The 144,179-nt window shown below is 33.2% G+C and overlaps 4 protein-coding genes across 8 annotated transcripts in view; 2 read left to right on the forward strand and 2 right to left on the reverse strand.

The window, feature by feature from the left end:
• Positions 1-10,123: 10,123 nt before the first annotated feature.
• Positions 10,124-12,205, reverse strand: LOC143054606 (AAC-rich mRNA clone AAC4 protein-like). The gene is made up of 3 exons (XM_076227616.1): positions 11,674-12,205; positions 11,099-11,261; positions 10,124-10,709 (listed from the first exon to the last, which is right to left on the reverse strand). The coding sequence occupies exons 1-3, from the start codon at positions 11,920-11,922 to the stop codon at positions 10,519-10,521; spliced, it is 603 nt and encodes a 200-aa protein (XP_076083731.1). The 5' UTR covers positions 11,923-12,205; the 3' UTR covers positions 10,124-10,518.
• A 2,393-nt stretch (positions 12,206-14,598) lies between these two features.
• LOC143053474 (prolyl 4-hydroxylase subunit alpha-1-like) lies at positions 14,599-53,038 on the reverse strand. 2 transcript variants are annotated; one of them, XM_076226270.1, is made up of 13 exons: positions 52,830-53,033; positions 51,720-51,880; positions 50,872-51,024; positions 50,067-50,239; positions 48,392-48,449; positions 47,949-48,088; positions 46,953-47,117; positions 45,830-45,912; positions 43,965-44,073; positions 18,480-18,542; positions 17,165-17,218; positions 15,550-15,618; positions 14,599-14,801 (listed from the first exon to the last, which is right to left on the reverse strand). In XM_076226270.1, exons 1-13 carry the CDS (start codon positions 52,994-52,996, stop codon positions 14,631-14,633), a joined length of 1,566 nt encoding a protein of 521 aa, XP_076082385.1. In that variant the 5' UTR covers positions 52,997-53,033; the 3' UTR covers positions 14,599-14,630. The 2 variants fall into 2 exon arrangements, with proteins under 2 accessions (XP_076082385.1, XP_076082386.1); XM_076226271.1 differs by lacking the exon at positions 17,165-17,218 and having other exon boundaries at positions 52,830-53,038.
• Positions 53,039-57,305: 4,267 nt separating this feature from the next.
• Positions 57,306-85,268, forward strand: LOC143053475 (prolyl 4-hydroxylase subunit alpha-2-like). Its single transcript, XM_076226272.1, has 13 exons — positions 57,306-57,557; positions 61,016-61,179; positions 70,486-70,638; positions 71,900-72,066; positions 73,817-73,862; positions 74,748-74,869; positions 75,941-76,105; positions 77,041-77,114; positions 77,615-77,723; positions 80,975-81,037; positions 82,178-82,231; positions 82,912-82,980; positions 85,007-85,268. Exons 1-13 carry the CDS (start codon positions 57,379-57,381, stop codon positions 85,181-85,183), a joined length of 1,542 nt encoding a protein of 513 aa, XP_076082387.1. The 5' UTR covers positions 57,306-57,378; the 3' UTR covers positions 85,184-85,268.
• A 7,295-nt stretch (positions 85,269-92,563) lies between these two features.
• Positions 92,564-144,179, forward strand: part of LOC143054607 (uncharacterized) — a 51,805-nt gene continuing 189 nt past the window's right edge. The window contains exons 1-16 of one of the 4 annotated variants that reach the window (XM_076227618.1): positions 92,564-92,651; positions 93,874-93,955; positions 100,129-101,263; positions 115,863-115,952; positions 116,920-117,024; positions 117,816-117,914; positions 118,984-119,082; positions 119,589-119,687; positions 121,717-121,815; positions 133,454-133,561; positions 135,216-135,287; positions 138,237-138,297; positions 138,624-138,893; positions 141,061-141,630; positions 142,408-142,556; positions 143,028-144,179. The exon at positions 143,028-144,179 is cut by the window's right edge and continues 189 nt beyond it. In XM_076227618.1, the coding sequence (XP_076083733.1) occupies positions 101,255-101,263; positions 115,863-115,952; positions 116,920-117,024; positions 117,816-117,914; positions 118,984-119,082; positions 119,589-119,687; positions 121,717-121,815; positions 133,454-133,561; positions 135,216-135,287; positions 138,237-138,297; positions 138,624-138,893; positions 141,061-141,630; positions 142,408-142,556; positions 143,028-144,179 (2,982 nt within the window). In that variant the 5' untranslated portion in view covers positions 92,564-92,651; positions 93,874-93,955; positions 100,129-101,254. Of the gene's footprint in view, positions 92,652-93,873; positions 93,956-98,686; positions 99,009-100,128; positions 101,264-115,862; positions 115,953-116,919; positions 117,025-117,815; positions 117,915-118,983; positions 119,083-119,588; positions 119,688-121,716; positions 121,816-133,453; positions 133,562-135,215; positions 135,288-138,236; positions 138,298-138,623; positions 138,894-141,060; positions 141,724-142,407; positions 142,557-143,027 lie in introns of those variants that run through there. The other 3 variants (XM_076227619.1, XM_076227621.1, XM_076227620.1) reach the window with 3 other exon arrangements.

Below are 144,179 nucleotides of genomic sequence, written 5' to 3' on the forward strand. Positions count from 1 at the left end.
GCTTCATAGAGATCCATGTACTTTTTCTCAAGTATTTATCTGGAAACCAAACGTCTTCAGACGACAACGACGACGACGCTAACAACGTGATAACATTATACGATCACAGTTTTTGTTCGGTCTTATTAAAGCAGATATTATTTTCAATTTTTCAAACTCCCTTCTGAGACATTCAACAAACAGTTCTCCTTTTTCACCTTCAAACGTCATATCTATCACTATTATCTCCTTATTGATTAGTTTTAAGATAACAAAGTATGGATTCTGTTATGATATGTATAATTCGAACGATAAGGTATGTTAAAGTCAGCATATCAATTTCATCAGATAACTGTTTGAAATCTTATATTACAATGTTTAATTTGAATTAATTTTGGAACTGAAGGTTTATGATGAAGGACATACTTTGACATTTACATGATTTAATTATCTACTTTTACAAAGTGTGCATTTAATGGAGAGTTGTCTTATTGGCACTCATACCACACCTTCTTATGTTTATTGATTATAATAGTAATTTTGGCATCCTAGATAGATACCTTGAAAGAAACTTCATACGATTTTGTGATTATGAACATCATCAATTACAGCATTCATCAGATTTTCACCAGAAACAATATGAATCCCCAAAGTTCCCGAAACAACTACGATATTTTCTACTTAATATGACACATCCAAAGATAAAGCTTTACACAAGCCATACTTCAAAACAGATATTGACAATTGAGTTATGATGTGTCTGATTTGGTTGCTATATATTCTCCCTCCCCCTTTACCTCTAGCCAAGTAGAAATAAAAACACAACAAAACTCAGAGTAAAGCTCAGTTTAAAAGAAGTCCGAGTAACTAAAGAAAGTAAACAAAAGAACAATGATACATAAATTAACAAAGGACTACTAGCAGTTACTGACATGCCAGTTCAAGGCCCCAATTAAACTGATTAAAAAATATGTCTTCACCATATGAATAACAAGCACAATTCCTCCCGTTAGGGGTACCATCATAAAATATATGAGAAGAACATAACCCGTATCATTCCAACAACTGGTTTAAGAATAAATGTGTTTATTTCTGATCCAAAAACCCTATAAGTGAACCAATATGAGAGCCAAAAAAATGAAATTATTGATGACCTGACAACCGTATCGTAATAATATCCCTGCTTTATAAGTATGTTTAAAGGTTTTATAAGCTTTTGAGGTGAATGCCGACATTTTTGTGCTTTGTGAAGAATTGGACGTGAAATACCTGAACATGAAAGATGCCTGCATGTTGAATTATATTTACGAATGATGTCCTTGTACGGATGATGATAAAATTTAGTTAATGTTTTGAATGCTTTGTGATATCGAAAACTCGGATGTAATAATTTTTCAGTAATACATTAACTGTTTACAAAAACTTCGAATTTTTGAAATACTAAGGTCCTTGATGGTCATCAACTTCGGACTTTATTTTGATATATATATTTTTAAAACTTTTTTTGAAATCATTTTTTGATTCGATCGCCACTGGTGAGTCTTTTGTAGACGAAATGCGCGTCCGGCGCAAAAAAAAATCAATCCAGGTATCTACGATGAGTTTATTTTCAAAAATTGTTATTTTCCATTTTTATCTGCTAGTGTATTTATCTTAAAAACGTCTACCCCTGTATAATATTCAAAATATCTTTCCCACTTTAAAATAAGCTTCTTTTTCTCAATATTGCCTGCTCTCGATAACTAGGCTTCGTTTATTTTTTTGCAAACATTGCACATATATTTTCTAAAATTCTTATGATAAGTCACAGATCGTGTGACTTTGGTATCGATTGTGACATTTTTCTTTAACATTTCGGTTATTCAGATATTTAAAAAAAAATCAATCGTCTTGTCCGTTTTCAATTCTTTTCGTATATGCTTATATTGTTTATTATATTTCACGTTAAAATGCCCGAATCTGATTGACTTATATGAGGGAGAGGACAAAATAGTGACAAACGCAAAGGGGCTAATCAACGAAATAAAAGATATTAAAAGAATGACGACAGACGAAAAGGACAAGTTAGATATAGTGGAGAAACATGGATCTAAAAAACAAGCTTTTCTTGCTGTTCATGCTAACAAACGTGTTCTTACCGATTTCGAAAACAGAGTAAGTGCTATCACAGAGACCACAAGTAAATGTACAATCAAATTGAATACAAAGTCAGTAAAGAAAGACACCGTGTCGATTGGAATAATTGAAACAATTGAAGTACCATCTGCAATTGAATTTGTGCAAAAGAAAAAGCATCAACCCCAATTTCCAGTTAAACAAACACATGGTTTATCATCATTCGGTAAGATGCAATCTATATTGAATACCGGTTTGTATGAATCTATTTTCGGAGTGACATTAAATGGATGGAACGTTCAGCGACTTAGTGGTAAATGAAGATTTTGATGAACCCCTTAAGAATATTTGTTTTAACAAAGACTGTACAAAATTGTACATTTCGAACAAAGAATGTGTTCTGGTTTATACTCGACAATAGGACAAAACTGCAAACATATCTATAAATCATTCTGGGGTTATGAGTCAGATTGTTTGTTGCTTATATCGCGAACATTTTTATTTAGTTTTTAAACGCTATCAATCAAATTATAATTTTTTCAAAGTTTAGCACTATAAGGAATGGGAAAAACCTGGAAACAGAATTATTTTGTCAATTGCTTGACCAGATTATTTTTTTTCATCAAATTGGGGATAGCATATATTTTTTTTAGGAAAAAAAAAACATCCCCCGATTGAAGTTAAATTTAAATTCATAAGTTCAAATATGACCAAATCGTAAAGCAATACTAGTTTGTATTTTATGAAGGAATGCAGATCTAAATTCCTTACAACGAAGGGGGAGGACGAAGGTTCTTCCCGAATAAAAAAAAAATATATAGTATAGGACTCCCAGGATCCCGAAAAACTAATCATTAATTCCTGAGTAAATCTTAAATTACAACAAAAATAAAGGTCCAGTCCCGACGTCCAGAAAAAGGGACTTCCGTCGATCTAATCACATTCTTGATCTGCTTTGAAATGCATCTCGTTAATAACAAATGTTTAAACAACTGAGAATATTCGGAAAAGAAATAATGTCTTATTTTATTTTAAAAAATCGTAAGGGTTCCGCGGAACCCAGTGTCTCGCCTACTTTTGCTGTCAATCGAAGGCTCAACAAAATGAGAAAAAAAAATCAATAAAAATATTCCTCTTAATACTTTCTTTTTATTGTAAGAAGCTTCTGTCCAAATTTGGTAAAAATCCAGGATAAATTATGAATCTAATAAATGGTTTAAAAACATTAACTGCAGACTGTATGTTTTTTTAACTGGAAGAAAAACTAAGTCCATTTATAAGTAAAATACAGATACACAGGTACAACATATTAACAAATTTCCTTCTAGATACTAACTTTTGATCATAAACAAGCTTCTGTCCAAGTTTGGTACAAATTAAAAATAACCAGAGTGAATGTGTTGTTTCCTGGCAGAAAATCTAAGTCCATCTAAAAGTAAAATACGGAAAAAATGGAATTTCATTTTTACAAAATTTACTTCTGGATACTATCTTATGATCATAAACTAGCTTCTGTCCAAGTTTGGTACAAACCAACTGGCCAGGATAGTTTAAGAAAGTTATTTAAATTTTTAAAACTTTAACCACAGAGTGAATGTAATGTTTTCCCACAGAAAAACTAAGTCCATTTATAAGTACAATACAGAAAATGGAATTTTATTTTTACAAAATTTACTTCTGGATACTATTTTATGATCGTAAACAAGCTTCTGTCCAAGCTTGGTAAAAATCCAGTATAGTTTAAGAAAGTTATTTAGATTTCAAAAACTTTAACCACAGAGTGTTATATATTTAGATATATATATGTAAAGAAACGTCGCACGCTACTGGTGTTACTTTGGTATAATCACGGACAAGACGCATTCATCTTATTAATTTTTAAACATAAAAATTGATATTATAAAGTGTTGTATATCATTTTAAAGCTTTTAAACTCTTCTTTCATATTATTGCAATTTTGTATACGTAACAGACCATTTTCATAAATTAAAACTCAATAAAACCTTTATTTTGCAATATGATTTCCTTGTCCCGCGTTACACTTTTAGTTTTGTAATTTTTTTTATACCGTAAAAAACATATAAATTTTATTACCAAACGATATAAAAGTTTGTCTAGAACAAGCAATTCATAATTGGGCGATGACGTAATGTCGATTTTTTCTCTCGAAAAGACGGAAATATAAAAAAAGGGAGTCTAGATGATACAAATTATGTGTCTCATGCACGAAAGGTTGCCGTAATTTTTTTTAAATTGTCCCCAAAAAGGGAATTCCAGAGCAATCCCCATGTCGAAAGTAAATAATTCTTATACTAGTATTTTGTACAAAGATCACACTTTCGCCTCATGCAATAATCAGGAATTTTTAAAATAAATTCTTATTATTCGAGTTGAATAGCAATGTCCGACATTTTGTCCCCTTCAAACCAAATTAAACGTAGGGTTACGTTTTCTGTTTTTTTCATGATGTTTATTTAATACAGTGCCATTCGCTACATAATAAAAATTAATAATGGATAAAAGTACAAAAAATTATCTCTATTTTGATATTTAATTCCCATCAATTAAATCTAATATACGAGGTATCAGATAAAACTAAAATGTCCGATACAATGTCCCCACATACGATTTTGACGTTATTTAATAAAATATACTTCTAACGTTCCGTCTAATTGTCATTATTGCGGTTTTCACAGACGATTTGGAATACGGCTATTTTATTTTGTTGCTTAATAAGAAAACTTTAAAATAATATAAATTAATAGAAAAAAAACCCAGCAATAATAATTGTTCCCACTAATTCCCTTGCATATATTTGTGCAGAATTGACATGCTAGATATGCCGTAGTCCTTTCGCCTTGACATTCTGGAGTGCAAAGATGAGTCCATTTGCAGTGCATAGTTTATCCATAAAAAAAGTAATCGATTGCCTTTATAATTAAAATGTATATAAAACAAATGGTTTCAGTTCAAGTTACTTTTTTATTTTTAATTTGTTAATAAAACTAAAGCTTAACATCTTTTATCTAAGAAAAAACAATTAATCCTTTCTTAGGAAAAAAAATCAATCCTTTAAAATTTATTGTAAAAAGCCATCTGAACAACATGCATTCCAACGTTTTTATTTTGGCTTACGTCTTTGAGTGTGTAACGTTAGGTGACACCAGTATCGTGCATAGTTTGATATGTATTATATATGTGTAATGCAGTTTGATATGTTTTATGGAATTGTACAAGTGATGTCTGGAAATGCCCTTTTGTTTTACTCTCTTTCTTATTAAATGTCGTTAACGTAAGATATGTTTTTGTTCATGAGTTAGTCGCAACCCCAACACTAATATTATTAAGACGAGGCGATATCGTTACATGAATATTTGTGGACGCCGCCGCCGACGACGACACCGACGGCGACGGAATGCAGGATCGCTTAGTATCGCTTTTTCGACTACAGTCGAAGGCTCAACAAAAACATAACAAATTAACTCAAGGTATTTTTTTATAGTATATTAATAGACGCAGTTTAGATATACATGTACTAGTACATGTATATATATATATATATATATATATCCGTTCATGAATGTATGATGAAACAACATGCATTAATATACCTGGAGGTCCGGGTAGGGTTTACATGATAGATAAAATGGTCAAATAGTTCAGAATAAAGGCACTCAAAAATAAAGAATGGAGCAATGGAAAAAATGGCATTTATACATAACCAATGGGACTGTGTATGGAAAACAATAAAACAAACGAACAATTGACACTGACAAATCTTGAAATTATACTGAACAAAATAAACGTAAAAAAAAATAATAATAAAAAAAAAAAAAAGGAAAATTAAAAAAAATAATAAAATGAAGGTTCTTTTAAGTAAATAACTTACTGTAACATTTTAAATTAGGTTCCTCCTCTGAAATCATACTTTTCTTACATTCATGAATTCAAACATCGTATTGACGACACTATTTCAATTCTTAGAAGTTAACAAGAATGTGTCCTCAGTACACGAATGCCCCACTCGCACTATCATTTTCCATGTTCAGTGGACCGTGAAATTGGAGTTAAAACTCTAATTTGGCATGAAAATTAGAAAGATCTTATCATAGGGAACATGTGTACTAAGTTTGAAGTCGATTGGACTTCAACTTCATCAAAAACTACCTTGACCAAAAACTTTAACCTGGAGCGGGACAGACGGACGAACTCAGTGGACCGTGAAATTGGAGTTAAAACTCTAATTTGGCATTAAAATTAGAAAGATCATATCATAGGGAACATGTGTACTAAGTTTGAAGTCGATTGGACTTCAACTTCATCAAAAACTACCTTGACTAAAAACTTTAACCTGGAGCGGGACAGACGGACGAACGGACAGACAGACAGACGGACGGACGGACGGACGAACGGACGGACGGACAGACGGACGGACGAACGAACGGACGGACGGACGAACGGACGCACAGACCAGAAAACATAATGCCCCTCTACTATCGTAGGTGGGGCATAAAAAGAAACAAATGACGATTCACATTGATTGAACCATGGAAGAATCAATTTTCATGTTTACATCCATGATTGGACTGATATACACATAAATGCATTGTTTTCATTCGATAAAGCTCCAATTGACAAAAAGCTGGACTGTGTCAACGGAAACAATCAAAATCGCATGCCCTGAGTGGGGCTCGAACCCACGACCTGAGATGTGAAAAGTCTCATGCTCTGCCGACTGAGCTAATCGGGTGACGAAGTATCCACTTGACTACGCCAGCTGAATAAATATTTGGTATAAATTTGCAAATCATTAATAACTTTTTAGGTAATCAGTAATCAGGCGAATTATATGATGCAGAATATCTATGATGAGCAAGGTTGCAGGTAAATAAATTAAAAATAGATCAGTAATCACAGTAGCATATTATGATGATCGGTAAAATGATTAGTGGCGAGATCTTACACAATTCAAGGGAAAACGGGGATCATACTTAGTTTTTGCTATAATGATCACTGATTGCGCATGTCAATAAAACTTTTGAGTTATAATTCGTATAATAATATGCCTTATTGTATGGTAGGGGTGTTATATTGGATTTTCAATCTCTTGTCATCCCCTACAGTAACAATGCAGATGAATACAGCTTTCTGTAAAAAAAGGTTAATTTGTTATATTTGCCACTGAACGTTAAGCAAACACCAGTCATTGAATTGTCAAAATGATCACCAAATATAATTCCCGTACGATGTAAGTAAATGTTTAATATGGACACGTTTTTATATAAATTAGACCGTTGGATTTCCCGTTTGAATGGTTTTACACTAGTAATTTCGTGGCCCTTTATAGCTTGCTGTTCGGTGTAAGCCATGGCTACGTCTTGAAGGCCGTACCTTACCCTATAATATGGTTTACTTTTATAAATTGTTACTTGGATGGAGAGTTGTCTCATTGGCACACATACTACATCTTCCTATATCTACGTATATCTAGAATACAAATCTTTTTCATAAAATGTGAAATGGATACAGTTAGCCCTTAATTAATGATCATTTAATTTTTCAAGCAACTTTTCGCTGAGTATTAAACATGCTTTCTCTCACCCGTGTTCAATGCGTGTTGTATTCTTTGATCATCCTTGTATTTACGATTAAGCTAAAATGTGGAAATGAAAGAATCTTTGTTTTGTTTATTAAGGTCTTTCCTCTCCGCGAGGAAAGACCTTATTGTTTTTCTAATGTTTTTTTTTTCTTTTTTTTTCCTTCCAGCATTTGTTTGGCACGCCCTTCTACCGCTTCTATTGGAATTATCAATACCAAATTTGAACCATCGATAGACCTCATCATGAACTTTTACCAGATGAACTTTTGTAGGATTTCATCATCCCCTTTAGAAGTTATCTCCCTTTTATTGATTTTTTTCAACATGCCCCCCCCCTAAATGTTTTAAAAGATATCATGACCTTATTTGGACAATAGTTAGATCTCATCATGATGTATTACCATATGAGGCTGCTAAGGATTTCATCATTCCCTATGAGAGTTATGTCCCCTTGAAGCAATTTCTTTCTTTGCCATTTTTCTTCAAAATCATTCCAGATAGAATCGATTTGAAAATGGCAGCATGTACAAATACAGAAGGGAATGTTTATCAACATAAACAATTAATTTGTTACTAAGCCTTATAAGGAGTTATTCCCCTTGAAAAATTGTGTTCAATTTAAAAACGTTGTATTGCAAGAACCGGAAGTCATAGAGACTTGGGACCTTCACCAATAATCTTTATTTCATGTGACCTTTAATATGCAGTCAAGGTCAAAGGTCACAGAGTGCAAAATAAAATTACGCCGCAATTTCAAGCTTACATATTAGGAAAACGATAAGACTTTGCTGCATACATACAGCGTATAAAATGTTCCTCTCTACGAGCTCTATATTTTATATATTAAGCCCAAACATGTCCGACTGTCTGTTCAAAAGTTACAACGGGATGATTCTTTAAAGTATATCATTTTGTGTATATCTTTTTAAAGGTAACATATATCAACCTACTATAAACTGCAAAGATGATCAGTAGTTCAAGACCTTCAATTTGAGGTCAATGTCAGGTCATGATGAAATTTCACCTTGACCTTCACATTATACTATGACCTTGACCTTGTGATATTTGAAAGGTCAAGTGGTCCTGAGTTGAATGGTGATAGTCCCATGTCTCTACGACTTCCGGTTCTTAAGTTTGGTATTACATCATATATTTGATGATGAATTATGACCTTGGTGAACATTAAAATTGTCCCAATTCTTTTTCTATAATGTTGTCCTTCAACTGTAGATCATTTATCATTTAACAGATTTGAGATATCTATCGTCGTTTTAGAGATAATGCAGTTTGAAATTTTGCGAGCGGGGGCATGTATTTCTGAATCAAGAAGAGCTTACCACTTAAAATGTTTTAGAAATTGAAGAGGTTAACATAGTTATATGTTTGCCCAAATACCAAAAACATTCCATGAAAAAAAACCACCAAAAAATCAATTTGAAATTTTCAAGTTTTGCATTGACTTTTTAAGTTTCATAAATTCTATTTATATAGTTGATATTGCATCATTATTTGCACTTTATCAAATGGGGTCATCTGATATATCAAATTGAAGGACTTAATAAACTCTACTTACAAATGAAAATTTTAAACCCCCTTTTCATCCAAGGGGGACGGGTTGGGTGATTTAGTGCAAACATTTTAATTTCTCAGATGGTAAGGTTGTCGCATATCAAATGAAAGAACATACAGCGTACATTTCAAATTTCAAATTGACGTCTCCCAAAAATGGGCTCGATGGGGTCATTTAGTGCAAAAAATAAATTTTCTTTTCAGATAGGGTTGTTGTATATCAAATGAAAGGTCATGATGTGTACATTTGAAATATCAAATTCCCGACCTCCAAAAATTAATTGGATAGGGTTATTAAGTGCAAAAATCAAACTTTCTAGAACATGGCGTTGTTCCATATCAAATGAAAGCTCATCTACTCTATGTTACATATATCATTATTCCAATCTCAAAAATGTAGGCGGATGAGGTCATTAAGTGTTAAAAGCGAAAAGTTTCAGAAGGTATGCTTGTCGTATATCAAACGAAATGTCGTACAAAGTACATTACGAAAACATCACTTTTACAAGAAAGACCTTTCAATTGTTTTACAAACAATTGAGATACTAGTTTGTTTGTTTGTTTGTTCTTATTGTTTTACTGTGTAAAGTCTCTTTCAGATTGAGTCTAGTGTATTATATTCCCAAAATGATCTTTTATTATCAATAATTAACTTTTACAATGATACACATCAAGTAGTCTATTTCAGACAATGTTATGACTTGGAATTCGTTTAAGTCACCAAGATATATTTCTTGATGATGACATTTTTCTTTCAAATCCAACATCTTTTCGGTGATCGAATTACTCGGTGGTTGAATGACTCGATGGTCGAATGGCTTGATGGTTGAAGACTCGGTTTCTTAATGTCTCGGTGATTGGATTACTCGGTGATCAAACGACTCGGTGGTTAAATTGATCGGTGATCAAATGACTTGGCGGTTGGATTGCTCGGCGATCGAATGGCTCAGTGGTAAGATTGCTCGGTGATCGAATGACTCATTGGCTGGATTGCTCGTTAATGGAACGACTCGAATTTCCCGATGGTTGGATTGCTCGTTAATGGAACGACTCGAATGTCCCGGTGGTTGGATTGCTCGGCGAATGACTCAGTGGTTGGAATGACTCGGTTCTTGAATGTAACATCCAAGCTTTGCTCTTCTTTGCTTCTGAGATTCAGTGACTTACTCAATTTAAACAGGGCAAAGAGAGCTATCTTGTGATAAATGCAATTTGTTTTGCTTGCGTAAACTCTTTTTTGTAGCTTGTTCTGATGTTCATCCATTCGTATAAATGTATGAAGAGCAAGATGATCTTGTCACCATGACGATAGTGTTAGAGCGGATATTAGCAGACAGTTGGTTGTATACCTTGGTAATAGTGTTAGCGGTGTGCTTGTTTGGTACCCAGACGTGCAGAATCTGTTTGCTCCATTTCTCCATAGAGTTTTTACTTGACTGAATTACTCCTGAAATAAAATGATAAAAAAATGAAAAGACCGTAAAACATTTGCTAAAGGCGGTTATTTGTTAGAAGTACAGTTAAAGAATGAATGACATGTAGATATCAGTTAAACCATTTTACGTTTGATGCAATCCATAACGGTATTACCATAATTCAGTTGTGAAACGGATTATTTAATATTTTTTTTTAAATGCTATAATTTACAATATATTATCTTTTACTATCTTTTTCATTCAAGATATTTCTTAATGTCAGTACCGTGCTAGTATTGTATCGATATCCTGAAACCGGCACTAACCGTAAGGAAGTAATGGAAATCTTAAGGTTGCGGCAAAATTCAAGTAAGTCAATTGAAAGTTTTTATATTTCGACAAACTTTCTAGTCTTACTTACCTTTTAGTTTTTTAGTCAATAAATGGTGGGCGTCTTCTTCTGTGTATTGCCCTCTGTACTTCATTGCCCTGGTTACGGACACGCCCACTTTCCTGTCGAAAATTTTACATACGTAGTCAGTTATTGAACCTCCTTCTGGAAAATAACTAACTTCCATCTCGGTCTGTAAAAAGTACAAAAAGTCTTATTATCTTAAAATGTCAAGGGTACTGGGATTTTTTCTATTCTTTATTTATTTATGTCAGTTTCGATTGAGTCATTATATATTTTTGTAGCTGCGTGTGAACTTGTTGGATTTTTATTTGGTCATAATTTAATGAATCATGACAACACATGAAAAACACAAGTATTAAACTACATTAATTATACTTATTTTTAAGTCATACAGAATATAATTATGACTGTGAACATTGGGAAAAGGTTTCAGTATATTTTTGGAAATTAAAATAGGGGGATGTTATTTATGCAACTAGAAACATTTTTTTATGGAGTAAATTAATTAATGTGAGTATATATCATGAAGTTATATGTTTTGGTAGAATAATTTTTCTAAACTTCAAGGAGTAGTAATTTACCTTCAGTAATTCAGCCTGGCATGCCTTGTTGAGGAACTCGAAAGATAACACTTCTGATATAACAGAACTCCCTCCTGCATTTGGCACGTCTCGGATCCGCTTGGCAGAATTTGAAATCATCATTTCTGTGAATTTCTTATTTGGAATGAAATCTGAATGTATCAGTCCGCCTGATGAATTATCTTCTAAGAATTTCCAAAAATTGAAATTTTCATGAAAATGAACATTGAAATTTTCTCCTATATACATATTAAATGGTTCAAACTGAAACTTTAATGTATCTTGTTTTCTTCCTGCCGTGAAGCTCACTTCCCCATGCACAGATGTGGATCGGTAAAATGTCCCACTCTTCTTGTTGAGGCCGGCATTTAGTGGAGACCCGATGGTGAGGCGAGGTGGCGAAAAAACGATGGCGCGAGGAATTCCACATCACTTTGGACGACCCTCGACGGTGCTTACGGTGGCGTGGTGGGTTGTTGATCATTTTGGGTTTGGCTCACTCAGTGGTCTAGCGGTATGGTCCTTCGTCTTTTTACATGAATTTCAGTTGGGTGATGAAATATCTTCTACCAGCATTTGTTTATATACAAACTACTGGGAATCACCATGACGCATATTGATATTTTTACAGTAGTTATTTTTATCTGACCAATCAGAATAGGACTTTAAAATCGTCATTCGCTATTTTAAGATGATATTTATATCTCGTATTAACATTGTTAAATATAGAAATAACGTATGTGTTCGTTTATTAAAACTTTCAGCTATATTGATAATATAATTGAAATGTTTTCATAATATATGGTTTAAAAGAAAAATATTCTCAAGAAATATCTATATCAAAAAGGAAAATAACGTGTTTACAATCGATAATGATATATATCGTATTTCCGGTGAATCACAAGGGAAAACGTGCTAGTCGAAACATGGAAGTATTCATTGATATCAGTTAGGATACTTCCGCGGTGGAAACCAGTCTTTCTTTATTGACTTTTTTATATTTTTTTGTGTCTGAGGAAACCGATGAAAATAAATACTTCCACACTAAAACAATTTTATTAGTTTGTCATTTAATAATGTTAATGTATTGCGTCATAATTATTCATTACCAAAAATATTTTTAAATATTTTTAACTAAAGGTTTTTTTATCATTACAAATCTGTTGTTAAATCATAACTACCTGGAATTCCAAGTCTGTTTTACGATTTTTTTCTATACTAAATTTAAAAGGGGGAAAAAGGGGGGGGGGGTGTCATTAAAAAAACCTCAAATGTTAACTCCTGCTTGACTGAATGGCATCTGCTAAAGACAGGAAGTACTGCGACACGAAACATTGTACTTCATGCCATGAAAATGTCAGTTATACTTTCAAAAAAAATGTTAATACACCCGACTCATTAGGTCTAAAGGTCACTTCCAGAATAAAAAAAAATGTTATTTCGAAAAAATGTGAAAGTTTGAATTAAAATAAAATGTATGAATGGTAAATAATAATGAAACATGAATAGCCATAGATTTGAGGATAAAATTAACTGAATGGCAAGCCTGACTCAGAATATGTATGGGTCTACCTTTTTCAATATAAAGGATAAGATCATTATTATAAGTTTAGTAATATAAGTAAACGTTTATTTTCAAAGATGTTTGAATAAAAGTAGTTGCATAACTATAAGAACCGTTTCTATTCCAAAAATTGCCATCAGTTTCACAGCAATTCTTAACTTTGAAAATTTCAAAATGTTTTTTTTTCATATAGAATTGTAAGCCTGACTCATAATTTGTGCATATCGAATTACCCGGTATGATGTCGTAAACTTTAGTCGACTAAATAAATAAAATCAGTGCCTCTGATCAAGTAACACTGAAAATTTTCTGTCGTTTACAATGTCAATACCTGATTCATTCAGTTATTACTTATGAAATCATTTTATGAAAATAAGAACAATACATGTAGGTCTCCATACCTGGTTTCAGACTTGTTCTTCATAAGACCCAGTCAGTTAACTTTTGATTCAGGTTATACAAGAGGGGCGAAAGATACCAGAGGAACAGTCAAACTCATAAATCGAAAATAAACTGACAACGCCATGACTCAAAATGAAAAAGACATAAACAATAGTACACGATTCGAACCCCGCCAAAATATGGGGATGATCTCAGGTGCTTCCGATGCGTAAGCAAGTCCTGCGCCACATGTGGCTTCCGTCGATTATAAACTGTTGTGAGTGTCCTTTATAATATTTATTATGGTTAATTATATTAACATCCATTTTATTAATGAGAACTTGCACCTTCGGTGACCAATATTTGCTAATATCCCCGTCATTTGGTCTCTGGTGAACAGTTGTCTCATTGGCAATACTACCACATCATTTTACTTTCGTATAGATCGGAACTAGTGAACTAGGGATATTTGGGATGTGGAAATAGCATGACTGTTTCTAGTATAATTCAGGTTGTTGAAAGTAAGACGCATAACTTTAGAATGGATAATGAGAGGGCGACACGCTTTTCGCCATGTAGGATACATGGTGGAAAGGGGGAATGTGGGATACAGGGGGTAAGAAAGTGGGGATGTGGAATATATTGAGTATAAAAGTGTGGATTTGGTATAAAGGGTGTAGAAAAGGGGAAGTGTTGAATATAAGGAGTGAAAAGTAGGGATGTGGCAAATAGGGTGTAAAAAAGTGTGGATTTCAACAATGAGCTCCCCGTGTCACCCTCTTTGGCACGCTCTCTTCCAGTTGCTCTTTATATGTTGGGTCTCATCTATTTTGATGCTCTCCTATATTGATTGTTTATGGTACCTGATAAAGGGAAATTCCAGGAGCATGTGCATTTGTTCAGCAATCAATAAACTCGCATTCATATACATAAACTATGCAAATAATTGATGAAAATTATTAATAACTTTTATTACTAAATAAATTAACATCTAAACAGATAGTGAGACTCGTTACATCCACACTGATGGAACGGTCTGAAGGAAGTTCATATCCTGATCCTTTGTGTGTACCCATTTATTAGCAATCCACTTCGAACCAAAGAAAACTGGACATCCAGCATGTAATGTAAATGAGTCACCATTTCCTTTCTCATCTAGGTTCGTGAAAAAAAGAGCAGAACCCTAAAACAAATAATTTAAAGATAAATGATATTTGCACGGATGATATAACATTTTATTTCTTTATGGGTTTATTTGGAGTGTGTCAGACGGGATATTGCACAGATTATTTGTTTCATTAGGGAGATGAAAAATATAAATTATTTTCCATTACAAATTAGAAGAAAATCAGAGGAGTACGACATTGAGTTTAACAAAAATGAAACTTTTTCTTTAATATCTTCGAAAATAATTGCTTGTTCATATGAAGGAACAAAAATATTCACACCAGACACAATTAATGGTAGCAACTTTGGCTGACATGGTGGAAAAATACTTCTGACATCTTAGTAATCTATTAAAGCTTCAAGTTCCTATATATTATGCAAAAACTGTAAACAAATTGAAGATGAAATTCATTTCTTTTTATATTGTAATAGAAACCATAATACTAGTAATAGATTAGATTATTTTGATTTTTTGATAAATGTGAATATCCACTTTATAAATTTAAATGACATAGTAGATGAAATAACATATATACTCAACCCAATTTCACACATTCAGGTAAATAAGCTAGAATCCTTTTTAAAACAGTCTATTGAACTGAAGACAGGGGACTCTTAAAATATGTACTATTATTGTGTATATTAATGATCTTGTTGTTATTTTTTATTTTCATTTTGTTATGTTGTGTCACACACTATAAATATGTAGTTTTATGACAATAAAGTTTTGATTTGAATTGAATTGAATTGAATTGTATAATTACCTTTTTAGGAGGCACCGCGATATTCAGATGTGGAAAAACTGTTGATCCACCAATATCCACATCACTTAACTGAAAGAAAACAAGATGTACAATTACTTCATAGATATAGGAAGATGTGGTACGAGTGCCAATGAGACAACTCTCCATTCAATTCTACAAAGAGTTTATAATATTAAATCAATTTTGAGTAAAATAGATAAATAAGACAAGATATATTTTTAATATCTAATTATGGTCTCACAAGGGACATATATAGAATACAAGTATAAAGGCAAAAGAACCAATCAATCGAGGAGGAAAGGACGACAACTCTGTCTGTATGGGAGATTGCAAAAGAACATTGATTAGCCAAAAAGTATAGATATACAGTGAAACCTGACTAAACCGAATCCTTTATAAACTTAAAACCTGTATGAACTAAACATGTTTGTAACTAAGCACCGTCATATCAAACTATGTGCCTTGTGCACCTGATACATGTAAAACCGAACATCGGACAAAATCGAACAAAATCTAAGTCCCGAAGAGGTTCGGTTTAAAGAGTTTTACCTGTACATAGAATTTACATACACAATTACGATACAGTTAGACTGTAAAAATATTTAAATAAAAAAACTTTGGTTCATATATATAGTATATGATATTATATATGAGAAATAAATACATTGTGTACATCTAAGTCATATTGACTTAGATAAATATTCCAACAGCATTTCTGATTATCTTCATCTTCATCAATATATGAAATTTCGCTGATTGTTTAGTAAAGTAAAATATTATATTTTATGCCAACAAAGTCAAAGAGAGGATCTCTATCAGGGTTAAATTTTTCACATAACGTTAAAAATGTTATCATCTTCAACACAGCCAGAGAAGAGAGAAACATTTTTTTCATTTTGTGGAATATTTGATTTTTTTAATATTTTTAATATTAAATATACTGTTGGTCAGATTTCGTCATACAAAAAGGTCTGCATGTGTTTTACAGAGTGATACGTGAATAATTGACAAAACAAAGAAGAAAAAATTTAGAAAATTTATATGGGATGACAAAAACAAATTAAAAAGAAGAATACTGAAAATGATATTTTTTCAGATGTTTCAAATCTTTAACTACAATTGTAAAATCAAGATAAAAATATGAAAGAAACGGTACACTTATTTGATTGTAAAATGAGTATTGAAACTAATCAATGTTAAATTTGATATCATACCTAATTTTACTGTGCGTATTGTTAAGCGTTTACTTTTCTACATTGGCTAGAGGTATAGGGGTAGGGTTGAGATATAAAAAAAAAATGTTTAACCCCGCCGCATTTTTTCGCCTGTCCCAAGTCAGGAGCCTCTGGCCTTTGTTAGTCTTGTTTGATTTTCAATGTTAGTTTCTTGTGTATTATAATTTGTAGTTAAGTATGACGTCTATTATCAATGAACTATATATATGTTAAGGGGCCAACTGAAGGACACCTCCGAGTACGGGAGTTTATCGCTGCATTGAAGACCTATTGGTGACCTTCTGCTGTTTTCTGTTCTGTGGTCGGGTTGTTGTCTCTATTACACATTCGCCATTTCCATTCTCAATTTTAAATATACATGTGTTTCTACTGATACGTACATACAACAATATTGTTAATATTCTGTTTGTTCCTGTATACATTCGTGAACTCACCTAAAATATAGAGTTTGAAACATAAAACTGTTGAAGTGGTATTATATCAATAATAAAACAAGAATGGGCCCATAGTACACGGATGCCCCAATCGCACTATCATTTTCTTTGTTCGGTGGACCGTGAAATTGGGGTAAGAACTCTAACTTGGCATTAAAATTAGGAAGAGCATATCATAGTGAACATGTATACTAACTTTCAAATTGATTGGACTTCAACTTCATCAAAATGTAATGTACCTCAACCAAAAACTTTAACATGAAGCGGGACAGACGGACGGACGCACAGACCAGAAAATATAATGCCTGTAAATGGGGCATAAAAATGGCACCTAAAGTACGTTATAGCTGTATTTGCAAAAGTTTTAGTATTTTTTGGTCCTCAATGTTCTTCAACTTCGTAACTTATTTGGCCTTTTAAACCTTTTTTATTCGAGCGTCACTGATGAGTCAATTGTTGATAAAACGCGCAGATACAAAGTTTCAATCCTGGTATTTATGATGAGTTTATTTAGTCAATAAAGCAAGATGAATGCTATGATGGAAAAAATGCCAAGAGTACCCATGGTTGAAAAAAAAATTGTATTAGGGGAACGCTCGTTTAGCAGTGAAGTTAGGCAGCAACCATTTGATTTTCTGGGGGGCTATGGGTTTTTTTTCTGGACAAATTTTTTTTTTCGACACAGGCGAAAAACAATCTATTTTTTTCGCGGCAATTCGAAAACAATTTTTTTCTTTCAATTTTAGCATTACATATAGTGGCAGCTGAGGGTGAAACAAACAATTTTTTTTTCTCAGAATCAAAAACAAATTATTTTTTTCTCCAAAAACTGAAAACAAACTTTTTTTTCCAAAAAAAAACCATAGCCCCCCCCCCCGCCCCCGAAAATCAAATGGTTGCCGCCTTACGGTATTTAAAAATTCGCAGTAAAATCTTGTCGAAACAGGGACACTTAATTAAGTGTCATTGAGAACCGTAAGGGGACGATCATTTAATTTTCTTGAGGGGAGGTGGGATGTTGGTGAGGCAAATCTTGGAAAAAGATACCCTGGTCTAAACTGTAGAAAACAAATGCACTAAACAGCATTACAATGCATATTCTACCAAAATCTGAGGATGAAATAAATGTGTACAAAATAAATTTTCAACTTAAAATAAATAAGCCAGTTTAGCAACAGGTCAAAATGAATTTCATCCGAAAGAAATCCTCCGACCAGACAGTGCTATCCTCTTACAGTTGTCCAAGTTAAATTTGACTTACATATTTCTCTTCAACCCAATCATGGTGTGGTTTATATTCTCCTCCGATTCCGTAGTTTACTATCTAAAGAAAAAAACGAAAAAAAAAACACAATATAAAACTGTTTATTACAGGGCAACTTACAGCGGTTCCCTATTTTCTGGTGTAATACCACCATTGATTTTCGGCCCCTATTAGTCTACGCTAAATTTGCATTTTCAAAAAAATGTGTATAATTTATCTTTGTTTCAAATAAAGAAATACTTGACATGAGTAAAGTTTTATCCTGTCCAGTACTAACTCGAATAATTCAATCCCTCTCAGTGTCCGATTTCCTTCAATACGAGGTTAATATAGCCGTCGTAGATCAACGGAATATAACGACTGAATTATTCGGGGTAGTCCAGTACTATAGAACAAAAATCACATAACATTTCATTGCATATTAGAAAATAACCATCTCTTGAAGTTAACCAATAAAATTTCTTCCCTTATTTAACCTGTGTACAAGATTTAGTAACCATGTACAGAGCTCCAGATAAGAATTCACAAATTGGGGTTTTTACCCACCATTTTCTTATGTAATTGGGTGATAAAGTTTTTTAATTGCATTATCAATTCCAATTCACCCCTCAAGTTGAACCAGGCAGAAGCTAGCGAACAATAGCTAGCGAACAATAAGCCAGCGAACAATAAGGCGATATATCGAGAAACCAAAAAACAGAATAAGACAACAACGGCCGTTAAATAAAAAAATATTTAAAAAGGCAGAAAATCAGTTAAAATATAGCAATTTAAACTCAATTTTGAAATGGTTTTTATCCAATCCATTGATTTAACAAGTCGCATAACTTTTTAGGCTAATATTCAGTACCACAATAACTATGCATCTATCAACGGATTATTTGTAGGTGTAGGGCCACCTATGCACCCTCTTCAATTTAGAACGTATGTAAAAGTAGTCCTACCCTGTAAAATATAGCACCTTTTATGTCATTGTTTAATCTAGAGCTCAAAATTTCAAAAAAATGTCAAAAAATTAGGGGGGTCGGCCTATTCCAGGGCTTCTAGAGAGAAATAATGAGGGGTGTCACGGGGAATGACTATATAGGTCTTGTAGAGGAGAAACAGGCGCTTCTTTTGCGCTAGGTATCGAAGGGCGCTATGTTCAAAAATCTGAAACTAGAGCTCAAAATTTGAAAAAAATGTCAAAAAATAGGGGGGTCGGCCTATTCTAGGATTTCTAGAGAAAAATAATGAGGGGTGTCACGGGGAATGACTATATAGGTCTTGTAGAGGAGAAACAGGCGCTTCTTTTGCGCTAGGTATCGAAGGGCGCTATGTTCAAAAATCCGAAACTAGAGCTCAAAATTTGAAAAAAATGTCAAAAATAAGGGGGGGTCGGCCTATTCTAGGACTTCTAGAGAAAAATAATGAGGGGTGTCACGGGGTATGACTATATAGGTCTTGTAAAGGAGAAACCGGCGCTTCTTTTGCACTAGGTATCGAAGGGCGCTATGTTCAAAAATCTGAAACTAGAGCTCAAAATTCGAAAAAAATATCAAAAAAATGGGGGTAGGGTCGGCCTATTCCAGGAGTTCTAGAGAAAAATAATGAGGGGTGTCACGGGGTATGACTATATAGGTCTTGTAGAAGAGAAACGGGCGCTTCTTTTGCGCTAGGTATCCAAGGGCGCTATGTTCAAAAATCTGAAACTAGAGCTCAAAATTCGAAAAAAATGTCAAAAAATTAGGGGGGTCGGCCTATTCCAGGGCTTCTAGAGAAAAATAATGAGGGGTGTCACGGAGAATGACTATATAGGTCTTGTAGAAGAGAAACAGGCGCTTCTTTTGCGCTAGGTATCGAAGGGCGCTATGTTCAAAAATCTGAAACTAGAGCTCAAAATTTGAAAAAAATGTCAAAAAATTAGGGGGGTCGGCCTATTCTAGGATTTCTAGAGAAAAATAATGAGGGGTGTCACGGGGAATGACTATATAGGTCTTGTAGAGGAGAAACAGGCGCTTCTTTTGCGCTAGGTATCGAAGGGCGCTATGTTCAAAAATCCGAAACTAGAGCTCAAAATTTGAAAAAAATGTCAAAAATAAGGGGGGGTCGGCCTATTCTAGGACTTCTAGAGAAAAATAATGAGGGGTGTCACGGGGTATGACTATATAGGTCTTGTAAAGGAGAAACCGGCGCTTCTTTTGCACTAGGTATCGAAGGGCGCTATGTTCAAAAATCTGAAACTAGAGCTCAAAATTTGAAAAAAATGTCAAAAAATTAGGGGGGTCGGCCTAATCTAGGACTTCTAGAGAAAAATAATGAGGGGTGTCACGGGGTATGACTATATAGGTCTTGTAGAAGAGAAACAGGCGCTTCTTTTGCACTAGGTATCGAAGGGCGCTATGTTCGAAAATCTGAAACTAGAGCTCAAAATTCGAAAAAAATGTCAAAAAATTAGGGGGGTCGGCCTATTCCAGGGCTTCTAGAGAAAAATAATGAGGGGTGTCACGGAGAATGACTATATAGGTCTTGTAGAAGAGAAACAGGCGCTTCTTTTGCGCTAGGTATCGAAGGGCGCTATGTTCAAAAATCTGAAACTAGAGCTCAAAATTTGAAAAAAATGTCAAAAAATTAGGGGGGTCGGCCTATTCTAGGATTTCTAGAGAAAAATAATGAGGGGTGTCACGGGGAATGACTATATAGGTCTTGTAGAGGAGAAACAGGCGCTTCTTTTGCGCTAGGTATCGAAGGGCGCTATGTTCAAAAATCCGAAACTAGAGCTCAAAATTTGAAAAAAATGTCAAAAATAAGGGGGGGTCGGCCTATTCTAGGACTTCTAGAGAAAAATAATGAGGGGTGTCACGGGGTATGACTATATAGGTCTTGTAAAGGAGAAACCGGCGCTTCTTTTGCACTAGGTATCGAAGGGCGCTATGTTCAAAAATCTGAAACTAGAGCTCAAAATTTGAAAAAAATGTCAAAAAATTAGGGGGGTCGGCCTAATCTAGGACTTCTAGAGAAAAATAATGAGGGGTGTCACGGGGTATGACTATATAGGTCTTGTAGAAGAGAAACAGGCGCTTCTTTTGCACTAGGTATCGAAGGGCGCTATGTTCGAAAATCTGAAACTAGAGCTCAAAATTTGAAAAAGATGTCAAAAAATAGGGGGGTCGGCCTATTCTAGGACTTCTAGAGAAAAATAATGAGGGGTGTCACGGGGAATGACTATATAGGTCTTGTAGAGGAGAAACAGGCGCTTCTTTTGCGCTAGGTATCGAAGGGCGCTATGTTCAAAAATCTGAAACTAGAGCTCAAAATTTGAAAAAAATGTCAAAAATTAGGGGGGTCGGCCTATTCTAGGACTTCTAGAGAAAAATAATGATGGGTGTCACGGGGTATGACTATATAGGTCTTGTAAAGGAGAAACCGGCGCTTCTTTTGCACTAGGTATCGAAGGGCGCTATGTTCAAAAATCTGAAACTAGAGCTCAAAATTCGAAAAAAATATCAAAAAAATGGGGGTAGGGTCGGCCTATTCCAGGAGTTCTAGAGAAAAATAATGAGGGGTGTCACGGGGTATGACTATATAGGTCTTGTAGAAGAGAAACGGGCGCTTCTTTTGCGCTAGGTATCCAAGGGCGCTATGTTCAAAAATCTGAAACTAGAGCTCAAAATTCGAAAAAAATGTCAAAAAATTAGGGGGGTCGGCCTATTCCAGGGCTTCTAGAGAAAAATAATGAGGGGTGTCACGGAGAATGACTATATAGGTCTTGTAGAAGAGAAACAGGCGCTTCTTTTGCGCTAGGTATCGAAGGGCGCTATGTTCAAAAATCTGAAACTAGAGCTCAAAATTCGAAATAAATGTCCAAAAAATGGAATAGGGTCGGCCTATTCAAGGAGTTCTAGAGAAAAATAATGAGGGGTGTCACGGGGTATGACTATATAGGTCTTGTAGAGGAGAAACAGGCGCTTCTTTTGCGTTAGGTATCGAAGGGCGCTATGTTCAAAAATCTGAAACTAGAGCTCAAAATTTGAAAAAAATGTCCAAAAATTAGAGGGGTCGGCCTATTCTAGGACTTCTAGAGAAAAATAATGAGGGGTGTCACGGGGAATGACTATATAGGTCTTGTAGAAGAGAAACAGGCGCTTCTTTTGCACTAGGTATCGAAGGGCGCTATGTTCAAAAATCTGAAACTAGAGCTCAAAATTCGAAAAAAATATCAAAAAAATGGGGGTAGGGTCGGCCTATTCCAGGAGTTCTAGAGAACAATAATGAGTGGTGTCACGGGGTATGACTATATAGGTCTTGTAGAAGAGAAACAGGCGCTTCTTTTGCGCTAGGTATCCAAGGGCGCTATGTTCAAAAATCTGAAACTAGAGCTCAAAATTCGAAAAAATATCAAAAAATTAGGGGGGTCGGCCTTTTCCAGGGCTTCTAGAGAAAAATAATGAGGGGTGTCACGGGGTATGACTATATAGGTCTTGTAAAGGAGAAACCGGCGCTTCTTTTGCACTAGGTATCGAAGGGCGCTATGTTCAAAAATCTGAAACTAGAGCTCAAAATTCGAAAAAAATATCAAAAAAATGGGGGTAGGGTCGGCCTATTCCAGGAGTTCTAGAGAAAAATAATGAGGGGTGTCACGGGGTATGACTATATAGGTCTTGTAGAAGAGAAACAGGCGCTTCTTTTGCGCTAGGTATCCAAGGGCGCTATGTTCAAAAATCTGAAACTAGAGCTCAAAATTCGAAAAAAATGTCAAAAAATTAGGGGGGTCGGCCTTTTCCAGGGCTTCTAGAGAAAAATAATGAGGGGTGTCACGGAGAATGACTATATAGGTCTTGTAGAAGAGAAACAGGCGCTTCTTTTGCGCTAGGTATCGAAGGGCGCTATGTTCAAAAATCTGAAACTAGAGCTCAAAATTCGAAATAAATGTCCAAAAAATGGAATAGGGTCGGCCTATTCAAGGAGTTCTAGAGAAAAATAATGAGGGGTGTCACGGGGTATGACTATATAGGTCTTGTAGAGGAGAAACAGGCGCTTCTTTTGCGCTAGGTATCGAAGGGCGCTATGTTCAAAAATCTGAAACTAGAGCTCAAAATTTGAAAAAAATGTCCAAAAATTAGGGGGGTCGGCCTATTCTAGGACTTCTAGAGAAAAATAATGAGGGGTGTCACGGGGAATGACTATATAGGTCTTGTAGAAGAGAAACAGGCGCTTCTTTTGCACTAGGTATCGAAGGGCGCTATGTTCAAAAATCTGAAACTAGAGCTCAAAATTCGAAATAAATGTCCAAAAAATGGATTAGGGTCGGCCTATTCAAGGAGTTCTAGAGAAAAATAATGAGGGGTGTCACGGGGTATGACTATATAGGTCTTGAAGAAGAGAAACAGGCGCTTCTTTTGCGCTAGGTATCGAAGGGCGCTATGTTCAAAAATCTAAAACTAGAGCTCAAAATTCGAAAAAAATGTCAAAAAAATGGGGGTAGGGTCGGCCTATTCCAGGGCTTCTAGAGAGAAATAATGAGGGATGTCACGGGGTATGACTATATATGTCTTGTAGAGGAGAAACAGGCGCTACCTTTGCGCTAGGTATCGAAGGGCGCTATGTTCAAAAATCTGAAACTAGAGCTCAAAATTTGAAAAAAATGTCAAAAAATTAGGGGGGTCGGGGTGTCACGGAGAATGACTATATAGGGCTTGTAGAAGAGAAACAGGCGCTTCTTTTGCGCTAGGTATCGAAGGGCGCTATGTTCAAAAATCTGAAACTAGAGCTCAAAATTTGAAAAAAATGTCAAAAAATTAGGGGGGTCGGCCTATTCTAGGACTTCTAGAGAAAAATAATGAGGGGTGTCACGGGGTATGACTATATAGGTCTTGTAGAAGAGAAACAGGCGCTTCTTTTGCACTAGGTATCGAAGGGCGCTATGTTCAAAAATCTGAAACTAGAGCTCAAAATTCGAAATAAATGTCCAAAAAATGGATTAGGGTCGGCCTATTCAAGGAGTTCTAGAGAAAAATAATGAGGGGTGTCACGGGGTATGACTATAAAGGTCTTGTAGAAGAGAAACAGGCGCTTCTTTTGCGCTAGGTATCGAAGGGCGCTATGTTCAAAAATCTGAAACTAGAGCTCAAAATTTGAAACAAATGTCAAAAAAGTAGGGGGGTCGGCCTATTCTAGGACTTCTAGAGAAAAATAATGAGGGGTGTCACGGGGAATGACTATATAGGTCTTGTAGAGGAGAAACAGGCGCTTCTTTTGCGCTAGGTATCGAAGGGCGCTATGTTCAAAAATCTGAAAGTAGAGCTCAAAATTTGAAAAAAATGTCAAAAAAATAGGGGGTCGGCCTATTCTAGTACTTCTAGAGAAAAATAATGAGGGGTGTCACGGGGTATGACTATATAGGTCTTGTACAAGAGAAACAGGCGCTTCTTTTGCACTAGGTATCGAAGGGCGCTATGTTCAAAAATCTGAAAGTAGAGCTCAAAATTTGAAAAAAATGTCAAAAAAATAGGGGGTCGGCCTATTCTAGGACTTCTAGAGAAAAATAATGAGGGGTGTCACGGGGTATGACTATATAGGTCTTGTACAAGAGAAACAGGCGCTTCTTTTGCACTAGGTATCGAAGGGCGCTATGTTCAAAAATCTGAAACTAGAGCTCAAAATTTGAAAAAAATGTCAAAAAAATAGGGGGGTCGGCCTATTCTAGGACTTCTAGAGAAAAATAATGAGGGGTGTCACGGAAAATGACTATATAGGTCTTGTAGAGGAGAAACAGGCGCTTCTTTTGCGCTAGGTATCGAAGGGCGCTATGTTCAAAAATCTGAAACTAGAGGTCAAAATTTGAAAAAAATGTCAAAAAAATAGGGGGGTCGGCCTATTCTAGGACTTCTAGAGAAAAATAATGAGGGGTGTCACGGGGTATGACTATATAGGTCTTGTAGAAGAGAAACAGGCGCTACTTTTGCACTAGGTATCGAAGGGTGCTATGTTCAAAAATCTGAAACTAGAGCTCAAAATTCGAAAAAAATGTCAAAAAATTAGGGGGGTCGGCCTATTCAAGGAGTTCTAGAGAAAAATAATGAGAGGTGTCACGGGGTATGACTATATAGGTCTTGTAGAAGAGAAACAGGCGCTTCTTTTGCGCTAGGTATCGAAGGGCGCTATGTTCAAAAATCTGAAACTAGAGCTCAAAATTTGAAACAAATGTCAAAAAATTAGGGGGGTCGGCCTATTCTAGGACTTCTAGAGAAAAATAATGAGGGGTGTCACGGGGAATGACTATATAGGTCTGAGGAGAAACATGCGCTTCTTTTGCACTAGGTATCGAAGGGCGCTATGTTCAAAAATCTGAAACTAGAGCTCAAAATTTGAAAAAAATGTCAAAAAAATAGGGGGTCGGCCTATTCTAGGACTTCTAGAGAAAAATAATGAGGGGTGTCACGGGGTATGACTATATAGGTCTTGTATAGGAGAAACAGGCGCTTCTTTTGCACTAGGTATCGAAGGGCGCTATGTTAAAAAATCTGAAACTAGAGCTCAAAATTTGAAAAAAATGTCAAAAAAATAGGGGGGTCGGCCTATTCTAGGACTTGTAGAGAAAAATAATGAGGGGTGTCACGGAGAATGACTATATAGGTCTTGTAGAAGAGAAACAGGCGCTACTTTTGCATTAGGTATCGAAGGGCGCTATGTTCAAAAATCTGAAACTAGAGCTCAAAATTCGAAAAAAATGTCAAAAGATTAGGGGGGTCGGCCTATTCTAGGACTTCTAGAGAAAAATAATGAGGGGTGTCACGGGAAATGACTATATAGGTCTTGTAGAGGAGAAACAGGCGCTTCTTTTGCGCTAGGTATCGAAGGGCGCTATGTTCAAAAATCTGAAACTAGAGCTCAAAATTTGAAAAAAATGTCAAAAAATTAGGGGGTCGGCCTATTCTAGGACTTTTAGAGAAAAATAATGAGGGGTGTCACGGGGTATGACTATATAGGTCTTGTAGAAAAGAAACAGGCGCTTCTTTTGCACTAGGTATCGAAGGGCGCTATGTTCAAAAATCTGAAACTAGAGCTCAAAATTTGAAAAAAATGTCAAAAAAATAGGGGGGTCGGCCTATTCTAGGACTTCTAGAGAAAAATAATGAGGGGTGTCACGGGGTATGACTATATAGGTCTTGTAGAAGAGAAACAGGCGCTTCTTTTGCGCTAGGTATCGAAGGGCGCTATGTTCAAAAATCTGAAACTAGAGCTTAAAATTTGAAAAAAATGTCAAAAAATTAGGGGGGTCGGCCTATTCCAGGGCTTCTAGAGAAAAATAATGAGGAGTGCCACGGGGTATGACTATAAAGGTCTTGTAGAGGAGAAACATGCGCTTCTTTTTCGCTAGGTATCGAAGGGCACTATGTTCATAAATCTGAAACTAGACCTCAAAATTTGAACAAAATGTCAAAAAATTAGGGGGGTCACCCAGCAGCGGCATAACAAAAAAAAACTCATCATCAATACCAGACGCGCGTTTCGTCTACAAAAGACTCATTAGTGACGCTCGAATCAAAATAATGGTTGAAAGGCCAAACATTCCTAGCAGTTTTGCCAAATACAGGTAATACAGTTTATTCCTGGTGTAGAAAAACCTTAGTTTTTTTCAAAAATTCAAAGCGGTGTTAATTTATAAGATTATATTAATGATAAGCCAAGTCAACACACAAGTGCCAACTACTGGGATGGTGATACCCTCGGGGAAATAAATCTTTACCAGCAGTGGCATCGACTCAGAGGTTGCATTTTAAGTTTTAACTCATCAAAGATACCAGTATTTTAATTTTATATTTACGCCAGACGCGCGTTTCGTCTACAATATATCAATGAATGTCCTGTGAAGGGAAAACAGGCGTATCGTTTGCGTAAGACTTCAAAAGGTGCTATGTTCAATTTTGTCGAAAGGAACTAAAAAAAAATAAAAACTCAACTGTCAAACAAGAACGCGAAAACCAAAAAAAAAAAAACCAACATATCAGAGTCAGTAAAAACTAATTTTCAAAATCTTGTTATATATAAAGTCATAGTTTCCACATCCGAATAACATGATAAAAGAGTTTGTAAAATGTGTTATGTAAATACTGATAAAAAGAATGCTGATTACTGGCTGATTTTCTTTTTCAAGGGTATTTCGAAAAGAAAACGACGAAGATGAAAGAACTTTAGTGCGAATACCAGCTGGTATATAACCTAAAGTTCTATATACACTTTTATACTTAATAGACAGTCTACTTTTTATTCTTTCAAAAGTTTTTTTCATATCGGAGGTTTTGTACCAGATAACCAAAATCAGCAAAGAATACTGCATTGTTAAAAAAGTATGATAGTAAAACTACATACAGACCAGTTAACTTTATCAATGACAATACAAGCGCCACAACCTTAAAGACGGTATAAGTACCCTCGTCCACGTGCGGGTGTTGTCTGATAAAAATAGATGTACATGTATACACATGGAAAAAAGTATTTTGTAAAATGTGTTATGTAAATACTGATAAAAAAATGCTGATTACTGGCTGATTTTCTTTTTCAAGGGTATGTCGAAAAGAAAACGACGAAGATAAAAAAAACTTTAGTGCGATTGCCAACTGGTATATAACCAAATTGGAATTGAAATTAAAAAAACACTCTTTATTTTTTTATGATATAATTTGTTAAAATAGAACTAGTTAAACACTATTTAAATATCACCTGAGTTTGATCAATAATTATCGACTCAATAAGTTCTTATCTGCACATGCAGCAACTGTACCCGTACACAGCAAAACATGTGTTTCATCCTCATTGTTTTCAACACTTTAAATAACTAAGTTTATAAAGTTATGTGATTGACACCTTAAAATAGGTCCTCCACAACTCTTAACCGCAGCAAGATGGTAGATTATCAGCATGAGAGAGGCAGGAATGTCGCTGTAACAACTGTACGTATTGTCGGTCATCACTTTTCCACTATTAGTCGTTTAGAGAATAAAAATCAGGCAATACACGATATAAAAGACTATCCGAGACCAAAAAGACCCCCTATGCCACCTGCTAGGGAAAATCAAGCATGATGAAGCTTAGTCAGAAAGAAACCCATTGCATACAATACAATCCTGAAAAGAGAGGGGTGGGCATACAGGAGCCTTTTAACAATAATTGTTCGAGATTGAATCATTCCTTCTGGTTATTGTGCGATAAGACCATTTCAGGGACGTTTGCTTACGAACAGTCACACAGTTATCCGTATCCAATGTAGTGCAGAGCTCGCCAAAATTGGAAATAAGCATCGTGGAGGAAGATCCATTGTTCAAATGGAATTCTGTTTATTTTCCTTGGTCCAATCATAGCCCGGATTTGAACCATATCAAGGATTATGGGACACTATAATTTGCACAAAAGGACACCCCAGTCCAAACACGTGATGAAATAAACAATGCCCTTCATCAGAAATGGTTGCTGCTACCTAAGCAACAAATTAGTCGATTTATGGCAGAAATCATAAGACGTTAAGTGGCGGTTGACCGTTTAAATGGAGACTGCGCACAAAGTGCTATTTCTTTGGCGTATAACGATTAACCATGATGTGAACAATCATCTTAAGATTAATTTTGAAATGTCTGACATTGTAAAGTTCGACTACAGTAAAAGTTGTAAAATGCAGTTTTTTGTACAAAAAAACACCTCATTTTGTTTTTAGAATTGTGGTTAGATAAATATTTTTTTTTTCAAACATTTTTTGTTCGTTAAAATGCCAATGTTTTCATAAACTATGTTTCAATATTATTTTACAAATATTTTATCATATTCCATCCAAAATAAAGGCTGATTATTCAAGTTTTAAAAAATCAATATTTTGCAATACTTTTTTCCATGTGTATATATAAAAAAAGAAACATTACTTTGCTTTTTAAGTAAAATATATTTCATATATTAGTTTGTAATATTTTCACGATTAAAACTAATGACCTGAATAATCTATTCATGATCATTTAGTATTTTCTTTTAAATTCGAAGATAACTTTACGTAATTTTCCGATTTCAAACAAATACGCATTTTTTCAACCATTTACCTTTATAGAGATGGAACTGAGTTGTCCTTTTGATCATTAAATGTATCGAGCACTATTTAATGTCTCTAGAATGACTTTGAAAGGCGCTAAAGACTCGTCTTAGAGATACTGGTGCAACATTTTAACGTCCCCGAGGTTTCAACTCACATGAAACGAAGTTATGTGAAGATTGGCAAATCCGCATTATTTATCTCCGTAATCGATTTGGAGAAACTCATGGAAGAAACAAAAATAGGCTATATGCGCAAACAGTTTGTAACCGACTTCATCTGGGCAGCCTAAGAGCTCGTCGTTCGTTGAAGTGATCTATCCTTACGCAGAATCGAAGGATGTCGCGAGTTGAATGGAGAGGGTACGGATTCGATGACATAGACTAACATGGAGACTAATCCTTTTTACCGCTGAATCGGAATTCAACTTGACATTTATCGATGGCAGAGACATGGTCTGCCGCAGGTACAAGGCATGCTTTTTGATGCGTGCGTACAGGAAACAAATTGGCTTTAGGGTGGCGAATTAATGGTATGGAATGGATAACCTACCAGGAACGCCCCGATCTGACAATTAGTGAAGGAAACCTAAATGCAAAAGGGTATAGGAACGAAATTCTGGCTCCACTAGTTCTCCCGTTTCTCCGAAGGCATCGTTAAACTACATTTTAAACAGAAAACGCCCGTTGTAAACACATTTTACTGAATTTTGGAGAATAATCGCATTCGAGTGTTGCCGTGGCCAGTATTGTCTTCAGATTATCGCCAATGGGACATCTTTGGGACGAACTTGGACGACTCACCAAAAAGAGCCCAAATCCATCGGAAACGGTCATTCCAACTTGAATAATACTTTTCAGGGAAAGTAACAACAGAAAGGGTCATTGATAAAAAGGACGATCAAGAATAGTTTCTTCAGATACTGGAACATGAATTACCACAATATCACCATCCTGAAACCTCTGAGGGCCATTTCGGATTCTGTAATGAAATGTTGGTTCATTCAAAAGCACGTATGAAACGGATATAAAATGGATGCAAATAAAATATGATGCAGCAATAAAAGAACGTGAAAATAAAATAATGAACAAGCTGGACAAGTATGACCACATGCAGAACCATTGATTTGTTAACTTCACGAAAATAAAACGGCAGCTGAGATCCAGGTGATGAATGTTTGGTAAGCAAAACAAGAAGAACAAGAAAGAGAAATTGAATAGATTCACGGAGTGAGATGTGTTGAGACAAACTAGAGTAGATATTGAAACCTTAAAAATTGAGGGTAATACGTTGCATCATACTCATACCTCTGGTAAATACCACACACATGGCGTTTACTATGTGCCACACTCAATGTAATGTCACGTCACATTGACATCTTTCTATGATTAATACATCTCTCACATAGTTAAGAAGTCCTTTATTTCTATTTTAAGAAAGGAAAAGTAATACAAAGCTAAAAGCCATTTGTTCCGGAAATGAACGAGCACTTACAAGACTTTAGAAGAATTTTGGATACATAACTGGATAGTTTCGATATAAGAATTGAGAAATTTTAGATTCATACTCACAAAAAATGACATTTATATAGGTCATCATGATAAAATTGCAGAAGATTCCTCTTATAAAAAGGTGGTGGAAGAGATTTAGCAAACAAATCCGTAAATGTTCGTTAAGATTAAGAAATCCGTCAAATTTTATTTTTTTTATTCAATCCTCACAATCATCTAGTTATAACTTACCCGTCAATACTATCGTTTTTTTAAGAATACATATCATAATTTCACCTACAGACAATGTGTACCCGCAAGTCACTCCTCTCAATAGCACCGGCATGCACGCAAATTAAATTGATGCACGTCGACATCTCTTGTTTAATAGAATGCAGCATATATTCATAGTAGTTACTCTGATTTATCAGAGAAAACCGCTGAATCATTGGTTACAAGTAGTAACCTTTACATTCTCATAACCTTTACAGTCTTGGAGAATCATCAAGAATATAGACCTTCTAGAGATGTTAGTTTAATCATAGTTATTTCGGAAACAAGTTATTATGAGTTAAATTACTAGTAATCATACCCCTTTCTACTTTTATTGTGCGAGTGCTGCCTTGTAGCGCCATTAGCCTGCTCTTTTTTTTAAGCTAACAAGTTGTCTTTTACGTGCAAGTGGTATGGCTCTCTTTTAACACGTGATCAGTCGCGTATCCTTCCGACAGACTATCGTTGTTCCTGAAGATAATACTCGCAAATGGTGTGAATGAAGAGCCGAAAATTTGGTCCCTGAAATTGTCTCCCAGAAACGGAGACCAGAAACCACGAACCTTTGTGTTTGAAAATAGAGGTTGTGACTCCATGTCCATGAAATAAATGACTGAGAATACCTTTCCATTCCTCCAAGAGATCATTTACATCACCCCCATTATACGATTATAGATGCGATACGCGGTATTCAGAAGTTCGGGAACCCTGTTTCTCCTCATTGTTAAAATTCTGGAATTGGTAATCACGCGGAACTGACCCTGCTGTATAATTAGTATGTCTGCATACAAGTTACACTTCACCTTATTATCTTTCATATTTCTTATAAGTTGCGGCCACATGTCCTAAGTCGGTCTCTGTTTGGTGGTGTTTTTGTTGGTTAAGAGATCATCTAAAGTACCAATCACGCAAGTTCGAATATATTTGGCTTTAAAGTATTAGTTTATCTTCCCCATCATGGTATGATCTCAGTGATCGAGAAAAACTCGAGTTTCCTCAAATCTTACGGGATCGATAGAGTAGACATCAACGCAGTGTATTATACATAGTACTTTGATCTCTTTGTTGTTGAATTCGGTAATCTTTTCCGTCCATAGTTTTATGAAAATGCTTGACTTGAATATGGAATGAAAAGCAACCTGGATCATCACAACTTCTTGGTCTTGGGCGGCACTTAGTCATATTGGCAAGTAAAACATAAATGATGCGAAGAATAAACGTGAATTCTTTATTTTGTTGAAACAGAACTGTCCAAGTTTCACTCAAACGAACAACGATCAAGCATCGTTTCTCGAATTTACGTCGAAATATTTTATCCGTTTAACAAACTTTTCTATAGAGACACCTAGACCGATTTGTACTTTTGTGAAGATGAGGTTTGTTAAACGGCTGACTAGATGAAGTCGGTTATATAGTGCATAGTTAACAACCTATGTTCTTTAACTCACATAGTTGCGAGTCGTTGTATTCTTATGTTGAGCATCGACTGCTTATTTGCAATAGGCGAGTGACTTATTTCAAAAAGACGCTTAGTTAACAACCCTAATGGACCCATCTTACGCACGGCTGTATTATATATACACATGGAAAAAAGTATTGCAGCACCTTGATTTTTTAAAACTTGAAAAATCAGCCTCTTTTTTTGGATGAAATATAATAAAATATGTGTAGGATATTATTGAAACATAGTTTATGATAACATTGGCAACCACAATTTTAATAACAAAATGTAGTGTTTTTTGTACAAAAAATGCATTTTTCAACTTTTACTGTAGTCGAACTTTACAATGTCAGGTATTTCAAAATTAATCTTCAGATGACTGTTCGCATCATGGTTGGTCGTTATACGCCAAAGAATTAGTACTTTGTGCGCAGCCTCCAATCAAACGAATTACCGCATCTCAACGTCTTTTGATTCCTGCCATGAATCGGCTAATAAAGTAATGTAAAGGTAGCAGCAACCATTTCTGGTGAAGGGCATTGTTTATTTCATGATGTGTTTGAACTGGTGTGTCCTTTTGTGCACTTTCCGCCCAATAGTGTCCCAAATATACTCGATATGGTTCAAATCCGGGCTACGATCTGGCCAAGGAAGATGAACCGAATTCCATTTGAACAATGGATCTTCCTCCAAGATGCTAATTTCCAATTTTGGCGAGCTCTGCACTACATTTGATACGGATAACTGTGTGTCTGTTCGTAATCAAACGTCCCGGAAATGGTCTTATCGCACAATAACCAGTAGAGATGATTCAATCTCGAACAATTATTGTTAAAACGCTCCTGTATGCCCACCTCTCTCTTTTCAGGATTGTATTGTATGCAATGGGTTTCTTTCTGACTAAGCTTCATCATGCTTGATTTTCCCTAGCAGGTGGCATAGGGGGTCTTTTTGGTCTCGGATAGTCTTTTATATCGTGTATTGCCTAATTTTTATTCTCTAAACGACTTATAGTGGAAAAGTGATGAACGACAATACGTGCAATTGTCACAGCGACATTCCTGCCTCTCTCATGCTGATAATCTGCCATCTTGCTGCTGTTATGAGTTGTGGAGGACCTATTTCAAGGTGTCAATCACATAACTTTATAAACTTGGTTATTTAAAGTGTTGAAAACAATGAGGATGAAACACATGTTTTGCTGTGTACGGGTACAGTAGCTGCATGTGCAGATAAGAACTTATCGAGTCGATAATTATTGATCAAACTCAGGTGATATTTAAATAGTGTTTAACTAGTTCTATTTTAACAAATTATATCATAAAAAAATAAAGAGTGTTTTTTAATTTCAATTCCAATTTGGTTATATACCAGCTGCCATTCGCACTAAAGTTCTTTTTATCTTCGTCGTTTTCTTTTCGACATACCCTTGAAAAAGAAAATCAGCCAGTAATCAGCATTTTTTTTTATCAGTATTTACATAACACATTTTACAAACTCTTTTATCATGTTATTCGGATGGGGAAATTATGACTTTATATGACAAGAAATTGCAAATTAGTCTTTGCTGACTATGATATGTTTTTTTTTTGGTTTTCTCGTTCTTGTCTGACAGTTGAGTTTTTCATTAAAAGTTTTTAGTTCCTTTCGACAAAATTGAACATAGCATTATTCTTACCACATTTGTATAAACTTCAAGATTATAATTATTTTTTTTAAAACCGGTTTTTTTCTAAAGTGAATATTGATCAATATTTTCGAAGGGTTAAATATTTCTCAGTGATGTCCTGGCATGGCTTTGTTTAAATTTGTTTGTTAGCTTTTTGTTCATGAATTTTTGTCTCTAATATTTAATTAACTATGCATTTGTATTCAGATGTTGCAGATCAAATATATTCGTTCATTGTGTAATCATACGTTTTTTGATTGAGTTAAGTCTACCAATTGATATTTTATCGTGTGTTTTTCTATGTTGTGATGTTATGCTATTGTTTCAGAAAAAGGGAGAAGGTTTGGATCCATTAAAACGTTTAATCCCGCTGCAAATGTTTGCACCTGTCCTAAGTCAGGAATCTGATGTACAGTAGTTGTCGTTTGTTTATGTAATATATACGTGTTTCTCGTTTCTCGTTTTGCTTATATAGATTAGACCGTTGGTTTTCCCGTTTGAATGGTTTTACACTAGTAATGTTGGGGCTCTTTAGGTAGCACTCCACAGTTAGAAAATAAAATTAAAAATGAGCCTCAAAATGTTTTATCATCTCCTATTCCGGGATTTCTAATACATTAACCTAACTGTTTGTGTTGTACATGTGCATATGTATGTAATCAGTATCTTCCATAGATTTGATTTTCAAAAGTTAAAAGGGTGAAAATTAATTCCTTTTATGTGTATCCATGGCAACATTCTGCATTTATTTACCATAAAATATTGCAAAAAGGGGGGTGAACATGTCACATATCCCCCCAAAATTTGGATCAAACTAGAATTTCAATGCCTTTGAGTGATACCTTTTTAGAAACTCTTTTCATAAATCTTTCTAATAGTCAAATAAAAAATGGGTGTCTTTCGCCTCATTTTTTCGTAAAATCCAATCACAAAGTTCGTGCGATAAAAAGTTGGAAAATAACATTACAATAATTGCCGGACCAATGTATGGTATAAACATGCAAATACGGACTGTCATACAGAAAACAGCCTATATTACATACATTACATAACCTTGTTGTTCATATAAACCCAATACAAAGGCTATTTTAATACTCAGCTATCTAAAAATGAATTTTATTGCACACTAGCTCTCATATTTTAAAAATCCACAGGGGCCAAAATGCGAAACTACACATCTAACTGTGGAGTGCTACCTTATAGCTTGTTGTTCGGTGTGAGCCAAGGCTCCGTGTTGAAGGCCGTATACTTTAACCTATAATGGTTTACTTTTTAAATTGTTATTTGGATGGAGAGTTGTCTCATTGGCACTCACACCACATCTTCCTTTTTCTATAGCACCTTTTGAAGTCTTACGCAAACGATATGCCTGTTTTCCCTTCACAGGACATTCACTGATATATTGTAGACGAAATGCGCGTCTGGCGTAAATATAAAATTTAAATACTGGTATCTATGATGAGTTAAAACTTAAAATGCAACCACTGAGTCGACGCCATTGCTGGTAGAGATTTATTTCCCCGAGGGTATCACCAGCCCAGTAGTCAGCACTTGTGTTGACTTGGCTTATCATTGATATAATCTTATAAATTAACACCGTTTTGAATTTTTGAAAAAACTAAGGTTTTTCTACACCAGGAATAGACTGCCTTACCTGTATTTTACAAAACTACTAGGAATGTTATGTTCTCAATGTTCTTCAACTTCGTCCTTTATTTTGGCCTTTCAATCATTATTTTGATTCGAGCGTCACTAATGAGTCTTTGTAGATGAAACGCGCGTCTGGTATTTATGATGAGTTTTTTTGTGTTATGCCGCTACTGGATGACCCCCCTAATTGGTTGAATTTTTTTTAAATTTTGAGCTCTAGTTTCAGATTTTTGAACAAAGTGCCCTTCGATACCTAGCGCAAAAGAAGAGCCTGTTTCTCTTCTACAAGACCTATATAGTCATACCCCGTGACACCCCTCATTATCTTTCTCTAGAACTCCTGGAATAGGCCGACCTTACCCCCATTTTTTGGACATTTTTTTCGAATTTTGAGCTCTAGTTTCAGATTTTTGAACATAGCGCCCTTTGATACCTAGTGCAAAAGAAGCGCCTGTTTCTCCTCTACAAGACCTATATAGTCATACCCCGTGACACCCCTCATTATTATTCTCTAGAAGTCTTAGAATAGGCCGACATCCCAAATTTTTTGACATTTTTTTTCAAATTTTGAGCTGTAGTTTCAGATTTTTAAACATAGCGCCCTTCGATACCTAGCGCAAAAGAAGCGCCTGTTTCTCTTGTACAAGACCTATATAGTCATACCCCGTGACACCCCTCATTATTTTTCTCTAGAACTCCTGGAATAGGCCGACCCTACCCCCATTTTTTGGACATTTTTTTCGAACTTTGAGCTCTAGTTTCAGATTTTTGAACATAGCGCCCTTCGATACTTAGTGCAAAAGAAGCGCCTGTTTCTCCTCTACAAGACATATATAGTCATACCCCGTGACACCCCTCATTATTTTTCTCTAGAAGTCCTAGAATAGGCCGACCACCCTAATTTTTTGACATTTTTTTCAAATTTTGAGCTCTAGTTTCAGATTTTTGAACATAGCGCTCTTCGATACCTAGCGCAAAAGAAGTGCCTGTTTCTCCTCGTCAAGACCTATATAGTCATTCCCCGTGACACCCCTCATTATTTTTCTCTAGAAGTCCTAGAATAGGCCGACCCCCCTATTTTTTTGACATTTTTTTCAAATTTTGAGCTATAGTTTCAGATTGTTGAACATAGCGCCCTTCTATACGTAGCGCAAAAGAAGCGTCTGTTTCTCCTCTACAAGACCTATATAGTCATTCCCCGTGACACCCCTCATTATTTTTCTCTAGAAGTCCTAGAATAGGCCGACCCCCCTAATTTTTTGACATTTTTTTCAAATTTTGAGCTCTAGTTTCAGATTTTTGAACATAGCGCCCTTCGATACCTAGCGCAAAAGAAGCGCCTGTGTCTCTTCTACAAGACCTATATAGTCATACTCCGTGACACCCCTCATTATTTTTCTCTAGAACTCCTGGAATAGGCCGACCCCCCTAATTTTTTGACATTTTTTCGAATTTTGAGCTCTAGTTTCAGATTTTTGAACATAGCGCCCTTCGATACCTAGCGCAAAAGAAGCGCCTGTTTCTCCTCTACAAGACCTATATAGTCATACCCCGTGACACCCCTCATTATTTTTCTCTAGAACTCCTGGAATAGGCCAACCCTACCCCCATTTTTTGGATATTTTTTTCAAATTTTGAGCTCTAGTTTCAGATTTTTGAACATAGCGCCCTTCAATACCTAGCGCAAAAGAAGCGCCTGTGTCTCTTCTACAAGACCTATATAGTCATTCTCCGTGACACCCCTCATTATTTTTCTCTAGAACTCCTGAAATAGGCCGACCCTACCCCCATTTTTTGGACATTTGTTTTCGAATTTTGAGCTCTAGTTTCAGATTTTTGAACATAGCGCCCTTCGATACATAGTGCAAAAGAAGCGCCTGTTTCTCTTCTACAAGACCTATATAGTCATTCTCCGTGACACCCCTCATTATTTTTCTCTAGAAGCCCTGGAATAGGCCGACCCCCCTAATTTTTTGACATTTTTTTCAAATTTTGAGCTCTAGTTTCAGATTTTTGAACAAAGTGCCCTTCGATACCTAGCGCAAAAGAAGAGCCTGTTTCTCTTCTACAAGACCTATATAGTCATACCCCGTGACACCCCTCATTATCTTTCTCTAGAACTCCTGGAATAGGCCGACCTTACCCCCATTTTTTGGACATTTTTTTCGAATTTTGAGCTCTAGTTTCAGATTTTTGAACATAGCGCCCTTTGATACCTAGTGCAAAAGAAGCGCCTGTTTCTCCTCTACAAGACCTATATAGTCATACCCCGTGACACCCCTCATTATTTTTCTCTAGAAGTCTTAGAATAGGCCGACACCCCAAATTTTTTGACATTTTTTTTCAAATTTTGAGCTGTAGTTTCAGATTTTTGAACATAGCGCCCTTCGATACCTAGCGCAAAAGAAGCGCCTGTTTCTCTTGTACAAGACCTATATAGTCATACCCCGTGACACCCCTCATTATTTTTCTCTAGAACTCCTGGAATAGGCCGACCCTACCCCCATTTTTTGGACATTTTTTTCGAACTTTGAGCTCTAGTTTCAGATTTTTGAACATAGCGCCCTTCGATACTTAGTGCAAAAGAAGCGCCTTTTTCTCCTCTACAAGACATATATAGTCATACCCCGTGACACCCCTCATTATTTTTCTCTAGAAGTCCTAGAATAAGCCGACCCCCCTAATTTTTTGACATTTTTTTCAAATTTTGAGCTCTAGTTTTAGATTTTTGAACATAGCGCTCTTCGATACCTAGCGCAAAAGAAGCGCCTGTTTCTCCTCTTCAAGACCTAATAGTCATTCCCCGTGACACCCCTCATTATTTTTCTCTAGAAGTCCTAGAATAGGCCGACCCCCCTATTTTTTTGACATTTTTTTCAAATTTTGAGCTATAGTTTCAGATTATTGAACATAGCGCCCTTCTATACGTAGCGCAAAAGAAGCGTCTGTTTCTCCTCTACAAGACCTATATAGTCATTCCCCGTGACACCCCTCATTATTTTTCTCTAGAAGTCCTAGAATAGGCCGACCCCCCTAATTTTTTGACATTTTTTTCAAATTTTGAGCTCTAGTTTCAGATTTTTGAACATAGCGCCCTTCGATACCTAGCGCAAAAGAAGCGCCTGTGTCTCTTCTACAAGACCTATATAGTCATACTCCGTGACACCCCTCATTATTTTTCTCTAGAACTCCTGGAATAGGCCAACCCTACCCCCATTTTTTGGATATTTTTTTCGAATTTTGAGCTCTAGTTTCAAATTTTTGAACATAGCGCCCTTCGATACCTAGCGCAAAAGAAGCGCCTGTTTCTCTTCTACAAGACCTATATAGTCATACCCCGTGACACCCCTCATTTTTTTTCTCTAGAACTCCTGGAATAGGCCGACCCTACCCGCATTTTTTGGACATTTTTTTTCGAATTTTGAGCTCTAGTTTCAGATTTTTGAACATAGCGCCCTTCGATACATAGTGCAAAAGAAGCGCCTGTTTCTCTTCTACAAGACCTATATAGTCATTCTCCGTGACACCCCTCATTATTTTTCTCTAGAAGCCCTGGAATAGGCCGACCCCCCTAATTTTTTGACATTTTTTTCAAATTTTGAGCTCTAGTTTCAGATTTTTGAACAAAGTGCCCTTCGATACCTAGCGCAAAAGAAGAGCCTGTTTCTCTTCTACAAGACCTATATAGTCATACCCCGTGACACCCCTCATTATCTTTCTCTAGAACTCCTGGAATAGGCCGACCTTACCCCCATTTTTTGGACATTTTTTTCGAACTTTGAGCTCTAGTTTCAGATTTTTGAACATAGCGCCCTTTGATACCTAGTGCAAAAGAAGCGCCTGTTTCTCCTCTACAAGACCTATATAGTCATACCCCGTGACACCCCTCATTATTTTTCTCTAGAAGTCTTAGAATAGGCCGACACCCCAAATTTTTTGACATTTTTTTTCAAATTTTGAGCTGTAGTTTCAGATTTTTGAACATAGCGCCCTTCGATACCTAGCGCAAAAGAAGCGCCTGTTTCTCTTGTACAAGACCTATATAGTCATACCCCGTGACACCCCTCATTATTTTTCTCTAGAACTCCTGGAATAGGCCGACCCTACCCCCATTTTTTGGACATTTTTTTCGAACTTTGAGCTCTAGTTTCAGATTTTTGAACATAGCGCCCTTCGATACTTAGTGCAAAAGAAGCGCCTGTTTCTCCTCTACAAGACATATATAGTCATACCCCGTGACACCCCTCATTATTTTTCTCTAGAAGTCCTAGAATAGGCCGACCCCCCTAATTTTTTGACATTTTTTTCAAATTTTGAGCTCTAGTTTCAGATTTTTGAACATAGCGCTCTTCGATACCTAGCGCAAAAGAAGCGCCTGTTTCTCCTCTTCAAGACCTATATAGTCATTCCCCGTGACACCCCTCATTATTTTTCTCTAGAAGTCCTAGAATAGGCCGACCCCCCTATTTTTTTGACATTTTTTTCAAATTTTGAGCTATAGTTTCAGATTGTTGAACATAGCGCCCTTCTATACGTAGCGCAAAAGAAGCGCCTGTTTCTCCTCTACAAGACCTATATAGTCATTCCCCGTGACACCCCTCATTATTTTTCTCTAGAAGTCCTAGAATAGGCCGACCCCCTAATTTTTTGACATTTTTTTCAAATTTTGAGCTATAGTTTCAGATTTTTGAACATAGCGCCCTTCGATACCTAGCGCAAAAGAAGCGCATGTGTCTCTTCTACAAGACCTATATAGTCATACTCCGTGACACCCCTCATTATTTTTCTCTAGAACTCCTGGAATAGGCCGACCCCCCTAATTTTTTGACATTTTTTCGAATTTTGAGCTCTAGTTTCAGATTTTTGAACATAGCGCCCTTCGATACCTAGCGCAAAAGAAGCGCATGTTTCTCCTCTACAAGACCTATATAGTCATACCCCGTGACACCCCTCATTATTTTTCTCTAGAACTCCTGGAATAGGCCAACCCTACCCCCATTTTTTGGATATTTTTTTCGAATTTTGAGCTCTAGTTTCAGATTTTTGAACATAGCGCCCTTCGATACCTAGCGCAAAAGAAGCGCCTGTTTCTCTTCTACAAGACCTATACAGTCATTCCCCGTGACACCCCTCATTATTTTTCTCTAGAACTCCTGGAATAGGCCGACCCTACCCCCATTTTTTGGACATTTTTTTTCGAATTTTGAGCTCTAGTTTCAGATTTTTGAACATAGCGCCCTTCGATACATAGTGCAAAAGAAGCGCCTGTTTCTCTTCTACAAGACCTATATAGTCATTCTCCGTGACACCCCTCATTATTTTTCTCTAGAAGCCCTGGAATAGGCCGACCCCCCTAATTTTTTGATATTTTTTTCAAATTTTGAGCTCTAGTTTCAGATTTTTGAACATAGCGCCCTTCGATACCTAGCGCAAAAGAAACGCCTGTTTCTCTTCTACAAGACCTATATAGTCATACCCCGTGACACCCCTCATTATTTTTCTCTAGAACTCCTGGAATAGGCCGACCCTACCCCCATTTTTTGGACATTTTTATCGAACTTTGAGCTCTAGTTTCAGATTTTTGAACATAGGGCCCTTCGATACTTAGTGCAAAAGAAGCGCCTGTTTCTCCTCTACAAGACATATATAGTCATACCCCGTGACACCCCTCATTATTTTTCTCTAGAAGTCCTAGAATAGGCCGACCCCCCTAATTTTTTGACATTTTTTTCAAATTTTGAGCTCTAGTTTCAGATTTTTGAACATAGCGCCCTTCGATACCTAGCGCAAAAGAAGCGCCTGTTTCTTCTCTACAAGACCTATATAGTCATTCCCCGTGACACCCCTCATTATTTTTCTCTAGAAGCCCTGGAATAGGCCGACACTCCTAATATTTTGACATTTTTTTCAAACTTTGAGCTCTAGATTAAACAATGACATAAAAGGTGCTATATTTTACAGGGTAGGACTACTTTTACATACGTTCTAAATTGAAGAGGGTGCATAGGTGGCCCTACACCTACAAATAATCCGTTGATAGATGCATAGTTATTGTGGTACTGAATATTAGCCTAAAAAGTTATGCGACTTGTTAAATCAATAGATTGGATAAAAACCATTTCAAAATTGAGTTTAAATTGCTATATTTTAACTGATTTTCTGCCTTTTTAAATATTTTTTTATTTAACGGCCGTTGTTGTCTTATTCTGTTTTTTGGTTTCTCGATATATCGCCTTATTGTTCGCTGGCTTATTGTTCGCTAGCTATTGTTCGCTAGCTTCTGCCTGGTTCAAGTTGATATCAAATTGGGTTTTTCACCACCAAACTCCTTAATGTATTGGGTTTTTTCATCAACACAATATTGAATATTTAGGCAATATCAACCTCAGATTTGTTTCCATCTTAAATATGTTTCTTTCTTTGTTTAACTATTTTATTTGGTTTAGGGTTAGGGTTATTTGCTAGCTGTTTTATTTGGTTTATTCACTGAGGGGCAATTGTAGGTTTAATTTGTGTCCCGTTTCAAACCTTCTGCCAGTTTTGTATTTTCTCATATAAACTGTAAAAAAACGGATATATGTGTATTCACAGGCACTCGTCTTTTACCTTTGTATAAAAAATTCTGAGACCAGTGCCTGTGTGTGTATTCACTAATTAACCGTAAAATGAAAAAAAAAAATAGTTTATGAACTCTAATTATACTTGAATGTTTTTGTTTTATTCAATTTACATAAATCTGGGTTAAGTTGTCCCTTCTTAGAACTTTTGGTTTCTGATGCTTTATCATGTCATAATTGATTTGGCCTTTCACTTTTTCCAACTGATTTCGAAAACCCCGTGTTTATTAGCAATGTTCTCGTTAAGGTAAGCACACACGCCCGTGCGTTCGATGAACGCTTCCTAAAAACACTGGCTGAGTCTTGTTATCATCATAACTTTCCCTCATCTCTTCAAAAGAAGCAGAAAACATGCTTCTTTTCAATATTTTTACCGGACATTCACTTTCGTTTTAATTCAATGTATGTTATGATAAATCCCGAGCAATTCGAAAATAAATATGACTACATGACCATGATGACACACGCTTATTGGATAAACGCCGAGAAGATCGAAATGTTTAAAAAAAATACGTGTACCCTTTGAGCAACGGAAAACTCCAACAGGGACCCATTTCAGCTACTTGATGCAGGGATCTATTTTTAGAACGCAAGGAAATTTCCAATTATAAATATTATAAAAATAGATTTACGCGACGACTGTAATTAGATAAGGGTAAATAACGCAAACGGTAGCCAATAAAAGGGTTGAGAACTCATGGTTTTGGCATATAATTGGGTTTTCCTTTGAATTAATTGGGTAATTGAACCCTGCAATGGGCAATTGCATTGGGTTTTTTATTATTTGTATTGCGTGATCACGCTAATACGCAGCTTATCTGGAGCTCTGCGATGTAAAAAGTTCAAGTTTCCAAAATATTCTAAAGCCGGAACCCCCCAAAAAACCAATGGTGCTTTGAAATACCCAAGACATATGTTTATGAGACAGAAAAGTTTTTCTGCAATAAAATGTAGAATTAATTACCTACAACTGTCAAATTCAAGGGATTTTTTTCGACCTATTTTTTTCGAATAAAACCGGATGTGACGTACCATGATTTGGTGGTACTACACCTAAATTAGCTTGCAACAAAATAATAGAAAATAGAAACAAAAGCACAAATAGTTAAACAATTTTGTTAAATTCCTAATAAAGTCAACATGGGTGATTATCTGAACAATGCCCCTCGTTATTATTTTACAAAGTGGTCAACATTGAAAGATGAGTCTGACTGAAACCTAGTCTAGTCGTAAAGGTGGATACCCAATCAGGCGAATTACATTAAATAATCTACTTTTATTATATGTACCTGAAAGTGGTCAGCTTGTTTGTTGTTCATTCTCAATCCAGTTAATCTTTCAAGGAAGTTATTAAGTCTACCAACTGCTGGATAATCTGTGTCATCTAAATACTTAAACCTGATACAAAGATAAAATTAATAAGAAACTTAGCCATAACAAAAAAAAACACTCTGTTTTTGTATAAGAATTATAGTAAAGAGAGAGGCGAAGAATACCAGAGGGACACCCAAACTCATAAGTCGAAAATAAAATGACAACGCCGTTTAAAAAAAAAAAAAAAAAAAAAAAAAAACAATACCCGGTAGTACACAAAACACACACATAGAACACAAAAAATGATTAACAAGAATCCGACCAAAAACTAGGGTGATCTCAGGGCTCCGGAAGGGTAAGCAGATCCTGCTCCATATGTGGCAGGATCCTGTTATTTACTTCAGTTGTTTATTATACAATATAAAAATGGAGATGTGGTATGATTGCCAATGAGACAACTCTTAACAAGAGACCAATATGACACAGAAATTGACAACTATAGGTCACCGTACGGCCTTCAACAATGAGCACTGCCCATACCGTATAGTCAACTATAAAAGGCCCCGAAATAACAATGTAAAACAATTCAAACGAGAAAACTAACGGCCTTATTTATGTAGTAAGTATCGTAGAATTCTGTTTCTTTCGAGATAATTGTTATGAAAAAATTCAGTTTACATCGTTTTAGGCCCACTCCTCGATTCGCGTTTTAATAATTCAAAATTTGGTGACTATTTTAACTGAAAGAATCAACGAACTTGAGAAATAGGATACAACAGATACAATTAAGTCTGCCTCATATCTTGATTTAGAATGAAATTCAAAACAGTGTGGCTGTGGCCATTGATTGACACATTAAATTCATCCATTGACTGGGACAATTTACGTGAACGTGTGTCTGTAACGACCACTGTTCACGACGTACCTACGATAGACATTTAAACTGTGGGGTCACCAAAGGTTTCTTAACGCCTTTAATTATAAAATAATTCGAAAAATTAATCAGGAATAAAATTAATGTTTTGATTTATACAATTGATATAAATCAAAAGATCGTGTTATTCCTGATTACTTTTTCGAATTACTTTATTAAGGTGTTGAGGACCTTTGGTGACCCCATAGTTTAAGTGTCTATAAAAAGTACATTATGAGCAGTGATCGTTACATACAAACGTATACCTAAATTGTCCCAGTCAATGGATGAATTTAATGTGTCAATCAATGGCCACAGCCACACTGTTTTCAATTTCATTCTACATGTAGATATTAACAATGAGAATCGGTTGAAAACAAAATTTTACGACAACAGATGATTTCAGCTTCCCAATTGTGATCTTTTTTTTCTCTGTGTAGCAACATTCCAGCAGCGCTTGAATTTGAATACGGAGTATATATCTCCCAGTTGATACGGTATTTCAGGGCTTGTATTATCTACCATGCTTTCTTTGATAGAGGGTTGCTGCTCACAAGACAGCTATCAAACCAAGAGTTCCAAGTGGTGAAGCTGTGGTCATCCCTTCCTAAATTTTACGGACTTTATCTAGAGTTGGTCGACCGTTATGGAATATCCGTTTCACAGGTGATCATATGTTACGAAAATCACAACTACAGTCCCGTATCCTTTCCCGGATGTGACCTATCGAATTAGACTTATTACCGGGTATGAAATAACATGAGCAACATGACGGGTGCCAGGTGAGGAGCAGGATCTGCTTTTTCCGTAACCTTGACCTACATGTATAATGGTTACTTTTATAAATTGTGACTTGGATGGAGAGTTGTCTCATTGGCACTCATAACACAACTTATTCTTCCTAAATCTAATACATGATGAACTTACGTTGAACTTGTTCTGTGGTCAGACTGGACATTGCTATCATTGATGGTCCTACCTTTTAAATTCACTACTTCAGATCTTGAAAGCTATAAAAAAATCAGATTTGTATACTATATTTCTATATATATATGCCTTTAATTATACTTAATCCACTCCTTTTTAGCTCTGTCAACTGTCGAATCATACCACCTCATTTGTTTTATATACTAGTGTATCGCCTAATGAGAAAAAACTCACTTCAATAGTTTCATGCAGATTATCGTTTTTGAGCAATTACATATTTTTCTTTCTAATTCTTTAAGTTCGATTGTTTATCTCCGACTTGTCGTCAATATAATATAGAATTTTATGCGACTGTTATTCAAGTAAGGGGTTAAATTAGCTGTAAAACCAGGTTCAATCCACCATTTTCTACATAAGGAAATACCTGTACCAAATCAGGAATATGACAGTTGTTATCTATTTGTTTGATGTGTTTGAGCTTTTGATTTTGCCATTTTCTCCGGAGTTAAGTATTTTTGGTGATTTTACTTTAAGCATATTTTTTTATAATCATTACGTGGTTTGTTAGCTATTGATATTTTATTTTTACAGCTTAGATAATTGAACTTTATCAGAGAGACAGACTCGACTACCGAATCTCGTTCAATGCGATGTTTTTTTTCGTCTCGAAAAGAGAAATATCGTATATATTGTGTATTTAATTTAAGAAAGACAATTGTTTAATTCATTTTTTATAATCATTATTGAAAATCGACCCCGACACATGATTACATGTAGCACCGCTACATTTTTGTAAGTGCTTCTCCCAAGGCAGGAACCTGTAATTCAGTACATGGTTGTCGTTTGTTGCAATGTAAGACATATTTGTTTTTCGTTTATTATTTTAAAATTAGAACATAAATTAGGTCGTTAGTTTTCTTGTTTTACATTTGTCATTTCGGGCCCGGTTTTAAAGCTGACCATGCGGTATGCTCTTGATCATGGTTGACGTCGGTGCGGTTAATTATACTATAGTTGTTAATTTCAGTGTCAGTTGGTCTCTTGTGTAAAGTGTCAGTTGGTCTCTTGAGTAAAGTTGTCTTATTGGCAATCATGCCACATCTTCTTTTTTATATTAACTTACTTGAAAAGATTTTGCAGTAAAGTGACTTATAACATCTACATTGATTATGTCATGAACAACTATTATTGTTGGTGATTTGTTGATGATCTCGATTTTGATTGGTCGGTAGTAAAATCCGATGAAGGGATATCCTAAATATTTACAGTATCCTTCTGAATATAGGATCTGAAATGTATAAATAACATGATTGATGTTTTTCCAATAAATGCAAAAGAAACGAGGTTGAGTCGTCCCACGCATCGTTGTATGCAACAGTTTGAAGAAGTCGTATGAATAATTAAATATTATTTCGACAACTTCTATTTAAATATTCATGAGGAAAAGTGATGTCGGGTCAGTGACTGTATATGACATAGAAATATACAGTCAACGCATTTTGACTACTCAAATAGAACGAGTGCAGTATAAATATACATATAAGATAAACTAGACGATATCTCTATAGATTTTGATATATACCACGTAACTGTTTATTAATATAGACATAAGAAGATATGGTATGCGTATGAATCGTTATGTGTAATGCTTCAAAATACAAAAAAAAAGCTACCAAAACAAAATAGTTTAAGATATTTATACCACTCTTAGTAGAGACAAAGTTGAATATGAAATCCAACAAAAAAATGAATTGGCACTAATATTATTAAAAAGACATATACGTAAATAAATGAAATTTGAATTCGTGTTTTTCTCACTGATTGTTTATTTAGATATAGGAAGATGTGGTGTGAGTGCCAATGAGACAACTCTCCATCCAATTAACAATTTAAAAAAAAGTAAACCATTATAGGTCAATGTACGGCCTTCAACACGGAGCATTGGCTCACACCGAACAACAAGCTATAAAGGGCTCCAAAATTACTAGTGTAAAACCATTCAAACGGGAAAACCAACGGTCTTATCTATATAAAAAAAAACGAGAAACGAGAAACAAACAAACGACAACTACTGAACATCAGATTCCTGACTTAGGACAGGTGCAAACATTTAATTTACCTGTTTCCTGCATAAGAACTCATAATTCTTGTTTACTTTTAAGTTTCTGTCCAGTTCTGGTCCATAGAATTGGATTGTTTTGTTTTTTACCATTACGTGTAATTCTGCAGTCAAATTCTGTTTAAATTTTGAGTCATCATCTATACATAAAACAAATGAGGATTATAATTATGTTTTAAGTTACGATTAACATTTACAGTAACGAAACATTTAAATTTCATTGAACACCATTAAAAAGAAAAGACTTGTTTATTTGTTTAATAACAGTTGTTTTATTTGACACAATCAGATAATTTTAAGTCCAGTTCTAGATCTGTACACGATCAAAAGAGGCGTGCATAACAGTCGTGCGTATTTTCTCTCCTCTTTTATTGAAATGATTTATCATTCATTTAACTAGTTTAAATAAAACATTCCAGGACCGAAGTGTCTTTTGATATTACCTTTCTGAAGTGTAGTAAATGCAATTCTCATTCTTGTTACCTTTTCTGCTTTAATTTCCTGTAATCGAACGAACTGTTAATGAAACAGAAAAACAGCAAAAAACAAAAAAACAAAAACAAAAAAAGACAGATGATCATGTGGGTTGTCCACCCATGGGAAATGTCAACTATTCATTCGTAATTGAAGATTCTGTAACATATAGATAGTCATTCAGTCATTCAAACATTGTGCCAATCCACGTATCTATTTAAAATTAACTAAAAAGCATCATTTTTATAGATATCTTTTAAAATTCTCTAGTCATAATTATTATCTTTAAAAAAAATTCATCCTACAACAGTTTACAGGCTGTATATGCCCGCGATTTCGCGGGTGTGTTCTAGTATACATAAAGAGAACGCTATGTTGGAGTTTCTTGTGGATGAACAAATGTTTACTAAAGAATAAAAAGAGTATAATATCTAGATAACTTTTCAGAAATGTTGTCTGTTTTTTTTTTTTATAGAAAATCGCAACACAAAGATCAAATTTATGGTGATAAAGCAAATACTATAATCTTTTCATTCATAAAAAATATAATTTATGCTGACAAGATATACTTTCTAAGAACAAAGGTCCATGCTTTTAATTAGATCTATAATATCGGGTGTAAAAAAAAACCAGAAAATTGATCTTGCTATTGTGGACTTTAACTGTGTTTTCTTGTGGACTTTAGCGGAGTTCAATTTGTGGACTTTAGCGGAGGTCAATTTGTGGACTTTTAATTTAGCGGAAATTTTGTGGACTTTAACGGCGTTGTGGACTTTAGCGGTGTTGTGGACTTTAGAGGAATTGTGGATTTTAACGGTGCCACAAACGTGTATATTTCAATACATTCACATTTTTTTTTATACCAAATTAACCAATTTTACTCATTCAAAGAAATTTTAAAGAACCTAATTTAGTTGTTTATGAGAGTATGAAACGACGGATAATTTAACGGATGATAGAAACCTTTTGAAATATAAGGATGCCCACGTGAAATGCATGAACAATCTATAGACAATAAAGTCCCATCAAATTGTCAATGGCTTTTAAGGCAATGTTGACTGCTGTACCCCTATTTTTGACACTTTCACCTATCATGTCTGTTTGTTTTGTTCACACATCGTTGTCAATACAATGGAATTTGATACGACTGTCATAAAATTGAGAGGTTTAGATAGCTATAAAACCAGGTGTATTCCACCATTTTCTACATAAGAAATGCATGAACCCAGTCAGGAATGTGACAGTTGTTATGTATTAACTTGATGTGTTTGAGTATTTCATTTTGCCATTAAATTTTGATTATGGACTTTTCGACTTTTCTTCGGTGTGAGCCCAGGCTCCGTGTTGAATTCGAAGGCCGTACATTGACATATAATGGTTTACTTTTTAAAAATTGCTATTTGGATGGAGAGTTTTCTCATTGGCACTCACACAACATCTTCCTGTATCTATTTTTAGTTTTGATTTTTCCTCGGAGTTCATTTGTTTGTGATTCTACTTTTTATCTATCTCAAAAACAAGCAGACATACCCTTCATTTCCCATACTTTTTTTAGTTCCTTCATTTATATACTATCAATTTATACAAGCTTTTTTAAAAGCATTTTTTTTTTATAAACAGAAGAGTGAACATCCTTACACTTACCTGTCGTTTTGCATTTTCTATAAAGCCAATGACTATTGAACGGAATATCTTTATGTTCTGTTTTGTAGATTTGATTTCTTGTTGTTTGGTTAATGTTGTAAAGAACCATTGTATTGCCAATCTGTTATATCCTTTTTTAAACATAAAAAGTCCAATGTCGAAACAATCAAACGCTGAAAAAAAAAATAACGATAAACGCAGTTAATTAATAGAAAAAAAAATACTTAAAGTTTAAAGAATTACATATTAGTTGAAAGGTGGTTCCTCATTAGAAAATTTTGTCATTTGAGTTTTTTGGTATCTATCGTCTCTCATTTTCACAAATAGATTGACTGTCACACGTTAAATTTTGATTGTAAATAAAGACATTTTTTTAATAGTATTTAGAAAAAAAAACCGACTATTATTCCTTATTCCCATCAGAAAATGTAACGAATATTGTCATTAGATTGTATTTCAAAAGAATGATTACAATATGGCGCATTTTTGAGCCCATTCGCTGCGCCAACTTACAGGATCAGGAACATGACAGTTATTTCCCGTTCTTCTTTTTTATGTTGTATTTATCAAACGGTATGTCAGTTGCGTGGTGAGATTTCGGGTATGCATCAACGAGACAGCAAACAAACGACACAAATAAATTAGAAAAGGCATGCCAACCTTTCTTTTAAGAGTTCTCTTTGATTATACTGGTAGATCTCTGAAATATAGATATAGCTTTGTCACTCTTAACATTTAAAATTATGAAAGTATGAAAGGATACAAACAATTACCCATTTGTTAAACAAAAAAATTGTGATGTTACCTGTTAAAGTTGGCACTTTAATTCCAAGTATGTAACCACTAGCCATGTCACGTGACGATACGTTGTACGTGTTTTGTAACCTTACGAATGACAGTAGAACACCTTCTACGTCTGCTCCCGTCGGTAAATTTAAAATGAATGATGTCATTGTTTCTGTAAAAAATATAAAATTTGCTAAATAATTCTGTAGAAAGGTTACTTGTAGTCTTTTCTGTCTAAATATCAAAAGGTGTTTTCATTTACAAAGAGAACGAGGTGTCAGCAAAATTTGTTGTGCTGTGTTTTGTACGTTGAAATGTTTGATCTCACAGTCACAGCGATACCGTTCATCAAAGAACAAAATCCCACAATAGTCTGCATGTTCAAAACGAACCCGTAGCAGCGATTTTAGCTTAATGATTTGGGAGTTATCAATAAAGAGTTAAGTACAAACTTTCAGGCAACGGCTCTTCGGCACATTTCGGCATATATAACAATCTGAAGGGTAGAGGAATCTGCCGAGATTTGCCGATTTATTAAGAAAGACTTCTAATAATCTGATACAATAAGGTAGCGAAATCTGCCGATTTACTTTGCCGAGCAAACAAATTTAACACATACTGTCAATATAATAGAAAGTTGTCTCATCGCCATACTCAATCATTCAAATGTCAAACAAAAACAATTTATTCAGGTTTTGTTTAAAAAAATGAGACGGGGAGTGGGATCTACTTTTTTGGGGGGTCTTTTATGAAAACTACTTACAAAAATTTATAAAAAATGGTCTGATTTTGGCACTTACAAAGTTTGGAAGGGAATGAAAAGCATTGATTTTCATATTATAACCACATCGTTTTAAAAATAATTACCTTTTAGTAAAACATCGTCTGTCTTATTAATTATATCTCTAATTGGACTTAAAGCCTCGTTGACTGTTCTAGCATATTTGTACATAGAAACAGGATTAGGAAGTGTTGTTGTGTTTCTGTTACATTCCTCCGAGATTTGATCCTTTAATCTCTCTGAAATACTGTGAACGAAAGCATAAATTACATTGCTTCTCTAATTAAATAATGGGGTTATAAAAACGTCCGAAATTGTTTCAATATCTAATCGAAATATAGTTTCTATCGTGTCGTTTTTCAAAGGTTATGATTTTTCAATTAAGAAGTGAAATTCTGCCTAAGAATCAGACGGTGGTGAAAATATGAAAAACCCATTCAAGAAACATTAATGTATGTTCAAATTGTATAATGTTGCACAAATATAACATTCTTGTCATTTTATTGTTCTGATATTTTACAACAAATGCATTGAAATAAACAATTAAGGGGAGCTAACCCCGTAATTTACTTAACTCTTGCAAAAATAATCTTCCAGACATTCAAAAACGAAAAACGTACTAATTATGAAATTAGTATGGCGTTCATTATCACTGAACTAGTATATTTTTGTTTAGGGGCCAGCTGAAGGACGCCTCCGGGTGCGGGAATTTCTCGCTACATTGAAGACCTGTTGGTGACCTACTGCTGTTGTTTTTATCTATGGTCGGGTTGTTGTCTCTTTGGCACATTCCCCATTTCCATTCTCAATTTTATCTTTTACCCAGGATGAGGGTATCTCAAAAATATGATTGTTAGGCAGTGAGTTTTTCTGGGATATTGTTTGCTTCATATTTTCAAAATTGCTTGATTCTTTCATGACTGACACTTACGGCCGATTGTAAGAAGATCGCTCCTATTTAAATGTTATTTAAACAAACCAACGAAGACAATTTTTGTTTACGCTTTTAATCTACTACAGATATAAGGGGTGGAACCAGGATTTGTGAAAAAAAAGTGGGGAGGCAATTGCTGAAAACTGAATATATAAATAATTTACAACTGCAAGCTAAACAAAATTTATTATTAATTAAAAAAGAGAGTCCTCTAGCCTCTCCCCAAGGAATCCGTCACTGTATAATATAGTTATTTATTTACCTTTTTAACTCGTTATACCCGTTTAAAGATGCTATGTATTCCGAAAGATTATATGCTGTCCTCTTAGAATCTTCAAAATGTTGTGTGCACGTAAACAATATACCAATACAAGAGATAATATTCATGGCTATTATTACGGATACTAATAATTTACGGACAGACATCATGCAAAATCCTATAATAAAAAAATGAAAAAAAAAAAAAATGTCTTCCGGTTTTCGATGTCAGTTGGTTTTAGTCTGTAAGTATTGCCGTTGGGTATATTATTTTATTTGTGAGGGGCTTGATGGGGGTCTTTCATTTCTTATTCTGTAATGATTTAAATAATTTGTTTCTATTATTTATATAGTTTTTCTTTCGTTCAATATTATTTTTATTTCAACACACCATTATTCTCTATTTATTTATTTTTTTGTCATATTTTTCTTAGTAGATTTTTGTTTAGACCTGAACGGGTATTCTATATTGTGTTAACCCGATCCACATCCTCATTTATATTCATTATTGCCAGAAACCGTATGGAAACATCGAAACAAAGCTACTATTATATGAATTCATTAGTATTATATTAACTGAAACAATAATATAATGATAGCAAGTAAATAACATATTGTTGTTCTTGGTATAATTATCAGGTACGGGAAATACTGAATAGAAATGAACACAAATCAATTATCACTTTTAGAAGAGAAAAAAAACCCAACTAATGTGACAAACATATACATATAACTATATAGATATAAGTAGATGTGGTATGAGTACCAATGAGACAACTCTCAATCCAAGTCAGGTTCTAGCTAGGATATACATTATTTTCATGGTCTTATTATCAATTCACTTCCTGATACACTACATGTATAGTTCACCCTCAGTCAAAATGTCACAATCTGGAAAAAGACAAAATCAGTAAAATTACCTATCGGCAAACCTCGTGATGGAGGTACGGAATCGACCGAGTTGTCACGAAGTAAATTTACATATCAGACGACTTTCCTGGTATTTAAAGAGCTGATATGAATAACACTTTTTAATTCAGATTTGTTCCGAACGGGTGGATTGTTCTACATGTTCCATGATACATAATTACTTTGATTGGATATCTTTACTTAAGTGGTTTTATGCATATTATCCCTAAGCCAGGAAAAACATGTGGATAGCATACCATTCATTTCTCGTGAAAACAAGTTTATGCAGCTTACAGAAGCAATATAATGTTCCATCTTCGACAAATATTGAAGTTCCGTTATCTCTCAATCTACAAGCAATATAATTGATTTAAATTATACATTAATATAATAGAAATTACTTATTAGTGATAAATATTGTATATATGGATGTTCAAAACATGTATGTTGTACATGATACATACAAGGAGAACAAAATCCTCAGGCAAACATCTGACATTGAGATTTAGCTATCGATTATTATCAAGGACATGATTAAATCATGAATATATATACCCATTTATTGTAAACTTATATGCATATTGTGAAGAGAATGATAATAAGATATATTTGATAAATCTAAAATATAAATGATTCCGAAAAAATAATAAAATCGGTTTTCCTGTTAGTCTGTTTTTTTTTAATGTTTTGTGTTTATTTTTTTCGGAGTGGCTATTTGTCCGGCTAGCCGGACGAATAGTGCCAGGGCTATTTGTCCGGCCATTGCAATGCGCATGTCATATAATGTGCTTTCGGAAGTGTGTGTAATATTATCTTCAGAAGCACCGAGGGGGCGCGTGTAATCCGATCACTGATTTTCAATTTTAAGATCATGGCTGAAAACGGCGATATCAATATTTGTGATAAATCTTGCAGTTTTCGGAATTTGACAATGAAAAACGATAGTATGAACTTCAAAAAATGATATAATCTTATGAAAGAGACTAAAGAAAGGGGTTGGGGGGGGGGGGGGGGGGAGGTTACAACCTTGAAGTAGGTATGTTGGATATAGGATTATAAAAAGTGGGGTACTGAAATACACGGGACAACAAAGATGGGATTAGGAGAAAAAAAGAAAAGAGAATTTTGGGAAAAGAACTTGAAGCACACCGTGTCACTCCGACCCCTCGCGTAAATAAAATAAAATCCAACCTAGAATTTCTGAACAAGATTTTAACAGTGTTGTTCACTTTTTTTTCTTTTTTTTTGTGGGGGGGGGGGGTGCATTATAGAAAAATCTCCCATCTCTCACTCAAAATATGGATAACTTTATGTCAAGGGGTCTATAATTCTATTTGACAGCTACAGACATAATAATTGTGTACCTTTTTTCAGTTACACAAAATCCTTTACGTAAACTTAAAATGAGTCAAACAATACTTAAGCTTGTTTTTCTAGTAATTTATTCTCTCTACTTATTTAAAAAATAAGAATATACATTAATTTTTTTATAATTATTCGTCATCCACATTGGACTATATTCTGGTATGAAGAAAACAACAATTTCAATTACTAGTAACAAGATTAGGCCCTAACAATAAAGATTACAAACATGTGCTACCCCCTGGTGCTGCTGAAGATCATATTCCACGCACACACAAATAGTGACATGCGCATTGTATTGGCCGGACAAATAGTCCTGGTACTATTCGTCCGGCTAGCCGGACAAATAGCAACTGCCTATTTTTTTCTACCAGGAAATCTACCTACAATAATCGAAAAATACAAAACTGTATTTCGGATATTCAAATGAGATACTATTTAAAATAGTTCTGATGTGTCCAAAACTGTTCTTAGAAATATACCATATATAGGTTAACTGATTTGCATGATTTCATGTATGAATTTACAAGTTATCCTGATACATAATTTTCTTTAGATAACAGAAAATAAGTTTACGCATTTAGTAACGAAATAATCTGTTATATTGAATTATCAAACTCCAAATCGGCACATCTCGGCAAATGTACGAATCATGTAGGGTAGCGGAATGTACCAAAGTTTGCCGATTGACTATATTCCATGCGTATTTCTACTGTTTCTGGTATTATCTTCATCAGGTACGCTTAATTTAAAATTGTTGACAGGTATTTTTATTTTTTTTAAAATCAAATGTAAAATAATCACAGTAAATCTAAATATATGTGAAAGATCGATTTATAGTTGTCATTTATACAACTTCCTGTTTGGGTCACCGGCCGAAAAATGGAGGTCATCAGTAGTGAGCTGAGGGAGAAAAAACTTTAGAAAGTGATCATCAAGAAACTTTGATATAGTATGATCCACTTTTTTCGAAATTAAAATTGAAGTAAAAAAATATTTTGTTTGAGGTATTTACGGTAGTTTAAACAGGTCTCATTAAAAAGTATCTTGCATGGTGAATTGTTTAAACAGGGTCCCAGATAGCTTCAACTGGATGAAAAAGTTGTGTAATTTTAGAACTTATCCGGAATGGAATAAATAGCGATAAGGTGTATTTTCAATACTTTGACTTTATCGTAGTGGTCTTTTTTAAACAAATGTGGACAAATCATACCTCCCAAATAAAAACATGCACTGCAAATGCATTAATGAATAGATTAATTCGAAATACATTGAAAGGAAATATTTTTTTTTGAATTTAAAAAAAATAAAATGGCCCTATTTTAGAAAAAAAAATAATAAAAGGAATACATTTTATTCCTATATTTAAACGCTGAACTAATTCAAATTTCTATTCGAAATATAACTGAGCCAGAGGGCACATTATAACATTTTTGAACAGGTCCTATATCTTCAGTCTTTCCTCTGTACCTTTGAGCAATTCTTTTCGAAAATCATTGTTAAATATCATTGGAATTTTCAAATATGTAATTATTGACCAAAATAATCAAACCAATTTCCCCCATTTTCATCAAAGACAATCGGCAGATGCTGAATTCCCAAGTCACTGTCAAGCAAATCATCTAATTTGAAAATTTAATCAGAATGAATAATATCTGTAAATGTATAAATTTTCTAAGTAATAATTCGTAATATTTAAAAATACCAATATTTCCTGAAGCTTTATTCGTCTAAACCTTCATGATATCTTGATATTATAGTCCGTTTATGTTGAGTGTTAAATCATTTCAAGATTAACATATTTAATGTATTGTCAATTTTTCTACGGACTATATATGTGTAGTTTAAACAACATAAATTCAGATAAATAATTACAAAACGATATAATACAAATAAAATACAAATATTAAGGACTCAGAAACAAGCCAATCTGATTTTACAAATCTTTCTCCTTTTACACAAATAATACACGATATTATTTGTGTATCTCTTTCAAAACCTTATAACAATAAAGACCGAAAAGCAAAAGCAACAAATCAAGGCCAAAATATATCATAAGTCTATAGTTTGATATATACCGTTTAGTTCTGCGATATATATATATACCGGTATATAGTCGATATTTGTTTAAAACTTTAACCAGACAGGTTGTACCTAGTACCTTCATAGAGGTAAATTTAAGTGTGGTCGTCTCTTCGAACACACAGAAGTGTATTACATGTAATATAAAAATCAATCATTTTTTTGTCAGATTTATTTAGCGGAAGAGTTTACTTATAACGATGATAGTGGACAAAATGTGGATTTCTTTCGTCTTTTTATTTAATTTATATTGTGTACTGGGACATTTGTTCACGTGCACGGAAAATTTGCAGGAATCCAAAAAGACTGCCGTTAAATTGGTGAAAAATATGGATAAATACATTCGACAAGAGGAATTAAAAATTGAAGTTTTAAAAAGGTAATCATTGTGATTTCTTTATGTTGTTTTACATAAAAACCAGTTATAAGACACTATTCGATCACATACTTTTTTTACTGAAAATAATTTCTACATTTTTTTTGGAATATCATTTTCTTCTTCTTAAATTATGAAATTTTTAGACGAATATTTAAGTAATGATAGGTCACCGTGTGGTCTTCAACAATACGAAAAAATCCGTTTCGTATACTTAAGAATTATACATGGCCCCGACCTAACTAATTATAACAATATAAGTGATCTTTTCTCATCAATTAGCAACCGTCGCCGATCGTATATTTACTTTTGCACAAAAAACCTTCTTTTGTTTAATGATTAGGCCTAATGAAACCAAACTTGGTCTAAATGATCATTTTTTTATCTATTTAAAGAACAACATGGCTAAAATTGTCAATTGACTTATATGCAAAACTATATATGCAAAACTATACACATGGAAAAAAGTATTGCAACACCAAATTGAAATTGAAATTAAAAAAACACTCTTTATTTTTTTGTTATATAATTTGGTAAAATAGAACTAGTTAAACATTATTTAAGTATCACCTGAGTTTAATCAATAAATATCGACTCGATAAGTTTTTATCTGCACATGTACCCGTAAACAGCAAATCAGATGTTTTTATCCTCATTGTTTTCAACACTTTAAATAACCAAGTTTTTAAAGTTATGTGATTGACACCTTGTAATGGGTCCTTGACAACTCTTAACTGCAGCAATATGGTAGATTATCAGCATAAGAGAAGCAGGGATGTCGCTGTAACAACTGCACGTATTGTTGGTTATCACCATTCCACTATAAGTCGTTTTGAAAATAAAAATCAGGCAATAAACGCTGTTAAAGACCTTCCGAGATAATGAAGACCCCTATACCATTTGCTAGGCAAAATCAAGCATAATGAAGGTTGGTCAGAAGGAAACCCATTGCATACAAGACAATCATAAAAAGAGAGTGGTGGCCATACAGGAGCCTTTTAACAAGAACTGTTCGAGATCGACTCATCGCTACTGGTTATCGTGCGATAAGACCATTTCGGAGACCTTTGCTAACTAACAGACACACAGTTTTCCGTATCCAATGTAGTGCAGAGCTCGCCAAAGTTGGAAATTAGCATCGTGGAGGAAGATCCAATGTTGAAATGGAATTCGGTTCATCTTCCTTTGCCCGATCGTAGCCCGGATTAGAACCATATCGAGCATATTTGGGACACTATTGGGCGAAAAGTGCGCGAAAGGACACCCCAGTTCAAACACATCATGAAATAAACAATGCCCTTAATCAGAAATGGTTGCTGCTACCTTAGCAACAAATTAGTCGATTTATGGCAGGAATCAGAAGACGTTTAGATGCGGTTATCCGTTTGAATGGAGACTGCGCACAAAGTACTAACTAATGCTTTGGCGTATAACGATCAGCCATGATGTGAACAGTCATCTGAAGATTAATTTTGAAATGTCTGACATTGTAAAGTTCGACTACAGTTAAAGTTGTAAAATGCATTTTTTTGTACAAAAAACACTTTATTTTGTTATTAAAATTGTGGTTATATAAATCATTTTTTTTCGAAACATTTTTTGTTCGTTTCAATGCCAATGTTATTATAAACTATGTTTCAATAATATTATACACATATTTTATTATATTTCATCAAAAAAAAAGAGGCTGATTTTTCAAGTTTTAAAAAATCAAGGTGTTGCAATACTTTGTTACATGTGTATATATATAAGTTAAAAATAAACTTGAAAAAAATAAAATGGATATGAATGCTGGCCAAGAACAAGTAACGCTATATGTATATATATATGTATGTTTTTTTGTTCAATAGGAACCGGGTAATCGTGCCTACTGTGTGTACTGTGCGATATTTTAGCGTTACCTGTTTTGGTTAATTATTAGCCAAATTCAATTTCCTTTAACGTACACCAAGTTGTGAAATCTCATCATCATAGATGGCTTCCTTTCATTAATACAACGTAGGAACCTGTTGGATGAAGAATTGTATGAAAGATGATGGCAAAATCTAAATTGAAGAAAAATAATAAAAAAATGATATGAACTTACGTCTGCTGTTTTATTTCTTAATAGAAATCAAAAAAGTTATTTATTTGTGTTTTCAGAATATTAAAAAGTTATTTATTTGTGCTTTCAGAGTATTTAAAAAGTTATTTATTTGTGCTTTCAGAGAATCAAAAAAGTTATTTATGTGTGCTCACATAATATCAAAAAGTTATTATTTTTTTGTGCTTCCAGGATATCAAAAAGGTATTTATGTATGGTTCGGGATATTGAAACGTTTTCTATTAATAGATATCAAAAAGTTATTTACTAATGCTTTCAGAATATCAAATACTCATTTATTTGTGCTTTCAGAATATCAAAAAGTTATCTATTTGTGCTTTCGGAATATCAAAAAGTTATTTATTTTTGCTTTCAGAATATTAAAAAAATAATTATTTGTGCTTACATAATATCAAAAAGTTATTATTTATTTGTGCTTTCAGGATATCAAAAATTTATTTATTTATGCTTTCAGAATATCAAGAAGTTTTTTATTTTTGCTTTCAGAATACCAAAAAGTTATCCATTTGTGCTTTCGGAATATTAAAAAGTAATTTATTTACGCTTGCAGAATATTGAACAGATATATCATGTTATGGAGGGGTATTTGCGAAAAATACAAGTCGAGGGACTTAAATTTCCCGAGCCGCTAGATATATCTGTTTAATTACACCGAATGAATTTTAATTAAAACTCTCTGTACTAGGAAAAGGAAATATTTATTTGAGGACAAGTACTATCATAAAATATACCACGGGAACTATACATGTACTTATACGCGTTCGCGCTGTCTTTATGTAACGTCATATCCGAAAAATTGGCGGGAAAATGCTCGAGAGGGTAAAAAAGGAATATCCAAAATGGCAAATACCATGGTATTTGAGGCATATTCACCGGCAGTGGTGAAAAACAGTCAGATTCGTTTGAAATGAGGAAGAAATGTTAGAATATGCGAAAAATACACTGGCTATCAGCCAATCAAAAGCTGGCATTCTAATATAAGGTGTAATTATAAAAAAAATGTTTATTTGTGCTTTCAGAATATTAAAAAGTTATTTATTTGTGCTTTCAGAATATCAAAAAGTTGTTCATTTGTGCTTCCAGAATATCAAAAAAGTTATTTATTTACGCTTTCGGAATATCAAAAAATTTTATATTTATGCTTTCAGAATATAAAAAAAGTTATTTATTTGTGCTTTCAGAATATATTTTTTTTTGTGCTTTCAAAATATCTCAAAGTTATTTAGTTGTGCTTTTAGAATATCACAAAGATATTTATTTGACTTTCACAAAGTTATTAATTTGTGCTTTCAGAAGATCAAAAAGTTATTTATTTGTGCTTTCAGAGAATCAAAAAGTTATTTATTTATGCTTTCAGAATATCATTAAGCATTAGAAGTCAGCTGACAGAGGAGTTAAATGGAACAAAACCAGTACCTCCTAATCCCGTGTCTATGTACCTGTATGCAAAAACTATCAGTGATGCCTCATACTCTATTACTCAAATATACAACAACCTAAAAGCTGAGAGACACATGAACGGTAAGGACATTCCAAAAGTTAGTATCTGTGTACTTTTATTTGCTTTAGTTAATTTGACTGTCCAGGTCAGTTTTATGTCCCATTTATGGGCATTCTTTCTGGTCTGTGCGTCCGTTCGTTCGTCCTTTCGTCCGTCTGTTCCGCTTCAGGTTAAAGGTTTTGGTCGAGGTATTATTTGATTAAGTTGAAGTCCAATCAACCTGAAACTTAGTACACATGTTTCCTGTGATATGATCGTTCTAATTGTAATGCCAAATTACAGATTTTCACCCGATTTCCATGGTCCACTGAACATAGAAAATGATAGTGTGGATGGGGCATCAGTGCACTAGGGACACATTCTTGTTTCATATAATTTACAACAATCTCTCAAAAGTTTAATTTGATTTCCCGTCTAACGCAGTATCATTTGAGCCACAAAACGATTTTTTTGCAGATAGGTTTATATAAGAGGCAATTGTCTGTGAAAAAGTAAACACACACAGAATGCTATTTTATTTTATTTTATTTTATGTATTTGCTTTAACGTTTTGTTGTAAGATATAAAATGTTGTATTAAAATTTGTCTCTTAATTGCGTGTAAAAGCAATAGTATTGGTCTTCAACAAGACTTTAAATTTGTGAGTTGAACATAAGTCCTCTGAATAAAATTGAGAATGGAAATGAGGAATGTGCCAAAGAGACAACAACCCGACCATAGAAAAAAAACAACAGCAGAAGGTCACCAACAGGTCTTCAATGTAGCGAGAAATTCCCGCACCCGGAGGCGTCCTTCAGTTGGTCCCTAAACAAATATATACTAGTTCAGTGATAATGAACGCCATACTAATTTCCAAATTGTACCCAAGAAAATTAAATTAAAATAATACAAGACTAACAAAGGCCAGAGGCTCCTGACTTGGGACAGGCGCAAAAATGCGGCGGGGTTAAACATGTTTGTGAGATCTCAACCCTCCCCCTATAATGGACGTCAAGTTGGTTACTTATTACCTATTCCCTATTCGTTACCTATTCGTTACCTATTCCCTATTCCCTATTCCCTATTCGTTACCTATTCCCTATTACCTATTCGTTACCTATTCGTTACTAATTCCCTATTCCCTATTCCTTATTCGTTACCTTTTCGTTACCTATTCCCTATTCTCTATTCGTTACCTATTCCCTATTCCCTATTCGTTACCTATTCGTTACTAATTCCCTATTCCCTATTCGTTACCTATTCGTTACTTTTTCCCTATTCGTTACCTATTCGTTACTTTTTCCTTATTTGTTACCTATTCGTTACTTATTCCCTATTCCTCATTCGTTACCTATTCATTCCCTATTCCCTATTCGTTACCTATTCTCTATTACCTATTCGTTACCTATTCGTTACCTATTCCCTATTCCCTATTCGTTACCTATTCGTTACCTATTCCCTATTCCCTATTCGTTACCTATTCGTTACTAATTCCCTATTCCCTATTCCTTATTCGTTACCTATTCGTTACCTATTCCCTATTCTCTAATCGTTACCTATTCCCTATTCCCTATTCGTTACCTATTCGTTACCTATTCGTTACTTATTCCCTATTCCCTATTCGTTACCTATTCCCTATTCCCTATTCGTTACCTATTCGTTACTAATTCCCTATTCCCTATTCGTTACCTATTCGTCACTTTTTCCCTTTTCGTTACGTATTCGTTACTTTTTCCCTATTCGTTACTTTTTCCCTATTCGTTACCTATTCGTTACTTATTCCCTATTCCTCATTCGTTGTACTATTCGTTACTTATTCCCTATTCCATATTCGTTACCTATTCGTTACTAACTCTTTATTCCCTATTCGTTACCTATTCGTTACCTATTCGTTACCTATTCGTTACCTATTCCCTATTCCCTATTCGTTACCTATTCGTTACTAATTCCCTATTCCCTATTCCTTATTCGTTACCTTTTCTTTACCTATTCCCTATTCTCTATTCGTTACCTATTCCCTATTCCCTATTCGTTACATATTCGTTACTTATTCCCCATTCGTTACCTATTCGTTACTAATTCCCTATTCCCTATTCGTTACCTATTCGTTACTTTTTCCCTATTCGTTACCTATTCGTTACTTTTTCCCTATTTGTTACCTATTCGTTACCTATTCGTTACTTTTTCCCTATTCGTTACCTATTCGTTACCTATTCGTTACTTTTTCCCTATTCGTTACCTATTCGTTACTTATTTCCTATTCTTCATTCGTTACCTATTTGTTACCTATTCCCTATTCCCTATTCGTTACCTATTCGTTACTAACTCTCTATTCCCTATTCGTTACCTATTCGTTACCTATTTCCTATTCCCTATTCGTTACTTATTCGTTACCTATTCCCTATTCCCTATTCGTAACCTATTCGTTACCTATTCCCTATTCCCTATTCGTTACCTATTCGTTACTTATTCCCTATTCCCTATTCGTTACCTATTCGTTACTTTTTTCCTTTTTGTTACCTATTCGTTACTTATTCCCTATTCCTCATTCGTAACCTATTCGTTACTTATTCCCTATTCCTCATTCGTAACCTATTCGTTACCTATTTCCTATTCCCTACTCGTAACCTATTCGTTGCCTATTCCCTATTCCCTATTCGTTACCTATTCCGTATTCCCTATTCGTCACCTATTTGTTACCTATTCCCTATTCCCTATTCGTTCTCTGATCCCTATTCGTTACCTATTCCCCATTCCCTATTCGTTACCTATTTGTTACCTATTCCCTAATCGTTACCTATTAGTTACCTATTCCCTATTCCCTTTTCGTTACCTTTTCGTTACCTATTCCCTATTCCCTATTCGTTGCCTATTCGTTACCTATTCCCTATTCCCTATTCGTTACTAATTTCTTATTCCCTATTCGTTACCTATTCCCTATTCGTTACCTATTCGTTACTTATTTCCTATTCCCTATTCGTTACCTATTCGTTACTAATTCCCTATTCCATATTCGTTACCTATTCGTTACCTATTCGTTACCTATTCGTTACCTATTCGTTACTAACTCCCTATTCCCTATTCGTTACCTATTCGTTACCTTTTCCCTATTCGTTACCTATTCGTTACTTATTCCCTATTCCTCCTTCGTTACCTATTCGTTACCTATTCCCTATTCCCTATTCGTTACCTATTCGTTACTAACTCCCTATTCCCTATTCGTTACCTATTCGTTACTTATTCCCTATTCCCTATCCGTTACCTATTCGTTACTTATTCCCTATTCCCTATTCGTTACCTATTCGTTACTTATTCCCTATTCCCTATTCGTTACGTATTCGTTACTTATTCCCTATTCCTTATTCCTTATCCGTTACCTATTCGTTTCTTATTCCTTATTCCCTATTCGTTACTTATTCCTTATTCCTATTCGTGTCCTATTAGTTACCTATTCCTTATTACCTATTCGTTACTTACTACTTATTCCTTATTCGTTACTTATTCGATTTTTGATATCCTTCCCCCTTTTAAATTGTTTATATTCTTATTTCTGGTTATAGTTCTAAATTTGTTGAGGTAAAATGACGTATTTATGACCTATTTATATGTGTTGATGCTTAACCGATCCTATTGCTCTATGTTAGATACTTATTTGTTTCTTATTTGATTTTTATACGTTCTACCTTTTAAATGTTTTATATTCGTATGTTTGAAGATCTGGTTCTTGGTTCGAAGAGGTGAAATCACCTTTTAGCGCTTGTATAAAAATGAAGAAGTGGTATGATCGCCAATTAAACAACTCCCCACAATAGACTAAAATGACACAGAAATTAACAATTACAGGTCACGATATGGCCTTCAACAATAAGCTAAGCCCATACCGCATGGTCAGCTATAAAACATGTTAGCTGGTTGTACATCGTTTCGAAGCTTGACTCATACCTTGTTTATAACACGCGTATTATACGTTGCACCTTTTAGAAAATGATTTTCAATTGTGTTCTTGTCTCTGTTGGAAACTATGTGTTCTTAGAGATGAAATCACCCTATTAGCACGTATCTACCCGTTCCAGCGCTCGGTTTATATCCTGTTACTTATTCGTCCCTTAATCGCTTTTAATACGCGTGGTATACGTTGCACCTTTTAAAAAAAGGATTTTAAATTGTTTTCTTGTTTCTAGTGGTAGATTGCGTTTCTAAGAGGTGATATAACCCTATCAGCGCGTATGTAGCAGTTTCAACGCTCGACTGATACCCTGTTACTTATTCGTTCCTTATTCGCGTATAATACGTGTGTTATGCGTTGCACATTTAAAAAAAAAATGATTTTCAATTGTTTTCTTGTCACTCACTGGTGGTAAATTTAGGTTCTAAGGGGTGATTTAACCCTATAAGCGCGTATGTACCCGTTTCAGCACTCGACTGTTACCCTGTTACTTATTCGTTTCTTATTCGCGTCTCACATTCGTTTGTTATACGTTGCACCTTTTAGAAAATGATTTTCAATTGTTTTCTTGTCTCTGGTGGTACCTATGTGTTCTAACAGGGGAAAAACCTTATTAGCGCCTATGTAACCATTTCAGCGCTACACTGTTATCCTGTTACTTATTCGTTTCTTATTCGCGTCTCAGACGTTTGTTATACGTTGCACCTTTTAGAAAATGATTTTCAATTGTGTTCTTGTCTCTGTTGGTACCTATGTGTTCTAAGAGTAGAACAAACCCTATTAGCGCCTATGTACCCGTTTCAGCGCTACACTGTTATCCTGTTACTTGTTCCTCATTCGCGTATAAAACGTGTGTTATACGTTCCAATTTTAAAAAGAAATATTTTCGTGTCTCTGGTGGTTACTGCCGGTTCTTAGAGGTGAAATAACCCTAATAGAACATATGTACCCGTTTCAGCGCTCGACTGATACCCTGTTACTTATTCGTTCCTTATTCGCTTTTAATACACGTGGTATACGTTGCACCTTGAAAAAAAATCGATTATCGATTGTTTTCATGTCTCTGGCGGTAATTACGTGTTCTCTGAGGTGAAAAAAACTTATTAGCGCATATGTACCTGTTTCACCGCTACACTGACACCCTGTTACTTATTTGTTCCTTTTCGCTTTTAATACGCGTGGTATACGTTGCACCTTGAAAACAATCGATTATCGATTGTTTTCATGTATGTCTCTGGCGGTAATTTCGTTTTCTCTGAGGTGAAAAAAACCTATGAGCGCATATGTACCCGTTTCACCGCTACACTGATACCCTGTTACTTATTCGTTCCTTTTTCGCTTTTAATACGCGTGGTATACGTTGCACCTTAAAATAAATCGATAGTCAATTGTTTTCATGTCTCTGGCGGTAATTATTTGTTCTCTGAGTTGAAAAAATCCTATCAGCGCATATGTACCCGATCAGTGCTACACTGATATTCTGTTACTTATTCGTTCCTTATTCGCTTATAAAACGTGTGTTATGCGTGGCACTTTAAAAAAAAATAAATTTTGTGTCTCTGGCGGTAACTGTCGATTCTTAGAGGTGAAATTACCCTAATAGAACATATGTATCCGTTTCAGCGCTCGACTGATACCCTGTTACTTATTCGTTCCTTATTTGCTTTAAATACACGTGGTAAACGTTGCACCTTGAAATGAATCGATTATCGATTGTTTTCATGTCTCTGGCGGTAATTATGTGTTATCTGAGTTGAAAAATCCCTATTTGCGCATATTTACCCGTTTCACCGCTACACTGATACCCTGTTACTTATTCGTTCCTTTTTCGCTTTCAATACGCGTGGTATACGTTGCACCTTAAAATAAATCGATAGTCAATTGTTTTCATGTCTCTGGCGGTAATTATTTGTTCTCTGAGTTGAAAAAATCCTATCAGCGCATATGTACCCGATTAGTGCTACACTGATATTCTGTTACTTATTCGTTCCTTATTCGCTTATAAAACGTGTGTTATGCGTGGCACTTTAAAAAAAATAATTTTTGTGTCTCTGGCGGTCACTGTCGGTTCTTAGAGGTGAAATGACCCTAATAGAACATATGTATCCGTTTCAGCGCTCGACTGATACCCTGTTACTTATTCGTTCCTTATTTGCTTTAAATACACGTGGTATACGTTGCACCTTGAAATAAATCGATTATGGATTGTTTTCATGTCTCTGGCGGTAATTATGTGTTATCTGAGTTGAAAAATCCCTATTTGCGCATATTTACCCGTTTTAGCGCTACACTGATACCCTGTTACTTATTCGTTACTTATTGGCTTATAAAATGTGTGTTATGCGTTGCACTTTTGTTACTTATTTGTTCGTTATTCGCTTTTTATACGCTTGGTATACGTTGCACCTTGAAATACATCGATTATCAATTTTTGTCATGTCTCTGGCGGTAATTATGTGTTCTCCGAGGTGAAAAAATCCTATTAGCGCATATGTACCCGTTCCAGCGCTCCGATAATAGCCTGTTACTTATTCGTTACTTATTCGCTTTAAATACGTGGGGTATACGTTGCACCTTGAAATAAATCCTTTTTCAATTGTGTTCATGTCTCTAGTGGTAACAATGTGCTCTTAGAGATGAAATAACCCTGTTAGCGCGTATGTATCCGTTCCAGCACTTGGTAAATACCCTGTTTCTTATTCGTTCCTTATTCGCTTATAATACGTTTGTTATGCGTTGAATCTTTTAGAAATGGAATTTCAATTGTATTCATCATTTTCATGTCTCTGGTGATAACAATGTCTTCTTAGAGATGAAATGACCCTATTAGCGCGTATGTAGCCCGGCGTTCCAGCGTCGGTTAATACCCTGTTACTTATTCGTTACTTATTCGCTTATAATAAGTTTGTTATACGTTGCACCTTTTAGAAAAGGATTATCAATTGTGTTCATGTCTCTGGCGGTTATAATGTATTCTTTGGGATTTCACCTCTAAGAACCAACAGTTACCAACACAGACAAAAATAATTCTTTTTTTAAAGGGCAACGCATAACACACGTTTTATAAGCGAATAAGGAACGAATAAGTAACAGGGTATCGGTGTAGCGGTGAAACGGGTAAATATGCGCTCATAGGTTTTTTTCACCTCAGAGAACACATAATTACCGCCAAAGACATGAAAGCAATCGATTATCGATTTATTTCAAGGTGCAACGCATACCATGCGTATTAAAAGCGAATAAGGAACAAATAAGTAACAGGGTATCAGTCGAGAGCTGAAACGGGTACAAATGTTCTATTAGCGTTATTTCACCTCTAAGAACCGACAGTTACCACCAGAGACACAAACATATTTCTTTTTTTAAAGTGCAACGCATAACACATCTTTTATAAGCGAATAAGGAACGAATAAGTAACAGGGTATCAGTCTAGCGATGAAACTGCTACATACGCGCTCTTAGAAACGCAATCTACCACTAGAAACAAGAAAACAATTAAAATCCTTTTTTTAAAAGGTGCAACGTATAACACGCGTATTAAAAGCGATTAAGGAACGAATAAGTAACAGGGTATAAACCGAGCGCTAGAACGGGTACAAACGCGCTAATAGTGTTTTTTCATCTCTTAAAACACATAGTTACCGCCAGAGACAAAAACACAATTGAAAATCATTTTCTAAAAGGTGCAACGTATAATACGCGTGTTAAAAACAAGGTATTAGTCAAGCTCCGAAACGATGTACACCCCGCTAACATGTTTTATAGCTGACCATGCGGTATGGACTTTGCTTATTGTTGAAGGCCGTATCGTGAACTATAGTCGTTAATGTCTGTGTCATTTTGGTCTATTGTGGGGAGTTGCCTCATTGGCGATCATACCACATCTTCATTTTTATACAAGCGCTAAAAGGTGATTTCACCTCTTCGAACCAAGAACCAGATCTTCAAACATACGAATATAAAACATTTAAAAGGTAGAAGGTATAAAAATCAAATAAGAAACAAATAAGTATTTAACATAGAGCAACAGGATCGGTTAAGCATCAACACATATAAATAGGTCATTTTACCTCAACAAATTTAGAACTATAACCAGACATAAGAATATAAACAACTAAAAAGGGGGAAGGATATCAAAAATCGAATAAGTAACGAATAAGGAATAAGTAATAAGTAACGAATAGGTAATAAGGAATAAGTAACGAATAGGTAACGAATAGGGAATAGGGAATAAGTAACGAATAGGTAACGAATAGGGAATAGGGAATAGGTAACGAATAGGTAACGAATAGGGAATAGGGAATTTGTAACGAATAGGTAACGAATAGGGAATAGGGAATTAGTAACGAATAGGTAACGAATAGGGAATAGGGAATAGGTAACGAATAGAGAATAGGGAATAGGTAACGAATAGGTAACGAATAGGGAATAGGAAATAGGTAACGAATAGGTAACGAATAGGGAATAGAGAGTTAGTAACGAATAGGTAACGAATAGGGAATAGGGAATAGGTAACGAATAGGTAACGAATAGGGAATAGGGATAACGAATAGGTAACGAATAGGTAACGAATAGGGAATAGGTTACGAATAGGGAATAGGAAATAAGTAACAAATAGGGAATAGGTAATGAATAGGGAATAGGGAACGAATAGGGAACGAATATGGAACAGGGAATAGGGAATAAGTAACGAATAGGTAACGAATAGGGAATAGGTAACGAATAGGGAATAGGGAATAGGTAACGAATAGGGAATAGGGAATAGGTAACGAATAGGTAACGAATAGGAAGTAGGTAACGAATAGGTAACGAATAGGGAATAGGGAATAGGGAATAGGTAACGAATAGGGAATAGGGAATAAGTAACCAACTTGACGTCCATCCCCCTATACCTCTAGCCAATGTAGAAAAGTAAACGCATAACAATACGCACATTAAAATTCAGTTCAAGAGAAGTCCGAGTCTGATGTCAGAAGATGTAACCAAAGAAAATAAACAAAATGACAAAAATACATAAATAACAACAGACTACTATCAGTTAACTGACATGCCAGCTCCAGACTTCAATTAAATCACTCACTGAAAGATTATGATTTCATCATATGAACATCAGGCACAATCCTTACCGTTAGGGGTTAAGTATCATACCATCATAACATATATGAGAAGAACATAACCCGTGTCATGCCAATAACTGTATTTTGAATAAATATGTTTAGTTCCGATTCAAAGACCCTATAAGTGAATCAATATTAACGCCAAAATATGCAATCTTTAATGACCTGACAACAGTATCGTAACTATATCCCTTCTTAAATGTACTAAACTCTTAGCTGATGATACTCTATGGGACCGAATGTCCTTGATCATACAACATATACTTTTTATTCCATAATTTTAGAGTTTCAAGCAACATTGAACTACAAGTTACCAGGAGAAGTCGATTTAAAAGGCGTTCTTACATCGTTCACCAGGCTTCAGAACACATATAATGTTACACCTGCAGAGATGGCAAGCGGAAATGTACTAGGAATACAAGTTCCAGTTTTAAGTGGTAGGCATTCAAACCCACAATACAAGACTGAAAGGGAAATGTATAATTGAAATTTCAATAGATAATAATAACTAGTCTTACACGATCATTTGATTAGATCATCTTCTGAAAAGTCTTAATATCACCTATTCAGTCGAGTTTAGTCTTTTAGTCGATATTCAAACTTATCAACTGCGGTAAATTGGAAACTGTTTAGACAATTAGCTTACAGTCGATTCATCACTGTGCAGTAGATTTTGAGACAAATAAACTAATCAAAGGTACCATGATGAAAATTTTATAATTCCGCCAGACGCGCGTTTCGTCTACAAAAGACTCATCAGTGACGCTCGAATCAATAAATAATTAAAAGGCCAAATAGAGTACAAAGTATAAGAACATTGAGGACCAAAAATTCCTAAATGTTCTGCCAAATACAGCTAAGGCAATCTATTCCTGAGGTAGAAAAGCCTTATTTTTTTTTCTTAAAAAATTCAAAGTTTTGTTAACAGTTAATTTATAATTATGATTATATCAATGTATAGTATGATGTTGTTTTGAACAGAATAAAAAGGCCTCTGAATAGTCTAAGCATAGACTGAGAAAAGCGAATTATCTGTACAGCAATGAACTGACTGCAAAAGACACGTCCAAAAATTTACAGACAGTATGAAAATGACTTAAACAATTGCTTGCCAATTGATAAAATAAGCCGATAAATAACTACAGTTACTATAGATAGTTTAAATTTCTTAACCAGAAATTCACATATAAGAGTGAACATTTCATCATCAATCTTTTATATTCTTCATAATGCATACCTACAAAAAAAAAGTAAAATCACAAAAATACTGAACTCCAAGGAAAATTCAAAAAGGAGAGTCCCCAATCAAATGGCAAAATCAAAAGTTCAAACACATCAAACGAATGGATAATAACTGTCATATTTCTGACTAGGTACAGGCATTTTCTTATGTAGAAAAACACTTGACTCACATTTGAGGATAGAAGATACCTTATCTAGATGGTTGTTATAAAATGAGGAGTATCACAAAGGAAGTTTATCTTGGTAATCACTTCAATTAGTTACATATTAAATCGACGAAAATAAGGAACTACTGATTCCGAATGTGCTACTTATTGAAGAGTTCACCACATTAAGATTTTCGATCTACTACTACTACTATTATTATTATTATTATTATTATTATTATTATTATTATTATTATTATTATTATTAAAGATAGGTATTTCTTTAACATTATTTGCTTTTTTTCTTCAGCATACGATTGCTATGACATCGGTAAGTTTGTCTACGAGACAGGATACACAAGAATAGCTTTACAATGGATGCAGACATCAGTAGATAAGATCAAACATTTGAATTCCGGGAAAGCAAGGGAATTCTTAGCAGATTTAAATGAATTCATAACAGAAATTAAAAGACAAGTAAGTTTTCTTATTTATGTTGTCAATATTCATGGTTTAATGATTCATCAGAATATTAGAGGAGAAACGTTCTTCATTTAACTGATTTTCGTTAATTTCGTGGATTAAAGTGAACCACGAATCCAAATGTTTAAGAATGTACAAATTTTCTATTGGCTTGTTAGCAAACTCACGAAAAACAACGAAATCAAGTGTATACAATGATTCCTTAATGCACGAAAATTGGTATCCACGAAAACAAATGAATCCCAGTACACTCGATATCACGAACGATTATTTGTTTCTCAGTCGATCATATTTTGTTCTCTTTCCAATTTTGATAAGGTCCAGCAATAATGATATTTGTGACAGGCTTATAAGGCGGGAAAAATATCCTTGCCAAGTTCTTTCAAAAGTTTATGGTTGATACGAGAAATAATGCTACTATTTTTGGAGTAAAATGTTCTGGAAAATTATGAATATCTATTTTTTAAATTCGTTTGAATAAAAAAAAAAAGAATCTAAGAATTTTTGGTCGGCTCTTCCTCACTTTCTCCATTTTATACTCTGAATTGGGAGTGAATCGTGTATGATCCTATGACACTCATTCCAATTAATAATTGACAGTAGATGATATTTAGTTCCCTTTCTAAAGAATGATGTCAATCCTAATTCCTTGACAGTGTGAAGGTACCATTTTCTAACATCAAAACTGCTGAATTACATGTATTCGGAATTACTGCAAATTAAAAACGTACGTGCATCGTCACTGATATTGATTTTTTAGGTAAACATAACAAGTCAGAGAGAGAGCTTATCAAAGTATTGCTGCTATCAATTGAGAAAAAAAAAGAATAAAAATTTATTCACAATTTTCCAAATTGGATATCAGGTGATTCAGTATTATGATCGTTAAAGGCAACAGTAGTACACCGCTGCACAATAGCCATTAATCAATTATAAAACCAGGTGCAATCCACCATTTTCTACATTTGGAAATGCTTGTACCAAGTCACGAATATGACAGTTGTTGTCAATTCCTTTGATGTGTTTTATTATATGATTTTGTCATTTGATTGAGGACTTTGCGTTTTGAATTTTCCTCGGAGTTCAGTATTTTTGTGATTTTACTGTTTACGCAAAAACAAAATCCATGTAACAAACTAAACACATCAACTATAAGGGGAAAACAACGAAACAAAGAAACAACGGAAACACTGAACAACACGAAAAGCAAACACCAAAATATATCAAATGAATTGTAGATAACAAATCTTCAATAGTTCAATAAGACTTAGCGATTGATAGTTGATGTTCAATTCCACAATAGATGTAGCAGAAAAAAATCATGCGACCGTCATCAGAAAATTTGACAAAATAAGAAAGTGTATAATTTTGTTGATTTAAAAGAGCTCAGAAAGAGACCAGAGGGACAAATAAACTCATAAATATCAAACTTAGAAATGGAAAAATATTTATCATAAATAGAAAATAAACTGACAACGTCATTGCTAAAAACTAAAAAAATAAATAAAAAATCAGACAAATAGACAGAACATAGAAAACAAAAAACAAATAATAGTACAAAAGACATAATATAGAAATTAAAGACAAATAATAGTACACAAGACACAACAAAGAAACTAAAGACAAATAATAGCACAAAAGACACAATAAAGAAAACTAAAGACTAAGCAACACGAACCCCACCAAAACTGGGAGTGATCGCAGGTGCTTAAAGGGAGATATATCATTAATGCTTTATTTACAGGATCGAATAGAGAGGGTACGAACAAGGATGCGAATAGTAAATTTTAGTGAGTAAAACATATCGAAATGCTGGCATGTTATGTTTATGAATATGAATAAAAGATGGTATGCGTAATGTTTCAAACACCTCTACGGTAGACATGATGAATCAACAAAGATTACAGTTAAACTGCATCCGGGAGTCTAATATTCAACCTGAGTGTTGACAGGTTATAGAATTATTACAAGAGAAAAAAATTAAAATCACAAAAATAATGAACTTCGAGGAAAATTCAAAACGGAAAGTCCCTAATCAAATGACAAAATCAAAAGCTCAAACACATCAAAAGAATGGATAACAACTGCAATATTCCTGAATTCGTACAGGTATTTTTTAATGTAGAAAATGATGGATTGAAACTGATTTTAAAGCTAGCTAAACCTCTCACTTGTATGACAATATCATCAAATTTTATCATATTGAAACAAAACAAACAGACACAATAGGTACAAAAGAGGGACGAAAGATACTAGAGGGACAGTCAAACTCATAAATCGAAAATAAACTGACAACACCATGGCTAAAAATGAAAAAGACAAACAGACAAACAATATAACACATGACACAACATAGAAAACTAAAGAATAAGTTACAAATAGAAAAAAAAAACGACATTAACACACGACCAACTACTGCGAATCCGATTGCGATTGTCGGACATAAGGTCCATTTTGGTATTATCATCTCTTCGACGTTTTTGAATCTGTTTAAAATAGCATCGAACATCACTGAAATTACATTAATAATTGCTGAATTGAAAGATAAGTTGGAATGAAAATAAATGTTAATGTCATTCCGTTTTATTTACACTTTGACTTATCCTATCACACACCTCAGAATAAAAAAAAAAACTAAACATGAAGTTACTTATCTGTGTATTTTTAAATTTTAGACGCAACAGAAGTTGAGGAATTTCAGTCAATGGTTAAAACCAATTCCATGATATATTATGGGATAGAGTTTGATAGAAATGCAAACTTTACGAAGAAATATGAAAACACATGTCTGAAAAGGGTAAGTTTAAAACTAAACGTAGCTTTGAAAACAAAACATATGCAGGCCACGAAACAGGATGATAAAAGATCTTTCTTTTTGCACAAACATGCACAAACACAAATCCCCGAACAAATGAATGATTCTCTCGATTTATCATTAAAACTATTGTATATGCCTTTTTTTACCCTCTCTGTCGTTGTATTTGCCAATTAATACTTTAACCGACTGGACGCTTGTAACGTCACGATCATCAATGCGTTTTTGAACGTTAACATTCGGTGTAATTAAACAGATATAGTATGTTCTTAAGGGGTATTTGTGAAAAATACCAGTCTATAGAATGAATTTCCCTCGCCTTACGGCTTGCGAAATTTAACATTCTCTCGACTGGTATTTTTCGCAAATACCCCTCTTTAACATGATATATCTGTTCAAAATACCACGACAGAGAGGGTAAAAAAGGTATATCAGTTTAGCACATACCTCGGCGGCGTTAAAAATGAACGATATGCATTTGATCAAAGTAAATTATGAAAAAAACACTGGCTATCAACCAATCAAAACTTAGGATTCTTACATAAGGTGTAATTAACATAACAAACGTAATCTTTGGACGTTGTTTGTTAAATGAATGCCTTTGTTAAACAAAACATATACACTGATCTTTTGTTTCAGAATTGGAATTTGATAGACATTAATGCATAAGTTACGTTTTTACTTTAACAAGCAACGATTCAAGATTTATACTGCAACTAGTTGTGTTTATTTCCTAAATATAGTAACACAGCTATATTGTGTGCAATGTCAATTTCATCATGGATCACTTTTATCACAATCAGGGGTTCCTTAAAGGATGAACATAAGTTGAAATTAGTTTTACAATAGCTATCAATGTATTAATTTAAGTTGCAGTATAAAAATAATATTAGTACAATATCAGAAAAATATAAACTTTTTTGTATTCGGCGCAAAACTTGGGAAGGGCTCTGTAGAACCTCGCCCTTCCCCAGTTTCTAAGTCTCATACAAAAAAGATTATATTTTTCTGACATTGAACTCATATGGTATATTTATTTGTCAATCATTTTAGGATACACGCTTTGGTGGAGTTTGTAAATATTTAGGATTTCAAGAACTAACTTTTTACAAGCAACCAATCAAAGTTGAGTACATAAATAAATCTCCAATGATACTGGTCGTCCATGACATCATTAGTCAGAATCTCATCGAGAAATTAAAAGGATTTTCAAACCAGGTAAGAAATGTAATAGTTATGGGCAGGGTAAAAAAGTTTTCTAATTTTACCAAGGTCAGGGCAAACAAAATTACTACATTATGTCTACAAAATTTCCAAACTGCAACTTTCGGATTGTTAATAATGCACTACCAAACTTTTCTAATGGCACATCTATTTGAAAAGAAAGCATTTGAAACATATAATTATACACTTTAACACATAATGTGAATAACTAATTTTGAGTTCATTATGGCTTAAGTTTTGACACTTTATGAGTTCTCTGAAATGTGCGTATATTTATTGTTTAATTGGAAAATATTACAAAAAGCAATATTGAAAATTTGAAAAAATAAAAAAAAAAATATATTCATTTTTCCACCGCTTTAGTTTTTAACAACATTTTGAAAATGTGGTTTGTGATTATATTTCTATAAATGATTTGACTTTCAATCTATTGTTATTCTGGCATGATTGCTTTTTTCTTACGGTGCATGCTGTTCAGTGTATTGATTGCATGGAAATAAAAATAATCAGTACAGAGTTTCAACATAAAGTGTTATTTCTAACAATTCACGAAGTCTGCTATTTAAGGGGAAGCAATTGGTGTCCTTCGAAATGCCCACAATGTGTCGATAAACCTTGAAACACCTTCATTTTGTACTAATAAGTTTATAAATTATTATGATACCCCCTGACAAAAAACGATTCGTTTATTTGAAGAGAAAAAAAAAATCTGTTTTAACAAATGAACATGATGAAAGCTCTACGTTATATGATATAAGTGACGGATATTACCACCCCCTAAACCCCACCAAACCCCCCATCTACACCGAAGTTCAAATTGACCCGAAAAAGAGGTCAGAAGATAGTTTTAAATATATAAAAGAATCAAATAATATACATAAAGGTCTATCAAAAAAATGTCTATCTAAACACTTAATCTATATTTCCAGTTACACAGATCGAAAGTCCTGAGTGATGATTCGCTTTTGAGGCATATTGATTCCAGTGAAAGAACTAGCTCGACGTAAGTCTTCAATTTTAGTGTTAATAATTGATTCTATATTTCCAGTTACAAAGATAAAAAATCTTTAGTGACGATTCACTTTTTAGGAAAGTTGATTCCAGTAAAAGAACTAGCCCGACGTTAGTCCTTCATTTTAATGTTAACAATTGATTCAAATGTATATTAAAAGTAAACGTAACAATTTGAAAAAAGAGCCAATCTTCTTATTCTTATACTGTATTATTTTACTACTCTAAGTTACGATCTCACTACAACAGGTAATCAATTGGGTAAATAAAAAAGTGGATTTCTATATTACACTGCACAATAATGTCAGAGAATAAACCAGCTTTTATGAATATTAAATTTCAGGATTTACCCACTAAATTAATGATAATTGATATCCCAGGAATAATAATAAACTCACAGTGGGTATATTATCAGCAATTTTATCATACCCTTATTTTTCAGATAATTTACTTTACTCATTTCAAAACTGTTCCATTTGACTCTTGTTGTAGGTATAACTTTATGGATGATATGTCTGATCCTGATATGATTAAGTTTAATGATCTTCTAGAACGTCTGACTGGACTGAGAACAAACATTCGACAAGCTGACCACTTGCAGGTAAAAAAAGGTTGAATATTTATAAATAGATATAGAAAGATGTGGTGTGAGTGCCAATGAGACAACTCTCCATCCAAATAACAATTTGAAAAAGTAAACCAATATAGGTCAATGTACGGCCTTCAACACGGTGTCTTGGCTCACACCGAACAACAAGCTATAAAGGCCCCCAACATTACTAGTGTAAAACCATTCAAATGGGAAAACCAACGGTCTGATCTATATAAAAAAAAACGAGAAACGAGAAACACGTATAAATTACATAAACAAACGACTACTACTGTACATCAGATTCCTGACTTAGGACAGGTGCACACAGTTGCAGCGGGATTAAACGTTTTAATGGTACCAAATTAAACCTCCCTTTTTCTGAAAAAAAAGCATAACAACACAACATAGAAAAACACACGATAACATATCAATAGGCAGGCTTAACTCAATCCAAAAACGTAAATTAAAAAATACATGAGTTATCAAAGGTACCAGGATTATATTTGAATAAACCAGAGGCGCGTTTCGTCTACACAAGACTCACGAATGACGCTCATGCAGATAAAAAAAGTTACAAAGTCAAACAAGTACAAAGTTGAATAGCATTAAGGAGCCAATCCCCCCCAAACCCCCCCGGCTAACGTAATCTATGCCTGGAATATAAAATTACGGAATACGGAATACATAGAGATATTTCAGACTGGAACACCAACAATCCTATATTAACTCTGAAAAAGTGTTCAGATGAATTTACTTTTATAGTTGATATTCCGAAAAAAACCAGAATATATCTTAAGGGGATTTATAATTCGACACAAAACCGCAAAAAAATATATGAAAAACAACCAAAAACAACGAAAAAATGGTAACCAGTCTTAGAACACTACACAGAAAACTAAATGCTGAGTAAAAAAAAATCGACCTTTTCACCTCCGTGATAAATCAGGCTTATATCTTCTGTACTCTTACCATAGAAATGATCAATTTTTTGGGAATTTCTCAGAATATCGAGAAACGCTTCTACTCAGCATTTAGTTGTCTGTGTAGTGTCACGGTACTTGTCTATCCCAAATTCATGTATTTGGTTTTGATGTTATATTTGTTTTTCTCGTGGAATTTTGTCTGATGCTTGGTCCGTTTCTGTGTGTGCTACATTGTAGTGTTTTGTCGTTGTTTTCCTCTTATATTTAATGCGTTTCCCTCAGTTTTAGTTTGTTACCCCGATTTTGTTTTTTGTCCATGGATTTATGAGTTTGAACAGCGGTATACTACTGTTGCCTTTATCTATTCCATTGCTTTTTCATATGAAACATTGAGATACAAATATGCCGAATAGACTTATCCCTAGTTCATATTTACATGAGCAACACAACGGATTCTAGATATGGAGGAGAATCTACACTTCCAAATCACCTCGGATCAACCCAGTTTTTGGTGGGGTTCTTTTTACTCGGTCTCTAGTTTTGTATGCTGTTTTGTATACTTTTGGTCATTTTTCGTTTTTTGTCCTAGCATTGTTATTTCGTTTTCAATTTATGAGTTTGATTATCACTTTGGTATCTCTCGCCTCACTTACAAATACAATGACGTATACTGTGGGTTCATTTTTATTCGTGGTATACCAATTTTCGTGGGTTTCGTGGGTCACAGCGAACCACGAATTTAAGAATTCAACGAAGAATAATCCCGAGAAATGTGTATGGAGTCGGATGTTTATTTCCGGTTATGTTATGCAGTTCTAGTATAGTGTTGATTAGCGATAAACATTGTAACATAACACGTGTTTTTTCATTGAAAGAAGATACAAGTATTTTGATTAATTCTATAATAAATATATCGAATATCAGTGATTATATACTTTTTGAAATTGATTAAAACTGTTCATGGAAAATAACTAAATAAAGTTGTTAATTACCGTGTCATAGTTTGGTTTACCAGTGATTAAAAATCAATAGGATTAAGTACGGGGATATTGCCCGTAGGTAATATTGTTTATGACAGGAACATTTATTTTCACACCTTATACTTATATCACTGTTTATTATATCGTGATTTTGGAAATGAGCTTTCAATCATAAAGTTTTGAATGCCTTATAGAATTCAGACAAGAATTTATTAATTGTAAAACAAACAAATAATTAGTTTTCTCTGGCTATTATTGTAATCGAAGTTATCAATGAACACTTTAAACTAGAATGACCAAGCGAGGATTTTGACAATTCAAAACTTTTTCAATGAATTCCTTCTTTTTTGTTTTGTTTTATTATTGATCAAACCAAGGAGGTTATATGATCTCATAAATCGAAAGAAATCCACGAATTAAGTATCTAATTTTTTGTTGTTGTAATCAGCGATCCACGAATTTACGTATACCACGAAATGCCTTTTTTTCTCTATCCACGAAAATTGATACCCACGAAAATAAATGAATCCACAGTAATTCATTAACTTTTTTAAAAGTTTGACAATTAAACGATTGATTTGTCCTTGTGATGATTTTACAGTAGTCATGTGATCAAGAATTTATAGATCAATTTTTTCTTTATAAACATAAATTTTGTGCGTCCGTTATCGAGGAAGTTGAAACCCTACTTTAATTAAACATTACTCCCCTTTGTAAAACAGATGTACTAGGTTTAGCTCTGGCCTTCCACGTTTTGATACGGACACCAGTGATGAGTCTAATGCAGTCATAATATGTGTCTGGCGCTATACAGTATACGCATATTATCTTTGACATGTGTCTGTACAGTTTGTTTTCTGCTGGTATTATGAAACTGTTTTGACCAATAAGAATCACTAATCCTGATTGTTTAACCGAAAATTCATTCCTCGAAAAGTTTGAACATTACTTATAAAGGTTTTGTTATTTGTTACTGCGGTACAAAACAAATACACAAAAATCAACTACCGTAGATTCGGGTGTGGTAGAATAACAATACAATAAAAATAAACTGAGGAGTTAGGCATTAATGTACTGAGACTCGTAAGTTTCATAAGTGAACTTTCAACTCTTTGACAACTTACGAGAGCTAGGTGTACTGGTGCTTTTTCTATAGTACACGGATATACATTCTATTATCTTTTCCCCCCTTTATTTACAGTAGTCGTTGTTGTCTTTGACTTTCAATGATATCTAGCGACATATGCCGTTTGTTTTGTTTTTTAAACACTTATCTTAATTTATTATTTGTTAATATATATCATTTGTAAAATATTCATTACTTTAGTTATGAAGAAAATATTTGTTTTTAATTCAGATTGTAAATTACGGTATCGGCGGCGAATATCAGCCACATTTTGATTGGCTGGATGAAACATTGGTAAGATTTGAATTTTTCTAAATAGTTATGAAATAGTCAAAGAAATAAAGAGTAGCGAAAAAGTTGAAAAAAAACTCACAAGAAAATTCAAAACAGAAAGTCGCTTCTCAAATTACAAAATTAAAAGCTCAAACACATCAAACCAATTTAAAATAACTGTCATATTCCTAACTTGGGACTGGTATTTCTTGATGTAGATCTACTGGATACAACCTGTCTATTTAATGTATTTTTTACCCCCCCCCCCCCCACCAATATTTATTTTATTTTGTTAATGAATCACATGTAAATCGTTTTGTTTTATCTATAATATGTCACTCTCTGTATGAATGAGTTCCGACACAACCCATAGTGTGGTTTATTGGAAGCTTCAAAAATCTTTCATTAAACCCATACACCAAGAAATGTTTCTTCTTATGCCTGTGATTAGATCTTATTATGCATATCAATAGTAATGGAATACAGAGAGAATATTTAAATTATTATGTTTGCTTTTTTTGTGTGTTGTGATGACCTTATATCTTAACCGTTGAAAATAAAATGAGCAATATCTGTAAGAAGATATAAAAATAGTTGATGAAAATTAAATTACCGCGACAATTTAAGGAAACTTCTCAACAAATGCATTTAAAATCGTCAGTTAGCGCCGAGATCGTAATAGGTACATTCTGAGTCAGCATTCAAGAAGGCATGACTATCATGATATATATATGCCACATGTAGTATTGTTTAGCATTTATATGATTGTTATATGTTTTCCTTGCAAAACCGTAATATTGCTTATAGGTGAAGGACTTATTATCATACTATTTTTGTAAGCAAACACGTATTGTTTTAAATGACAATATAACATGGTACAATATATGACAATGCGTCATCTGAACTGTTAAATATGAATTATCATGAACAAACATTTTAATAAAAAGCAATGTTTTATAGTTTTAAACTTGTAAACAGTATTTAAATAGTTATCAAAGGTACCAGGATTATAATTTAGTATGTCAGACGCGCGTTTCGTCTACATAAGACTCATCAGTGACGCTCACATCAAAATATTTATAAAGCCAAACAAGAACAAAGTTTGAATGAGTAGCAAATATAAAAATGCCAATATAGTTTTCATCATTGATTATATTGCAGCTTTCTGGTGTTCTTCATACTGCAACAAACAGGGTTTTGACTATAATACTTTACGTAAGTATAACATTTTACCTTATAACTAACTAAACGTTTTGTGGAAACACCATTGCCGATTCTTGTATCACCTCGAAACTTGTATATTATTGAAATGTTATTTATTGATCTGTTTAAATATCAGTCCTGATATCTTCTGGAAACTTCCATTTAAAAACGGTACCGATATTTCTGCACCAAATGTGCATTTCAACAGGTGCCACGTGTGGAGTAGGATCTCCGTAAACACCCGGTGCACCTGAGATCACCCTTGGTGTAGGAAAGGTATCGTGCTGCCTAATCTTTATTTTTTTGTGTTATGTATTAGTGCTGTCTGTCTTTTTATCTTTTAGCCATGCAATTGTCAGTTTATTTTCGATTTATTAGTTTTACTGTCACTCTAGTATATATCGCCCCTCTTTTATGCCACCCCAAAATTTTTAAATAACTAGCTTCAGTATTATAATTGATCATCCATACTACTACTATCAAGGGAGGTGGCATGATAAGAGAAACTCTGTTGACCATTTTATATGATGCATAGTTAATATACAATGTAATAGTTTTCTGTCAATTCGTGTTTTTTTTTTCTGTTCAAGTATTTATTAGATCTGCCAATCACATGTCTGCCTAAAAAACTTCTTATTTCATTTCATAACATTATAATTTAATAACTTAATTATGCATTTATCGCATTACAGTTGAGTGACGTGGAAGTCGGTGGTTCGACAGTTTTCCCAGAATTAGGACTTGCAGTGTCACCTGTGAAGGTATATATGTATATACAATATAACATTCTGAAAGTATTAACATAACATACAAGGGACTTCCTACCATCAGCGTAAGACGGTATTAGCGAAGATTTTAGATTTTTTTGCTTTTTATGGTTTTCAATTTCGTATTGTATTTTAATTCAATTTTGATTTGAGCTGCAATGACGAGTCTCATGTAAGTCTCCCTCGTATTTGACATAATCGATCACAAGGCAGGTATCGTTGATGAATTGTAGTATTGTGGTTTCCTAGACACTTAAAAATGTATGTTTCACCACTACGATATTACAGAGGGATATTTGACGGTTAAGCTTTGCATAAATTATGAATCGCAAAAATCAGAATTACTACTGTCATGCAAGCCAGATCATTGAACTCTACAAATAAAATTGAGAATGGAAATAGGGAATGTGTCAAAGATACAACAACCCGTCCATAGAACAGACAACAGCAGAAGGTCAGCAACAAGTCTTCAACGCAGCGAGAAATTCCCGCACCCGGAATGTGTGTTATGCTGTTGATTGGGGTTGTTTACATTCGTTCCATTTAAGAGATAATACAGATTTTCTCTACATTTTATATCCTAACATTTATTAATTTTTGAATGAGGTAAAATTTTCCCAAAAGGATATTCTAATTCATAAGTCGAAAACAGAATGTCAACACAATGGCAAAAAACCCTCGACAATCAGACAAAGAACAGAACACAAAACGCAACATTGAATAGTAACGACTAAGCAACAAGAACTACATCAAAAACCGATGTGATTACATTGTCCTTTGATACATTTGATCATTTATACAGTATTGGCGATTGAAATAAAAAGAACTTCAAAGTTATTGTTAGAAGATAAAACAAATAAACATAAAAACAAGTTTACGATTTCCGAGTTTTCTAAACAGTGCACCTACTGTATCAATAGCCCGATAAAACTTAGTTTGTGAGTTCTTTTCCTGCATGGGAAAGGATCATTAGACCTTAATTGATTTAACTACAACCCCTTCCTCTGTTCATGGATAAACTCATCATAGATACCAGGATTACTTTTTCCATTAACGACAGACGCTCGTTTCGTTTACAAAAAACTCATCAGTGACGCTCAAATTCAAAAAAGTTAAAAGGCCAAATAAAGTACGAAGTTGAAGAGTATATACATGTAGGACCAACATTAATGTGACCTACCGATTAAGACTTAACACCGGGTTTATACTAACATGAACAATTTGACGGATGCAACATGTGAAGCTGGGTCTCCTCACCCTACCAGAGCACATAAGATAACCCCTTATTTTGGCTTGCTTCCTTTTTTTCACTGTTTTGTTTTGTGTACAGTTTTTAGTATGCTTGCCTTTTTCTGTTTTGGCCATTACGTTGTTTGTTTATATTGACTTTTCAGTTTGAATGTCCCTCCGGAATAATAATTTGCCTCTTTATGTAATATGATTGTCCGTTATCCCGCCCGTGATACTCTAGAGGCACTCCAGTGTCTTCAATAAAAAAAAAACCATCACGATAGAGCCAATATTGCTTGAAGACGAATTTAACAGCCTTCAATCAACATTTTAATGTTTAATGGTAGTACATTCGATCATTTGCATAACAGACTACATTGAACTTTTAGAGGTAATGACTAAGAACTTCGTTATATATTCCGTTCAATCTGAATTATAAATGTTGAAGGAGTTGAAAATGATTGGATAAAATTGTTTGGTACATTTCAAACTTAAACTAACCATATTACCGACATCATTACGGAAGACGCGATAAAAGCTTCCTTCATGTTTGCTATGGGGAAATGGGATCAAATAGTTATCAAAGGTACCAGGATTATAATTTAATACGCCAAAATCTCAATAACCGATCGTAACAAACAACACACTTTTCATCAACCTTTCATCAGAACTCGGATACATTCAAAGATTCAGACATTGAGACTCGGTTTTTGTAACTGTCCATAACAGGATTTATTGAAAGTACATGTATGTTTGATTGTAATTAAAACACAATCAATCAATTTTGTAGGGTTCAGTTTTAATTTTTACAAATTTGGACAAAGATGAACAGGGTGACAAAGCAACATTACATGCAGGATGTCCAGTGTTTTTTGGATCAAAATGGATCGCCAACAAATGGATACATAAAAAATACCAAGATATGAATTTTTTGCAGACCAATCCCTCAATCTGGAAACATTTTTAGTTCATGACTTCTTGTGACGTTTTTTAATAACCATGTTTTGTCACTATGCAATATGTTTAGCTTATAATTCAAGAATAATTCAGTAAACATAAAGATGTCATTTGAAGGTTATTACTTGCTCTTCTGCCGGTAAGAACCCAAAACCGCTTTTTGAGTAATGGAGTTTATTATTTGTTCTAGGATTGGGTACGTCTTGACCATTTTATAAATTTTAAAATTAGTATTTATATGTACGAATATCAACAGTTTTTATAATTTTGATGAAATATTTGTCTTGAGATCTTTTATCAGATTTTCCACGTTAATCCCAATTTTTAGAGTATACAGACAAAGCGTCTTTAGCGTTAGTATATTGTGTTTTGTGCACTGCTGCTTTTCTGTTGATGACATTTTTTTGAACTAATGACACCAAATCAAAACATTATTAAGACACCTTTACTGACTGTGTAACTTCAAGGATACTATTTTTCATCACCATCTTAAATAAGACCACCCGAAAACTGAGGGAATATTGAAAGGGTAGGCGTTTCCTGCTTAGCATGCATAACCCTCCAATCATATTTTAACGTATCTTAATTCACAATATGGTGTATGACACAATCGGTTAGATATCGAATCAATCAGACAGTAACCATTAAACTTATGTAGTGTCGATTTCAGATGATATTCATCGTAACAGTGTTTAAGAAGTGTTTGTGTGTGTGAAGACAGATCCCCGCTAATGAAGTTTGAATAATGTTTTAGCAGTACCTATCAACAGAGATATAACGTATAACATATATATAGTATTAACAGTATTTTGTTAACGCCATACAATGGAGCAGTGGGATTTGATTGCTGATCTGTTGGCGATAAATATTTGTTTCGCAATATGTCGCTTAGATATTTCTCATATTGTATCCTATAGTTCATGCGCCTTTAAATTTCACCCTACTAAGAAACCAAAATTTCTTTGTAAGAGTTATCTCCCCGAACATTGTTTTCCTTGTGACTACATCTCCTCCGTAACCGTAAAAGAAACTGACAAATTTATTCTATAAAATTTCTCGTTATATCTTTCGCATGAATTGTCCTATTTTGACCGAAGCGATATGAACATTCCATATGAGAGTAATTTCCCCCTATGCATGTGATATAAGTGATATGCATGTTCATTTTGTAAACCATAAGTGATATAGACCTAGGATCTTTTGATTTGAGGTTCTTGATCCAAAAATAAGAAAGTTAGGACAAGGTCATATTTTAAATTTTGATTTTGGTCTATTCTTTTCAAAACCGTATAAGAAATCGACAAAATATTTTTTCTAAATAAGTTGCGACATGTTGTAACACATCAGTTTTGATTGAAAGATTACGCTGACATTGAATTGAAGTTTTCTCCCCTCTTATATAGAAATTAGGCATATATAGTGATATAACTCATAAACCATATAGAATTAAGACCTTTGGTCGTTTGATTTGAAGCCCTTGGTTTATGACCTGAATGAACTCAAGGTCATAGGTAGAATTGACGTTCTAGATTTTGACCATTGATTTTACCTCATAAGTATACCTGCTAAAGCCATGGGACTTTTTGCGTTACGTTGCAAGACACTTGACCACGGAAAAGCCAACCAGAAGTGGCTTTGTGAAATCTGGAAATAGCTATGGTTTGAACTTTTTAATCTCAAAGTATATTGAACAATATATTTTTGGAATCAGTATCAAGTAAATTATCCAATAAAACCAGAAGTGACCTTGTGAAATCTGGAAATAGCTATGGTTTGTACTTTTCAATATCAAAGTATATTGAACAATATATTTTTGGAATCAGTATCAAGTAAATTATCCAATAAAACCAGAAGTGACCTTGTGAAATCTGGAAATAGCTATGGTTTGTACTTTTCAATATCAAAGTATATTGAACAATATATTTTTGGAATCAGTATCAAGTAAATTATCAAATAAAACCAGAAGTAACATATTTCATATGCCTGTACCAAGTCAGGAATATGACAGTTGTTATCCATTCGTTTGACGTGTTTGGACTTTTGATTTTGCCTTTTTATTTTGGATTTTCCTTTTTGAATTTTCCTTGGAGTTCAGTATTTTTGTGTTTTTACTTTTTTCAAACCGGAAGTAACAATGTATCTCCATGATTAACAAAAGAAATGTATAGAAACCATATATTTTGGTACAATATGCTATCATTTGACGCAGAATGGAATATTTCAAACTGAATTTTCATAGTCATAAATAAAAATTGATCTTTATGGGTGGAAAGACCTTTAATATTTAGTTTTTTCTGCCTAATTTTGTTTTTGTGATAAATATTTGTTTCGCAATATTTCGCTAAGAAATTTTTCTTATTGTATCGTATAGTTCATGCACTTTTAAATTTCACCCTGCTAAGACAAACAATTTTTCTTGTAAGAGTTATCTCCCAAAACATTGTTTTCCTTGTGACTAAATCTCCTCCATAACTGTAAAAGAGAGGGACACATATATTTTATAAAATTGATCGTTATATCCTTCGCATGATTTGTCCTGTTTTGACCGAAGCGATATGAACACTTCATACGAGAGCTATTTCCCCTTATGCATGTGATATAAGTGATATGCATTTCCATCTTGTAAACCATAAGTGATAGAAACCTAGAATCTTTTGAATTTTAAATTGTAATTTGCCATTTATTGTAACAACACATGAATTTTGGTTAAAAGGGTACGCTAACATTAAATTGGAGTTTTCTGTCCTCTTATATTAAAAATTAGGCATAAAAAACTCAATAACCATTTATAAATAAGACCTATGGTCTTTTGATTTGAAGCCGTTGGTTTATGACCTCTAAATTACACTCAAGTTCATAGGTAATATTGACGTTCTAAATTTTGACGTTTGCTTTTACCTCATATGTATACATATGACCTTGTGTAAACCGGAAGTAGCCATTTTTTGTTCTCATTTAATGTAAAAGTGTATTGAACAATATATTTTTGGAATCAGTATCATGTTAACTATCAAATTAAACCGGAAGTGACATTTTGAAACCTTATTTAGAAGAAAAAAATGTATTGAAACCATATATTATTGGAATCAGTGTGTGTCTGTTTGACACATTCCCCATTTCCATTCTCAATTTTATTTTAATTTTACAATTAGCTCTCATTTTACGCTGGATATCATATTTCAAATTTTCATAGTTCTATATCAAAATCGATCTTTAAGGGTGGAAAGACCTGCAATTGTTCTCTGAACAATTGGTTTTTACTTTGGACTTGTTTGTTTTTTTCTTCTACTTTTTGTGGTTTCTTTTCAATGAAGGTATCATGACTTTTCGAGATTTTAATGCTCTAAATATTTTGCTAATATAATTTCTAAATGTACATTTAAAACGGAGTTTTGCCTATAATACCGAACACCATTACAAACATTATCTGTAAGTAAGAATAATTTTTCAGTCCTTAACGTTTTTCATGTATATGTACAGGACGATCGATCGACAAAAATAGTTGTAAAATAGATCTAAAATGTCTGTTTAGTAAATAGTTTGTCCTGTAATATAACATTTTTTCTGTCACTTGGACAGACTTAAACAAAGCAAATTATTTAATAGAATAACAAAATGTTAAGACTTCTTTAGGGGTCATCCATAATTGTCAACCATTTTCCAAAGTGTACAAAACGTACACTTTTTCAGACCCCCCACCCTCCCTCAAAAAGTGTACATCAACCATTTTCAGATTTCAAGAGAAGAATCAGTCATTCTTAATAAAAAGAAGATCATGTCTATTATATTTTAGTTTAATATAGAAATTTGCATTGAAAAAAAACTAAAACATATCTGACTGTTTTATTTGATGACATCTATGATGCTTGTGTTTTGTCAGAATAAAGAGTACAAAAATTAGTGTTTCCCCTATCACACAGTGGGAATGGTAACTCCAATAAAAAAGGGCACCTAGAACATGCAAAAGATTATCAAAAGGGCACATAAATTATGCTAAGAATCAAAGAAAGGGAAATGCATGGTTATATTGCATTTGTAAAGTATGGACTGACAGTTGTTGATGGAATCAGAGCTCAAGACAGTAATCAATAAAAGTGTAATTTTTTAAAACATTTTGAGTTTTTAATTTTCCCGCCTGTATTTCTATTTAAAAGGTCCCTGTAAATATGCCATTCATGGCACTATTATCGTTTATGTATATATACTGTAACGTGTACATATATAGGATATTTTTTAAGTTAAGGTTAAACTTCATATGGAGGTGCTCCTAATTAAAGGAGGCTTATACTAAGAAAAAATCAGTTTACTTCCGGTTTACTGGTTTACTATTTTGGAACGCATTACAAGGAAATTAATCGAAGGACCAGTTTAAAATCTTTTCACAAAATGACGTCTTGTCAAAATCAAAACATTCAAAGAATTTAGCATGTTAGTGTTTCCATCAATTTTGTTTATTAAACAGAGTAAAACGATATCGATCAATAATAAAGCAGGTGAAATTGACAATCAGGGGTACTGATGCTTGCAAACGTTTTGTTTAAATAATTTTACTAGTTCATATTTTTGAAAGATTTAGTTTTCATATGATTTGATCTTGTAATCGTTCAATCCCGATTGAGTAGAATTATGACATCGAAATCTATATCATCAAGTGAAAATAATAAAGAAGAAATAAGAGAAACACACCCAAGCCAATTCTCGATTTTATAAATCGACTTTCCCTACGGAAACGATATAAATTCCGGAAATAAAAAAAAAAGCGTACGGTAAAAATGTTGATTTTTTAACCCCCTCCCCCCAAGTGTACGTTTTGTACACTTTGGAAAATGGTTGACAATTATGGATGACCCCTTAGTTTTGACTGTGTTATATTGATGACTGAATCTTCCAGAAATTAGATTGCAACAGAAGGGTTAAAATTAAAAAGAAAGTATCGTCCGTTTCATACCTATATAACGTCAATATAATTGGCCTTAATTAAGTTTTAAATTAAGTCATATAAATCTGATCTATTATTTATTTTGCAGTGTAGTAATCAAGAACGCATTTGCACATGCAAAGCTCTGATTCCTTTCACGGATTTGGCTATACTTTTTGGACCTTTTGGATTATAGCTCTTCATCTTTTATTTAAGCTTTGGCTTTCAAATATTTTGGCCACGAGCATCACTGAAGAGACATGTATTGTCGAAATGCGCATCTGGGACAAGAAAATTAGTACCGTCAATTTTATTGCACACTGACAATAATAAATGATTAATTTTGGTAATCAACAATTTGTGGGTTAATGAATTGACCTTGAGGCCAACAGGTCAAAAGTTTATTCGTAATTATATAAATGTAAACATGAATCGAGTTAACTTAGTCAAAGGTCTTTTATTTACCTATACCTTTATTGATACTTAAATGGCTAGTGTATGTTCATATATAGCACCTCTCGTTGTATTTAAACTTTGATTTCTAGATACATATTGGCTTGAGAGCCTAATGGTCAACTATGTTAATTATTGACAGAATATTTGGCATACATTTACACATGTTTGCCACATGTGGAGCAGGATCTGCTTACCCTTCCGGAGCACCTGAGATCACCCCTAGTTTTTGGTGGGGTTCGTGTTGTTTATTCTTTAGTTTTCTATGTTGTGTCTGTTTGCTTTTTTCATTTTTAGCCATGGCGTTGTCAGTTTATTTTCGATTTATGAGTTTGATTGTCCTTTTGGTATCTTTCGTCCCTCTTTTACACAATTTGGTTAAAGACATAAAATGTGATATATGAATAAGGCTACAACAAAAAGAAAGTTGAATTCGAATGATTAATCATTGAAGATTTAAACAAAAATCTATATGATGCCTTTGCTAGTGTTTTACTGGGAGTGATTTGACCAAGGTGCCGTGCCGAGTTGTGAAGTTTACATTGTCCTTTAGGAGTCATTTGGATGCCTTATCGTGTTGGCTATCATGTACACACTCATACCGGTTGGCCATTATGGAATATCTGCCAATGATAATTATTAAGGACCTCTGTGGCCGAGTGGTGTAAGTAGTTACTATTGTAATCACTAGCCAGTCAATACATAGGTTGTGAGTTCGAACCCCGATCGTGCAGGTGCACGCGTCTCCAATCTTAATTGACTAGGATTGTCAGTTTTCCAAAAGATCGGTGGTTTTCCCTGGGCACTCCGGCTACCTCCACCAATAAAACTAGCCGCCATGAAGTAGCCAAAAGTGGAGCTTAAAAGTGGCCTTAAAACACCAAAAATCTAAAGCAAATCAAGGATGATTATGGATATGTTCCAATTAGTGTATCATAGTCTCGTATTCTGTTCTTCTATTTTGAGATCACGGAATGAAATTATCATTTGCATTTCCCAGGAGCAGGCTCACGAGTACAACATGATAATCTGTATCTGGATATTATTATCCACTATTCCACTATTCTATCATTTCTGACATACTTTTTGTTACCTTGTCTTACGATTTCTATGTAGTGTTTTATGGACTTGCTTATCTAATTGTCGGATTTCTTTTTTATCCACTCATTCTCAGTTCAGTTTTCATCGACTAGGGAGTTTTGACAGTTCTCCTTTTATCATTCGCCTTATTGCTTCGCATCACGATGCGGAGCTATTAGTTTTAGTCGAAATACACGCCATTTTGAATGAATTACTTATCACGTATACATTCTGATTGATTGTTTTATAATGAGGCTGAGATACAGCAACAGCTATTGGCTTAAATGAGATAAAGAATTACAGACTTTTCTCGTCCAGGATAAGACATCAAATGCCGGAAAAGTAATTATGTGTATTTTAGTACCGATCACCTGTCATTAATTCATGTTCGTTTTATTATGCATACATTTCACAGATAAATTCAATTTTGAAATATCAATTATCAATACGTGTTTAATTTTTTGTTACTCTGCAATTTGCACGATTTGCTTTGCTAAACAATGTTCCTATACAATGTTTACAAAAATGCATTATCTGTATTTCATAACTTCTGACAATATAGGCAACCCTTCAGAGAGGCACACCTCAAGAGTTGTGTCTAAATTTATAATTGTTTTAATTTTCATCAAGAAATCTTAAATTTTAAAAGCATGAGTGTATAACGCACAGTCTTAAAATACATCCATTTTATATCAATCAATATCTAAAAAAACACATTTCCACATGCACACATATAACCTAAAATTAGTGTAGAACGAAGTAGTTCATGGCTTTTTAGAAAGCTAAAACGTGGGTGTCATATTACTTTTAATCTGATAACACTCTTAATAAATACCAATCCGTATACTGGATACCAATATTTTTATGAAACCAATTTTCGTAACGGTTAATTGCCTTTAAATGTTAAACATTATTTTTAAAGTTTACCTGTGTGTATATCAGACACATTCTAAGGTCAAGGAGAAAGTTGTACATAATTATAGTTGTACTGGTTGATAGATCGACAACAATAGAGAGAAGACTAAACGTAAGTTTATATGAACATGTTTGCACTTCTTTATACAATTTGTAAAATTATTTGATTTCTGTTACTCGATAACACTTGAAGAAAGCATTTTGGTTTTTCTAACTCACAAAAAGCTAATGATATATACACTGGTTTCATAAATTGACAATTGTGAATTTCTTACATTCATAGCTATAAATTCACAAGGTGAACACAGGGGTCTAAAGTGACCACATTTAATATTATATAGTTCGGTTGGGTTTCGGAAAATTTAAAACATAAATAATCGCATCGTTCAAGTTTGTGTATTGTGGTCATATACAGTACATTAAGTATTTTCAATTGTGTAATTCAGATTGCTAAATACATACACAATGTGTAAGTATATTAATTAATTGACCTAATAGTCAAAATTACCAATTAACGTAGCGGTACCCAAATTGCACCGAGTACCCAAATTGCACCTATTTCGCAAAAATAGCAGGGCAAATCTTACAAGATTTCCAAGATGCTTATATTTGTATTTTTATGATTTGATACTATGCACGTCTTTCAACATAGGTAAAAAATATTAAAATATACACAAAACGTTAACAGTATTTATTAGCAGATGAAGAGTTTACTGAAAAAGCAAAATATACTGAAACGTCGCTATGCGACGTTATCAAAACGTCATCTTTTTAAAATTAACAAATACAAAATGTTTCTAGTATCCATTTCTTAAAAACTGAAGTGTTAGCATGGAAAAATATCCAATTGTTCAAAATATTTGAAAAAAAATAAACAAAAGCTCTGTTATTCGACTTTAGAAGATGCGAATTTAAGCATGGATGCAATTTGGGTACTCCTCATTACAGAATCATTCATGATTTGGAGGTTAGTTCAGACCAATTTTTTTATTATTCCATATGGATTGAAAATCAAATTGGTGTACCTATATAATAAAGAAGGATACGGCTACAAAATACACACAAAATGGAAAATTTTGTCTTGATCATCAAAAAATCAGTTGAAAAAACTGTCAAAATAGGTGCAATTTGGGTACCGTCACGTTACTTACAGCACATTTCGCAAAAAAAAAATCTTTTGCCTCTCTTTGATGAAATATCGAATTTATGAGTTCGACTGTCCCTCTGGTATCTTTCATCCCTCTTTGATGACAGTTTGTTTTTAAAAGAGAAAATAGAATATAAATGAATCTGCAATATATGAAATTTGTTACTTTATCATTTTCGTTTTTTAGACCTCAGTATAATTTCCTGGATAGTGGGATGCTGAAAATGTACAAGTAAATGGATTAGTAAAATTGAATGAGCATCTAAAAAGTAAGTTTATTAAAAAAATCTACACTTATCAATTTCTATAATGGTATTTTGCTTAATATCTTTTAGTAAAACTAGAATAAAGAATTGTTTTTTTTCAAATTCAATTGTATTTGGCATGGTAAGATAATTATTGATAAAATGATAAATGTGCGACTGACATTCCAGCATATAACTGACGAATTCACGTCCGTTATTAATACTACATGTAGTAAAAATATTCTAAGATCAATGCAAGGGATTAAATGTTGAAAAGTCTATACTTTTCCATATGCACTTTGTATTATTGAAATATCAATTCTTGAATATGATGTTTTAAAAATTCTTCAGTACCAGTTTAGAAGCACGTCATTTTTAAAACGTGTGTGGTTATAGCTACAGTGTAAAATTATTGACATCGTTTTTAGGATACATCTTACTAATTCAAAGCTCTTTAAAGATCAACATTTATTGATAACGTTATCGGCTGCTGACTTGTTACTTGAGAATGTCAAATTCCTCCAAAATCGTTCCATATGAAAATGAACTTACTGTATTAAAAACGGTTTAGAAATATTTTATTTGAAACATTAAAAATATGTAATATCAAAATGATAAACAATTAACAAAAAAATAAATTAAAAAACTAAACAAACGTTTTCATTTCAATTCAAAATTTACATTATAAACTTTTGTTATATTTAACACAAATGTTTAAATGTCACTCTTATAGAAAATTATCAATGCGTGCAGTGAATAATAGTGATCAACAGATTTCTACGTCATAAAATATGTAGTTTTAATTTTTATTTAAATACTTATAATGTTACTTTAAATATTTATCGGTACTTGGATAGACTATCCTCTATAATTAAACTTCAGATAACTATTATGTGTTGCATAGTGTCTTTAAATTATCTTATACAAAAACAGTTCAATTCATTCAAAATACAACTAGTTACAGGCTAGTTTAAAGTGTGATATTTACATATAGCTTTAATTTCGGCTGACAAAATATAAACACAAACAGCAATTTATCCTTTAAATTCATTTTTCTATCGCCATAGAGTGGGACATTTGAGATTAAAATGTTCAAGAACAAAAAGTAATATTACATAAAAATAATGAATACTTTTTTCTTACTAATGAATAATCAAATTATAAGTATATCATATTGCCAATATTAAAGAATATAATGATAAGAAATATCCGTAGATTTCAATTGAAACCGCTATCCCGGTGCTAATTTCGTAAAATTGTTCTTGTTTGATTTAACTGGCTTGTTGAAACGGTGGACAATATTGAAACGTATGCACATATTCAATTATTGCAGTCCTTACGTTAAACCTTCTGATACTACTAGACCATGAAAGCAAGACATGCCAATTTGCATACTTTTAGACAAATCAAGATACATGTGAAGTTCATCAACGTGATATATTGGATTCGTGTAATATTAACTCGATACTCAAAATAATTGTTGATATTTTTTCTCAAAAAGAAAATGAAATACAGTCAAACCTTCCTCAACGAATACCTGTATTGAACCACCACTTTTTTCAAATCTCCCTCCAGTACAATTCCCTATTTGTTTTGATTTTGTTAAGCAATCTCCTGCTACCGCATTAATTTGTATAAAGCCACCACATGCACTGTCTTAAACGACCACAATTTACTTGGACGGATCAGCGACTTTCGAAAAAGTGTAATAGTACTGTAATTTTGAACTCGTTTAAGCTCGGCCGTTTTCGGAGCAATACTAGCAGATTCTCTCGAGGATAAAAAATTGTTGACATTCTAACAATCGACAAATCTTCCATGAATTCGCTAGAACGGAATCAACGGAGCATGAACGATTGATTATACCATAGTTCAACAATCAGGATTTTTATAACCGAGTCAAATATCGCTTATTGCTAATTGCTTTGAAGTTCAACTCGGGTTTGTCCTAGACGTGTTAGACATTCACTCCCAATATATTTTCTTTCAAAAGACAGTTTTGAAAACATTATTTTTAAAAATTGCACTGTAAGCGCTGTTATATAGTTGATGTCAATGACAATATATAAATTATCAATATTTTTTTTACTTTCTACATGTTCTATTTTAGATTATATATTCAAAATGCCCCCAGGTGCAGGTTTGATGTCGTGGAAAAGTAACATAATGTTCAAATTCGACTGACAAAATTTCCACGCAAACAGTAATTCAATCCTATGGATTCCGTTTTGTTGGTGTTAAAACAAAATTGATATTAGAATTTGTTTTTATTGTTTTACACTTGCCGGGCTAGTCATGAGGGACCATTTATAGCTTACTATTCGGTGGGAGCCATGACTCCGTTTTAATTGCCGGACTTGATTATTAATTAAGCAACAAATATTTGTGGTCATATAGGGTCATTAGGGTGGACATAGTTTTTATGGCCACAATTAATGATATAGTTCAGAGGGAACTGCTACAATAGACAAATTAAGTTGTGTCGTAAATATGTCATTTGAGTGTTAAACTGATATAACAAAATCTTGTTTCATCGTAAGAACCTTGAGTGCAGAACTTAATTTCTCTTTAAATATGTCTTAACTTCAAATATCCATATCTTAAAAACTTGGCAACCAATCACTGCCTCCTACAAAAGACATACTAGCGTTGCATATGGCATGCGCTCTATAATTTGATATACCAATAGAAATATTCCAATGGTCATGTTTTATAGAACTAATGAGAATTCAGGTCGAATCGTATAATTTTCTTCTTTAAACGAATGACTATACATGTGTCATTTCCTAACCATTTCGATTCAATGGTTTCTTTTGGCAAAAAATACTAGCAGTCGTATCAAAAGACGTAGGAATTTGTCCTTTTAGAACAAACTGGGATATATAATTAACAATTTCCACTAGTCTGAAGCATGGCTTCATTTAGTTTCCGAAGATGTCAGCATTCATGAAGATATATATCTTCCGGAAATAACACTTATCCGCTCCAATTTGACTTTAACTTTAAAAAAGCTGTTTTTATCTTAAAGAAAAACCTGTGATACCAAAAAATCATTCTTACATATTCAATACACAATTACTAATATTGCATTTCTAAAGCGGTTCTGTGTCATAGCGGAAAGAAAATAAAACCATCAATGCGCTGAATAATAATCTATTTCAAAAATATGTCGAAAAACGAGAATGAATCTAGGAGAAAACTGTACCGTAATGGTATGTAACCTTACCAAATGAAATGAAATGCATGTAATGGAAAAGCACGAAAGATTCAACATATCGGACAGTATCTGCTTACCTTTCAGATCATTTGAGATGATTCCTAATATGTGTTTGGTGTGTGTCTTTTGTAATGTTTTGTGTTGACATTTTTGTGTTGTTTGGTAGTTTACCCGTATAGCCGTATTTGACACAACTTTTTTCAATTTTTAATCTTCATTGCTGTACAACTTTGTACTTTTTTTCACTTTCGATCTTTTATATCTGGGCGTCACTGGTGAGCCTTGTGTGGACGAGGCGCGTTTTTGGCGTATTGAATTTTAAACCTGATGCTTTTTGTTATCCATGAATCATGTGTTTCTTTGTCTAATACGTTCTCCTATTTATTTGTATTGTAGTTCTGTAATATTATGTTGTCATTTCAATGTTATATTTAACATTGCCATTAAAGTGCGAGGTTTGGCATACCACAAAACCAGGTTCAACCCACCATTTTTTCCTTTAAAAATGTCCTGTACTAAGTCAGGAATATGGCCATTGTTATATTATTGTTCGTTTCTGTGTGTGTTACATTTTAACGTTGAGTCGTTTGTTTTCTCTTATTTTTGAGTGTAATTTCACATTGCGATAAGACGTGTCACGGTACTTGTCTATCCCAAATTCATGTATTTGGTTTTGATGTGATATTTGTTATTCTCGTGGGATTTTGTCTGATGCTTGGTCCGTTTCTGTGTGTGTTACATTTTAGTGCTTTGTCGTTGTTCTATTATATTTAATGCGTTTCCCTCGGTTTTAGTTTGTTACCCCGATTGTTGTTTTTTGTCCATGAATTTATGAGTTTTGAACAGCGGTATACTACTGTTGCCTTTATTTAAGATTTCCCGCAATAATACAGTCGGCTCCTCTCGATTTGTGCATTTTGATTGTCCCTTTGGTACCTCTTTTAAAATTGATAAATATGTAACATGTATTTCCAAATAATTTGGCAGTTTATTGTCATTTGGAGTATCCCTTTTCCATTCTCTCTTTGATAATCTCTGACTTAGAGTTAATAATTGAACATCTGATTTAGTTTTTATCTCATTTTTCGTAAAATTAACCAAAATAAAATGTTTTTTAAGTTTGTATGAATAAATAAAGGATAAAAGCCGATTACAGAATGGACTGTTAGAGCCTTATATCTTACTTAAAACATTGTTTAACACGTCAAAAAAGGTAAAACAAACGAAAAAGCAAGCAAAGATTTATTTTTATTAAGTATGAAAATTGATTTGTGAATGCACTTTTTTACATTAAAATATATCCTATTTGTTGGCCCCTTTGAACAGTAGCTCAACGTAAAAATATAGATAAAAAGAGAGTACAGCTAAAGGTAAACAACATGTATGTGTCGGTAAGGGTATAGAAAGGTATATACTATGGAAATGAGAGCGAGGGGCTTGCTCCAAACTCTTATTTCCATAGTATATACCTTTCTATACACGTTTAATACATATTTACAACTTGAGTAATACTGTATTAAGTCTATTGATATGTTTTGGCTGACTAGGTATAGCTCATTTACTTAGTTTTGTAAATCTACTCACTATTATCATTGTAAGATATTGACACCAGAATAAAAAAAGATTGTAATTGCTGGTGTAATTATGTTTATTGGTATATTTGTATAAAGCTGTGTTTTACTATACATAATACATTTTAAAATATATAGATAGTTTGCAGTGGCAGATCAAAAAAGAGGGTTGTGGAAAACGCTTATTTTTGAGGGATGATCAATGCTTTGAATAAGAACAAACAATTGGACCCCTTCCACCTTTATTTTTGGTTGGAAGCCCTTTTAAAAATGGATGGATCTGCCCCTGGTATGTACCCATTGATAGTCCAATGGATAGTTTACATGCATGAAATATCTGTCACTGGACATTAAGCAACCAATAAACAATCAATCCATAACGAAATAGATCAAATTGCTTTAATTTCCCTTCACAAGGGTTCATGGTTTACTCTATTTTGGGTACACAGTAATTACATGGAAGATAAATGCTTATAATTTAGATGACATTGTTTTATAAAGAACTATATTTGTTACTCTTTATTTAAATGAAAGAAACTTTTAATTGTCAAAAACATTTTTAGATTCAAAGATGTAATAGGGGGATGTTTAAACATTAATTTGAAAACTAATTACACACTATTTAGTTTTATTTGGAACACAACATTTTTTTCAAAATAGCCAGTAGCAATTTTTATTTCAATATCTTGATTACGATACAATGAAATCTTACCCTTATCATGCTTATGGTCATATATGCGTAGTTGCTTAGTACATGGATAAAGTATGTTCTAAGAAAGTCAGGAGGCAAATTCAAGCAATTTGATTGGACGAGAAATTGAAAGTATGTGCTATTGGTACATGAAGAATAAGACACAGGGTATGCGTATCATGATTTTTGCGTGCGTAAGGATTTTTTCATAGTTTTCGCTCATAGTTTCCGTGAATACCTTTACATGCGTTTTGTGTTTCAAAATGGATAGAGTGATGAACGTATATTTTTTCTGCAATAAAGACGAAAGAGATGTCGTTACTAGTGATTGTATTGTTTCAAACTTTGGATTAGAATCAAGTGTGTATTCAGAATCTATTCAGATACATTATTTCAGTGTGGATTACAAAGAGGCTACAGTCAAAACAGCTAATAATGGCAAGTTTCATATATATTGTTCAAAATTTAGTCCTCTCCTATTTGTTTCTTGTTTCTTCTCGTGCTTTTTTCTTTTCAGGGTTAGTGAAAAAAAAGAATAGTATATGAAGACAGGTTCTTGTTTTTTCTTGATCCGCAACTACCCTCGTTCATGAAGGAAGTTTTAGATTCGCACTTTGTACACAGGATAAGGTTGAGGTTGTTCGTGGCCATTGAATTGCGCCATTATTTATGAAATTTTAGAAGCATTACTATATTGCTTTTTTCATTTTAATTGTAGTTGAAAATGATGTAAAGAAGAATAAGAGCAACACCAGATGTCAATTTTGATTACATAAAGACGGACGAGGATAAATCTTTTAAAAAAGAAATTCAAAAGGCAACAAAAACAAGACTGGCTACAAAAACCAGACTTGCAAGAAAAACAAGACTTTCAACAGCAATAATCCACGTATTGAATTAGTGCGAAAAGAGACAACCTAAAAACATGAGAAAAATGGCTGTGATATAAGTATTAGTAGTGTTAAAAATCATTTTGAAAGTGTTTTTTCCTCAAGAAAACGTTTTGATGAGTGACAAAATTATTGTGTTGGAAGTTGACTTTAATAAAACTTTTATTTTTAATTGTCATTTGTTCTTTGGTTGAATTTTTCTTTACATGATGAAAACAATTAGGGTAATTGATAGTTATTTATTTCAGTGATTGGACTTTCATTTATCTGTAAGTGTCAGTTATGCTACCTTTAGCTGTTCAATATTTTTAAGAAAGAAGAAGGCTATTCTTTAAAATATTGGACAGCTAAAGGTAACATAATGGTTTTTACAGGTAAATGATAGTCCAATCATTGAAATAAAGAACACAAGTCACAACAATGTTTTAAGTCTGTAAATTAACGCATCATAGATACCAGGATTAAAATTTCATATATAGCCCAGACGTTCGTTTCGTCTACAAAAGACTCATTGACGCTTGAATTAAAAAATGGCAAAAGGGCCACATAAAGTAGAAGTTGAAGAGCATTGAAGACAGAAAATTCTTAATCTTATTTTGTTTTAAAAGTTAATAACTTCTTATTTAAATTCTTGAACATATTATCACAAATTAAATTATACATAGTTAACTTTAGGATGTCTTCTTCAAAAAGGAACAAAATGACATGTATTAGACTTAGCAACACCGGTTAATACAATTGTTTGAATTCATCATTTGAATATCACTTGATTAAAAATTAAATAGATATGCTATTCAACGTTATAACACACATTTGAACAATGTCAGTTTTACTTATTTCTAAATATAGTAACGTTATGACAAACCTTTTATAAAAAAGCTTTTTTTTTGTTGTAGGCTGAAGATCTGGTCAGATTTAGTAGAGGTATAACCTGTGCTATTTTTGTTTGTGATAATGGCCTATGTAAGTTTGTGTTATTAATTATCGACGAGTCATTATACATATCAAAGATTTTGATACGGGTAAAGGAATGGAAAAAGGGTGATTTTTAGTCTGTTCAAAGTTTGGATTTTCTACCTTATATACCACTTCATCTCATATATATTCTTATTTAGAAAAAAATCAAACATCTAATTTAATAACAAATCAGAATGCAAATACATATTTTCAAACTCTTTAAGGTCATTTTTTAGAAGCAACAAACAAAACAAATACGTTAATTAGACATGCTTAGGTACTATTTCTGCCCTTTCATTTTTAACCAGATAACATTTTTGTTCGCTTTGAAGATTCCGTATATCGTCAAGTTGTCGGAATTCCAAAGGACTGTGCACCACATATTGTGGACCTGGTTTTGTTAAGACTTACAATAACTGCCGAAACTCAGCAAACACCCATCAAAACAACATCTGATACAAACATTTAACATTACTATTAGATATCTGAATGATATATAGGCTCTCATTAATGACGACTTCAGTATGTATACTAAAGGAATTTATCCCGTTGAACTAACTTTAAATAAAGCTAATACTAACAATGACCACTGCCCTTTCCTCGATCTTGATATCTATATTATTAACGGGAAGCTTGATTATAAAACGTATGTTAAAAGACATGATTTTTCATTTCATATCATTAATAATCCATTTTAAGATGGTAACGTTCCCTTGTCACCATCTTATAGTATTTGTATATTTCAAGTTGTACGATTTGCTCGTGTATGTAACAGCGTATTATATTTTAGCGATAGCAATTTATGTGTTACTGAAAAAATTATTACACCAGGGTTTGCGATATATCAAACTAGACATAATATTTACTAAATATTATTATCGGTATAAGGACATCATTTGTAAATATAACTCAACATGCAGACATCTTATACGTTATGGCAATTCTTATCCAATATTTTATGGTAATGTTTTTAACAAGGGATAACATGTCACTTTTCACTTCAAATAACAACACCTTACACAGACTTATTAACAAGGGATATAGTTATGATACTGTTGTCAGGTCATTAAAGATTGCATAATTTGGTTTTTATATTGATTCACTTATAGGGTCCTCGCATCGGAATTAAACACTTTTATTCTAAAACCAGTTGTTGGCATGACAGGAGTTATGTTCGTGTCATATTTTTTTTATGATGGTAGTCCTTTGTTAATTTATCTATGATTGTAATTTTGTTTACCTTCTTTTTTTACCTTTTCATCGGACTTGGACTTCACTTCAAATGAGTTTTACTGTGCTTATTGTTGTATGTTTGTTTTTCTACAATGGCTAGATGTATTGGGAGGGTTGAGATCTCATAAAACGTTTTCAACCCCCGTCGCATTTTCCCGCCTGTCCCAAATCACGAGTCTCTGGCTTTTGTTAGTCTTATATGATTTTTAATTTTAGTTACTGGTGTATAATTAGGAGTTTAGTATGACGTCATTATTACTGAACTAGTATACATAATTGTTGAGGAACCAGCTGAATGTCTCCTCCAGGTGCCGGAGTTTCTCGCTACATTGAAGACCCATTGGTGGACTTTGGCTGTTGTTTGCTCTAGGGTCGGGTTGTTGCCTTTTCGACACAATTCAAATTTCAATTCTCAATTTTACCATTACATCTTAAATGAATATATCTTGTGCACACTATCTGATACCTATCAGATAAGCAATCATTCTTGTATGATATTTGATTTTTCTTTTTTTTTCTAAATATCACGTTAGGGCAAAGTGTACGTAACTATCTACTCCACGTTTTCTTTTAAATTTTACATGTAGATTCTGCTTGTAAAAAACACACAAGAAAATGACATAAAAAGTTTGTAATCTTTTTCGTTTTGAGATACGAATCTTATCTTATTTCACATATCATTCCACAAAAGATTGCAAGGATCGAGATATCATTTCCGGAGCACATGCAATCACCCTAAGTTTTTGGTGGGATGCGTGTTGCTCAGTCTCTAGTGTTTCATGTTGAGTTTTGTTTGCTTTTGTCTATTGGTCTTTTTCATTTTTAGCTGTTGCATTGTCTGTTTTTGTTTAACATATACATTTGAATAATTCCTAGTATCCTTAGAATTTTCCTCGGAGTTCAGTTCTTTTGTGATTTTACTTTTTACTTCGAAGGAGTTAATTAAGTTACTTAGCTCTCAACACTAACGCAATATGCATTAAGATTTTCCGGCTTTGTTCAAAATAAAAACCTGTGTTTCAACTCTGAGTGTGAAGTCACACACGTACACTACATACACAGCAAAAAGTGCCAAGCATGTTTCACGCATGGTAAAGAAAACGTGTGTAAAACGTATGTTTTTTGTGCGTTTAACGCATGTTTTTTACAACATGCGTATAACAGGCGTGCAAAAAAATAGATTAAATATGCGTTACAAAACGCATAAAATATTTCACATTTGTAAAACATGTGTTAATACAAACTCATGTAAAATACATGTTTTACATGTGTTTTACATGAATTTCAAAATTATATTTTTTTTATAACTGATTTTTTATCTTTGGCTTATTTTTTTTTATTTTTGTAGTGGAAATTAACAATTTATAAATGAAAGACATGATTGGAACCCCTCCTTTATCCTTGGTTGGGAAACCCCTTTGAAAAATGGGCTTTTGGCTGGATCCGCCACTGAAGAATGTAATAACTTGAAAGTTTGAAAAATAAATGAAATGACCAAAAAATGTCTGCCTAAAATATTTAATATTTTAATTTTAAAGCATTTTGTTAAGCTTGAATAGACAAAATTCACACATGGTTAAAATGAAATGCTGTAAAGTATGTAGATGAATTAATGTGTTAACTGACTAAATATACATTGTGATATTTGATATGCTGTCATTTATTGTCTTTTCCTTTACTTGTCATCATTGATGTCCTCCAATAGAAGCATGAGAGTATCATCTGACACAAGTTTGGTAAATTCTATATTTTGATTCAGTTTATATTAAAGTTCTATTCATCACAGTCCTATTGCTACAAATCACTGGAACTGCTTCCTAGCAGAGTTACTTCTCCGTTTAATTTGCCCAAGACATTTTCATGTGACAATTTCTTCTGTAAACATAAAAAAAGGTGATTAAGTAAAAAAGACATTTGTTATGTTTATATAAGAGATGTCAAATTTCACAAGAACTGAATGTAACTGAAAGTTAAAAGTTCATGAAAGGCAAATATATAATGAACATTATTATGAAAAATTATTAGGCAGTCAGTGGCCCCTACTTATGAACAAATGATGAACATTTCTGGATCTGCCACTGCTAAGACATCACATATATATATATAGAATCCTACAACTCACATAGGCTTAGAGAGAGCTCACAATGCTATTTTCCATATGATTTATATTTCCAAGTGACAACATGTGTACAAACTACTATTAATTAACTCCACCAAAACATTGTATGGGAAAGAGAATGTGCAAACATGAAAAAAACTGGATAAAATGACAACTTGTTGCATTTACTTTATCCCTGCAATGTGTTGTTTTGCAAGACAAAATTTAAAAAAGATGAAAAAGTACTAACCTCACTAGATATGCAAATGCAGTGAAAAACTTGCAGCTAGCATATAGACATAATAAAGGACAGATTTTTTTCTGTAAAATTCCTGTTGCATATATATTCATAATTCATACTTTCTTCAGGTGAAGAATAATTTATAGCATGGCACATTTGGTATTAACTTTGTCGGATTTAGTAATCAAAATATTTACCATTTGATATCTCTTCTGATTTATTGTTTGTTGGGATGCTGTCCCACTAAAATATACTTTACATATTCGTTTATTCAAAAACAGATTAACTATTAAACAAGTCATTGCAGAATAAAACTTCTAACCTGAAGAGTCCATTTTTTTCTCCAGTGTCGATTACAAGTACATTTCCTGTTCTTTTCTTTAGTCACGTTTTTTTAAACAGTATCTTCTGTCCCAAAAGTTTTTTGTTATTGCATGTTTTGACTTGCTTGGAAACTTTAATAAAAAATATATAAGTTTATTCGATAATTAAACATGTTAAACAAAAATTGTAAAACGAATTTCTCTGATAATTACATCTATACATTTTTGTACATATACATATATATGTGTATGGGAAAACATGATTTATATATAATGATTGAGCTTTTATTAGCTTTTAATGAGCTTTCAATAACTGAAAGTACTATTAAGTTTTGATTGTTTGTCTTCAGACTTTTTTTTTTAGCTTTGTACCAATTTAATGAATCAAAACAATTTCTAACCGATTTCACCACTTTGTTCCTCTTTTGTGCTGTTACACAACAGTTCCAACATTCTATTTATGCCTGTTCCAAGTATGGATGAAATTTAGTTGTTATTTGATGCAGTCTGCCATATTTGATTTATTTTGGCAAATCATTTTACATTTTGTCATGTCAAGCCTTGAAGGCCTGTTATACATTGTTTGTAGCTGACAGTATGAGCTTTGTTCATTGTTTAAGGTATTAATCTTTCCTATATAGATGCTTACATCCAGTTCATATGGACATTAGTAGATAGTAATCTCATAGGCAATCATACTACATTGATCTCCTTATTTTCAATATCATTATTCAAAATTGTATAATTTTTAATACCTGTATAATTAGTCACAAGGAATATAACCCAAGTTACAATCTAATGTAGCTTAGTTAATAAAGCTGCCAGTGTAGTGTGCATTCCAACACAAAATTGTATATATCTTAATTTATTTAACACTGTGTCCGAATTCTAGTCATTTTGCCATATTTGGCACTTGGTCAAATGGGCACCTTTGATAGTCAATATGACATAACAAGTCAAATCCGCCCCTTGTTAATTCGGGTAACCCACAGTAGTTTAGTCCATACCCAAAATTAATATTATGTTTTGCAAGTGAACTGTTGAAGACTCCCATATAATTGTTTTATAAACTATCTAATATAATTCAACTGGTCCTTAAACCTCCTTTCAAAAAGGAACCATATTTCCACATGTAAAATCTAGGTGTTCTATGTATATACAGTGCTGTTTCTCCATCTACCATTGGACATTTAACCAACTTTACATGATCATGATCAGCTTGTGTGCTCTCTGTATAAACAATCAACAGAGCCTACTGGAACCTATATTTATTATAATAATACTTCTATTTTATGACAACTGCACAATACTAACAAACAAGTAGACAGGTAAAAGCATAGGCGGATCCAGAGGGGAGGGGGCTGGGGGAGGCCTGAATGGCCCCCCTTTTGTTGGAAAAATTTGGTTGATTATATAGGGAGTCATTGGAGCATGACTGGAGCGGACCCCCATTAGAGGTCAGTCAGCGCCCCCCTTTAGGAAAAGTTATGGATCCGCCACTGAAAAGATCAGGAAAATCAGGAAAGGCAGATTATAAAAAAAAATCAATGATATTGAAAACATTTAAGTGTTTTCTCTTTTTTTTATCCTCATCTTTAAATTATATACTGCAGAAGAGAAGAGAACCAAAAACTACTTTCAAATTAAAGATGAAAACCGTTTTTGATATTCAGAAATGTCCTGAAAAAAGGTGCCGATTTAACTTAAATAAGGTGACGAATTGACCAGGTGCCCGTGTGTTTTGTGTCCAGTAAAATTATTTAGAAATTACAGAGTTTTTTCATGTTAATTGATTCACCATATCGATATACTTACACTGAGTGAGTCTTTGCAAAATTGTTCATTCTGTTAGGTACATAGTGGCAGGTGATAGTCATACCGTATTTTATTTATAAGTTGTACAAAAATAACCGCGGGAAATACCATTACACTGCCATGGAGACTCAGAGGAAATTACGGAATCCACATTCATATATTTTTTTAAGGTCCAATCGGTTACATACAATTATTAATCATGTTTACTTGTTTTTATTACTTATAAATCTACGCGTGGGTTCCAATCATTAAATGCCGCTTAAATGGAATCTTAAATGCTCCGCCTTTGGTTTAATATTAGTCCGTACGGTTCACCCGGAAACAAGATGACACTGATATTGACATCATGATTCGTGAAGCAAAACGCAAATTTTATGGAAGAAATGAGATGCAGCTAGGACAATGTAGGATATCTTCAATCTAGGACACTAAAGGCGAGATGGGTAAGAATTCAACTTTTACATTTTATTTGATTAACATTCCACGAAGGATTCTTAAATGTCATTTCCAAAACTGATTTATTTATCCACAGGAATTTGAAATCCTATCAATAACGGGGTAAAAATATACCAAACTTGAATATCACAGTAGAGCTTCACTCGAATCAATTTGCTGTAATTTATCTAGTTTGAGTAAATTATAAAGACATGCACGAACTAAAGTTAAGACCGTAAAGTAGAACCAGATGACCACTTATGCATGTACATATATGCTTACACTTCCGGAGCACCCGAGATCACCTCTTGTTTTTGGTGGGGTTCGTGTTGTTTATTCTTAGTTTCCTATGTTGTGCCGTTTGAACTATTATTTGTTCTTTTCATTTTAAGCCATGGCGTTGTCAGTTTATTTACGATTTATGAGTTTATAAAAAAGAAGATGTTGTATGATTGCCAATGAGACAAATATCCACAAAAGACCAAAATGACGCAGACATTAACAACTATAGGTAACCGTACGACCTTCAACAATTAGCAAAGCCCATACCGCATAGTCAGCTATAATAGGCCCCGATAAGACAATGTAAAACAATTCAAACGAGAAAACCAACGGCCTTATTTATGTAAAAGAATGAACGAAAAACAAATATGTAACACATAAACAAACGACAACCACTGAATTACAGGCTCCTGACTTAGGACAGGCACATACATAAATAATGTAGCGGGGTTAAACATGTTAGCGGGATCCCAACCCTCCCCTAACCTGGGGCAGTGGTTTAACAGTACAACATAAGAACGAACTATAAAAATCAGTTGAAAAGGCTTAACTCATCGGATGGACAAAAATACAAGTAGAAGTGGCCCGCGGGTACTTATACATCCCGACACAAAAAGACGCAATGAACAGATCTGAGAGTACTCGCAGTTATTTGACAGCTAGTTCAAAGCCACTAACAACTAATAAAAAAATCATGCATCTAAGACTAAACTATCAATCCGTACACATCCAACATCCAATGGATTTAGTGTAAAGACGTCATAAACAACCAGAGAAAAACATGACCTTGTGCAATACCAAGTTGCAGGTATCGACAGATTGTAGATCCATGAATATGTATATGTATATAACATACTAGTAATATTTAGTTAGCTTTTAATTTACTGATAACAAAATCAATATTTATACCAATAAAAACAATACTCAATGATCTTATTACAAGATTGTTTTGACTTTGACTGTCCCTATAGATGGTATCTTTCGTCCCTCTTTTATCTGTTTATAACCATTGAATTGTATATATGTCTCTTTGATAACTATACATATTTTGGTAGCGAGTGAAACGGGAGTGATGTGAACACTGGCTTCGCTATTAGAATACCCCTCTTGTTTTGCAATTAGTCCAAAACCTGACATATCTTTGTACATAATTTACAAGAAGTGTAAGGGAGGTTAATCCGAACATTCCCTACATTGTATGTTAAATGTTTTTGAATGACCTCCCTTCCACTGCTTTAAAGTTGTCTTAATTGTTCATTGATCAGAAAAACCTAGTTTTCCCCCTTTTTTTGCCCCTAATTCCAAAACATTTTGAGCCATAACCCACAAAAGTCAATAATAACCATCCCTTCATGGTATGGAAACTTGTGGTATAATTTCAGAGAGATTCATACACTTAAACACAAGTTATCGTTTGAAAACTACAAAAATGTATATTTTGGGCACCCTCTTTGGCCCCTAATTTATTTGGACCATATTGTATAAACCCCAAAATCAATCCCAACCTTCCTTTAGTGGTATTGAACCTTCTGGTAATACTTAAAAGAGATCCATTAACTTAAACTAAAGTTATTGTCCGGAAACTAAATGACGACGCAGATGACGACACAATAGCAATATACCACACACAATATTTTTTGCGGTCGTATAAAAAGAGACTAATGAAGCAGTTAAACCCTCACAGGTGGGTCAGACGAGCTTTTACTGTCAATGACGATCATTATCCTACATAAAAAAAAACACAATATACATTTAGGTTAGCATTCGCTATTGACAGTAAAAGCTCGTCTAACCTACTAAACAAGCCCCTGTGAAACACTAAAAAAACAAAAAATTCAGCAGCTTTGACTCTATAATGAATGAGATGCTCAAGCGCAGCCAATCATATCTGCTTAAATGTTTTGTAAAGATATTTAACAAAATTTCCTGAAATATGGGTAACGGATTTATTGTCCCATTACATAAAATCGGATCTAAAGATTACCCCTCAAATTTTAAGCAGCACCACGATAGGTAGTTGTGTAGGAAAACTCTTTTTAAAAATACTCAATAATAGATAAGAAAAGTTTATATAAACTAAAAGAAATATAGTTGGTCCAGAGTGGACAATGCTCATTGTTGACACTGTATGGTGGCTATGGTTGTTAATTTCATTGTCATTTGCAATCATATCACATCTCCTATTTTTATAGGACGACTGCAAGTTCTTGTGGATGGTCTTAGAAAAATATCATAACATACATGTATATGATAGAAAAAAATATTCTCCGATAAGTAACTGTGTGGATGATGAATAAATGACAGGGAATTTAACCTCACTGCAATAATATATAATATTGTAGCACTTGACACAATCAGTTTTTATCATTATATTATGGTTTGTTTTAGTATATAAAATATTAATACAACTGTTCAAAATATATAGCATATTCCCTCAACCAATGCAGTGAGTTCAGTATAATATACACTTCTTAGTTTTATTATTTGATTGACATGAATTTTTTATGCTGATATCTGAAATATTTGCCACTGAGACATTATGCAGACTGCCTTATGTAGGCTGTAAGAATCTAAGGGACTGTTGATCCATCTTTTAGTATTACATTGGATGATGATTCAATTTTTGTTTCCGTGTGTTAACTTTAGTTTGCAATTGCCTCGTGCAAAGGGTTAGGTCCAGTAAGACCCCTTTTTGGCCCCAACAAATGCAGTCATTTCAATTAATTTTTTATAGTGTGTCTTTCTATCAAATTGAGAATGCAAGTAGGAAATGTGTCAAAGCCACAACAACCCGACCATAAAGCAGACAACAGCCGAAGGCCACCAATGGGTCTTCAATGAAGCGAGAATTCCCGCATCCGTAGGTGTCCTTCAGCTGGCAAAAAATATGTATACTAGTACAGTGATAATGGACGTCATACTTAACTCCGAATTATACATAAGAAGCTAAAGTTAAAAATCATACAATACGAACAAAGGCCAGAGGCTCTTGACTTGGGACAGGCGCAAAATTGCGGCGGGGTTAAACATGTTTATGAGTTCTCAACCCCCCCTATACCTCTAGCCAATGTAGAAAAGTAAACGCATAATAACACGCACATTGAAATTCAGTTCAAGAGAAGTCCGAGTCCGATGTCAAAAGATGTAACAAAAGAAAATAAATAAAATGACAAGAATACATAAATAACAACAGACTACTAGCAGTTAACTGACATGCCATCTCCAGACCTCAATTAAACTGATTGAAAGATTATGTCTTCATCATATGAATATCAGGCACAATTCCTCCCGTTAGAGGTTAAGTACCATACTATCATAATATATATGAGAAGAACATAACCCGTGTCATGTCAATAACTGTTTTTTAAAAAAATAAATGTGTTGTTGATGTTACACTATTGTTTCAGATAAGCGTGAAGCTTTGGTACCATTTAAATGTTTAAACCCCTAGCAATTGTGTGTCACCTGTCCTTAGTCAGGAATCTGATGTTTATAGTAGTTTGCGTTTGTTGATGTAGTAACTAAGTTCATAAGTTTTTCTCGTTTTTTTTTATACGCCCATTTATGGGAGTACATATGTAGTATGGTATACCGTTGTCCGTCTGTCCATGGTCAACATGTTGGACATTAACTCATAAATGCTTAAACCATTTTGCATAAAACTTTGGTGAATTGTTTATATCTATTGACATGAGTTCCCTTTCATTTTTTATAAAGTTTAGATTTTAAGTTTTTGAGTAACAGGGTTTTTCATGAGAAAAGTGTGATTTTCCAGTTTTCAGTCAAAAACTCTAGAATGTTTTCTTTTTTTTGCAAGAAATTTTGGTGAATTGTTTATATCTTTTGACATGAGATCCCTTTCAATTTTTGTAATTTTAGATATTTGGTTTTTGAGTTACCGGCTTTTATTCATAAAAAAGGGGAATGTTTCCAGTTTTCTGACAATAACTCAAAAATACTTTCAGCAGCTGTTCTCGTGAAACTTTTGTGAATTGGTTATATCTTTTGATGGAAGCTCCTTTTAGAATTTTAAAATTTTACATTTTACATTTCAGAGTTATGGCATGGGGTTTTATTCATTAAATAAAGGGGATTTTCCAGTTTTGGACAATAACTAAAAAATGCTTGCAGCAATTCTCATTGGATGGTTTTACTCTAATAGTAATTTTTTGGGCCCTTTATACATTTTGTAGCTTGCTGTGCATTGTGAGCCAAAGCTCTATTATACATTTTGTAGCTTGCTGTGCATTGTGAGCAAAACCTCTATGTTGAAGACTGTACTTTGACCTTTAATGGTTTACTTTTACATGTTTTATAAATTGTGACTTGGATGAAGAGTTGTCTCATTGGCACTCATACCACATCTTCTTATATCTATGCTCTTCATTTTGGCTTTCACATGAACACAGACTGTGTCTGTAATTGTAAAGTAATATGAAAATAGTTTCTGTAAAATTTTTATGAAATGGATTTCTTTTTATCCTATAGGCTTGTTATCAAATTTGACCTCCCCTATGCCAGGAAGGTACATGTACATGGATGTTTAAAAAATTACACAAATGGTGAAGAAAACGGCAAGGAAAGACGCCTGGTAAATGTTTCAAGTAAAATTTAGCAATGGTAAGTATATGTTTTGTTTGGTGCAAGATTGCTGTTTTGGAAACAATTTGTGGCCTTCCGTTGTTTTTTGCTCTTTGCCAGACTTACTGTATTGAATATATATGTATTTTGTAAGACAACTTGCTTTCAATTCAATATTTATGCTGAAACTTTATTACTATACATTAAGGTAACTTTGCTGTAACAGTCTTTGCCAAGCTGAAATTTGAACTTTTCTACTATACATTCAACTAAAACATCTTCAAGTTGAAAGTTCTTTCTGTCTGAATTGCTTTTTGTCTGAGACTTGTTGGTGAGACAGAGTTTGTGATTCACTACTGTTACAAATAGTAAGGAGAAATTATTAAAAAAGATATAATGCAATAGAGAAACAACTGATAACTTATAAGGGGAATACATGGTATATATCAATAAATCAACATTAGTAAATAAACAGCAAAAAAAAAAAGAAACACATACAATTGCCAGGGGCCCTATATGGTATTTTGAACCTCATGGAAAATTGACTATCAGGTCATAATACAGCTATGGCAATCTAACCACCTTGTATGGAAAATTGAACATTGAGGTATAATATAGATTTTGGCTTACAAAAATGTATATCTCTGAAACAAAGCATTTAGAGCAAATCTGACATGGGGTAAAATTGTTTAACCAAATATTATGAAACTTACATCTGACATTTTGATAAACCAAATATTTATTGTGAATCTAGTGTTTTATTTAGAGATGTCTAAAAGGATGGAACATGATGATCCGGCATGTATTACAGCTGATTTCCTTATGCTTGCAAAGTAAAACTTTGGTTGGCTTGCTTGCTTTGTTTGTATAATTGTTTATACAAGCTTTGTGAATAAGATTGACATCTTTAAACAATATATATATATAGGCATAGTTAAACCTGTATATATTATATTTGAATTCAATTGGGTGTTAACCTAACATGAGTGTACAATATACAAACAAAGCAAGCAAGCTAACCAAAGTTTTGATCTACATGCATTGGGAAATTAGCTGTAACCCTGTATGGAAAAACACTGTCATTGAGAGTGAATTGAAACTATTTGTACCTTTACCATGTTCATAATTAGTACAAAATGACATCTAATAAAGAATTTATTCAAAACTTAATTTTATTTCATTTATGTTACAGGAGTTTCTGAAAAACCAAGCAAAACCAAAGGATATTTTCATAGAAAGGACTTATGTAGGCAAAAAAAGTAGGTATGTGTATAAAGATATATTTATATTTATGTAATATTTGGAGAGAGATTTAAAAAAATAAATGTTTTAATCCTTGCTTTTCCAAACACATTGCAGTTGTTAGTTTCAACTAACTTCTTATGGTTATAACACTTTAAAAACTGCTCGATTTTGTAAGTAAAAAGATCAGCTGTGGTTATATTTTGTATTGCAAGATTGTTTTTATTACAAATATTAATTGCTTCCAGTTTTTAGCTACATATATTAAAGTTTAATATAAAAATATGAAGATGTGGTATGATTGCCAATGAGTCATTACTCTCCACCAGAGACCATTGAAAAAGAATTTAAAAATTAACAAAACTCATGGCAAATGTAAAACCAAAAATCATGTGTCTAAGACTTAAATATCAATCAGTAAACATCTAATTGATTTAGAGAATAGACCTCCATTAATCATAGGATAAGAACATGATCTTGTACAATGCCAAAACATAGGTATCAACAGTTTGGCTAACTGGTCAACATACATATGTGTATAACAATAATGTTTAGTTTGTTTTAAATTTACTGATAGCAAAATCAATATTTATATTCATAAAATACCTTCCAGTTCTATTCAAATATGTTGTTATATCAAAAGGAGACAAATATAAAAAAAGTAGATGTGGTATTATTGCCAATGAGACAACTCTCTACAAGAGACCAAAATGAGACAGAAAAGCATGTTTAGAAGTCACTGAGGTTATTTCATTATGTTTAAAACTAACAACTTACATTATATGGGAATAAATCAAATTAAGTTTAAATGTATGATTATGAATGTAATTGTTTTCTTTTCAGATGAGGACAACTTCAAGAAGAGTGACATTTAGAAGATAGAACATTCAACTGATATTGTTATTATGTCAACAACAAAAACATAAAAAGTTGATTGTAATGTTTTGAGAATGCTGTAAATAAAAGTAGAGCGAAATCAGATTTTTAGAAGTTTTTTTTAAATTTATATTCTGCAACAAATAGACAACAGAGAGAAAAAATATGAATGAGATTCTTGAGCGGATTTATTGAATTTTTCATTTAATATGTTTAAAAAAATAATACAATCTCAGATTTTTCAAGACATTGGTTGTCATTAAACCTGCAATGGACACAACTTCAAAATTGTTTTCAAATTGATGCTAAAGGATACATCTTATACGCTTTTGGGGTTTTGCTTTTCATATTATAATTTTTCATATTATATGCATAAGTCAACAAATGTGTTTGTCAAAGTTTAACCATAAGAAACATTTTAACAAAAAAGATCAAATACATGTACAACATTCCACAAAATCCATTTAAGATAATTTTGACCTCTGTATAACAGAGTTGTGGTATTACTGCTAATGAAACTACAGAGACCAAAGATTGTCAGTTTTTATTCCATCAAATATTTCATATCATGTTTTTTTCAAATACCATAGTGTCAAATGTACCTGATAAAGGTTTTAGAAACATGAAAATTATGTTACAGATATTTCTTTTGTTTAATGGTGTATTCAAACAGGAAAATTCTAAAGACTGATGAAAAGTCAAGTCCAGTCTGCAATATGATACTGATGTTGCTTGTCAAAAGGAGATTTGTGGTCAAAATAATATGAAAAGATGTTGTATGACTGTAATTGGACAACTATCCAACAGAGTCCAATTAAACTGATTAAAGCAAATGTATGTCCAGGGAATATCCTTCAAAAGTAAACAGAAGTCGTCTTGGTTGTGTGAAACATATGAAATGTGAACTAGTAAACTTGACAAAGGTTTTATGGATGATTTGAAATAATATCTTTTAATTTGTTTGAAATATGCATTATACGCATGTTTGTGACACACATGTTATACGCATCATTTAAAACGCATATTATACACATATTTCTTATAACACATGTTTAACGCATGGTTTTGAAACATGCGTTTAACATTACATATATTTTTCCTGTGTAAAACGCATGAATAACGCATGTTTTTAACATGCGTTTTACAGCACATATATTTTTCATGCGTTATACGTGCGTGGTAGGAAAAAGACGTTTCACATGCGTTTCAAAACGCATGTTTTACGTATGTAAAACATATGTAAAACATGTGTGGCACTTTTTCCTGTGTACTTTATATTGAAATAAGAACATGTCATTGTTTTCAAGGCTAAAAAAAACTCGTCATTATGAAATGCAATTCAAATGTAATTTAAAGTAGTTTTCCTCTATACAATTACTGCAATAAGGTGAAGTGGATAACTATGAGTGATGTTTCTTGTGCCTGCTGTGTACACCTCTACTTTCAGTTCAGTGTAATTCAACCTATTTTTACTTATAGCCACTGTTTTGTGCTATCCAGAGTGGAGATGTTGAAAGAGTGAAATTGTGTTTAGAGACTTGTTCTAATATTAATCACATATCGATACAGGTAAACATTTAGAAGTAGTTTGTAAAGATACGAATAATGAGAATATGGTTTTAAACGCCCATTTGTCAATTTAGCTTAAAAAGAACAAAACGCAAATAATAATAATGCATATATTTTTCGAAAAGTAAGTCTTTGAAATTAGTAACTCCTCATACACAGGTAAAGTGCTGGCAATCTTATTTGATCTTAATCATTAAAGAGTAGGGAATGGTGTATATACAGATGAATAAATGGTAGGATATTTTGTTGAATTCATCTCTGTACCAGGTGAATAGGTTTAAGACGATGCGGTATAAGTAAACCATTATTTGTTTATTTACACATAATGATAAGGCCAATTTGTTATAGTAACGTCAAAAGACACATGAAAAATTTCTTTCCCGAATTAAGAAAAGGGTTCAGACACTCGCATTTATACAGAATTTGTTTTCATATATTTTTAACTCAACAGGTTAATCATATTCGCACGGTTTAGAATAAGAAATTGTTTTGACCTCGTGCAAACAACATGTCTTTAATTGTTATCAAAACAATATAAAAACAATTTCAAAATAATTGTCAGCAAATGGTTGTAAGAAACGAAAAAAAAAAAAAAAAATGTCGATCATCAATTTAGTTTAAACTGTAGAATGCATAAATATTCATCTCTAAAATTCTTAATAAAACAATGCTGTATATAATATTACGGACTCATAGAAGTCCTGATATGTTACATAAAAAATTATCAGAAAAAATTGTAGTTGTAACACACTTGTTAAATCATTTGTAAAGTGTTCTCATGTTTTCATTGTATTCTACTGAATCCATTGATGAGAATATTTGAATTTTTTAAAATGTTATTATTGCATGACGGTTAAAGTATTTATGTCGCTACTGCACATTATTTCAATGTTATCCATTGAGTCATTGTGTTAATATTTTTTCAATCATTATACATTCTTCTATTTATCACTCATTTGTGTTTCAGGATTGGAAAAGACCTGACACACCACTTATTATGGCTGCAATGCGGGGAGAACTTGAGATAACAAAAATGTTACTTGAAAAAGGGTGTCTAATTGAATTGGCAGATGTATGTTCTACATAATCTTCTCAGTCAGATCAGATGAAACATATACACGTACCCTTTAATTGAATCAACGATTATTACATAGTGTCAATTAGGAATTTGTTATCGATGTTTTAGCAAAATGATGTTTGTTTTCAAAAATATATAGACAATCTCTTATTTTGTGTTTGTTAATGATTTGCTAAAAGATGTTTTTCCTAAGTTACGTCATTTTACCTATTCGCATTTTTTAGTACGTCACCATCAGAAATTAAGAGGAGCGGTTAAAAAAATGAGCCGACATTATTCAATTAATAGCCGAAATGAAACGATCCACACGTCCTTCGGTCCGTCTGTCCTTCCATTCATTCGTCCTTCCGTCCTTCTGTCCTTCCATTCATTCGTCCAGTTTCAGGTTAAAGTTTTTGGTCAAGGTAGTTTTTGATGAAGTTGGAAGTCCAATCAATCTAAAACTCAGTACACATGTGCCCTATTATATGATTTTTCTAATTTTAAAGCCAAATAAGTGTTTTGACCCCAATTTCACGGTTCACTGATTATAGAAAATGATAGTGCAAATTTCAGGTTAAAGATAGTGGTCAAGGTAGTTTTTGATGAAGTTGAAGTCCAATCAACTTGAAACTTTTATACATGTTCTCTGTGATATCATCTTTCTAATTTAAATACTAAATTAGGGTTTGTACCTCAATTTCACGGTCCAATAAACACAGAAAATGATAGTGCAAATGGGGCATCCGTGTACTATGGACACATTCCTGTTATGAAATGTTTTAATACAAACTGTTTTATTTTAGAAAGATAATTATACAGCTTTCATGTGGGCGACGGTGAAACAACATTTAGAGGTTACTGAACTATTAATAGAACACGGATGTAACAAAGAAGTAATAGATGTATGCTATATATTATCTCCATAAACTTATTTTAATTATCTTAAAGTCAATTAAGTACATATAATGCTAATATAATCAAACATGAAGAACATTTTCTCATTTAGTTTTTCTGTTTGATTTATCATAAAATTAAAATTTCATCTCTCTCTCTCTCTCTCTCTCTCTCTCTCTCTCTCTCTCTCTCTCTATCTATCTATCTATCTATCTATCTATCTATCTATCTATCTATCTATCTATCATATCTATCTATCTATCTATCTATCTATCTATCTATCTATCTATCTATCTATCTATCTATCTATCTATCTATCTATCTATCTATCTATCTATCTATCTATCTATCTATCTATCTATCTATCTATCTATCTATTTATCTATCTATCTATCTATCTATCTATCTATCTATCTATCTATCTATCTATCTATCTATCTATCTATCTATCTCTACATACCATTCCGGAGCCTGGAGATCCTTCGTGTTTCTTAGTCTTTAGTTTTCTATATTGTGTTGGTTTTGTAGCTTTTTATTCTTTTGACGCTCTATGATTTATGTTTTGTGTTTTATGTCAATATTTGTACCGGTAGAGGGATGATAAAGCGAAGTTTTCAAGGCTCATATGACATCAATGTTTTCGATTTCATATTATTAAAACTTTTTTGTACTTATATGCATCAGCTATCAACACAGCTTTATCCAAATGATACTGTGCTCCAACATATTTTTGATCAAAGATGGTAATGTGTTTTACTTTTTTGGGTAAAATAGTTGCTCATGTATATTCTGACCAAAAATATTATACGTGAGTAAAATGGAAATTCAAGTTCCAACATCTGTTTGATATTATAATGATATCGTAAGTAAGCTTTCTAAAATTTAGTGTCACGATTATTTATACCATTTAAGTTCATCTTATTTTAACTTAAGTCATAAACGATCAAACATCGTCCTTCGTGTTAGTCATCTTCTTTGATTGAAAGTATTATTTTATTTAATTGTGTTTGTATACTTTTTTTAAATTGCAGTATGTGATTCAATAGATAGTATTTGATGGCTGTTGAATATTTTCAGAGACATAATTACACATCGTTAATGAAGGCTGCTGAACACGGACACACTGAAGTGACAAAACTGCTACTCAAATATAAAACTCGTACAGAAGACGTTGATGTATGTAAAACATACTATTTGATAAAATATAATTCTTTTTATTACTTCAACAAATAATTTGTCAATATTGATAAGTCTAAATGAATTTCGCACATCTCACAAGAAGGATATATCTAAATTGTTTTAACATGATTAAAATACAGATGAATAAGATAAAGAAGAAACCACATATGAATTGTCGTTTTATTTATTAGAAACCTTTGCATGTGACCTAGTTTATTCCTGCCATTTTTTTCTTATAATGTCATGTACCAAATCCAGATAAAGGCCATTGTTATATTAAAGTTCGTTTCTGTGTGTGTTACATTCTAATGTTGTGTTTTTGTTGTATCGTAGTTCTCCTCTTAAATTTAATGTGTTTCTTTCAGTTTTAGTTTGAAATCTTGAATTGTTTTTTTCTCAATCGATTTATGAATTTTGAACAGGGGTATACTACTGTTGCCTTTATTTATACATATCATTGCTTAGTTTATCATTCAAATTAGATATAAAAAAAAATTTTCTAGGCTGATAATGATACAGCACTGATGTTTGCCGCTGGAAATGGGAATTTAGAAGTTACAAAGCTGTTACTTGACAACAATTGCAATAAAGAAGCCGTAAATGTAAAAATCTTGTTGTACTGAACGTACAAACTTATATTGTGAAACATAATGGTTTTATGGGTAACATCAACGTAATTCAATAGTTTATATAAAACATCGGGATATTAGTTCAACGTTCTTTCAAAGAAAGTGCTATGTACACAATTAATAAATTATATAACCACTAAAAGTATACAAAACAACGCCACAATTGAAAAAAGGAACATTAAGTGTTATTATCTGTTTGTAATTTGGTTAACAAAAATCATTTATCAGTATGATCAGTATGATCATGATGTAAAATGAATTATATCAATATATTCTGATATATTTATTACAATCTTGAAATTTATACAAATAAAACCGAACATATTGATTCACTTATAGGGTCTTTGCATCGGAACTAAACACCTTTATTAAAAAAACAGTTGTTGACATGACACGGGTTATGTTCTTCTCAATTATGTTATGATGGTATGATACTAAACCCCTCACTGGAAGGATTGTGCCTGATATTCATATGATGAATACATAATCTTTCAATTAGTTCAATTGAAGTCTGGAGCTGGCATGTCAGTTAACTGCTAGTAGTCTGATGTTATTTCTGTATTATTGTCATTTTGTTATTTTTTTTTTGGTTACATCTCCTGACACCAGACTCGGACTTCTCTTGAACTGAATTTTAATGTGCGTATTGTTATGCATTTACTTTTCTGCATTGGCTAGAGGTACACTAGTAAATGTGCCATGCATGATAATCGTGCAAAAATCATGCGTTAATCATGCGAATTTTTTCGCACGGAAACGCCCACATCGAGCTACAGCCGATGATCGTAGGTAAATTTGCACATGATTTTCGCATTATTCCCGCACGAAAATTATGCGTATAGAGCTACGTGTGTATACCATGGAATAAATTTACGCATGAGAATCATGCGTTAATCAAAACACATGATTATCGTGTGTAGTCATGATAAAACTATGAAGTAAATTATTTTATTGTTTTTATTGTCTGGGTTTGATAAATTCTTCTTTTTTAATGTTTTGACAACTTTTGGTATCTTCTATTTTCATTGTATACAAATAGAAAGTGAAATTGTTTGAAAAAAAATATATTCTTGTATGGTTTGATTGTTATGCCACAGAATTGTATTGCTGGAACTTTCGACGAAACAGTCAGTACTTTATTTTAAAGCAATATAATTGTTATCTTCATTTCCTTATACTATCATATAGTCACATAGTGTGCAGCTAAAATATGCATGATTTACGCATGATTCACGCATGATATACGCATGTAATGGCCTTCGTGCGTATATCATGCGTGGCACTTTTGCCTGTGTATATGAGAGGTTTGAGATCTCATAAACATGTTTAACCCCAACTAATTAGATTTTGATCTTCCAATTATTTTGTGCAGAATAAGATCAAACATTTTTTATGGTTTCCGTTGTGTCTTTATTTATATTAAAGTTATAGGTCCTTTATCATTAACCTTAGTATTTGATCTAGAAATAGTTTATATTACATAATGTTAGCAATTTATTATTTGGCGTGACAAAAATTTATTGAAACTCAGTGTAAACCTTAATATTTCGTCGATTCACCATTGTTGAATATCAAAAGTATTTATGTTCCAAAAAATGGTTTATTTTGTAAAACATTGGTCTTTCTCCTTATGGTCTTCCTGTTCTTACTTTTCAAAGAGAGGTAAACAAGATACAAAAGGAACATTTAATTTTAAATGTCGAACAAAACGCTATGGTCAAACAAGAAACCCACCAATAGACAAACATTACTACACAAAACACAACATAGAAAAATAAACACAACAATGAAAAATGTACAGATTGACTCTGTGTCTGTGTCTAACTAGTTCATAAAAGAAATGTTAATAATTTAACAAAAAAAAAAAGATATTTATTGATATAAATAGTATGAACACGTTTTACGGTTCATATATTCTGTGAAATAAATGTCGATAATGAAGGACGATATCTTCTTTTTAAAATATTTAAGTTATACCTGTCCATTTTTGTTTTTGTATCAGATCTATGAATACACAGCGTTCGTAATAGCTGCTGAGAATGGACATTTACAGGTTTGCAGGCTTTTAATAGACAGCGGATGTAACAAAGACGCCGTTGAGGTATTATATTATAAATCATGTCACATCATTCTGGTTATGCGCATATGTCTTTTGTATTTTCTATAAATAATCCATCAATTTTGTCCTACTTGTAAATTAAACAGATCACAATTGATAATCGTAAATATGATATTTGTTTATAATTTATGGTAATTCAAGGGATCATTAGAATGTATAGTGAATATTTTGTCAAGGAGGTAATAGTTTCGGTTTGTTGATGTTTTGTTTTCTTCAAACTCATATATCACTGTAATGCGTGCTATGTTTTGTCAAAGATCTTCCCAGATATTTTGAGATGTTGTTAATGTAATGTTTATATTTGTAAAAGATTAAACTACCTACTAGTGTACCATATATGTACATGTATGTAAGTTTTTCTGAAAATAGAAGAGTCCTGAAACGTTATACGTTTTACAAAGGGAAAATGTTTTGTTTCCCTAAAGTCGTTTTCAACAACCAAGGTGTGAACAAAAATACCGAGGTGATGTTTTGACATCGTTTGCAACAGTCTAAAAAAATGTTAATTATGATTCAAACATAAGACATTTAAACTGGTCATCCATCCATGCACATGCATGTAATTTCATTAAATGTTGTTGTCAAAACTTTTTATATTTACTTGTCATAACATTTTCCAGGAAAATACGCAAATATATAGCACAAAAATGTCATTATTCACCTCAGAAGCTAACAAAACCTTCAAATAGACTTATTAAGAAGTCATACAGTTACGATACTGTTGTCAGTTCATTAAAGATTGCATATTTTGGCTTTTCTACTGATTCACTTATAGGGTCTTCATCGGAACTAAACACATTTATTTGAAAACCAGTTGTTGGCATGACCCGGGTTATGTTCTTTTCATATATGGCCTACTAAATTATAATCCTGGTACCTTTGATAACTATTTACACCACTGGGTCGATGCCACTGCTGGTGGAAGTTTCATCCCCGAGGGTATCACCAGCCCAGTAGTCAGCACTTCGGTGTTGACATGAATATCAATTATGTGGTCTTTTTGATTAATTTCCTATTTACAAAACGATGATTTTAATGAAAAACTAAGGATTTTCTCATCACAGGAATAGATTACCTTACCTGAATTTGGCACACATTTTTCGAATTTTGATTCCTCAATGCTCTTCAACTTCGTACTTGTTTGGCTTGTTAAATATTTTGATATGAACGTCACTGATGAGTCTTATGAAGACAAAACGCGCGTCTGGCGTACTAAATTATGATCCTGGTACCTTTGATAACTTTTATGATAGTATGATACTTGACCCCTAACGGGAGGGATTGTGTCTGATATTCATATGATGAAGACATAATCTTTCAATCAGTATAATGGAGGTCTGGAGCTTGCATGTCAGTTAACTGTTAAAAGTCTGTTATTATTAGCTCACCAGGCCCAAAGGGCCAAGTGAGCTTTTCTCATCTCTTGACGTCCGTCGTCCATAGTCGTCCATAGTCGTCCATAGTCGTTAACTTTTACAAAAATCTTCTCCTCCCAAACTTGGCAGTAATTTAACCATTCATGCCACAATAATCATTTGGGTATCTAGTTTAAAAATGTGTCCGGTGACTAACCAAACCAAGCACCATGGCCACCATGGCTAAAAATAGAACATAGGGGTAAAATTTATATTTTGGCTTATAACTCTGAAGCCAAAGCATTTAGGGCAAATCGGACATGGGATAGACTTGTTTATCAAGTCAAGATCTAACTGCCCTGAAGTTTTCAGATGGATCGCACATCCGGTTGTTGTTTTGCTGCCTCTGAACTGGTAATTTTTAGGATTCTTTTTCCGTTTTCGGTTATTATCTTGAATAATTTTATAGATAGAGATAAACTGTAAACAGCAATAATGTTCAGCAAAGTAGAATCTACAAATAAGTCACCTGACCAATATGGTCAGTTGACTTATTCAGGAGTTATTGCCCTTTATAGTCATTTTTTTACCAATTTTTCGTTAATTTTGTTATCTTTACAAAAATCTTCTCTGAATTTACTGGGCCAAATTTAACCATACTTGGCCACAATCATCATTTTGGGTATCTAGTTTAAAAAATGTGTGCGGTGACCTACCAAACCAACCAAGATGGCCACTATGGCTAAAAATAGAACATACGGGTAAAATGTAAACTTTGCCTTATAACTCTGAAACCAAAGCATTTAAAGCAAATCTTATATAGGTTGAATTGTTTATATATTCAATATCTATTTACCTTAAAATTTTCAGATAAATTGAACAACTAGTTGTTGGGTTGCTGCCCCCAATAGGCAATTTTAAGAAAATTTTGCTGTTTTCGGTTAGTATCTTGAATACTATTATAGATAGAGATACACTGTAAACAGCAATAATGTTTAGCAAAACAAGATCTACAAATAAGTCAAATGAATAAAATTGTCAGTTGACCCCTAAAGGAGTTATTGCACTTTATAGTAAATTTTAAACGGTTTTCATTAATTTGGTAAATTTTTGTAAGTTTTTACAAAATATTTTCCTCTGTAACTAAAAGGCATAAAGATAGAGAAAATTGTAAGAAAAAAGAATGTAAAATAAAATAAAATCTACAAACACATCACAATCACCAAAACATAATTTTGTCATGAATTTATCTGTGTCCATTGTTTAATATGCACTTAGACCAAGGTGAGCGACACAGGCTCTTGAGAGCCTCTAGTTTATGTATCTTTGATAACTATTATGTATTATTGTCATTTTGTTTATTTTCTTTTGTTACATTTTCTGACATCAGACTCCGACTTCTCTTGAACTGAATTTTAATTGCGTATTGCGTATTTACATTGTCTAGAGGTATAGGGAGAGGGTTGATATATTATATTGATATATAGCATGTTTAACTCCACCTCATTTGTGCGCCTGTTCAAAGTCAGGAGCATCTGGCCATTGTTAGTCTGATATAATTTTTAATTTTAATTTCGTGTGTATACTCAGTCAGGTTCATTATCACTGAACAAGTATATATATATTTGTTGAGGGGCCAGCTAAACGACGCCTACGAATGCTAGAATTTCTCGCTGCATTGCACACCTATTGGTGACCTTTTGCTGTTGTCTGTTCTATGGTCGGGCTATTGCCTCTATGACACATTCCGCATTTCCATTCTAAATTTTATAAGTTTCTTAATTATAGTAAAATTCTGAAACTCATCAGTTTCATGTTACCACTGTATAGGTCCGTGTATATCTGCGTCCAATCGTTTTTCGTTTTGAAATATCAAAAACAAAAAAACAAAAAACGAAAGTGTTTTCATTTTTCGTTTGTGATTTCTTAAAAACCAAAATGAAAAACAAAAGTGTTTTCGTTTTTCGTTTTTGATTTCACAAAACAAAAAACGAAAAACAAAAGTATTTTCATTTTTGATTTTGATTTCTCAAAAACTAAAATCGAAAAATGAAAGTGTTTTCATTTTTCATTTTTGATTTCACAAAAACAAAAAAACAAAAACGAAAGTGTATTCAATTTATCTTTCCCCCACACTGTTTAATTGTCATTCAAAAAATGACAATGTTGTCATTTGTCATTCATGTAAAGATCGTTAAAGTATACATGCACAGCGATTGTCAGATCAATACTTCTTTAATCGAAGATAATGTCGACGGATGCAAAAGTCTTTATCAATCTAAACAATAAGGGTGCGTGATCTTTACTTTTAATTTTGGAGAGGTTAATCTAAGATGATAATAAAGAAGCGTAACTAGCCTCTTTTACAAATAAAGCAAACTCTATATATTGTTGGCGAGGGAAGGGCTCAAGGACCCCAGAAGAACTGGAAAAAAATGATACAACTGAAATCTTTCAGACCCTTTCTTAATCTAAAGCGCAAGTTTTGTTTTATCCATCTTATTATGTTCTGGTCTCGGAGCAAAATATATAGATACAGTGTAAGACTTTTAGTATTTACATGTATGAACAATATCAAAAGACATATGTAGGATGAAGAAAAAAATAATGTAATCCACAAAGTCAAGTGTGTGGCTATTGTTAGTTTAAACATATTTATTAATAGTGGATTGGAAATTTTCTCCCCGGAACGGGGGATCGAACCAGGAACTTATATTTTTGTAGTCCGATGCACTAACCTATGTTACTTTTGTATAATGAGGATCAATGGTCTAGTTCCTCGTTGAAGACACTCCAGCTCCTTTCAAGATGAAGAACAGGAATAAAAGCCCTGTTCATTAATAATTTGTGTTTTTTCTATATATTGTGTGCGATTTTGTCCCGTGTACATTTACTCCACATCTCTTTATTTTCTATTTAGGACCTGGACACGGCTCAATGCTACATGTAGTTTAGCCCTCCAATGTTAAAGGTCATATGTTTTTTTTTTAAATTTATTTGATGCCGTGGGATTGGGATTTTTAGCTTTAATGTAAACCATGTCCGGTTTTTAACTTGTATTTACAGCAAAGATAGCCAGTTTCGTGTTCTGTAATATACTGTAACAGTTTAATTTTATATGTCCGGTAGCATCGCAACTCTCAAAACATCTTCCGAACAATATCTGGACATCGGTGTCGTGGACATGTACAATTGCCAAATCACACATGAACGTTCTTTAGTCTTTGTAGATCTATTCCAACTTGAAGTCTTTTCGAGTCTACGACAAGCAGACATGATATTTTATACCATTGAATATCATGAATATTGAAGTCATAGTCATGAAGATCGATTACTGCATTGGTGTTCCGTTAACGTAGTCGCAGAACAAAAACGCGAGAGCTACTTTTGAATATTTCTACAATTTTAAGTAGTTTTCCACTCACAAACACAATAATATTTTTTTAAAATATTTTTTTTTTTTACTTTTTTACTTTTATGTTGTTTTAAAATATCAATTTGACTTGAATTTGGGATCCCGCTAACATGTTTAGCCCCGCCAAATTCAAAATGTATGTGCCTGTCCCAAGTCAAGAGCCTGTAATTCAGCGGTTGTCGTTTGTTAATGTGTTATCTTTTTTGTTTTTCGTTCAATATTTGTGCATAAGTTAGTCCGTTAGTTTTCTTGTTTGAATTGTTTTACATTGTCATTTCGGGGCCTTTTATAACTGACTATGCGGTATGGGCTTTGCTCATTGTTGAAGGCCGTACGGTTACCAATAGTTGATAACTTCTGTGTTATTTTGGTCTCTTGTGGAGAATTGTCTCATTGACAATCATACCACATCTTCTTTTTTATATTTATATGAGTATATTAAATAAACCTGTATATACCAAGCCAAGTCAGTTTATATCTTGTTTTTCGTCTGACTATACAAAAGGCGAGGAGAGCTACTTTGATAGATCAGGTTGACTGATAAGCTGTCTATATAAAGTAATGGGACAATGCATGACATGAAGACATCACCAAATCACAGTACGCAATACTCAAAAAGACATCCAGAGATTACCATATAGTCATCAACTACCCACCAACAGGCCGTGAGCTTTGGTTGGCTCTTAACTCAAATCCAAGAGCACAGCAAAATGTCAAAATATTCTATTCAAACTGGGTGACCTGGGAGAAAAACATTGAAATATACACACCCCTCAATTTTTAATTAGGAGATTTGGTATTAATGCAAATGAGTCATCTATCCCATAAAGTTCAAATGTAGTGGATGTAAGCAATTATATATAGGCAACCATATAATCTTCAACAATGAGAAAAAACATACGATATTGTCGGCTACATTAGTCCATGAATTGAAAAATATGAAACAGTTCAATTGAGAAAAATAACGGTCTATTCTAAAACAACATGAATTACGAAAAACACAATAAAAGACATCAACAAACGACAACCACTGAACTACATGCTCCTGAGTTGGAGCAGGCACATGCAATATATTGTGGCGTTTAACATGCTTGTTAGCAGCTGGACAGCACAGCATAAGAAAAAACTATACAAATCAGTGGAAAGGGCTTAACGCGTGAGATCGATACAAAACAGAAGAAAAAAAAAGGTCTAACAAAAACACATACCGAATGTGGCAGGGTATTTTTACCTCGTTTTCAAACAATCAAAGTACTGAAGTACTGAACATCGAATGACTACAAGTTCTTTTGGATTGTCACAAGCACTTGTCTCAGAAAAAAAAATTACATCTCTATACCTGAAAATGAAGTTAATGTACAGATATAATTTTGTTGAAACGCAGTACACATATTCTATATCATATGATCTTTTTCATTTTAATGCCAAATATAGAGTTATGACTCTCAATTCAACGGTCCACTAGACATGGAAAATGATAGTGCGAATGGGGCGTTTATGTACTATGGACACATTCTTATTCAAATCCTTTATTAAAGAAGTCAGTAAATTTACTACAGATAATACTATTTGTAAATTAGACGAACTAATCTAATTAAAAGGTATATCTCTGATTTCGTTATACTTATGTGTATGAGAAAGTTGATATATATATTAATTTTAATAAGATTGTTGAAAGAACGCGCTCAATCTTAGGATTTTATTCTTGTCAATTTTTCCGAGCATAGCGAGTCGAAAACAATTAAAGAGACGTCTTTCAAGCTAAAGTAAATATGTCTGCTATACACACATACGTTTTATTAAACTTGGTAATAAATTATTAATAAAAAAAACAGTCCTAGATAATAAAAAATCATGAAATATTTGGTCTAGTAATAAAAAAAATCACACAAAAAAACAGTAGTTGTCGTTTGTTGATGTCGTTCTCGCTTCTCGTTTTTTAGCTCACCTGGACCGAAGGGTCAAGTGAGCTTTTCTCATATATTGGTGTCGTCGTCCGTCGTCGTAACTTTTACAAAAATCTTTTCCTCTGAAACTACTGAGCCAAATTCAACCAAACTTGGCCACCATCATCATTAGGGTATCTAGTATATAAAATGTGTCCGGTGACCTGGCCAACTACCAAGATGGTCGCTATGGCTAAAAATAGAGCATAGGAGTAAAATGTAAATTTTGGCTTATATCTCAGAAACCATAGCATTAAGCATTTAAGAGCAAATCTGACATGCTGTACAATTGTTTATTGGGTCATTATCCTTTATAGTCAATTTTTAACAATTTTCATAAATGTGTACATTTTTACAAAATTTTTTCCACTGAAACTAATAGGCTAAGTTCATTATAGATAGAGATAATTGTAAGCATAACATATGTTTAGTAAAGTAAGATCTACGAACACATCGTCATCACCAAAACACATAGACCAAGGGGAGCGACACAGGCTCTTTAGAGCCTCTAGTTATATATATAGTTTAGACCTTTGGTTTTCCCGTTTGAATGGTTTTACACTAGTCATTTTGGGGGATCCTTATAACTTGCTATTCAGTGTGAGCCAAGGACTTGTGTTGAAGAGGGTTCTTTAATCTATAATAGTTTCCTTCTACACACTGTGACTTGGATGGCGAGTTGTCTCATTGACACTCATACCACATCTTCTTATATCTATGTATTATTTCGATATGTTTAATTGGGGTCTGGAGCTGGCATGTCAGTTACTGCTATTAGTTCTTTGTTAATTTATGAATCATATTCATTTTGTGTAGTTTCTTTTGTTTACAGTTTTGTCATCGGACTCGGATTTCTTTAAACTGAGTTTTTTTGTGCATATTGTTGTGTGTTTGTTTATTTTACATGAGCTAGATATAGTTGTATAGCGGGAGGGTTGAGATCTCACAAAGCATGTTTAGCCCCGCCGTATTTTTGCGCCTGTCCCAAGACAGGAGACTCTTTTTTAGTTTTTTTATGTTTTTTTTTTTATCTAAGTTAAGTGTGACGTCCATTTTCACATAACTAGTATATATTTTTATTTAGAGACGACCTGAAGCCCGCCTCTGGTTGCGGGATTTTCTCGTTGTGTTGAAGACTCATTGGTGGCCTTCGGCTGTGCTCTTTGGTTAGGCTGTTGTTTCTTTGACACGTTTTTTATTTCCATTCTCAATTTTATTGTTTGATCAATTGATTGATTGATTGATTGATCATTTTACTACAAGCAAAAGTCATGATCATTTGGGAATCCTTTATTTGTATTGTAGTGCTAATTTCACCAATGAAGCTCTACATTAATTTTTGTCTTAATATTAAATTTCTTTGTAAACTCTAAAATTACCGTCTGATTATAAATTCATTGTTCAGTTAGATTTCGATTTTGATATTGTTTTTGCAAGTTTTCATAATAGATTTCCGGTAATTGTTCTGCATAAAACCCTATGGGAAAGCACATTCACTTAATTTTCCATACGTTTCTTAGAACCCAATGATTTGGCAAGATGTTGCAACCTGTAATGTAAAGAAGTTACAGCCGATTGCATTGAGTGTGTAGGCAAAGGTAGCATATCCTTGGTTAGCTTGCTTGTATTATTAGGTTAGGTAAGCTATCCTGCTTTAAGAGTAGACTAGTTCGACAGATAACCAATCAATCTGTCTGTAGGACTAGGCTCCTTCTACAGGAGGTTGGTATACCTTACCTAGTTACGTCATAGTTCAGCTAACAAACAAGCGATCCAAAGATATTACCTTTGTCTACACACTCAATGTAATCGGCTGTAATGAAAATGCGGAGTTTGTGAGACCAGGCTCAAGCAGTCAGTCGGTAGCAGCCAGTTTTCAAATATATAAACACAAATATTGCATAACACTCAAAAATATTGCATAAGACTCAAGCGGAAGCGCTTCATTCTGAAAATGTGCGCACGGTCAACGCTTTTACAACCCTATGAAGTTACAAAAATAAGCATTCAATATTTATAAATAATTTAATTTTGGATGTAACGCGTCTTCTGATTGGCTGACGTTATTTTGTTATGAGCCCATAGACATAATTTAGTCATGTGACCGTGACGTCATCAACGTTTTTTCATGGTTTTCTACTGTTTAAAATGGAATTTAGAATTAAATTATTAGAAATGACTGTAATATTTTTTCTGTCTATTTGAAATAAAATAAAAAATGTGGTGCACACTGTTAAATAACCCACTACGCGCGTTATTCAGTGTGCACCAAATTTTTTATGTTATTTCTTCATAGACAGAAAAACATTACAGTCATTCCTTAATTACATTTTTTAGCTAGGATCATGAAAACACGATTTTTATCAAGTTTTTATTAAATTCACCTTTGCACTTTATTGTGGGACCTCGTGTCATCATGAATGATGAATTAAATTGTGTAATGCAATTGTGTAAGGAACATGCGATGTGCAGTTAGCCAATCAGAATAACGAATTATAATGAAACATACATCTTATGTAATCATTAGTTATATAAAGGCAAAATCAATCGTTTTCGATATATTACTAAGCGTACTGCCCGCTTTACATTTTAAATAGTCAAAACTTTGAGTGTTTATAGAATCGTAAATAATTATGATTTTTTTTTAATGATGGCAAAATTGCACTATTGGGTGAAATAGCTTTCCTTATTATCGGCATCCTGTCAAATAGTTCATGAAAAGTAATAATAATTCTGCATTAAAAGAAAAGAAAGTTGCACTCGTGCTTTAACTTTTTTTTGCCACGCAAAACTGTTTTTACAAAACATTCTACCTCTGAACTACATGTAGTGGATTTCGCTTAAATATGACTGGACAAAAGGTTTATTTTTTATATTCAAAGTATGGTGGGCAAGTTAATTATTTATTAGCTTTAAAAAGATTGATCTGTGCTATAAATTAACTTGAAATTTTGATCAAATAGGCCCTAGATCTCTAGCTTACGTTCTCACTTAGTGCAGATAAAAGTATTGCCGCAGAATTTTTATTAACTGTCCGGTAAGGGTTGGGTAGGGTATACGACCTCAACTTCAGACCTACTTTAGAAAAAAAACTAAGCAGAACAACACCCTGGATTTTTCTACTGTAGACCCCAGCTACCCAGCTTCCCTTTGCACCTAGTGAGGACAATTCTTATTACATTTTCGGTAAGGGTGGGGTGTTCGACCCCTACTTTGGACCTATCTTTGAAAAATTATAAGCTAAACAGCAACCTTCGTTTTTTTCTCCAGCAGACAACAGCTACCCAGCTCCCCTTTACACATTGTGCGGACAGAAGTATTTCCGTAGACATTTGTTTATTAACTTTTTATGTAATGATGGGGTAGGGTGGGTAACTGAGGTCCACTTGAAAAAAAAATTACAGGGACTCCAATGTGGTGCGGTCTATGCAGAACAAGTACCGGAAATCTATGGTAGTTTGCAAAATAATAGTCTTTTTTATAATGTATTACGTAAAATGTTGGCAAATAATGATAGCACGCTTCTCAATTAATAGACATAGAAATAAAGAAAAACCGTATGATAACCAATAACAATCTCCCAGAGACAAACTAACGTTCACTAAGGCAACTAGCAAAATGGTCTGGATTCGGGGTTCTTAATTTCTGTATTCTTTGATATTTTAGGCTATATTTCTGTATTCTTTATACTTTTTGACAATTATTCTCTTATCATTACATTTTAACACCATTATTCTAGCTATTTTATTTATTTCTTAGTCCATTGTCTATTTTATTTATATTTTTTGTCCACTATTCTCAATTCCATAATCCCCTCTAGATAATGTCACCTTATAGTCTTCACAAATAATCAAAATTAACACCTTATAGGCTCTAATGGCAAACCAATTGAAGGCTTTAATATCCCAGTTTGATTGTGAAATTGCGGAAATTTTTAAAATTTGATCAAGAAAAATACATTATCGTCCTCGTAGTTCGTAAAATACTGGCAGATGGACCTTGGTCATCAATTCTAATAATCTTGGATCGACCTTTCTAAACTTAAAAGTAATAAAGTTCCCTCACCCATATTGTTCCGATTGCTAAAGACTTTTGCATCCGTCGACATTATCTTCGATTAAAGTAGTATTGATTTGACAACCGCTGTGCATGTATACTTTAACGACCTTTAAATGAATGAAAAATGACAACATTGTCATTTTTTGAATAACAATTAAACAGTGTGGGGAAAGATAAATTGAATACACTTTCGTTTTTCGTATTTTGTTTTTGTGAAATCAAATATGAAAAATAAAAACACTTTCATTTTTCGATTTTAATTTTTGAGAATCAAAACTGAAAAATGAAAATACTTTTGTTTTTCGATTTTTGTTTTGTGAAATGAAAAATGAAAAACGAAAACACTTTTGTTTTTCATTTTGGTTTTTAAGAAATAAAAAACAAAAAATGAAAACACTTTCGTTTTTTGTTTTTTGTTTATGATATTTCAAAACGAAAAATGAATGGACGCAGATATACACGAACCTGTATAGACAACATTTGGCTTTCCCTATTAGCACATATCATCGATTTGAAATTTTATAAAACGGAGAAATGATACATGTATGATTTCAAATAAGACAACTTTTCACTAAATTTATTATAAAGATAATTCTTAATATATAGACAGTCGTATGACCTTTAACATTGCGAAAAACCAAAACAGTGTAGTCGGTTGTAAAAGGGTCCGACATGAAAAATATGAAACAAGTCATTTTTTACTTTCTTTTTTTATTGGTACATACATGTAATGCACAACGTCCGATATTTACTGTACATCATGTGAATATATGTAACCCTGTAAGTACATTATCTTGTCACATTAATTCATATTTCATTAAACAACTGGTAAAATATCATTGTAGATGTGTGGAAATACAGCCTTACATATGGCTGCCGACTCCGGACATCTAGAGGTTACAAAAATGCTAGTAGAGTATGGACGGATCAATTCTCTGATTAAAAATAATGAGGTTATCTTGCTTTAGATGTATAAAATCAAATGTATTTTTTTTTATGTAGAAACTTATGCTTGAAACTTTGTGTTACCTATTTGGAGCTAGAACAAGAGGACATCAAACAGTAACATCAAATCATACACTACAAAACACATGAGTTACACACACAACAAAAGAAACAGACAAAACACTACAAATTCATATAAACATAACCCACTAATTATCACACACCTCGAGCAATGCAGAAAAACAACGTTAACAACCAAAACAACAATACAGTATTAATGTTTGATGCAACCTTTCCTAATGATAATCTTTGATATAACATCCATTCATTTAAGAATTATATACTCCTGTGTTGATTCAATGCTAAACATATGGAAATGTTGTAGAACATCCACAGCGATTCCCTTTGTACTCTCATATTAATGGAAAATAGAGGATTACTATTTCAGTTTTTAAAGCTTACAATTTTATAAACTGGAAACATAAGATTACCCTCAACATTAAATTTTTTTAGACGATTTTCTTTCATGCATTCTGAACAAAAAGGAGAAAAGTCTGAAGATAATTCTTCAATATTCTATACACAAATACAATTTATAATTTCACAAGTTTGTCATTGTTATCCTGTTTTCATTTTAAGAAACTTGCTGAAATTCTGGTGGTTAATTTTGATTTTGATTTAATTAAAACAAAAATCCTTAAATGTAAAAGTTATTTCTACACGAAATTCAACTTCAATTGCAAAAATACACACTTTGTCTTGGTGTTTGAAAAAAAATGCACAATGCGTCAGCATGTATTATAGTAAATCAGGCAAATTTCTAAGAATCAGGCAGTGGGAAAAACATGAACAAACACAAACTTACTAAAATTTACATTTGTATAATGGGGAACGAATATAACTTGGCTGAAATGCAATACAAATTAACAGTTTAGGGAAGCTAACTCTAAATTTGATAACATTCAAACCAAAACGTATCTAGAGATTTTTTTAAATTACCAGACACGAAGAAACAAAAAGACATTAAATTTCTATCTGAGGATGAGTGAAACTTCAAAATAGGATGGCAAGGTCTTTTGTTCAGATCATTTTTGTGTTTTTAAAAATTGCCTGATTCTTAAAAAGGCTGCCACAGTATTTTATTTCCATACATTACGTTTGCAAAAAAATTGAACTAAATTAAACCCTTTTCTTATGCAAGTTATTTGAAATTTTACTGTCAACAATTAAGGATACAGGTTACATTATTATGAGTTAGGCTCTGTGTAGCATTAGAAGTGGGCACGTCTCGGCAGATGCTAAACCAAGTTTCATTTCGCCTACATAAAGTTTAAGGCTTTGGGCTTAAGAAAATGCTACGAACAGGTATCTCCAGGATAGAATTTTACAAAGAAGTTTGGTATTTCGAAATTTTGATGTGTAAATCTTTTCTTTGTACCCTCTCCTGCCTTTTTGAATACAAACTTTTATTGATACGCTCAACTCACTTTCTTGTATATTAAGTTTAACAAGAAACACAAATTACAAGTTTACTACTGCCACAGTTCACTTGACCTATTTGTAAGTAACTATACATATTACGGCCATTACAGTTATAGTGAATTAGCTTAACACTATGCAAACAAATGAATTATAAGTTACTAAGTTGTTATTGTTTTGTAGGGTAAAACGGCGTACGATCTAGCAGCATCAAGAAAATACAGACAATATAAAGAAGTTATGAAGTACTTACAGGTACATACAAGGAAAGTTCAATTATATTAACTTTAAAGACCATTTAAAATAATTCTTAATCCAGTTGATTGAAGAAAAACATTTGCTTGAGTACTCCGTTCACTCACAACCAGGTTGTTTTACACGAATTTAATACAAACAGAAATTGAAAACAATTGCTACAATACATATTGCTACTAACAAGAAAATACATTTGTAGTCGCATCGATTCGTAATTCACTTGAAATTAAAAAGAATGAGATTTTTACATAAGAGTACTGTATTTGTATTTACACAGCTGAAATAGATACATTTAGACTGATATCTTTATATCATAAACCGTGCATAAAGATATCGATGGTTAGATATGGAACCAACTGACCGATTTGAAAGTGACAATTTGAAATTTAACTTTTTTCATAATACCACGACCGACACTAGGCTAACCGAGAGATTAGTCGGTTAATCTATATTGGGTATGCGGGGCTGTATGGGCGGTTGGTATGTTAATCGGGTTGGTATTACGTCTGTTAAGAGTAAAACGCACAATGTAATGTTAAACTTTGTTAAATATACAGATTTTTGGCATATAATAAGAACCAAATCAAAAAAAGAAAATTGTCTAACAAAATGATATCTATTATAGAACATTTTCCACCTGTATAAACATTCCATAGTCCATTGTAGTCTGCGCAGTTTTCAGCAAAACTAAAAGGCGTCGCTCAAGTATGTAGTAATTATGCTAAAACGCATAGCATTTTTTTAATAAAAGGCGAAAAAAACAATTTTAGATATCATTTGAAGGACACAAACTAGTACTTTGGTCTTATAAAAATAAATTAACATTAGTAAATATTTCATAATTGTAATATAACGTAAATAATACCACGTTTAGTGATAATTATTGGAATAAAGTCTGTCAATGGGTTGGTCAATTAAAGTTGTGTCAGTTAAGAGTTATTTAGCCACGACAATAGTTTTGCTACCTTTATATTTTCCCATTGAAAAAAAATTATGAATGAGTAAAATAAAAATGTCAATACAGAGTAACAGTATCCTTCTAGTAGGAACATTTTTATTTTGACTTTCTTTGCATTTTATTAAATGGTGTGTCACTTCAATATAGCGTGGGATGAATTGGCCGCTGGAATAGGCATGAATTTATTATTAACGTATTAAATCAGCCTTAATGTTTGTGTCTGTTCAAAGTAGCACGTTCTAAAATCCGACTGAATGTATCTTTCTATTACAACACAGGGTACATTTAACGTGGTGTCGTTCTCATATGCACGTGATATTTGTCACTGGACGTTAAACCCTAGTTTGTCAGCATCATCCAATTGGTTTTTTTCTTCTATTACTTAATCATATGTTGTTTACAAATCATTCTAAAGAAGTAACTGGAAAGGAGCAAAGTCAGCTACATTTGGTTATCTTAAGTTTTAATTCATTTCATTCCGTTTAGTTCCTTTCTACATACGTACAGAAGAGAACAGCAGTTGTCCGCATGTAAACTTCTAGCATTTGTCAACAATTTAAGAACATCACAATCCGTTACTGTTTCAACACCCAAGATGTGTTTCATGTCTGTATTCTTAATCAATTATTATTAGCAATCCACCACTTTCAACTGTCCTTATCTATTATTCTATATTCTGTGTCTCCATCCAGATTCTCGTGTAAACCACGTTCACTTTTCTCAACATTTATTTATTTTACTCATTATTCTTACTCTATGCTGTATATTTTAGCATTCCAATATATTTTACTTACTGATGTTTAGTTACATTACGACGTTTATCTCTGATTTATATACTGGTTACCAATGTAGATGACAAATTGGTGTCATTCATCACAATTAAACAGAATCCACATGATATATGCGACCATTCTTGGATGAAATTAATATTTCTTTAATATTTCACTTTTTGAAACCATTGTCTAAATTGTTAATTCATTGTTCATGTGTTGTTTCAATATATTTAATGTTTCGTTGTTCAGGTGTTGTTTCCGTATATTTTATGTTTCATTGTTCATGTGTTGTTTCCGTATATTTAAGCCACTCGTCTTAAGCCTACCCATTTAATCAGAAAACACCCCATATAGCAATAACATTGTACTTGTGTTGCCATGCATAGCTCTTAACAGACTAATTAACAGACCGGGTTTTATACATCCGACCCACTAACAGACCAGGTTTTAAATATAAATTGATTAATTTCACAAAAATACAGATTTTCGTGCAGATTTTTCACACAATGATATTAATATTGTTAACAAACATAATGCCTGTCTTTTTTCAATGTTCAATATATTGCATGCAAGTAAATTCAACCAGCGTGTCATTTTTGTGTACATTTTGTGTGTGTAAAATGTGTATAAATGTATTGATGGGTAACTCGCCTTTTCATTTTAAAGATCGTTTATCGAAGCTAGAAAAAAAAATAATTACACCACTGGATTCAGTACATTGAATTGTTTTTATGATACAAATGTAATTAAAAAGTTATGCAATGAAACATAATGAACTTGAAATGATTGCCTCGATAACACCTGATTAACAGACTTTTGCCAACCCGATTAACAGACCAACCGCCGATATAGCCACATACCCAATGTAGATTAACCGACCAATCTCTCGGTTAGCCGAGTGCCGGCCGTGAATACATTTACGGAGGATTTTTATGTTGAAATCAGTGTGATTTTGCTCAAATTAACATTTCATGGCGTGATAGTAAAATAATGTTTATTGATTTGCATATCAAAACAAACAAAAGCAAACAACTATATTCATTATTGTATATTTGTTAATTCCTTTCTAATTGAAAAGCAAACTAAGGTACGTATTAATTTTCTTACTTTACAAAATATCTTTATACTTTTCTGTGAATAAATATTGCCTCTAAGTCTTAATCCAATACTAACATTAAATATAATTATACAAAAAAAAGTTGTTTGAACTTTTTGTAGACTGTAATGGAAAACCAGCTTCAAGATGCCAACAAGACACCTTCCGAAAAGATTGTTAAAGGTATTTTGTCTTTATTTTTTTTTTTATCATTTTACTTTATCCCAAATTTCTTATGGTTTCCTTTTCTATTGTTCGTACTTGCTTTAGCATACGTGTGTATTAAAACAAAATTGACAAAAATAAATATATAAAAACATATTAATCAATAATATGGTAAAATCTACAAAAAATTATCAATTTAAAGATTTTTCCAAATGGTAAACATTCTATATCATAATGAATTTGCTTTTTCTAATGCAAATGTTTTGCAAGGATTGAAATTTCAAACGAAGTTGTTTCGAGCATGGTGTCTTTTTTGTATTATTATTTTTCTATTGCCTATGCAGATGATATAGTTCCAGCCGAGATCAGATTAATGGCTGACAAAAAGTCTGTGCCATTATATATGAAACTTCTTGAGTCAGGATCAGAAAAAAAGAGAGACATTCGTATAGTTCTTGTTGGACAAAAAGAAACAGGGAAAACGTCATTATTAAAAAGGTTATTTGGAGACGATAAAAGCATGTTGGGTGAAATAGACAGCACAAACGGGATTGAAATTCATAGAATAACATGCAAAGCAAACTATGATGACGGCTTATGGAATAAATTAGATGGTATAACTATAACATATTTCTTTTGTGAAAAAACAGTATTGCATCATTAGATAGGGGTTTCTTATTTGATTAGAAATCATTAATGGAATGTCATAAATGTGCATTTATACGTTTAATGTTTAATACAGTAGGTTATGCATTATGTTTTATGTTTCTTTCGCATGCAACAAATGTTGTAGAAGATGAATATGGAAAAGGAAAACATTCGGCCAAATTAGTTTGAATTTTTTTCTGTTTCAGATTAGATACTTTTTACTAAAGCTATAAAAAAACTGATAAGATTCAGCAACTCTATGATTCGGATACCAGGTGCACATTTTGTTTTCGTCAGTCTCATTAAGAACGCTCGAATTAGTTGGATGCCGAAATAAAAAAAAAGCACAAAATTACATACAATTTTAAGCATTTTCCATCCAAATAACTGTATGAAACCGTTCAAAATTATTAAATTTATTTATACTGTAAACTATCAGCAATAAAAATTCGTTTGTATAGTTGCAGAATTTTTTTACAAGATACTGTTAAATCAGAAACTATTTCTTGCATTTATAATTACGATTTTGTCATTTTATACCATTTTTGCGATATTGTTTAAATCTGTTTAATTCTATAAAAAAATCAAAATGCAAGTTCAAATTATTGCGATTATAATTCTGTTTCTGTTGCATTTTCCGTTTTAAGAAATTCCGATGATTTCTCAAGATTTACCATTAGCTTTGTTTTGGGAAGTAAGAGACTACAACCCGACGAAATAGTAAAAATACAGCCGAAGGACACCAATGGGTTTAACATGTTAATGAGATCTCAACCCTCCCCTATACCTTTATCCAATGTAGATTAATGTCAACTTGAGAGACTAATTTTCTAATAAACTAAGGCAAATCTGAATAAGAAGATTTGTTTCTATATGTTTACGTTTACTTAAAACTTTGTCTTACAAACAAGTCCTTATCATGATTGTGTATTCATACGCAAAGACATTGATAAACCTACTAGTGATGAGAATGTCACTGGTAATACAATATTCCTAAATAAAAAGGTATTCATTTCCCCTCCTTTGCACCAAGCGATAACTGTAAGGCTAGATTATAACCTAAGTAAAAAGCGAAAAAAACTTAAAAATCACACTGGCAATCTGGTAGCAAAATTGAAATTCAAAATGTATTTACACATTTAAAACTTACATGTGATTGGTCCTTTTTTGCATTTTAATCGACCATGTTTTGAAAACCTCTTTTGTTGACTGTGAAAATTATTGACAAGCGATATAAATTAATTGGCTTTTAAAGTTCAGAGAAAGTTGGAATTGATGGCAATCATATCACAAAACTTTAGGCAACAGGTTTAAGGATTAAACACATTTTTTCAAGAGATTATCTAGGTCTATGACTTTTAGTTAATTTCCAGTCAATTGCGATAAATGTTTGCTGACATCAAATCAACATAATCATTTTGTTTATTTTCTTTGGTTACATCTTTTGACATCAGACTCGGACTTCTCTTGAACTGAATTTTAATGTGCGTATTGTTATGCGTTTACTTTTCTACATTGGTTAGAGGTATAGGGGGAGGGTTGAGATCTCACAAACATGTTAAACCCCGCCGCATTTTCGAGCCTGTCCAAAGTCAGGAGCCTCTGGCCTTTGTTAGTCTTGTATTATTTTAATTTCAGTTTCTTGTGTACAATTTAGAAATTAATATGGCGTTCATTATCACTGGACTAGTATATATTTGTTTAGGGGTCAGCTGAAGGACGCCTCCGGGTGCGGGAATTTCTCGCTACATTGAAGACCTGTTGGTGACCCTCTGCTGTTGTTTTTATTTGGTCGGGTTGTTGTCTCTTTGACACATTCCCCATTTCCATTCTCAATTTTATAAGAACTGATTCGGTCGTAAAATTTCAAACAATATCAACCATAAATTGTATATATTTTGTTCAGATTTAATTTTTTTTTGTTTTAAGGGCCAAAAGTTACCTTCACCATACATTTCATTTGATATCAGATCTTACTGTTCATTAAAGAAGGAGTCAATCAAATTCACCCGCTTGAAAATGGTTTTAACTAATTTGATAGAGTGACAGGTCGAACATGTGTGTGTGGACGATGATAGTTACTGTAGTAAAGCTATTTATTGTTATCATATTTACATCTGTTTTTTACTTTAGGCAAAAATGATGAAACTGACTGCGACGCAAGGCTACTGAAACAATACGGAAAAAAACTTACAAGCATGGAAAGAGATATCATAACAGCACCTGCCCACAATGTTATTGAGGATTTGACACATGTTGATGAATTTCAAGAATTAGAAGCATCTTTTCAGCAAACTATTGAAAAATCACTTTCACACACTAGTAACAGAGATTTAAAGTCCCTTCCGCGTGTTGAATTTGAAGACTCATTTTCACATTCGTCAGAAGCCTCAATAGGGCATGAATCTTGGGACACAGAAACAAACGTTGAACGTCTAGAACACAAATCAATAAATCTTCCCGAAGTCAGTTTATCACATGGACAACGAACAAACGATTTATTAGAGCTAGCATATAGAGACATTGGAGCAATGCTTAAATCTGAAGTTGATTTAAGTGACAAAGAGGACTATGCAACATTATTGTTTTGGGATTTTGCAGGAGATGAAGAATTTTACCACACACATCAGACTTTTTTGTCCCAAGATGCAATTTATATTGTTGTAACAAAACTCAATGATGCTGATGACAAATATGCCCAAGGTAATCCAGTCAGTTATTATGTGCGGAACTGTTTTCCTAATGGGCAATAATAGACTAATGAACAAAGGCAAGATGCAGAATATTCGTTATGAAGTAGGCAATTGATAAAAACATTAGGAATACTGACAAACAAATAAAAAAAGATAAAAAAAAAATGATATTTCTTCCCGAACCACTGTTAAATCACGAATCAGAGTTGAAAGATATGCTTCTGATATTTTGATTATATGTTTAGATTTTAAAAATCCTGGTTTCGTAATATTTGAAGGTTGATACAATTTTCATGAATTTTCGGTCACGTGTCCCGTAAGGTAGATCACATCAGCAACCGAAAATATAAAAGTCGGGCAGCATAAGTATTTTTCCAATGTTGTTGAAGGAAATACATGCTCAACCGTCAAAAACATACCAAATGTCATCCATATTGCTGATTAAAGCCCTTTTTAAAGAGTTATTTTGTTTATTCAACTTTAAATATGAGACATACATGTAGATTTAAATCATAACCCTATTAATGTCCGGATGAGTAGTTCAAGGGGTTTCAGACATAATACATTTAAATGAAATAACATACGTTTATTCTAGACCATAAGTTTGAAAAAAAAGCAGACTGTCTATATCAATTTTTCGCTATTTATCTTCGACTGAACAAGATTCGATTGTAAAGCAACGAGATTAAAGCCACGACAGCAGAAAGATATATTAGATTCAAGATGATATCATTTTCCAAAACTATTTAAATGTTAATTAAACTTTTATATGTGGTAATATGTTTAGGTTTATTTCGTTTATGGATGGACTCGATACATTGCTACTGTAGACTGGGATATGATGGTGCTGACAGTAGTACAACAACAGACGATCTTGATCCACCAGTCGTTATTGTTGGCACATGGAAAGATGCAGTTACAATTGAATCAGCAGATGTATAGTACATTTATTCTAAAACTGTGTTTACGTCATTCATCATGTTTGCATTTTAACTTTATTTTGTTTTGAAATAAAAACCTTAAATTAACAACGACCTAACACAATATCATATAAGTTACGACAATAGTAACGGTGTTCGAAAGCAAAAAGCAAAAACAAATCCGGGTTACAACGAAACACTGAAGTAAACAAAAACAAACGACAATTCAACACACACAGAAACTAACTATAAGATAACAGCTTTGCCAGGTTTGCACACTTTAAATAGTTTGAAGTGAAGGCGTATTAGTATTAAACAGAGCGTTCTAAACTTTGATAATTGAGCTATGTAGTTCAGATGATTGTGAAATCACAATTTGAGTATTATAACATTCTTGCAATAATTTTCAATAGTTTAAACGATTAACTAGTATATGCGTTAGTTCTTGTAAACCATACCAAGCACATGTATTTTTTAATTTTTGTAGACTGAAGATGCCTGCATTAAAAACCTTTTAAAATTTACTAAAGATGTGGCAGATGATGAACGCAGACATATAAGGAATACATTTTTTGTTTCTAATACAGAAGATAATAACAATGTATTCCAGAATATACGACAATATATCTTCAACTTAGCAAGAACAATGAAAACCTGGAATAAAGACTACCCTTTAAAATTCATTCAGCTGGAAAAACGTCTACGGGAGAAAAAAAAAGAGTTACCAATAATATCCTTTCATGAAGTTCAACACATCTCTACTGAAACACCAAATCCTTTAGATACTGAGGAACTAATGTTATTTTTGAAATTTCATCATGAAATCCGTTCTTTGGTTTATTTTGAAGATCTCCCTGATTATATCATTTTGGATACACAATGGCTGTCTGATGCATTTAAATGCATAGTCACAGCCAAAAAATTCCGGGCTGTAAGCATCAAGAATCAAGCACTATGGGAGGATTATCACACTAAAGGAAAACTACATAGTAAAGTTTTAGAAGATATATTTGAAAAAGAACAAAACATTATGTACACGCATAAGGACTATGTTCTAAATGTTATGGAGAAATTTGATATCATTATACTTCCTATCGAATCAGAAAGTTATGTTTCTGACGAAAAGACTTGCTACTATGTACCTTGCATGATTAAAGCAGAACCAGACGGTTGCATTTATGACATGTTTAATGTTACAGAAAATACATGCGTAAAGTCCACTTGGTTATTTTTCAAGTTTAAGTTTCTGCCACCGCATTTATTTAATCATTTGATTGCATCACTGAGCCGGGAATATAAAGTTGCAGAAGTCGGGGTCACTAAAGAAGAGAAGGGACCTGTCATTTCTGGACAGTCAAAGAAGTCAGTAAAAAAACACATAGAATGGATGGTCGCTCTTTTTAAAAGGACGGCTGTTTTTGAGCTGCAAAAAATAACAAAATTAAGTAAATTAGTAGTTAATACATATAACGATGTTATTCAGATTCAAATTTTAGAATTTGGGGAAAGCGCTATTATAAAAAGAGGTATGTACAAACATATTGCTGACATTGTGAGTGTTGAAATAGACAAAATTGTCCGTGGAAGATTTAAGATGACAAATGTAAACTATGAGAAAAAGTGGAAATGTGGCCTAACA

This window comes from Mytilus galloprovincialis, chromosome 12, assembly GCF_965363235.1.
Source record: "Mytilus galloprovincialis chromosome 12, xbMytGall1.hap1.1, whole genome shotgun sequence".
NCBI classification, from domain to species: domain Eukaryota; kingdom Metazoa; phylum Mollusca; class Bivalvia; order Mytilida; family Mytilidae; genus Mytilus; species Mytilus galloprovincialis.

Excerpts from the sequence above, each read along its gene's own strand:
- LOC143053474 (XM_076226270.1), bottom strand. The coding sequence starts at position 52,996 with ATGATGTCTGTCCGTAAATTATTAGTATCCGTAATAATAGCCATGAAT. Across the intron at positions 50,240-50,871 it reads TAAAGTGCCAACTTTAACAG|CGTTTGATTGTTTCGACATT; the intron begins GTAACATCACAA and ends TTTTTTTTTCAG. Across the intron at positions 15,619-17,164 it reads TATTAACAATATTGTTGTAT|TTAAGTGATGTGGATATTGG; the intron begins GTACGTATCAGT and ends GTTTTCTTTCAG.
- LOC143053475 (XM_076226272.1), top strand. The coding sequence starts at position 57,379 with ATGATAGTGGACAAAATGTGGATTTCTTTCGTCTTTTTATTTAATTTA. Across the intron at positions 81,038-82,177 it reads ATTGGCTGGATGAAACATTG|CTTTCTGGTGTTCTTCATAC; the intron begins GTAAGATTTGAA and ends ATTATATTGCAG. Across the intron at positions 82,981-85,006 it reads TTGCAGTGTCACCTGTGAAG|GGTTCAGTTTTAATTTTTAC; the intron begins GTATATATGTAT and ends TCAATTTTGTAG.
- LOC143054606 (XM_076227616.1), bottom strand. The coding sequence starts at position 11,922 with ATGTATATAGGAGAAAATTTCAATGTTCATTTTCATGAAAATTTCAAT. Across the intron at positions 11,262-11,673 it reads GCCAGGCTGAATTACTGAAG|ACCGAGATGGAAGTTAGTTA; the intron begins GTAAATTACTAC and ends TACTTTTTACAG. Across the intron at positions 10,710-11,098 it reads ATTGACTAAAAAACTAAAAG|GAGTAATTCAGTCAAGTAAA; the intron begins GTAAGTAAGACT and ends ATTTTATTTCAG.